Raw genomic sequence first — 144179 nt, 5'->3', positions numbered from 1 at the left:
TTCTAATTCTACTTTTCTAAGCCAGGACCTATAACAGCTGTAAATGTATGATGCTGGTATGTAGTGCAGATATTTCTAAACACAAACAATTGTCCTTAGGTCTTATTTATTTATTTGGTGTTCAATGTTGTACCGGTTCACTTACACCAGGGTCGTCAGTTTTATGAGTACAGGAAACCAAAGCACCGGGACTTAACTACACCCCATTGCCGTTCAATTGACAAACTTCCTGACTATAACGGCCACGGAACCTCGATTCGAACCTGCAACCTCTTTGGCAATGGGCCGACTGGAGATTCGATTGGTAAACACGACTGCATAAACGTTACACATTATAGTGTAAAAGAATATTTCCCTTTGTAAATAATTCACTCTTTCTTGGGCTGATTAAGAAAGGTTATCTTAATCCCACACTTGATTAAAACTGTATGTTAGGGAGTAGACAAAAGTCATAACACAAATTATACGGTAAAAGAAACAGTTAGTAATCAAGTACATACTGTACAGCATGTATGGAAACAGTACAGGCAAACGCTGGACATGAGGCCACCCTTGTAGTTCTACTAGGAAAAAGATAACTACAGAGTAGTTTCATTATGCATTATAGGTAAATTGACAATGTTCACATTTCTTTTTGCTTTTACTCGGCTTAGATTGTGTTGATAGGTCTGATATTTCACGATAATACTGTTATTCCTTAACGCTATTCGACTGCTACTGCAGAAATATCCGTACTTCTCTATTATAAGGTACAGGTTTTGTTTTCACAATCTATATTGTTTCTAGCGATTAGTTACATGATTTTTGTCAAGAATTGCATGGTTTGAAGTTGGTCTTTCCATTTCTGGTGGTGTGTGGGGGGGGGGGAGTGGGGGATTGGGGGGGGGGGGGGGTAGTCCAATGTGTAATCCAGATTCGTCACCTTCTGTACTCCACGCATGCTCGTCGTGACTTGTCTCCGGAAGTAACTGAATGTTCATTTGGATACAATCCGCTTGATATGACAGGCTCTTACCCTGTTTCCGCCGGATTAACAGATCACAGGATCCCTATAATAAGTTCACCCTTAACCAGACAAGGGGCAGCTTTCTGGAAGCACCCTTAACCAGCCAACTGGCTAACTCAATAGTAATACATCAGCTACTTAAAATTCATTGGCACTTAAAACCGCGATGCCCGGATACAATAGAGTGAGAGAAGCGGGGTAGGTGGAGGCTGTTCATTTGCTCGGCAGACACTATCTTATTTCTCCTAGGCCGTAACCCGACAAAATCTGTCCCTAGTTTTGTTAATTGAAACAGCTCCGCATGAAAAACGGCACCAAGTATAGCTAGCCATCACTTGTCCGTTTTCGTTTTTAAAAGCCAGGTCCCCACCTCCTCGCTCGATTGTCTTTGAAGTGGCCCTCTGTTATGCGCCCACTTCAACAGTCTTAGCCGGGGGATTAGAAAAACCTCGCGTGGAAAGAGTGCGGAAAACGGCGCTAATAAGGTTGACAATGAGTTAGGGTTAAGATGAATTGAATATTACAAAGAAGTCGGCTTTATATTACCTTCTTCGTCATTGGCAGTATACCCATGTCTTTGCTTTCTTAGAATATTGCGGAATTTATTATGTGTGCATTCGTCTTCATGAGGCTTAACGTGTATCATATAAAACACTGCCCATCCTCATTATAGACCCACGGACTATAACTTATAAAATATTCTTGATTACGGCGTAATCCAATCAAATAACACCAATCAAATAAATATAAGTAAATAAATAAGTTATGAAAGTGACAGACAGATTTTGTTTTCTTTACTTATGTCAATAAAATATTTGTCAACAAAATTTATATTAATCCATTTGTGACGTAAAATCATTATTTTATTATTCCTCTAATGATTAAACCAAGTTCGAATGTTTTTTTCTGTCTTACAAAGATGTGATGTGTTTTGTTATTTTTTGCTTTATAAGACATCACTCCTTTTATTTTTTACGTAATTTCGGTCATTGTTACCGGACAACCATGCGACTATACTGATTTCCATTTTTTTCGTGAAACATCTTCACCGTGAGGTCAAAACAGACCATTCTTTTGCTCTATATAGCTCTATAAGTTTGGTACTCTTTTCATTCGCAAAAATGTCATATCTGTATATGTAAACAGGAAACGTAAACATGCTATAATTTGGTAACCCCAACTTCTCCCCTCAATCTCATATGCAGGGTTCAAACATGCCCTTGATTAGGCTCTGTGAAGTTTTTTAATTTTTGTGGACAGGAAAAAATATCACCCAGGCATTCACTTGAGCTCTCAGTCGCAGTGTAAATGATATTTGATATTGTGGTTTATAGGTATAGGTAATCGTTTAATGGCTAAGCGGTATAAAGTGCGGAAACCGCTGGCACACGAGGTGAGGGTTTAATGCAGGAAATTTCAGGGAAGCACAGATTCACTCATTCTCAACGTAGATGAGGCCATTTGTCTTCTACCAGCTGCTGTGACTTACATATGTGGGAAAATTTGTGGGTTTTTTTTTTACTGTTGATTGTTCGATCAGCGTCCAGCTAATAATCTGAAAATTCGTAAACTTGACTTAAAAATATTTCCTTTTACAAAATTTTAATATTGATGATATTAAGGAAACATGTCTTTGATAATTCATTTCTATACATCAGTTAATATCGCCTAATCAGTGACTATGGTGTAGAGAAACATGTTGTATACATCAGCCAGTGCAATCGACAAACTTTACCACTTCTCACATTAACTCACTTCATTCCGAGAGGCATTTTTTTTGTGTTCTGTGCCAAATATACAGGACTCTAAAAGACTTGAAACTGAACTGTTATACATAACTGTAATAACCTTAAATCCAATTCACTTTTTTCACAGCTGTGGAGGATGGCAAAAAATGTATATCGTGTGCTGAACACTTTCTAAAATGTCTTAATTTAAACACTTCAAAATATTCTCATAAAATGTTGCAATGAAACACTGTCTTGTGTCAATTTAACACTTTTAGATGTTGTCTTCCGTGTTATAAATGTAATATACAAATCTTGTAATCTAATGGAACATTACACCTTGAGCACAATGATTTAGCTGATGGTGTCACATTTTTATACGCTGACAATCATAGTTTACACCATTTAACATGCATATCATTTGAAGGCTTAGAAAATGTTGACATTTTAACATTTGCGTGTTAAGAGTTAATAATACGAATTAAATACTTCGTGTTCACATTTGCAACTTCTGAAAATATCTTCTTTTTTCGTGTATTTAATTCATGAGACGTATAAGGGCTATTATTCTGTTCCTTCTAGTTCATGCGTGACGCCTGACTACGTTCGTTTCAAATGCCATGTGTTTATCTCTGAGTTTGTTTAGCTGCCATGTTTAATGGGACAGTTGCAAAGTTCTGTCATCTTAAGAGAGATTGGATTACCAATTTATTGTTAATTACGACGATAAACAAATGGCACTTCTAGCACAAGTGGTATCCGTTTTACTGGGTTTGATATCAGATGGCTTTTGGTCGGATAGAATTCCGTCAGTAGTTTGTTGAGGTTGAGTCGTATGTCCATAAGTCTAGAAGAGATACGCTTTTGTCGGCGATGTCCTGGAGAAACAGACACCCACGTTCAAAGGTAACGCACATGAGCCGACCTGACAGCAATGGACAGTGAAACTGATCTGCTTTAAGCGGTTTTGCCTTAACTCACAGACAGATGGGGACACCAAATGCCTGCTCAGGTGCACACATTTTTGCAGGTGGGAATTCTCTGCCAGCAGCCGACATCCTGACAATAGGATGGGGGGAGGGGGGGGGGGGGGCAACCATAATTGCTTTCAAAGGCCGGTAAATTCATCCCTTTTGAACTGAGTCTGTTTTCAATGCGGTATGCAGATAGCGAATCTAGTACATGGTTCCTGGCCACGTCATTATATCGCACAAAAGAATTTGTCTGTATAGGAGGATTCGGACGTTCAAACCATATCATTAAGCACGTGCCCATTTCATCATTGTTAATGAGCTTTATAACGAATGATTACCTGGTGTATTAGCGTACAAAGGGATTTCACCAAACATCCATGTGCGCTACAAACTGGTGGTATATACATTCATGCAGTTGTCGGTTTTTCTAGCTCTGCTCCAAAGATAGTCATCACATGATCTTTTATCACAAAACATTTTGATTGACACTATGTCATAAAAACATATATCATTTAAACGTGTTGAATTCTTAGGCACAACGCTAAACGCCAGCAAATTAAATTGCATGATACTAGTATGTCATATAAATGTGTTTCAATATAAATGCCATGTTCATCAGATAATGGCACCATATGTCAGTCCGGTAAACACTATTATGCATATACTAAAGGATTGTTCTAATTTAAATTCTACACAAGTAACAATGGAGAAGAACATAATTTAGGTTTAGACTTATAAGCTCTTAAACAGCATTTACACAACTAAGCGGGACATATTTTAGTTTCGATCTGCCAAATCAACTACACGTAAAATTAGTTTTTTTTTTTTCGTAAAACGAGAAATTTATCAGTATTTCTGAAATAAGTCTAGAACGACGTTGTTCATATTACACAATCTATAACATTTTTGGTAGAAGATCAGTGGGCATATATTTTTGCAGAATTAATTAGCTGATTGCGTAATGTTTGACTGAAACCCGTTACAAATAAATGACTACGCATACATGCAGCATCACCTGCATGCGGCGAAATGTACAAGCGTATCAAATGACTCGCCCAATCTGTCTGCTGGGCGGCTTTAGATTTGGCCACGTCACAAGCTTCGATATATACATGCGTGTGGGATATATACCTACATTGATTTTATTCACTAAGTAATTACATGAAGTTCTGTCACCTAACCCCCTTTTGAAACAAATATATATACCGAAACGTTTGGTCGACAAACCAAGGTTTATACCTGATAAATGTCGAGGCGAAAGAAACACACAACTGATGAAATGGTTATGTGTTACCAATGTCGAATTGTAGGAACCACATAACTAATGAAATGTTTATGTGTCACCAATGTCGAATTGTAGGAACCACATAACTAATGAAATGTTTAAGTGTTACTAATGTCGAATTGTAGGAACCACATAACTAATGAAATGTTTATGTGTCACCAATGTCGAATTGTAGGAACTACATAACTAATGAAATGTTACTAAATTGATAAAATGTGTTACTATTGTTTCGGTTCAGTAGATGAATATTTATATGACGTGTATGTACACCTTATATGTTTAATATGGACGTGCATTAAATGTATGAATATTTTAAATATTTTCATTGTATTAAATGAGTGTATGAAATGTTCTGGTGTACTGAATATTACAACATTTATTTTTGTCAGATGGTGGCAGAGTCATTCGATCTCTATACACTTACTCCTCAAGGTTGTAACAAATGTTACGGTGTTACTTTTGAAATGTGCATGCATGTGTTATTTCGCAGACCCTCTAGGATTTCCTCTCCTGGGGTAGGTTATGATAGGGTATCTCCTGATCGGGCCGCGTCCCTAGGGCTGTGTTTAGCTAAGGGGTCAGACTTCTCTGTGATTATACTGACCAGTGGTCTGTCACTGGTCAACCCGTCAAGATTGCCGCCTTTGAGCTGATTAGCACCGGTCAACGGCATCAATGCACGTGCGATCGTGCGTAAATTATAACCTGTAATTTGAAAGGTGCGTGAAATGAACCAAATAGAAACTCATCTGTCGAGTTCAAGCCCCTGGGGTGGGGATAGACGGCTCTTAAAACCACATTGAGCTCGTGGGTGGGTAGTCCTTGCGTATAGGTTCTAATATTTAATTCCATCTTGCATTTCCAATCAAATCAAATTAACGACAAATATATGCATAAATATCTCTAAACTATACATTGTCAAAAATCAGGGTTAAATTATGTCAAAAATGTATGTGGGATAACTGAAAATGAATGAAATATTACATATAGCCAATGCTGAACTAGCAGCATTTGAGTCTTTGTGCTAGAAAGCTTTAAGCATACCTTTAAACGATTCGTGTCTGAATGCAACATACTCTTGGTTTTAAGCCTTACATATGAAGTAGCGTAAAAATAAATAAACAGGAGCAAAATAATGGACAGTGCCTAATAATTATAACGTCATAACGTAAAATACAAGACAACAAAAATATAGCATTAAACTTATCGACATATAGAACTTGACGAAAGATCGAAACTCATGTCGAGATTCAGTAAGATCTAATGGCGTTGGAATACAGTCTTCGCCAATATTAACGTCTATTTCAAATGCACTCTGTTTACGGTTTATAAAGTTCAAGTGCACTTTTGTCGCCCTGACTGACGTTGCTTGCACGAGCATGATAAATTGATTGGCTGCTGTCTAACGCCATATTTAACATTCAATATCCTCGTACTTCACGTTTTTGGTTCACTTAATATGTGACGTTACATTGGCAAGGTGCCAATGTGACGTCACATTGGCGAGGTGCCAATTCACGTTGTATATAAAACCGATAAAAAACCCCTAGTTCATGTCTACGACAACCTTACACTCTACCGTACGTGTGAAACTGTATGAATGTGGACTTTGCCATATGGTGTTTTGGTTAACGGCTTGAATTACGATTTTTACTTTTATCTCTGCCTAGTGTTATTAGCGTTAACCAAATATTCTTGAATCGACAACGTCTTCTGTCTCAAAAATACTATACATATATATCGCATGGGAAATGCGGCTTTTGCAGTGATGCTTTCTAGGTTCAACCTTCAACCTGGATATAAACTATGTATATAAAATGTACACCTGGTTGTTATTGTTATACCTAAATTAAGATAGATGAATTTATGTAGTCTTCAAGATAATTTACGAAAATATTAAATGTACATGGGGTATTCAGCATTTAAAAGAGTCAAATATTTTATTCTCAACAGATTAATCCGTTAAGTTTAACAGAAAGTTTGTGGCACATAAGTTTGTGTCTGTTATTGTGACACATTATTCTGTTATATACAATACACATGTCCTAACAACTCAACATGAAGATTTTTTAAGACTAACTGGAAAACATCTTTTAAAAAATAACACAGTATATACTTAATTTATGTCATGATAACAGAACGCATTCTAGCATCACTCATAAAACAGGCGTCCTGGTGAAATGTAACGGATTGCTTTTTAGTGTACCAGAAAACGCGAGACTTGCATGACTAGTTGTCATTTATTACCCATGTGTACGTCTGAAAGGGAATTTCCATATACATGTTACATTGCAAATTCATAACAAAGGGTTACGCCCTTTGTACGTCATCGTTAGCACGCCGCACGTCTGCAAGTATCGTGAAAAATCAATATAATTTTTAGGCGACATTTGTAAAACATTTAACCCATAGATTAAATACTCTCGCACATTTTCTTTTACGAGCCCTGCCTCATATTATTTTCGACAATAATATCATTACAGTGTGTTAATGAAGCCTATAGACTTAGGGTAAGTACGGAGAACAGATTTGCACAGATTATCAGAGAACAGACATCACGTGTGCGTAATATTGTTAAATAATTTTAAATAATTACAATATCTATAAACTGTTGGTTTACATAATTATGAGTTCTAGAATCTCCCCTTAAGATAAGGTATAGGGAATATAGCAACGTCGAAATGGACGCATTCGCCTAGATTTTATCAGCTTGCTTTTAGAAATAGCCCAAGGTAATAATAGGTTTACAATGAGATTTATTGGCTGGCTGAACACGCAAAAGTAACATGTCGGTTTACCAATAGTTTCATGCTTTACAACAATACGATTATCATCATCATCATCATCACCATCATCATCATCATCACCATCATCATCATCATCATTATTATTATTATTATTATTATTATTATTATTATTGTTATTTTATACGCTTCATTGCACACATTACGCTTTTGTACTTCATTTTGTTTTTAGAAAAGAATTCGTGTTGAGCATTAATTTTCTTTGAATGTCCAACACAATTGTATATATAATGATTGGTTTGTTTATCATTATGTATTTAGGCCCAGCTATATGGAGTAATGTACGGAGATGAAACAACAGGATTTCTTTTGGCGGGGGGGGGGGGGGGGGGTGGTGCATGTACATGTAGCTTTCGTTAGCCGTACACATGTATTATTTACTTCAGGATCGTGTTCACTAGAAAAAAAAGATAATGAAGCTTATAAATTAGTGACCACGCCGATATTTGAGTTCACACCTAACCTGGAACGAAGCCATCAAAACGAGAGCTTAGTTTCTGAGCTAAAGTCACGTGCATGCAGCGCCCCCTATTTCAGCACCCCTGGTCCGCGCCATATTGTGTTTTTCCTGTTTAACTCGGCCAAGCTGGAGTAAAGCACGTGTTTGCCTTACTCCATTATTTCCCTACCATCTGTTCAGCCATTCGGACCACATCAGACAGAATGAGGATAGAAATTTATATTAGAAATTCATTTAGCTCCTGGGAGTTACACCGCAAAACTGACAGAATAAGAAATGCATGAGTCCAGCCTATACAGCTAATGCCCAGACAGGCATAACCCGCTATTTGGTGACTGAATGATCACACATTGTGGGCCCAGTGGTAGTTCCGCTACAGTCAACAACTCAAATTTGTGTGCCTTCACACTCCCTATATGTATAACACACTTTAGTATCTGCCTAAAGATACAACATATTGTTTGTACACAAGTGACATATTACTGGCCAAAATACTTGTTCTTTAAACCAATGTATATGCGGATTTTTTGCGCTTTGATAGGTTTTATAATTTTGCTTATGATTCAAATTTGTATGCGCTCGAAATTAACTGAATGGGCGAGAATTGCGAACTGTAAGTCAAATAATCTCTGTATGTATAGTGTGAACACCAGAATCACAAAATTATAATTTTATTTTTAATTTATATATTTTCTAAAATCATTTGCCCCCTTAGGTGGAGTTTGCTTTTTGCTACATATTAAAAGAGCAGTCCACACAATTCGTATCTATAATTATGTCATGAAGGGCTGGTTGCTGGGGTATAGACTTAGATTTTAATACGGTTCATATCTTAATAAAAATGAAATTGGACTTTTATTATTCTTATTATTATTATTTTTAAATATTCTGGACTGAAGTTAATATTTCATGGATTTAGGTTGTTATACGCTTTTGAATAACAGGTTCAAAGATTGCAGAATCACACATTTCAATACGAATAAACACTAAAAAATTAATCTGTTAATTTTAACAGAAAGTCTGTTGTCTGAGTGATGCTAGAATGTATTCTGTTATTATAACACAATATTATGTCATATTCAACATAATATCCTGTTAGTCTACTAGAAACTTTATGTTGAATTAATAGAATATGTGTGTATAGAATATAGAATATAGTTGTCGGATGAGACATACGATGCAATGGTTTATTGACATAAACCCGTTGTTTGTTAACAGGTCATGGTATTTTCTTGATACACTTTTCGGTATCAATAATGTCTAATATGATTGCAGATGCGTCCAGCTACATTATGCAAATGTATACGGCATCATATAAACAGTAAATATTTTTCCATGATTTTTGATGTAAGATCACATACATTTTCAATGAATGATGTGAATAACCTGTAGTTTTAAAAATTTTACCATTAGTTTATTTTTTTCTTCAAAATTTTGTGAAACACGCAGTTAGAGCGTGCAGTAAAGCTATCTTATTTCAGATCTTTACATTTTTTTTCCTTTCTGAAAATCATAAATCATCGATTAAGCTAGTGGCCACTTAAGTAGTTTTGTGTGTTCACATGACATTCTAAAGTCGAGTGTTGTCATTGTTTTCCACCAATGACTACATCGCTAGCCCGCTAACCGCCGTGTAAACCACACATAACGTGTTGCCGCGTGATTTATCGAGAGTCCAGAGGAAATGTCATATTTGCGCTAATATCCTGTATGGACGCTAAAACTTCCTCGGGTTTGTCCAGGCGGCAATTGTTTTCCAAATCCTGATATATGGCTCTTTTTGTCTGCTATCGGAAGAACCTTTCAACCTAGCCAAGCCAAAGACATCCGTTTTCCGCGCAGAATCACTCACGGTAATGACGAAAGTAACCTCAGGTCTTTTGTGCTTGAGGAACACTGTCCGCCATGGTGGAACAATGTGTGCGGCCCCATCGCCGCTTCACTCCTCTCAGCCTATTTACTCGATGCGTCTTTTTGTTTACTTTTGTTTAATAGGAGATACTTTTTGGTCGACCATTTGGCAAATTTGGCGAACCACAGTCCATAAATAACGCTTAGGTGTCAAAGGCCAAAACCGGATTACAAATTAGCCCTTCTGGCGACCTTGCAAATTTTGGTCAGAGACAATATACTTTCGCACTATACATTAGGATTAAAAGCCGATTAACATATACTCACAAATATATCATTTTATACGTAGTAAATGTATATTTAATGATGCTGTGTCCAGAAATATGGGGCTTGGCAACGCCATATATAATAAATAATGCTGAAATGTTCTGTATGATCAAAGAATAATATCTACAATTAATATGAACATGTATCATGTCATGCACCTATGTAATGTATAATATAGACATGTCATTGAAAGGCGAAGAGATACATTTAGACGCACATGTAAACCAAAATTAAATTAAACTGGTGCATTTGTAATTCAGAAAGTTTAAAAATATAACGTAAGCAAATTGCACATACGGTTATCAGTGTTGTGCATAGCGAACACTACTTCATTATGTACTGAGCGTTAAGTCTTTAAATTTTGACCAAATTATACAGGTCTTGACTAATACACATACGGTTACCCGGTGCTGTAAAAAAATTGATGCAATGTAATATTCGATTTTTCATATTTCTATCTACTAACCGGGATTGTCTCCACTTTTAATTAAACAATGTTTAAAATGCGATAGGATATTTAGCACTCTTCCACAGGATGGAGTTGGGGCCTATAAACATGGGATTGTAATAAATGCATTTAAAATTGGACTTCGTGAAACATCATTTGTCCTCTTGAAACTGGATCTCTGATTTCATTTATTGTTATTTATTTGTTTGATTGGTTATTTGCGCCGTACTGAAGAATATTTCCCTAATGCAACGGCAGCCTCTGATTTGAAAGTAGTTTTCTTATTATCAAAGTTTACTGAGCAAAACATATTTCTGTAGAATTCTGAAGTTACATTAATGATCATTCTTGGACTTCAAATGTACACTTTCTGAAAGATTAATTTCACATTTAAAGGCTCATTTATTTTAGATTTTTGAATTATGCAATGATATATATAGTCTTATTCTATGTCTATAAAATAGAAAATCTGCATCTTGTCTTAAATGCCAATAATTTATGAAATTGCATGATATATCAGGGTTATTTTACAGGTAAGTTGCATTCTATTTCTACAATATTTGAGTTCACAATTTTGGACTACTACATATGTGGGTATATGCATTATTATATTACAAAAAAGGGGGAAAAAAACAGCCTGTATTATGAGGTATATTTGAGATCATAATGAATTGTGTTGTCATCCAAACCAAGAGTGCGCTAAGCCATGCGCTGAACAGATGAAAGTTACAAATGAGCCTCTTTGAGCTGTTATATACTGGGTCGGCAAGCCCTCTAGAGGAAATGTATCAAGGAGAATCGTTATATGACGCTATAGAACTCTTTATGGCAGCAGAGAATTGAGGCAATACCGGTGAAGTAAAGAATTAATGCGACGGTGGCCTTGGATGCTCGTATTCAAATGGGCGGCATATAAAGCACGGAAAGTCGCTATTGTTTGTCCGGGCGATGAGCGATGCGAACAAGGCGCGATGAGACCGATTGCTGCCCGGCGCAACACGCACCTGCGGCCCCAGACTTTGATGCCATACCATCCGCGCTCATTCCGCTCGCAAACTCCCCGTATCATCGCCGATTGCGCTGCGCGCGGCTAATGAAATTTTCTCAGGGACCAGAAAACAGACTGTTCACGGAGTCTTTCGGGTCACGTCGGCTAATCATCGTAATGTGTTTAAACTGTGCTGGGAGGATCTTAAGTGGTGCCTTATCCTGAAGGGGCTGCGCAAGACTGACGGCTTTAAAAAGGCCATATTTCAACAGCAGTTCTATTCTCTGTCCTGCGAATTTAAGAAGCCATCTTTACTAATCCACAATGAACGTACCATGGGGACATATCCATCTCTGTTGACAAAGGCATTATTATTACTTTATTCTTTCAAGTTGTAAAAGTACAAAAATAAATTTAATTGATTTGCTGATGGATATATATTGTGTAATATAAAATTGATAGGTATATTGAAACTTGGTATCATGTCGGTTTGCATATAATCTCAAATAAATTCCGTGAAAGAGCCACAACGCTTGGATAAAAAAATTAACGAATTAAAATAATTTTCTAAGAGAAATAAAATTTCAACTTGCCCATTCGCTTTGCATGTACCAAACAATTTTCCACTCTTCAAGTTAATTTAATTCTTATGTTTAATTTTAGAGAAAAGGCCTGTATCACCAATGGCTACCCGTTTCTAATACATGTATGTCGTAAAGTTTGTTTTTCCTATGGAGAGCAGCGGTATAAATTGCAAAACTTACCTGTTTCGATTTGAAGTAGTCATCTTCAGTTGTCAGTCTCGTAATTACCCACGTTTCATTTATGACCATTGCACCACAAATATAGTACAATTGAGACTGACCACTGTATATCGTGGTCACTGACTGAACACGTGTTGTTATCATATATACACAACTACTGTATGTACATCCTCAACCCCGTACAATCCTCATGTTGAATTAACAGAATGTGTGTGTCATATTTAACAGAATAATCTGTTGCAAGAACAGAATACTTTCTAGCATCACTCAGACAAAAGACTTCATGTTAAAATTAACGGATCAATTTTCGGAGCAAAACCGACACCTTTTGGAGGATTCAACAGTTTGGAGTAGATTCGAATTTGTATATAGTTGAAAAATGAATAAAAGTTGAAGACGTATGAAGATTAAAAATAAAAACACCAACAGAACATGAACATATCTGCAGGATGTTAAGGGGTTAATTAGATCTGGACATGTTTATTTATTTACATTATGTGGTTGTTGTTTAGTGCCATATCAGAACTACAAGGATTGTGTACTATACATACAACAGCTGCTAAGTTGCCAGCTAAGTTTTAATCGCAAGTGCCAGAATAATTATTGTTACATTGTTGCTGTGTTTTAAATTTCAGTGAAGCACTGAAACAAACTTCATATACCGATTTACTAGATCATGAAGTTTACGGACGAAGCTATACACAGTGGCAGCTGAACTGTGTTACAACGTGTCAGTTTTGCCAAACGAATCAGTCTGGGCACCAAATGACAGAAGTGAAGCACTTTTTTAACAATATTCTATTCATTCAAAGAAATGAAAACGGTCGAAAAACAGTCAGAGCCTATATAGTTTCTTCGCGTAGAATATTGGTAACATTAGATTTTGAAGTTAACTGAGTTAAGTTGAGTTAAGTTTAACATTTAATTATTAATAATAGGAACGACAATGTTAGACTATCTTAACCATACTGTACATATAACGGAAGCACTTGAACTGCACGTGCTAGATTAACGTGCATATTCCAGTGTGCTTAACGACCGTTTTCTTGGCAAAACAAAGGCCGCCTGTTATAGATATGGTATTAGTTTCGCGGGTTACAGTAAGACAAGCCAGGTTTAAATATAATGATATGTGTAAGCCGTAGGAGACTTTTTTTGTATTCCCACTTCAGAACGTTAAAAATGACAAACTTAGAACGGCCGACACACACTATTTGTACACAGGTGAATTAAGGTGATACAACGATATGTTTGAGCAGACGCTAATTTGATGTTACACCTAATTAACGCAGTTTATTCAAACTCTCCACGGAGAGCTATGTCAATTTGACTTGAGGCTGTCAACCTTCGGCAAGAGCAAAGTGCAACTCGGGCATTAGTTACCGTCAGTATGGATCTGCGCGTGCTGAGGTCACGTGTGTTGCTCACGACGAGGTGTCACGTACTAAACAGGTCACGTGCAGGTTGTGAGATTTCGAGCAGAATTCCTTCAGGCACTTCAGATATGCGGGTTATCAGAAGAGAAGGGCAGTAAATTATTACGATAAAGTGTCAGGGTAGCAATTTAGCTCTTTTGCCCACAGAGAAGTACCTGAATGACACAATAATGAACACGTGCATGGACGAGGTTAAAATTCCTCCTTTGCTCAAATGTTTAGGAGGGTCCAAATGTTCCATAATGTCCAAATGTTCCATAATGTCCAAATGTTCCATAATATCCAAATGTTCCATAATGTCCAAATGTTCCATAATATCCAATTGTTCCATAATGTCCAAATGTTCCATAATATCCAATTGTTCCATAATGTTCAAATGCTCCATAATATCCAAATGTTCCATAATATCCAAAGGTTTAATAATATTCGAATGTTCCATAATATCCAATTGTTCCATAATGTTCAAATGCTCCATAATATCCAAATGTTCCATAATATCCAAAGGTTTAATAATATTCGAATGTTCCATAATATCCAAATGTTCCATAATGTTCAAATGTTCCCTAATGTCCAAATGTTCCATAATGTCCAAATGTTCCGTAATGTCCAAAGGCTTTACAATATTCAAACGCACCACAGTGACCCAATGTTCCACGATTTTTGAATATTCAGTAATGTTCAATCACTTGATTAAAAGTGATTGTATGTACAACAATATCCAAACCCTTAATAATGCCCAAAACAAGTTTTGTAAGAATTCCGAAAATCTAATCCAACTGTTAACACCTTGAGTTCGTTACGACATAAGCACTATAACATAAACAGTAATTTCAACGGAATTATAGAACAGCCCTAATTAATATTCAAGATGTAAACCGTTTTGTCTCACATGCTTGATTCAACATGTGTATACTTCGCCTGAATGTTCAACAGATTTTAATTTTGAGTGTAGCTAGACCAATGACGTCTAAAATATATTGTAATAAACATCACTGCATTTTTCTTTGCTTAATTTTTTTAAGCCATGCTAAAGAGCTGTAGTGTTTTATATTATTAAAAATAAGACCCCAAAAAAGTGAGGTAAATTTACAAGTGAAAATGCCACTGAATTTCACTGTAGCACAATGGCTTAAGCAGAATTTGCTAAAAATGCTGTGATGTTAATAGCAATTTATTAGAGTAACTGGTCTAGAATTACTCAGAATGCTGTGTTTTCTTCACATTGTTTTCTTCACATTGAACATAAAATATCATGAAAACAATGCAAAGGGACAGGCCTCGGGGATGCTTTGTTCACCAGCAAGGATAGGCCATGGGGATACTTTGTCCACCAGCAGGGACAGGCCTCGGGCATGCTTTGTCCACCAGCAGGGACAGACCACGGCGATGCTTTGTCCACCAGCAGGGACAGACCACGGGGATGCTTTGTTCACCAGCATGGACAGGCCACGGGAATGCTTTGTCCACCAGCAGGGACAGACCACGGCGATGCTTTGTCCACCAGCAGGGACAGGCCACGGGGATGCTTTGTTCACCAGCAGGGACAGGCCACGGGGATGCTTTGTCCATCAGCAGGGACAGGCCACGGGGATGCTTTGTCCATCAGCAGGGACAGGCCATGGGGATGCTTTGTCCACCAGCAGGGACAGGCCACGGGGATGCTTTGTCCACCAGCAGGGACAGACCACGGAGATGCTTTGTTCACCAGCAGGGACAGGCCACGGGGATGCTTTGTCCATCAGCAGGGACAGGCCACAGGGATGCTTTGTCCATCAGCATGGACAGGCCACGGGGATGCTTTGTCCATCAGCAGGGACAGGCCACAGGGATGCTTTGTCCACCAGCAGAATCCTGTTTTATGCGGGAATACCGTATAATAATCAGACTGATAGAGAGTAGAATCAGGTTAGCTACGACCAGAGCACTAAATTTATATAGTTGAATTCATGGGTCTCAAAGTGCCCAGGGCTTTTACATATATAAACTTAGAAGCCTTTTTGTTAACAGTGAAAGTATGGGGTGCGCATGTCCAGTCACTGTACTTACGCATGATTTTGCGAATGACACATGTAATATGTATACTCTATCAACAAATCATCCGATTTGCCTCACGTGGAGTTGGATTAAAGTCTAAATCCAAGGATAATGGCCGGAGTGAGAAGATTTAGGAACGAACTTTATACCTAAACGGATCCTCATCCGCTTTTGCGTCCGTTCCGGTTCCTTCTTTTTATATCCGATTGGATCAGTAATCCTTAGAGTTGTTTACAAGTATTATAGCACACCAGACTGACACCTGCGCTGTTAAGCCCCGTCCAGACTATCCAACATCCTTCAACTTTAGCTGACTCAACAGCAAGTTCTATGCCGTTGAGGTAAGTTGAGTATCCCGTCCACAGTACAAATCAGATAGGTCAACATTGTCCAACACTGTTGTCGTGTGTTGAGCTGTGTTTGTTTTTATGAAAATTTCGATAAATTGAAAGGAAATTTCCATCTTTCTCTTCAGTGCATGGAGCACAATGATTTTCTTTTTCCCCCTGTCTTTGAAATCTTTAGAAAGAGTGTTGTACAGGCAAGGGTATATTTCATACTCCTGTATCAACGAAACTGTCTCGTCGTAGGACCAGTTTCCCTCTTTCGACTTTGGTGCCGCCATTTTGTCTAGGTCACGTGCCTTAAGACGGTCACGTTATTTCTACACGCCCGTTAATTATCTACTTTCTCTCAGCTTGATTCAAATTGTTGACATAAATACACACGCACATTTCCCATTCATCAGTGTTGGATGGTGTTGAGTATTGTTGAACGGAGTTGAAGAACCCGTCCAAACTACTTAACACGGCTCAACTTGTTGACTCAACTTCAAGTTGACTCTTGTTGAGTCAACGGAAGTTGAGTGATGTTGGATAGTCTGGACGGGGCTTTACATATAAAAATCTTGACATACCGTGGAATCGATATTACGTGCAACTTCATGTTCATATGTAGGTATATAATCGTTTTGACAAAAGTATATGTTCGCTTCGCGAGAGTATATTTATTTATTTATTTATTTGATTGGTGTTTTACGCCGTACTCAAGAATATTTTACTTATACGACGGCAGTCAGCATTATGGATTGAGAAAGCCGGGTTGGCGAGAGTAAATTTACTAACTGTATAAACAACCACTATATTTATGGCTGAAGTATAAACCCTAACTGTTCATTCATTTACTGAGAATGTTGTGATTTTTGGAACAATCTTAATAAGTATATAAGCTTTATATACTGTTGAACTTCAAGTACAATGACATGAATAAGGAACAAATTATGAAAATTTAGTAAAACGAAAGTATAGCCATCGTAACTTGATAATGAATCGCTAATGCCCTTTATTTCGGCTGTTCATTATTATGTCTATAAATAGGGTTTAGCACGATATGTACAAAAGCATGTATTGAATAGAATTATGCAAAAAGTGATCATTAAAACTCTTTGACTTTCGATATGCTGTTGAACGGCTAGTGCATGTAACGGCTATTATCGGGACATGACATTTGGGGCAACGCTCTGTCGCGTGCTAATGTTACTTTGTATTGGATTCTATAGGAAAGCACTTGTGATAGCAGGGCACCAACCAGTAATTAAGCGTGTTTCATAGATAATTTTAACTAACAACGGTAGCCAGGGTATGACTGAAACCATGCTGAACCGGAGAAAAGGCTAAGCCATTCGTTCTGATGTTTCAGACCACACGTTTGACATGTTTGCAATGTCGCTGTTAGCGATTGGTCATTTATACGTTACTGATTCATAAATCAGAACCCTACATAGGGGCTTCAGAAACACATATGTTGGGACCGCAATAGTCCTCGGAACCCGTTTCACTTTTGCAGTCTTAGCAGCGTTAGATTCACGTGACTACCACGACGACGACGTTATTTTCCGGTCGCTTGTCGCCATAGTACATATAGTTACATACACGTAACGCTACTGGTGGCTTTCTCAAAACTGGCCACAGCATTTAGTCCTGCATCAAATTTAGTCCTGCATCAGATTTAGTCCTGCATGACTTGTAGTATTTATTCCTGAGCTTAGATTTAAACAAAGTTTCTATTTTGTCGTGGACTAAAAGAACAAGTATTAAAGTAAAAAATCAGGCATGTCATATAAAGGTATGTCACAATTTTAATGCAATAAAGTTAAGCCCGAGATAAGTCTTAGACAGCTTCGTGGTCCTAGCTGGGACCCGAACCCCTAAAACAAAGCGATTTTCTCGTCGGGTAAAAATCTGAAAATGATATTAACGTTTTATTATTACTTTCATATGTTTTCGACAATCTAATAAATGTTGAAAAATATATTGTATGGTAATTCTTTTGTTAACTATACATTCAATAAATAATCTGTTAATTTTGATAAAAAGTATGTTCTCTGAGTGATGCTAGAATTTATTCCCTGTCATATTCAACATTACATTCTGTTAGTGTTCTATAATCTTTATGTTGAATTAATAGAATATTTGTGCACATTTTGGCATCACTCAAGATGACAAGAAAATTTGTCCTAAATTTAAAACATTATTTGTGTCCACTGAAATATCATGCCGATGACACCGGACAGGACACGGGGTCAGACACTTCTGTTTTCTTGCTCTAACCTGACAGAGGTCTCGAAGAACCTTTGCAGTGTTGCATTTTGATAACAACAACCCTTCTCACAAGTTACATGCAGCTTTCAGATCCACTCGTGAGTTGTCATTGCTGATGGGCTCGGCGGATGGGCTCGGCTCTAGTCCTTACATGTGGGTGCTCCAAGCCCAAAAAACAACAACAACAACAACATACACACACCAGTAACCAAACATATGCATGGTCGATATTTTTAATTACTGATATTATATATTCATGCAGTGGGTAACTAATTGGTTTTCCTCCTGGCATGCATCATGTAGTCAACCCAGTGCCTGTTACTATACACTCTAAAAAATATTCTTTTGATATATAGGACACATCGAAATTTTATGATGCTCTCACCACATGGAGGGAGGCGGAATATTTCTTGAAATTGTACACCCACCAAACATCTCTAAGAATCTTAGCATAAATCTGGAATAATTAGCCTCTTACTCATTCGCCGTAGAGGAAACTACATCATCGTCATCATCACTCTGACCCTAATATGCATCTTTGTTATCCTTACGTACCTCGTCCTCATCGTCATCATCGTCTCACCCTAATCTGCATCTTTATTACTCTTACTCTCCTCCTCATCGTCATCATCACTCTCACCCTATTATGCATCTTTATTATTCTTACACTCGTGCCCATATCGTCATCATCATTTTCCAAATCCTCCGCCTCAATCTCATCATCGCCATCGTCATCATTTTATTTATTTCTTTAGTTTAGACTGGTGTTTAACGCCGTATTCAAGTCCAAATCAAAGTTGCTCCAAACTAGGAAAGTATATTAACTGTGTTGTTAACTGTGTTAAATACATAATGCGTGCTGCCAATACCGATATCTGCTGATATCAATCAAAACAGCTGGAGAACAATCTTAAAGAATGCGTGCAATGTTTAAACAATTAAACTAGAACACTCCTTGTGTATTCACGCCGGATAATTTTTTGTTCTTTTCCCTATAGGTTATGTAAAAGTCCATTCCTGAGTATGTCGTTCAGCAACAATCAAATAAATAAATTCCCAACATGTTGTAAAATACCGGGCAAAGTTTGTAAATCACTGTTCACGTTGTCAACCTGCAAAACTTCCAATAGTTTGGGATTAACTAGTTCAGTTCGGTCTACACTTAAAACTTGAAATAGCGAAGTTTGGAAAATTTAAAATTTGATGAGCCTTCACCTTGTCAGTAGTTCATAAACTAACTCGCGCACTTGGGCGCTAGTATTTGCATGGGGTTATGTTGTTTTGAAGGAACCGATGTCTTTGACAAATGCTTGTCGACAAACAAGCAATAATACATTGTTTTCTATCTGGCATAGTTTTCACTGGCGTAAATATGATGTCTTATAACGTTCCAATTAATTTTCTTCGTTACATTGTCTCATCCGTGGGTTTTAATGTGTTTGTGTATTAAATGTGACTTGAATGACAATACAGCAATTTGAGTAATTCTGGACCGGTGACGTCTAATAAATTGCAATTAACATCACTGCTTATGTTTTTTTTTTACCTAATTCTGCTTAGGCCATGGTGCCAAGCGGAGTGTCATTTGAGGCTATATTTCACCGGTTACGTCTGACAATTTGCCAAGTATCAGATTGTTGTCGCTGCTCTGGTTTTACTATCTATGCCTTAATCTTTTATAGTCAACAGAATATTGGGTTGTATCACGCTATTGTTGGCTTCGTTTCATCCAGTCCCCAATGCCGACACAACTATACGGTGCTGCTTCACTAAAAAAACTATGACGTAGATACTATAAATGGGCATAAACAGTCACAATGTACGCACTTGACACAAGCGCTTTTGCTGTGTACTTCATAATTCGTTTACAAATATATTTCTGTTACAGTTTTTAAACACGACCTGATATTTATTCATAAAGACTATCTTTTGCAATTAAAGAGATGTGCTTGTTATTTACTTTGTAAACATGTCTAATGTCTACTATAGTAAATACTTTAACGTCTGTAATTCGTTTATAAACACATTTCTGTTACAGTTTACAAACTCGTGGTGATATTTATTCATAAAATATAATTAAGACAAACAGCATGGAGAGAAAAACCAGAGCAACGACGACAGTGTGATGTATGGCAAATTGTCCAACGTAACCGCCTGAAATACAGTCTCTTTTCAATTTACCTCTGTCAGGATTTTACTTTAACTGTTCATGTAAATGCATAAATAATAGCACAAGACCCTGTTTTGCAGTTAAAGGGATGTGATTATTATTGTAAACATATAATATGTTTACAGGGCAAATGCCAATTGTTACTATGTAAACATGTCATGTCTTTACTTTGTAATCGTGTTTACTATAGTAAAGACTTCTGCACGTCTAACGACGTTTTACATTCAATATCACTGGACAGTTTGTGTACTAAAAATATCCACCACATTACTGTGTACCCTTTTCGCATGTTTACTATAATTAAAACATCTCTTCATTTACTCTCTTTTAACATAGTCCTTATGAATAAACACCACCAGACGTTTTAAAATGGAACAGAAATGTGTTTATAAACGAAACTCTTAGATTTATTGTGCAGTATTGTGGTTATAAACATCGAGTCTTCCACTTGCTTCGCTAACGCTCAACCCCTCGTCCATACAACAGTGGTCAGTTCGCTAATCGAAGAAGCTAGGGATAAAGGTTTTATTTTGACACAGACTAGGGTTAAAACCGAGCCTCCTGAGTCAGTGTTCTTGCAGTTTGCAGAGAACAAATCCCAGATATCCTGCATGTATTTGCCCACAATCATGACATATAAAACTTGCAATCTGATATCAGTGGCATGGCAAACGAGATCAGCTCGATTTTATTTATTTATCTTTTTGCTGATTAACTCTGTGTTCGCACAAGATGCAGTTCCGATTAGTGTAAAGGAAAGCGAAGAGAGCCTAAGGGAAATCATTAAGCCCTCACATTTGATGTGCCTTGGGAAGGCTTTGGTGTTTAACGTCGTACTTAGGAATTTTTCACTTAATGTACGACGCCAGTCACGTTTATGAGTGAAGAAAACCAACATGCCCTGAGTGAGCCACAGCAGCGAGAAATGGATTCGAACACACGACCTCACTGATCAAGGAACTGACGGTCGCAGCAATCCAGCGCATATATCGTCTGTGCCAGCGAGGGACCGGCATCTGTGTTAGACCATCGGTTGTAAAACTGGTAGACTAGACATTACCAGTCTACACCCATATAGTTCATAGAAATTGCCTACACGTGGTGATAAATAATTCGGACTGTGGCGACAAGAAAATAACCCAAGGCATTCGTTCCGCCTGAAAACAGCCCTGAGAAAAAAGTCGGACGAGAAAATTACCACAACCCGGCAATCAGCTCTCTTCTAATTTAGATGTAAATTATTCATAAAACTGGGGCGGCGGTAAGGAGTCCTTCGGGGGTTTCAGTCGATGATAGGCTATTAGCCGCGTAACGTTGAGTGAGGCCGATTAGAGAGCAAATCCCAAGCAAACGGCGCTCGGCATTTTCCGGTGATCGTCGTGGTAACTCGGGACAAGTCGGGCCGCGAACTTCCGACCATGTAAATGTATAAAGTTAACGTTAGAATAAATGGTTGACAATAAGCGAAGTATCCAAGTACAGTACAGACCGTTAACCAGTGAAACAGATGGTTATAGCGGTCAATTCTATCACCGACGAAGTTTTCCATGTGAAGCATAAGACACTGCACGCCATATTGGTAGAACACAAGTGGTCCTCTATGAACGCACGATTACGTCACATTCCACAACCACAAGCATTGAAAACGAGGAATCCACCAATTCAATGTCAAAGGCCGGGGTTAAACCCGATGGATTACATTTTTACACGAAATCTGGACTATCGTTTTGCACCACCATTACCAAAATCTCTTCCTCTTTGCTTTTCACCCCATCTACCTTTTCCAGTCTACTTGACTAGCCTCGGCCGTCATCTCTTGTCGCCATCGTACACATGACCGATTTATCGCTTAGTGAGGAGGAAAACTCCAGGAAGCCAACCGGATAAAGGCTGATAGATGACGTCATCCCTGATATTTGTCAGTTCTTCACTGTCCTAGTCTGTAGCCTGTAACAGACAGAACATTGTTTCAGGACTGCTTCACGCAGAGGACAGTTTATATGTAATAGTGCATACTTTTGTCACTGTCTGCTTTTAGGATAACTGCGTAACTTTTTAAACATTTATGTTATCTCATAATTTATCATTTATACAGGGTAAATGTACAATATCAATGCTTTTTTTGGCATTGGATGAAAGTGCATTTTCACACTGTTAGAAAAAACGTATACCCTGAGTCTCTGCCTTTTCTTAATAGTTATACCTTTGGCTTCTTCTGAACTTTGATGTACGAATAGCTTAACCAGCCTTCTTGCAAGTTGTGATTGTCACGATATTACCGAACTACTGTCAATCTATAATCAGTCCGTGGAATACATTTCGGTATTTTTTGTCGCACATAGTTATTTGCGGTGAACAATATTTATGATTTTTTTCCATCTCTGCATTTTCTTCACCATCTATTACTACACATTTTGTCGCATTGTTGTGTACCACAGTCACATCTAGGTTATGATCATATTTTATAATCATATTTAACACACCAAGGCCTTTTCGCACACTATAAAACTCGAGCGGTATAAGAGGATGTCCACGTTGTAAAGACATATGCAGGATTCTTTCGAGTCGAAACATTAACTTTGATAAATTTTTTTTGCTTGAATTTGATCCGGTTTGTGCCGTGTTCTCCTTAAATTTTAGGAATTTCACGGAACGACATCACAAATGCAACTTACATACCCAGTAATGGCGATGTGTCATTATCAGTCAGAAACATTTATATGAAGACTTTGCAATCGTTTACATTTTAAAGACCTGTACCAAAATCTGTATCAAACAATGTCCTCAAAAAGTTTTTCTCTTACTCATTTGTAAACAGCCTTTTCAAGGTGAACCTGATCGCGACATCGCGTTGAGATACATATACAGATTATCTTGAGGTCAAAGGCTACGAAGTCACGCTGTAAGAAAAAGAAGCTTGGTGCGTGCAGATAATCCAGCACGTGACCCACGGCGTAGCATTACTCACGCTGTCGTCTGCTCTTCCATTTGTCGGCTGACACGACAATGAATACAAAATGGTGGAAAAGGGATCATATTGTGCCCTCGTCTATTGTGACAACATGCTCCAAGAAGCCATCTCCGTATTCCTCGGACCTTTCGCAAAAAGAGTAAGCCGTTGAAAGGCGAGAACGAAGAAAGTTGATATCTTTTTTTTTCTTGCAGTGTAGAGCGGATCAGTTAAAAAGTGGCAGGCCATAACTCGACGTGCCGCTCCGTCTTTTATGCAGCCCCCACCCCCATTCAACCACCTGCCACAACAGGGCTTTAAATCCGAGACGTGGTACAGAGGAGGAAAACGGACTCGGCGCTCGTGGCTTTTCCGAATTCACCCGGGCGCTCTTCCACGGCGCCCAGTCGCCCAATTAACGAGATTAGGTTCGATGTTTCGGTAGCCGACTGTTTCATAATCATTGAGAGCGATCAATCGGTTGATTTCCCTTGGTAGTTCCCCATCGTGACGTATCCGCCCAGCGAGGACTTCGGCCTCTCATGTCGACACACTCTCTTCGCTCTCTCATTTGCTTAACTAAAGCTTTGATCACACCAGAATCCAGAGCGCCCCGTACCGAGAACTTGAGGTTTAGCGCGATCGGCTCATCCAGTCTTAAGTTAAACATGATATTGGTTGAGAGTATAGGCCCTACACCGATGGTCATTTCTATCAATGTGACACTGCAAGAGCAAACGAAAACGTCCGGGCCATCAATTTAATACTACAGGAAACAGCAACGAAACTGAAAATGGTGGCAACTGCACATGTATTCAGTTACATCACTAGCGTTTACGAGTCAGTCTCTTTATGGTTTTAATGTTATTGTATGTTAAATGTTCTGACAAAACAACATTTTAGACCAGTGACGTCTAATAAATTGTAACCAGTATCACTACATTTTTTTTTACCTAATACAACTTAAGCCATGGTGCCAGTGGGTGAGTACGTTGCTACTTTTTAAGTATATATACATGAAAAGTCAGAATAAAACCCTAACTGAAGAAAACTGGCACGAGGCCGAATTTCACTGGTTACGTATGACCATTTGCCAACTATCACACATTCGTCGCTGCTCTGGTTTTACTCTCTATACTGTACGTCTATCACACTGTCGTCTCTGCTCTGGTTTTACTCTCTATGTTGTATGTCTATCACACTGTCGTCGCTGTTCTGGTTTTACTCTCTATGCTATACATCTATCACACTGTCGTCTCTGCTCTGGTTTTACTCTCTATGTTGTACGTCTATCACACTGTCGTCTCTGCTCTGGTTTTACTCTCTATGTTGTACGTCTATCACACTGTCGTCGCTGTTCTGGCTTTACTCTCCATGCTGTACGTCTATCACATTGTCGTCGTTGCTCTGGTTCTACTCTCTATGCTGTACGTCTATCATACTGTCGTCGCTGCTCTTGTTTTACTCTCTATATGCTGTCGTCTTTTATATCGTATTCCTGCATCAAACAAACCAGGATTCTAGTGGTGGACTATTGAGTCCCTGAGGCTTGGACCCTTTGCATTGTTTTCGTGATAACAACACAGCATTTTCATTACTTCTAAACCAGTGACTTCCATTAAAATTTAATTAACCTTACTGCACTTCTTTTTTGCTCAAATCAGTTCAAACCATTGTGCTAGAGGGCTCGTACAAGTTACAACACTTCAAGCATTTACGTAAACATTTAGAATAAAGACCTGACAAAAACTGACAAAAGGTGATATTTCACCGGTTCTCTGTATTATTAAAAACATTATTAAAACTGACTATATAGGCGAATGAGTGAAATCAGTATTCAAATCGTATACCATGCTAGAGTTTCAGTTGTCAATAACAAAATGTGTATCTCAGTTGTGCTTTGAATGCAACTGTTCATACATCCAAGATGGCGATCTAATTCAACACGATGAATAAACAGCCCCTATAGCCCCGGGGTTAAGGGGAACTGGACACAGTCGTGAAGCAGAGCTCCAGAGACTCTGGACGGTCTGTCCATATTTCCTTTCAAGAGAATTATACTCAGTGTAAAACTTAAGAAACTTGGCGTTTGATGGAATAAGACTTACAATATGGGGGTAGATACAGACATTCATCAATCGCAAGACCAATTTCCAAAATGACATTCAACACAAAAAAGCAAAAAATTAAGAATGTGTGTAATAAAAATAAGAAATTAGGACGGGTTCATGCGAGAGAAGAAGTCAACAATACAAAACTGCGTAGATGCAAGTCTGTAGACTTGAACACTCTGCTGAGTATTGTCGGACTAAAACTCAAGGTATGGATGGTGCCCCCAATCAAGCCAACGTGTCAATCTTCAGTTAGCCATGTTACCAGGGCAACAATCCCGCCTCTATGACAGCCTGCTGACAGCTTTTATATTGGGGTAAATTGCCAGTCTAGTACTACACTCACATAGAGGATATTGAGAAATTTCCTGACAGGATGCACCGATGATGTAAAGCCTAGGATTCTGTTGATTGATTTATGTAAGACATTTTATCCTTTCACTGTGAAAAAAAGGGTTATTTGATGTCGACCCAAATCAAAAATATTAAATCTGAGCGAGACCATCAACGTACATTTATCGTGTTAAGTCGTCCCATGTGTATCCGTCATCCATGCGAAGCGTTCACTGTTTTCCTTTACATGTTTCGGTCTTAATTTCACCACTTTCAATCTCAAGGATTCAAGTGGTGAGAGTTCAAACCCGACCCTGGACAGCGAACATAGATTTCCCTGTCTCACTGCTTTCGGGGCCTTGGCGACAATAAAAGCGGTTAACGACACTTTGCGCGTGGTCGTTATCGTTATCGACTTGGAACGCCCTTTACGGACTACGAATGGTATATGAATGTCGGACTTGACGCTTATATTTGCACAGTCTATGGTCTTCATTAAGACCACTTGTTTTCCGTCAATATACGTCACTTATGGGAAAGTTCGTCAGCAACTTGCAAAAGCTCGTTTTTGGCGTTTTAATCGTTCAAATAAATAAATAGATAATGGCCTACTTTATATACTTTCTTATTTCTTTGATGGTTTGTATGAACGCTGATTCGGAAATTTGTCTTTTGATTGTAAGTGTGGAATGTCCGTTGTGTTTAACGATTGGTGTACTGATTTCTTTTTTGACTCCTAGATTTATGCTATTACCTTTAAATCCACTATAATACGAATTATATTAAGCGAGTGGATGGAGTTTTTTTATGTTAACTATAGCAACTGCGTCGATGTTTGTTCACATAACCGTATAACATGTATTTGCGTGGATATGATAAAGTGAGCAAGATATGTCCTGTGTACATAACGAAACCATATATTCGGTCATTTGGAGACGAATTAGTATCCCCTATTCTTGGATGGGCTCGGTAATTTGGAGACCGTTTAGTATCATTTAGAGTTCTTCGTTCCGCTTTGAAATTTTGTGACGGTGCATTTAATTCTTAGTTCTTGGTTCAGCCCATGCGGGAATGTGGAAGCGATTTTGAAGGAAAGGTAGACAAGAATTAACCTCGTGAATATTTTCATGTAAATGCTTATTAAACATGACAACAACGCGTTAGAATTTGAGTAATTCGTCTCAAAGTAGTGACATCCAATGAATTACAATTCATATCACTGATCTTGTTTTACATACCTCTCCTCAAACTGCAGTGTAAGGGATTGTATCAGTTGCCACATGTCAAATAGTTTATTCTTTATGATATTGTGAAGATTAAACTCTTACTAACACTGAAGTCTGATCAGCGATACACTTTCTCTAACGAAATCTGATAAAAATATTGAAATAAAGTTTATTACACAACATTGTTTTATCCAGGTTATTGTGATTTATAAATACATAATAATGAAGTAACACTTACGTACATTTCCTCCATCATGCGTGATTTCAAAAGATTTGACATTTGGCGTTGTATCAGATATGTGGAATGATAAATCACATTCATGTGTAGAATGTCCAAAAAGTCAATAGCTAGGATTACCCCAAGTTGTTTAATTCCCCCATTCAATACTTCATACCTTAACCCTTTGGGACTGATATGTGCAGATATTTTAAATATCGTTCCCTATCGAATCATTTCTCCTAAGAGATGGGTATGTTTCTGTTGCTATCATACAAATGTCACCTTGAGTTATTGTTTTGCATATTTCTACAAGGGCCATCTACATAACTCTTCACAAATGGAGGTAATAAAAGCTTCTTTGGCTCTTCATTTTTTCACTGTTTGCGTGGTAATATTGATGTTGTAAATCAGAAAAGTGATTTGTCAGTTATAGTACATTTTCCATTGACATTAGTATAGTATGGTGTATATGATGCGCTCAGGTTTCATAGAATAATTGGTAGTTTATGATTTTGTGTTAATTCATGACGAATTTAGCTCTAACACGTTACAACGTAGGCATTAAGAAGCACACGTATACAACATATCCAGAAACGGCCATATTTTCTTCCGTTTTCAAAGAGACATTTCATTTGTTTATATTCTTCCCTATATTGATATGATATTCTAATGTTTTAAATTTTTTCTGTATAACATGAAATGAGTTCCGTGCAGTTAGGCCATGTACTCACAAAAGTTCCTCAACAAACATTCATTAAAAGCAACTGTGGACAAAAGAAAAGCACAAGACGTGTATCACATTATTTGTATCAAATTTGCACAGGAACATGTGTACCTTGCTTATATCATTTTTATGTACTTACAGTTTTAATGTGTACCAAATTAATGATGACACGTCTTGTTTATGTCGCGGACACGTTTGCTTTTTGAGAGTATGGTATGTGTATAACACAAAAAGTTCGAAACAAACCTTGACATATGCTCAAACACATATTATTATAAATAATAAACTTTCGATCAGAATTCAGTGGTGTTTGGTGTTATGAATATTTTCCCAGTGGAAGCTGTTTTATACAGGAAAGTCTTTATCTAAGACTCGGCCGTAACATGTATGAACTCATGTTCACATCTCGCTGATCTTATAAATCAGATGCATGGGTCCACAAAAATTAATCCGATGAAGTTGATCCGCTTTCAGTGCGCTCGGATTAATTCGTCCTTAACACGAAGTTAATCCTATTACTTCACCTGAATATATGCCGGTATCCATAGCAACCGCCCCCTTTGACTTTTAAAACAGGTGAAAATCAATGCCTTTGGGAGGAATTCCTGGATTTTTACGTCCGACTCATCGGAGGTTGTTTCACCTGTTCTGTTGTTCAGGTGCACTGACTATTTAATGTTCCAGCGGCACTTCCTTGTAGAGATAAGTATGGAGCATGTGCCGATTCAACGGAACTCAAAGTATACAGTGAAGGGCCCAGTTTCGCGAAGCTCCCTTAACCTTACGAGTTCGCAACTGCCATGACGACGTTATGACTACAGTACTGGTTGCCGTGGTAGTTAAGTGACGTAACGTTAAACCGGGCTTCGTGAAACTGGGCCCAGGTACTTGGTTCTGCAATACTTAATCTAAGCGTCGAAACAGACATTCGTATACCAGCCATCAACCAAAAAGGACGTTACAGGTCAATAATCGCAAAGCCAATTCACAAAAGGATGTTCAACACAAATTACCAAACAACTAAGAAAATATGTAAAATACGAAAATAGGACGGAATCAAACAAGAGAATCTGTCAACAGTTTTCAATGATGTAGGAAAGACGCAACGTGTGTTAAAGGTGACGAAGTGAAATCAGTATTCAAATCGTGTACCATGCCAGAGTATCACTTGTCGGTAACAAAATATGTATCTCAGTTGTGCTTTGAATGCAACTGGTCATTTATCCGACGTGTCGATCTAATGCAACACGATGACTATAATGCCCTAGCCCCGGGTTAAGCGGAATAACATACTGTCATGAAGCAGAGCGCCAGAGATTCTGAAAGCTCTGTTCATATTTACTTACAAGAAAATTAGACTCATTGTAAAACTTAAGAAACTTGGATTGAAGGACTTTGATGGATTAACCTTGAAATCGTCACACAACACGCAGGATCTAACAAATGTACAAGGCTTGACATGTAAACGCCATATGCAGGACCCTTCGCTACATTGCTGGTCATGTAAGGATAATTTACAATGTCAACATTGAAACTATTCCTGTTGTCGTACAGTCTGCGAGAGAGGAGATTGACAACTGATATTCTTAGACCTACAACATACTGTACAGCTTGAGAACAAATCCCACGAACTCGCCTCTTAGCGTGAGAGTAAAATATATATATTGCCTAAGTAACGCATATAGCAGCCATCTTAGTTGTTAAAATGATGGAGAAAGTTCTTCTGTTAGCCCACGTCTGTAAGTTTAAAACCAGGTGACGGTTTCATGAAGCATACTTAGTGTTAAGTAGCCCTTGGCTAAGTGCGCTTTATATCTCTACAAAATACGTTGTCATGATAGTTAAGGGCAAACTTAGCTAAGTGAGCGTCATGAAACTGGCCCCTGTACTTTGTCGATTTATAAAACAAAAAACATTACACCTTAAATTTATGGCTAAATAGCTATTTTTAATATCATATACCATTAAAGGACAATTGTACATTATATTTGCGGACATTTGCTCTATTTTTTCTGTTACAAATATCCTTCACTTTTGGTTTTTGATTAGCTTTTCACCGCAATGAATCACTAATGAAATAGCTTACCAGTTGGTATAATTAGTACTCTGCCGCAAAACGTATATTTGCTTTACTAGGTGTAATCCTTTAATCTCTGCCATATTTGTTTTCAAACCCTCAATTAGGTCTTTTTGGCATATATTGATCAAGATATGGAAATATATAATTTATTTATTAATTTTTTTAATTGGTGTTTTAACGTTATATACCTGTACTCAAGAATTTTTATCTTATATGACAGCAGCGGGCATACTGGAAAGGTCTAAATATATGTACATGTACGTTCTTGTGTATAACTCTAAAAGTCGTTATGGACATCACTTGTTGTGTACCTTGGCAAAATACATCAACATGTGATTTAACTATATTTCAGTAGTCAGTGTATTATATTTCTGAATTGGAGACTCTATGCTGGTCAGTGTTGCATTTGTTAAATGCTTTACTGGTTTGCTAGAGTATATAAGCACTTGTTTTTATTTCATTGGTGTTTTACGCCGTAATATATTTCACATATACGACGACAACCAGCACTATAGCTGGAGGAAACCGGGGAAAACCCACGACGATCGAGTTGGTGAGCGGCTTTTGGTGCCATGCTAGCACGCTAACCACAAGGCCGAGGAGGCTCCCATATATGTACTGAATCAGGATGCCAGATTGCTTAAACCTACACCCGCCATAAGCTTTTGCACCAAAGTATCTTTCCAAAAATCCTGTATACTGCCAAATATCGCAAAAGAAAAATGAGGAGATAAGTGAAATATTTACCCGGGTGATCAAAAAAAAAAAAAATCCGCGCTGTGAATATTTGCCATCAACCAATGGTCTTCGTTCAGGTCTGGTAAACACACCTGGAATTCTCACCTGGATGTTAATTAGGGAGCATAAAGGAAGTCGACTGGTGTGTTAAGCCCGAACAGATCCTTGACCCACTTGATAAGGTTGAGGTAGACTTTAGATCCGCTTTATAGAATACCAACAACACTAAATATCATACTCTGGTATGAATGATGGATACGTCCACGCAGCATTACCGTTTTGCTTTCATACAAACGGCTTCAGGATTTTCCACTCACGGATTGCACAGAAAAGGAAAACAGTACCATATATCAAAAACTCAAACCACAGAGCGAAAAACCAGAGCAGCGACGACAGTGTGATGATCGGCAAATGGATGGCACACGTAGCCGGTGAAATACAGCCTGTGGTTAATTTACCACTGTTAGAGTTTATTCTAGCTGTTCATATAAATGCTTAAATTACAGCAATTTTGTCCTAATTCTCACCGGTTTTCCTTCGTGTTAAATTCGTGTGCTATAGGTTAGTAATAATTTGTGCCTCATTCCTTTTGTAGCGATACAGAATCATACGAAAATTACGTTAGATTTTCCGCTACTAACCATTTATTTAACCATTTACTGACCCCTTCATTATCCACTATGCAGATATTGAGAATCTTTTGTAATATAAACAATACGAGTTTCAAAATTAAATAACCGGTTTTCTAAATTTTGCTGTCTGGAGAGTGGGGAAACTCATTATAAGGTGCGAAACACCTAACCATTACTTATATGGCCTAACCTATAATCATACGTGTACTTTTTCTCCTATGAATGATTGATGAATGATAGTCACCATAGCGATAGACGTTTCTTTTTGAGAAATCTTTGTAAGCAAACACCTGTCACGACGCTCTCATTACTCTCTTCATGAAACCAACAAGGAATAAAATCGATAAAAGAAATGCCGAAATAAATAGCAGATACAGTAGGACGTCATAACCGTCTATAGACGGTATGTAGCGGAGAAAATTTCAGACATCTTTTTTTTTGTTGCAGAAGCCTTAAGATCGAGAAAGAAGCAACGAATTTTGTAAAAAAAAAACAAAAAAAAAAGCCCAGAAAAACAAAACAAAAACATAGCAGATAAAAACGGTGTGTGAGAATTTTTGTATAGAAGCGTTGGCATATGCTTGTGTACGTTTATTTGAAACCATGTACAACAAGCACACAATGCAAGAAAATTTACTGTGGTGATACCAGCAGCGACATTCAAAGTGCAATGAGCAAATAATGGTAAAAAAGCACAGGAAAAAATTGAAAATCGACAAAAAGAAAGAAAAAGCTTATCTTAGGAGGACTTGTATATCGATTTATACTTCTCTTTGAAAGAAATTAGAGGAAAGAAGACATCAAATTTCTCCCCTTAATCATTAAAAAATGTTTGGCATCAAACCGCTCGAAGGCGTGTTGTATCCTTGTGTTAGAAAGTTCTTTTAGAATTGCAAGGCGTAAAGTGGTGAAAATTTGCTTCATCACCTCTTCCCGTTTTTGCTTGCAAGCTTTTTCCTTTAAAGTGTGATAAAAGCGTGATTCAAATGGCCAGTAAAGGTGAGAACTGACAAGAAAACAATCATGACACCAATATAATACGTCAGTGGCAGACGTTCTCGAATAAACTGAGTGACAATGCAATATTCAGATCTGGCCATCATCAAGTTAAACCTGAGACGGTTCAATATATCACATATGGTTAAGTGAAAAGTTTAACAGCGTTCAGAAAATTTCACCTTAGGCTGGATAACACCTACAGAGGAAGTAACGCCGTACAGGACAGGTGAAGCTTGGGAGCTGCCCGTGAAATCTATGCGAAGGTGCGAATTTCAATTCACGCCTCGCCTCGCCTCGCCTCGCGCGCCATCGCGAGAGTTATTAAGCAGGTATATAGCGCGAGCGAGGGACGCGTTTTGGATTAATCCCTCAGTAAACCCAGAATCAAACAGCCTGTTAATCCACTAACAGGTACGGGGTTGTACCTTTTGTATTGTTGTGTTCAATATGACGAGGATTAGTAAGTCTCTTTCCGATCATTTGTCATGCGTCCTGCTGTGGCTTCTGTGGCTTTTAAATGTTTCCAAAGCTGGAAACAATCAATAGAGCTGCGTGGGGTCGTCGCCATTGACAATGATTTTGGATTTCATTTATAATTCAAAACAGCCACTTTGTAATACAAATTTTAATTGTTCAAGATGTTCAAATTGTGACTGATTTGGCTGAACATACAATTTCAGATGTTGAAAAATTTAACGAGTAGTTTCCAAATATAAGCGTTTAAATTATATTTAAATTTTGGCTCAAGTAAACTCTGGCTGTGTGAAATCGGCCCTTGTCCCCTTACAGTAAACGGATTGCAATGTGTGTGTTTAAATTTGAAGCGCCACAATACAAATCAAAGGCTTTGAACATCAGCTGACATAGAGGTCTTCCGGTCTTCGACTTGTCACAACCATTTTGTGGCCGTCAGTGCAAATACTTACGTATGTTACGATACCTATATGTACAATCTTCGAAGAAGTATCGATTCCCCTTCCTTCCACCCTCAACAAAGGCAAACAAACAAATACGATGTTATAGTCAAAATTTACCTGTGAGCTTACGGGTATAGAAGTATGCCATACACCATTTGCGACATGCGAGAAATCACAAAAAGTGGGCGGTTAAAACAAAGCTGTCGTGATCTCAGCTTTTTGGGCCATACGCTACGTATTGTATTAAAATTTTAATATACTGGTATATAATGGTTGTAATTACCACAGCATACTGGTTGTAATGTTTGTTTGATTTATACACAGATATAGACAGAATCAGGTGCCTCATAATTCCAGCTGGTTTCTTTGAGGTTCTTCCACTTACCATCCCCACCCCATCCCTCAATCCAACATCTTCCTTTTACAGAATAGTATTTCCAAACTGAAATTTACTTTGGAAGCATAAGTAGTTGAATTCTGTAGACAACTGTTGTTTGTTTTTTTTAGGATAATAAAAGTAAAAATATCACTAAAAATTAGAGCAAAATACTCTGGTTTTTGAGATCATCGGGTTGAACAGTGGATTTTTCACAGTTCATGGTGAGGACGATTTGTAATCTATCTATATGAAATGTCCAAAGCGCTGCATAACAGTATAGGTTTTAATTGCTTCTATTTAGTTCAAAATATGAAAGAGGTGCATGTTTGTTCTGTAGAGTAAAATTGATAAACTTTGAAGTTGAACTCGAAAAATTTACGGTCAACGGACAGTTTCGTTTACCATCTAAATTGGTTGACGCATGGTTAAAGCCCCGTCTATACCAGCCTTTCAAGCAGGGCGTTAATTCCGGATTTCGCTACAGTATCATTTTTCCGAAAACTTGACAGATTTTGAAATCGTTCTCGATGGAGGGACAGTTGGCGCTAGCTAATATTGACCTAAAGGCTGAATGGTGATTTTACGCGAGGCTAAGAAGGTCTTGTGGAAATATTTGCCGACCAAACATCACTCGGATTAATTCGGCTGACTGAGATATCACCTCGTCCGTCGTCCTGTCCGCATTACAATGGCTATAGTGCATCTGATCCTGTCCGTCTTCAAACATGAAACCGATATCTTAAGCCAGATGCAGCGGTGGTGGCTACAACATCCACGTGCAGCGTCTCTAGTGCACAACAGAAAACCACAGTCCACTTAGAGTTTAACAAACTGCTTGACCATTGTATTTTCGCTGTCGTTACAACAACTTATTTACAACAGATGTTTCAGTTAATGAATTATTAAATGACTTATGCTTATTATGTCTTATTTGTATGTTTATGGTGATTCACTGATAGTCTTGTATCTCTGTATATATATATATATGCCGACTCATTCATCTTTATTTTACACAACTTCACGTTTTAATTTATACTATTTTAGATCACTTTTATGGTACTAAGTGGTTAACTTTGCAATGGAAGTAAAATGAATTTTTCATTATGCCATTTCGAAAAGCTCTTTTTCGAGGACGATAGCCTCTGTATTTATCCGCTTGTAATGGAGGGAGTATATGAATATAGTAGTGGCTTTGGGCTTAAAGTCTCCATAAGTTCCGGACTTCCATAAGTCATTGTCATTTTTTCAGAAAACTTGAAAGATTTTGAAACCTTTGGCGTTACAATTGGCGCTATCTAATACCGACCTTAACAGCTGAATATTCCTTTATTTCCTTATTTTTCTTCGGCACTATTTTTCAACGCATTTCCCAGTAACATTCCACCTATACCACGGTCCGCACTATAGGAACATGGCTGCAGGGTACCTGGTAGACTCCGCGTGGGGTGTGCCGGGTTGGTAGAGTTTAGGGGTGAGGGCCTCATACCTTGCTGCGTTTCTAAAGTATATCTCCTATAGCTGGATAATTTAGTTTGAATGCACTTAAGTCTGACACTCTGATATACCGGTCGTACACAACAAAGAGGCGTTCCAAGTCTATAAACGGAAGACCCGTTTTCAAAACAACCAATAGAACGCCGGTTCCCTGCGGAATATGTACGAAATATTAGGAAAATACCGAAGAGCCAAAAAGCCAACAGTTTTCAGTGATGCAGAGAAAGCAGTCAGTATTCTACACTAGGCATCCAATTCAAATTTCAAACTCGTGTTATGTGAATAAACTCGAGACATAAAACACATGTAGTATCTTAGTAGTATTTTGATGGCAAACTGTTCATGAAAGCATGGTACTAATGTAACAAACACGAGTGCATCTGCGACCCTTAGCCCCGTAATATCTACACTTGCGAGATTACCTTGCGAGATTAGCTATAGAGAACCTATTTTTAAATTCAGTCTATAAGATTTTTTTTCTTTTGACATACTCTCGGCAGTTTGCTTTCCTTTAAGCCATATTACCTCTAAAGCCCTGTGGATTTCTTAACTGGCTGTCTATAGCTTTTCAACATTCAAGCAATTCGTTAGTTTCAAATATGTCTATCCATACATCTTTGATAATCCTTGTTAAAGTAGAGAAAATATACACATATTATCATCGGAAGTATTGTGTAGAAAACGTCAACAGTCAAAGGTCGACGTTATAGTTAATGTAGTCGGTTAGAGTTCACTTCCAAAAGTACACCCTGATTTTTACACCTTGTAACTTGAACACACCTGCCTAATTCACTTTTGAAGTCGCCGCCCGTTGTAACAGTGGAACAAAAGACTCCCCCGAATTATTCGTCCGAGAAACAGGGGTGTAACCGGATTGCTATCGCTCTGTTTATATCTGTATCGCTGTGTTACCTCGTTGGGTTGGGATGGGGGGGAGGTGATTACATTGGCGTATTTAGCTCATCACTCGTATCCTTGTCTATTGAAACTATAGGGTAGTCTGGCTTCTGGGCCGGGTGCCGATTACCTTATAGTAGCCCCGGGGCACATGTAGGGCTTCATCCTCTGGTCCCCTGCATCATAAGGGGCGTGGCTGGGGCTAAGTCGTTGGCCGCTGCTCATCACGACCTGTTAAAGCTAACGGTAAATGGCTGGCCGAAGCAGAAAGTGCCTCTAGCTCAGAACCAACCGTTCTACAGCTCGGCTGAGCACCGAAGAGAGAGGCTTGATCGGAAGGGAAACGTGGAAACCAACCAACCTCATGAATATGCATGACACTGGGTCGGTGTAACGGAACCGCGTCACGTGATCATCGCAAAGGGCCGGGTTTAAGGAACGTCGGAGTGAATTAGTGCTGACATGCAGTTGTAAGATTTGAGTTGGCAGGAAAAGTTTTCTCGCCGTGGTTTTGAATTGCCTGTCCACGTTTTGTGGCAACCGTTGTTTCGTCCCCAATAGCCCCCGCTTATACTGGCCAGTTGTCCCCTCGGACCGTTACTGTACACCGGAGAGGTATACGGGAGTCTTCATTCATCGTTAGGACAATGTCCACGGTGGACAGAGTTTCAGCTGGATGTCACCTACACCAGGAACGCAGCCCGACCCACTCGCCTGCACCCTCTCTCAGCGACTTGATCGCCAGAAACAAGATGTTAGAAGGTAACGACAATTCAATCTACAGTTTATTTAATTTCTCTAATAGACCACATATACTTTTCATCGAGATAATTGCGGGCTTGCGCAGAGCTCCAAATCTCTTTACATCCTGAGATTTGCAGCACCGTTATTTATTGACCACATTATGTTGTACGCACAAAATTGCCGTTGCACTGGAAATTAATATTTCTATAGGCTCTTAACAGGTCCCGTTAGTTTTTCCAATTTATACACGTCTCGAGTTAATACTGAGTGACACTGGATCATTTGTGCTGAGCTCCTGTTAGCGCACTTAAGTGAATTGTCTGCGTGTAGTTCAAACTCTACTGGACCAACAATGTCTGTACTTGGGGCTTCCCCGAGTAATGAGAGTCAAGATTAAAACTTGATTCGAATCTGTCACTATTTGATTTTGTCCGTCATCATTCAAGTAGCGTCGTCTTTTCGCTTTCCAGAGCAATAGAAGGAAATGTAATTAACTAGAATAATACCTGCTCGAGATCGAGATACGGTTGCGTCGCCTTCCTCCCAAGAGGTTCAGATGTACCCTAGTTTTGCCAAACTCGGCCTCGTTTGCCAACACAGAGACATTTGTTACCGGTGTAGTCTTAATATATCGTTGACATTAATTTTAGTGAACCGCATTTTCCTTCGGTCGTGGGCAGTTGATCCCAATATTTTCGCTTCGTATTTCATTTGCTTCAACCGCAAGATAACGGTATACGTTGAAGTCTCACATGTGGGCGTGAAAAATTAATTGAAATGTTATTAATGCCATTTGTATGAACTATTAAATATCACCACTGAAGCTCCAGATAAACGTAATGCATGACTTAATTTTAATCCTGTTTATAGAACACTTTCAACAGTTAAATATGCCAGTATATTTTGACACTGTGATCCGCCAGGTGCCATTTTGGCTCGTAAATTAGTTCAGCTACGGTTAGCAAATGGAATATCAAGGTAGATATAATAACTTGCACATAGACAAACTTTGTGTCACTACTAAACGTGGTTGTGTGTAATTTATGACCTGTTATGTTTTAATTTATCAGGCTGTATTTTTTCACCGACACATGCAATAAATAGTGGTAATATTACATACCCATCGTAAATTTATCGCACCTGTTTGTTAGATTAGATTCCTACATTTTCATATTAACCATGATACATTTCTAATAATTTTTGTATCGTGAATATTAATAATATATATTGCGAATCATGATAAGTTTTTCTCATCGAAATGTTTAAAATGCTATGTTTAACTTGAAAACATTTATATATTTTCTGTTTGGCTTTATATCTAAAATTGCAAAATTCCATCGGACTGTGTGCGTGCATGTGTTCGTTGTTAAACACGGTCAACCAAAGGATGTCCTACTTTATACATGCCGAAAAAAACCCTGCGACGCATTGCATCAAATGTATTTACGAATATATATATATTGGCTTTTAAATACCATTAATCTATTCTAAACGTATTTTGTCCATATTTGCAAATATTTTTCCTTTGCTTATTAGGAAATGACATTTAATAACAATGTTCATGGAATTCGGAATTTTGTACACGTATGTACTAATTAAGTGCCATTCACAACCTCTTACTCTAGTAAAACCATGAAAGAGCCCCAAAGGCCTTATAAATGTACACCGTTTAAATATAAGCATATTTATTCTTTACAATGTGCTTTGTCATTCAGCTGATTGCAGATGAATTATTTAATTTAGACTGTGCTTTTTCTATTAAAATATTTGAATTATATTGGAAATGAAGATATGTTGTTTATTAACTGATATCATTGGAAATGTTGGAGGATTTTACTTTTGCGTGGGCGGTAATATACAAAAATATTATGTTCAGAAACAAAAACTTGTCCACTGTTCTCACATATGTATATACAAGTCGGCATTTTATGGGATAGTTCAGCCTGAGAAAAACTGACACTGGCTTTCAGTTGCAATGTTTTTTTTATTCCGAATTACAAACCCAATTAAAATCTAGTTTTGTTAATTTTGTCAAAGATTTTCATTTTTTTTTATCTTTTCTTACATGTAGCTTAAGTGATGTGTGTAAAACTGTGGGCAGCGTTTATATGAACTCATTACCGTTATGACAAATTTGTGCAAAGGTTTAAACTGTATACATTTCACATTTCAAATGTTGCAAACTTGATTACAACAAAGACCTAAATATTTATTGTCTACCTGCCGTGCTCATGCAGGTCGACAAGTTTACTGTAGTATTTGCATCCATGTATATAAATCCGTTTGTCAAAAATATTTATACATGTTCCGACTAAGGGACCGTATATAGATACACGTACGTGTATGTAGTTCAAAGCACACGTCAAACTATTTCCCACAGTACTGGCATACCAAATGGAAGTTAATTAGAATCGTGGAATTTTGTTCGCACGAATTTTCTCGGGGGGTAACCATTCATCCACGAACTGATGTTCACGGCAGTGGAAGGATTTTTGGCTGAAATTAGCCAAGCAAATTTTCATTCATGCATTTTCATACTAGATTATGTAGGCCGTGTCACTGTCTTTGTTATGAAAATGTGATCCGGATTAAATTGGGTTACTAAAATTTCTAATGAAATAAACGATTCTAGCTTTGCCCTTTTTTCCCACGACTGAGTCTAGTGGATATTTCTTGGCATTACCAGCTCTCCGCGCATAGTAGAAGCAAGCAAACTCGCGTGAAACTGATCCCCTTCCGTAAATTAACGCGAGATTCGAGAGTTGGACAGATGCGCTGCACGTGACGATCGAGCGGACTCACGTGCTGGAGACCGTTACGAACACGGTCGTTGTTTACAGCTATTCGGAACTATTCCGCCAATCCCGCCCGTATTTGACTGTTATTACTCATCGAGCCATATCGGCGCGGGTTACAGTTACCGTTTTCATGTTGTCCATGATCGCACGCGCGTGTTATTGCACCGCTCGTCGGGACATGCTGTCACAGCGCTCGCTCTCCATCTGTGAAGTTTTTCCTCCTGGTTCTGATTCAAACGCATTATATTCAGCGTCTCAATACGTTGGAAACTGAGTGAATTTCTTCATTTTTCGAGGATATGCAGTGTGTTAACGATTTCGTTGTGCATTTTATAGCAGATTTTTGGGTGCAAATAGTGCATACAACAATTAAGTCAGTTTTATATGGAGGAAAATGTATACCAGCCAGTTCTGTAAAGACAAAAATAGCGTTTTCGTTACAATCTGTTTTGTAAAATTTCACTTATACTAATGTTATAGGAGATCTTTATTTTCTAAATAAATCGTATACATTCATTGTCACCACAATTATTGTCAGTAAAGTTAGCCCTAAAATTTAATCATGTACATAGTGCATTTCGAAATATAAGTGAAATGAAAAGTTTGAAATAATTATAGCGGAACTGTGACTCGAAAGTGAAAAAAATACTTGATTATTTTTTTGAAATAACAAACACTCAGCACAGAAGGAATCTTTGTACTGAAAACTATGCTGATTTCTTTTAAATTAACATGTATAAAGCCACATTAGCTGCATGATTTCGTCATATTTCCTCCCGTTAAGTCAGGAGTAGTGTGGACGGCAAAACGTTAATAGAATTTTTCAAAATATACAAATCTATTTCCGTATTTGACGAGAAAGCACGATGATCAGTTCTAATTAACTTGAAACATATTTTGAAGTCATAAAAACTCATCACCATCCCTCTCCCCCTCCCCCATACATGCTCGACCCCTCTCCGTCATCCGCCCTGAAGGTAGCTCAGCACGAGAGTAATTCCGGATAGGTCGATTAGCCCTAGCACGTGCCCCGCCACGCGCCACTAACTCTCATCCTGCCGTTATCACCTGAGGCGAGGTCTCTTTGAAGTCTACCTGAGCGTCGCTGGGGGTACATCTGTTTGAATTCCACTGAAATGCTTCACCTTAGCGTTTGTCGCCCAATCTCCACAGGGACAGATGGCTCTCTTTCTCTTCTCTGGACTTACTTACGGATTATTTTGTATCTCTTACATTATTAATAATTGCCTCACGGGTCCATTTTAAGAGATTGAGGGTTGTATTAGGCAGTTGTCGAAAGAATTAAACGATAAGCCATTACATAGCTGCGATATAGTTTTCGGTATATAATTATGTTGTGGACATGAAAGCATTACACCGTGTATTGCGGATATCTACCACTGCGTTTCATACATACACATATACAAGTGTAAAAATCATAATTATTATCTATTTAGTAATCTTGATTTAGTTTTCAATTAAATGAAATATTTGAAAAAACCAGATTCTACTATTACAAAATTTCGTAAGGGCGTTTTTTCCCCCTGGTGCCTGTTTTTACTTGAGTGTTTGTCGAAATACAATGCCTTATGTAATTTGACGTCACGATTTATATACGAAAAACAATTGGGTGGAAATTTCGTTTATGTAGTTTTTTGAAAAATCATTGGCCATATTTGTTACGATGATTGGGTGATGTATACCGCCACCATACCAACTCTATTCCTGTAATATTACCGCTATACTTGCAGGACACAGTTTTGCGACATGTTCCGTGTATGCCGCAAAGGCCTCATTGGCTGGATATTAGTTTTACACATACTGTATGTGCTATGTTGTTGGCACGTTGTACCGAGCGCATCGGCTGAAGTCGTAATTTCATTTAAAACATATCTTGCACACTAATGTATCGTATTTTATAATATATCTTATCGGACACGCGTGCTAAACCCATATCATTTTATGTATAACGCAACTGTGTAGAGTCCGATGCTCTTTGGATGTAATACCCGCCAGATAGTTTCACACAGAACTGTATTAGATAAGTCGAGATCGAGATTTCTGATAATCTTGTATTAATTGCCTTATAACAATTTTAAAAATTCTTAAAACATTTCAAATTCTTTGTATACAGAAGCGCACGGGCTTATAACGTGTACAATTTTGCAATAACATGCGCGTGCAATCCTCTTAATATATTTGTCTGACACGCGTTTACAACAAGCCGTAAGTTCAATTTTTTTTTTGGCTTCTATAAATTTAAAAAAATAGATTTGGTATTTTGTAAACGTCATCATTGTCGCCTAATTTTTATATTCTTCAGTTCGGCGTAAAATTCGAATTAAATAAATTGAGTACATCGTGAAGGGCATAAATAGGTTATATATAGCAATATGTCGCCAAAAAATTCTGCATTCCCCCGATCTTAATTCAGGATAAAATTGTCTGTATGGGAAAGTGCTGCATTTACTCCCATCGTGCACGGCGCTTTGTTTCACGTTTCATGTCATCCAGGAATTCCCCATTTGGTTTGAACTAATATTGAATCAGACTGCAGGTTCTTTACGTGAATGTATCCCCCTCACTAACTCGGCCAATAATTCATGGACACGATATGGATGGTAATCGAGCTAGCCAACATCAGTAGAGAGAAGTTTGTCCGCTGTATTTAATAGAGGGTTGCCGGTCAATATAGGATGCGCCTGGTAACAAAAACAAAAAATGCAGCCAACAAAATGGGTATCAGTTCTTTTCGAACTTAATTGTGTCATACTAATGCTTAAATTTCTGAAAGTACACAATCATCAAAACAAGAAAGAAACATTAAAATACATACGCACGGTTTCAGTTGGAATTACAAGAATTTCCAAATCATACTGTTTATTACGAGCTACTAAAATATTTTCCACACAGTCTAAACGACTATATAGTGGTCTTTCGTCTAGGCAGCCGTACGTTCGAATCTAACTCCTCTCTGCATTGGTTTTGGTTTTTTACCTCCGCGTGCTCATCTGAAAACTGCATGAGCAGTGCATGTTGTTAACTGGGCTATGTATCAATTCACTAAACATCATTAAAATAAAAACAAGTCAAATGTAGTCTTTTAAAGCACAGAAAATGTCAGGAGGAGTAAAATGATGCTAAAGCACAATATGTAGCTAAATATTCTTTAAGGGCGATAGACAACATACTTGTTTTCCTCTCATATATTTATTTATTTATCCTCTGACATACATACAATTGTATCAAGTATGCTGTACGGATATACATTTCCACGCATATGTTTAAAATAAAAAAAAGCTCACCAGAATGTTGCCATTATTTGAAAGATAGCTGCAGGTTGAGATTTGAAGCCAACATTGTCAAATGCAAAAAAAAAACCGTTCTACACGTTTTTGGACAGATGGTCGAAAACAACCTTGTGACATTTGAATGTTCTTGTGCGGTAGCAATTGTTCATAATTTTTTCCATCCCGATACGGTTCAATCGCAAATATTGTTTTATTAAGGACAGTATTGTTTGATGTCAAACTTCGTCAGGGTGTTTCTTCATGACTTCAACGAAAGGCAAAATATCTTACAAACAACTTTATAATTGACTGTGACCAGGCAGGAAAGGGGCAACAGATTTACAAGTGACTTCAAAAGAACAGGCTTGAATAATGTCAAATGTTTGTTTTGAGTGCGTGAATAGCACACATCAGTCGATCAGTTATTGCGGAAACATTAGCCTGCATTGTAACAAGAGTCAACCAGTACCCTTGTTGTAAAAGCCGGATTGTTTGTCGAACGCCTTAGGCAATCGGGCGCGCACACAATGCGCTAGGCGGCGCGGCCTTTCCGTGGTCGACGGACCGAGACATTGCCGGACGGTGGTGCGCGTCCCCAACCGGGCGGTAGTCCCGGGCATTGCCTCCGGTGACAAGATGTTCCCGCGCCATTCAAATGGAGTTTCCAACTGAGTAGAATATTGCACCGTGCTAGGGAACAGAGGGCGGAAAATGTGCTCGGGTCTCGAGAGTCTGCCTAGCAAAGGGCTGAAATGCGCCCATATATTCATGACTCGATACGGTCTATTATGGACACTGTAAAGCTTAAGGGACATCCCTCCAGTTCTCGAGAGGGGTTGTATTGAAAACGATCAGATGGGCAGAAAACCGACCATTCATCGACCTAATCAGATTGTGTCAGTGGCTTTTACGCCGCTGTCAAAGTTTTCCGCCAACAACTTGAGCAGACAAAGTCCGTTCCGGGTGCCCGTCAAGTCAAGGGTTTTCATGTGTATAATCCTCTCGTGCTACCTTGTGCCGCTAGGCCATTTAAAAGCGGAAACGCCCATTTGGGCCCATTGTCATTTGTCGGCTTGGATTCTACTTAACCTCTTGTTTTTAAACGCGGTATTTTCTGCTCGGTAATTGTTCAAATCAGTTAACGATGTCCTCGTTACTCAGGAGCCTTGATTTCCTGAGTAGCAAATCGTCGTTTTACACAATGCTGGTTTGGCTTGGCTTTTATATCACACAAACATTTCAGAGGGCCTATTCTAACTGGTCGAAAACAATGAAAAATCTGCAATTTCCGGTAAATATTTCTGTTACTGTTTTCTCTCTTGACTTGCCTTTATTTTACGCTAATATTTGTGAACAGAAAGCTTTGTCCACCATATTTCTTCAGGGCTTTGAATCACTGATAAATTTAGTTATATTGAATCGTACAATTGTAAAAATATATACCGGTATTTTTTAGAAATGTAGGCTGCTTTAAACGCCCATAAATGGGTTAAAAAATTGAAAGATGCATTGTGGTCGCCGCTTAATATTAACTGATGTTCATTTTTGAATGTGTTATAATTAAGCCTATCATAATTATTGTTTTTAATATTATCTAAAATTTCAAGAATAAACTGCAATCTTCGCTATAGATATCTCAGAGACTAAAATAAACGCTCGCTGTCCAACCATGTAAACTTATATCATTTTTTCTCACTTTTATTGTTAGTGCACCCGATGACGGTGCATGCATGACAGCAAGTCCGTGTCGTCTTTCCCTTTAATCATCGTCCTAGCAGAATCCTGTTTTTCATTGTAGCTCGGTGTCTGTAGGCCTACGGATTTTCACCTGAGATGCTGCGAACAAACGGGAGTTATCTCTGACATACCGTTATATTGACTCGTGTCTTGCTTGAGTGGCTGTATAAAGCCCTTGTATCGAGTGCGTATGTGTGTACACAGTAAAAATTACCCTTGTCCCAAGTATGTGATTAGTATCGGAACACAATGTAAATATTTAATATTGATGGATACAACCTGAACGTGTTTACCCATGACCCAAGTTCGGTTTTCTGGGCGAGAATAATTAGTAAACCCGGCTTTGTGAGGAATCAGTGAACCTTGTAGCGGGAAAATATATGGGTATTATAACATGTTAGATCAATTACTCTGTTTGCGTGTGCTTTGTGGTATAATTATAGAACCAACAAACCGATAACAATGCCATGGAAAGGGACTGTTGCACTTCACAACTGTGTTCACAACTCATTATATGCCGAAGACAACGAGGCTTGACTTGGTTGGGATTCGAACTTTGTATTGTGTATATAGTATTTATCTCTAACCCGAATGTGCGTATGCACCAAGTGATTTCTGAAAATATGCAATAAATTTACAGGGCTTCAGATGAATAATAGATTTGATTTGTCTACGAAGCAGAATATACGAAGCAGTTAATGCAACATCATTTAAGATTACCAGGCTATGGCGGCAGTAATAAGTAATCATTCTTTAATTATTTGAAAATGAAAAAAGATATAAAAAGAAATCATAGAAAATTTACACAACAGGCCAATTATTTGTACTAGCTGTAAACAGATACATTTATTGGAATCAGAGCAAAATACAGAAAATATGGCAAGTATGCTTAGATATAATGGTGTTATACTACTACAGTGGAGTAGTCATTCTTTAGTTATTAAAAAAAAAGTATTGAAAAGAACACTAGCAGCCAATTATTCGAATGTAACATCCACGTGCACCAAATATCTACACACGATATGTCTATATATGTTTAATATGCAGAGCCTATATATTAAGTCTTATACGTTCAAACCACCTATCACAAGAAGATGGCCTTTCTTAACGACAGCGTCTTTATAATCTTCTTGCAATCTGACAGAATATATAAAACTTTGTGATCACGCCATTGCGAACTCTGTTTTAATGTAAAGACAAGGAAAAATTGCCCGGACTTGTCAGACAAAATAATCAGTATAGTCAGTCGACCAGACAAACGCGAAATTCAAACCAACAAGACTGGGACGCATGATGTTGACAGAGGACAGACCGAGTAGTTTCGAGACACATGAAGCCGTTGAAGAGATAGACGAAACGCCAGCTGAGGCTGAAGAGATAAATGGCAATTGCTCGTGTTGTCCGATTTCGCACACCTTTTGGCCTGGTGTATATGCGCCAATCCGTTCTGGGCTAGACTGTATAGCACTGGCACGCAATATTGGATGACGTATGTCAAATAATGTACACACGTTAAGTCGGTTATCTTCTTCCTGTAGACATTCGTATGGATTGCCTTGCGTAAGAGAATCTCATGAAGTACCGGTACAGTTCAACACTGATAAAAGGGGAAACATAAGAGGTTATATAATTGTGATTTCGATTACTGTTCAGTGTCAAAGCCCAAAAATGTACATTTGCCAACTATTTTTATTTGGTGGAAGAAACCGGAAAGGCCAAAAAATAAGACTTGACTTATTTGCAAGGAAGGGCATGGCAAATTTTCCCAAAGTTTATATTAGCAAAAAGCGAGCAAGATTTATATATAATGTATGAATGTATGTATTTATGCTTGGGGTTTAACGTCGTACTTAACAATTTTTCAGTCATATGACGACGAAAAGTCAGTTGGTGTGTGTACATATATTGTGTCTATATATAAATGGAAAATATGTAAAATAACGCATAATTTATGAAATGGTATGTAATTACAAACGTACCCTCCTTCAAGCTTGCTAATGGAAGCGATAATTCGGAATAGTTTCTACAAATTGTTCAGTGAAAATTATTATGTCAGATGTTTTTTTCTGCAAACCATATGCTGCATGAATTCGTCCCAGAAACCATACAAGTCGTCTTAACAGCGACCAGCACAAATACTGATGCATGTATATGTATACAGATTAGCAATTTGATTTGTTGTGCAGAAATAGGAAGTATACAGTTAAGAACTAACTGTTTATATGTTTACTCAATATACATTTGAAATGTTTCGTTTATGATTTAGCTGCAAATAATTACGGACGAAAAAAGAAAAAGAATACAGAATGTCTATGCATTTCTGTTCTAATATTACTTGCATCTTTGCTCCATCATTGAAAAACTATCCACTATTTGTCTTTACATTACTGTGTCCTAACTTCCCTTTTTGCGTATATACTTTCTTTGGTGGTTTGTTTTGAACGTTGCTTTGGAAATTTGTCTTGCGATTTTTGAACTGGAGATATTTGTATAGATGAAAGTGTTTGTTGTTAATTTTTCAAATAGTCCGAGATAAATAGTCTGTTAAAACAGATATTTTTCGCCTGAAAACCTCCAAATTATTATACGCTTTTGGTTTAGTTTCCACCCCTGTATATCAGCAAACCTCATCTATGTTAACAGATGGCGCCTATAGGAACACGTGCAAAATTACTGGTCGAACAAGCCTAGCAAGAAGCTACGTAGATTTTATCACAACCAAAACACCCATCTGACCGACAGAAGCATTTGTTCAATTTGGTCCAATTACAGACTTATATTCTTCCAGATTTATGACTATTGATATTAACGTAGTGTGGGATTTTCTGAAAAATGAAACTAATACAAAACTAAAAATATAATATCAGTAAAATATTATACTCAGATATTTCTGAAATGAAACTTTCACTCCGAGTCCAAGTATATTTAGCCTAAAGTATAATAGTGGTAAACATATTTCAGACACCAAATCATATTTTGTTGTAATTACACGACTGTGCTTTAAGATGATGCCGTTCATGAGCGATGCAATGCAGAGTATAAGAAAAGGACAACAGTTGATAACAAATGTGACAGATTGGTCCATTGTCAGCTAAACTTTTGAGGTCATTGTCGGTTCGAACACCTCTCGTGAGATCTCGCGTTGCTTCACAGGCTCACGAGATCGGAGATACTATCACGGACACCTCTGCCCGCCAAGAACAATGTTATCACACCATTCGCGGGTTATCTCGATCCAATCGCTGTTTTAACAGCCAGTTTAATCTAGCACCGTAATTACCCAATAATTACTCTGTAATTTTCATTTGTCGGTCACCTTAATTACAAAGGCATTTCAGCAAAATAGCGACATTTGTGTTATAAAACGCCTTGGTCGAATCACGTCTTGTGACGCTTCATTCAGGATTTGTTAACTACAACAATGTCGAGGGCCATCAATTAAACAACCTCCGGCATAAGACAATTACACACCAACACAAATGTCTTCCCAACACCTTCGTCTAGACTGTTTAATAAAAGCGGAGGCAAAACAATAAAACCCACCGATTGCGCAGATATTCCAAAAAGATTTACATTATTAATTGTATAAAACCTGCTTATAGTAAAGAACGTTTGGTGAAAATAAACGAAACCACATTTCTAAAAAGCATCTCGTTTTATTGTTATTTAGGAAAATAATCCAGTTTTGTGACACAGATATTGGCTTAAAAATATATATAGGACAAAGGCCCGGTATACTCGCCCGGGGGACTAATATGTCCTTATACTTGTATATATATACCTTTAATCAAGAATGGTACGTCTATATATCATGCAGTGTCAGGTTTTTGATCAGAACACCGGTACTGTATCTGTTTAGTTGTAGTAAGAAATGTTCACTTTTTACGCTAAAAGTGCTGATAAATGTCTTAAGCAATCATAAACCAAAACATATAGATCACTTGACATTAACCACTTCGTATAATTCGTTTATTCAGTTGTTTTCTCTATAAAACAATCAGTGACGCGAGAGGTACATATTTGCCACTTGTATCGGATGAAATGATTTATGTCATGTAGAAACATATCTATAGCATTGAACATTGAGTTTGTCTGCACGAACCAAAAAATGATTTTTTTTTCTCGTGCTCAATTAAAAGACGTCGTAGTATAAAGGATTTCTGAACAATATTTTTTTTTATCACTGAAGTTATGTGAAGAGCGAGATCTCCGGTTTGGGAGTATATATATTAGGGGGATGAGCCTATCTCAGTGAAAAACGAACAAACACAGACGAAGCTACAGTGCTTTGATCTGAACAACTGAGGCCTACGGATTGAGAAGGGTATTGTTTCCTGAGTCTCTGCTCAAGTTGCTCTTTTTTTTCTTCCTCGGCACGTCTGGGAGAGTCAGCTCGCTTTTGAAACCCTCGATAGAAATGGCGGCGAGACGACAAGCGGGGGGTTTTGGAACAGAGGCGGACTAATTAGATGGCCCCAAGCCTGCCATTGGCGCTGATTAAATTACTGCTCTAGGAAAAATATACTTCAAATCTCCTGGGGAAGCTCTGCGAGGAAAACTAATCAAATTAGTATTAAAATCTAGCAAAGTTAATTCAGTTAATGTCGCAGTTTACGGGAGCCAGTCACTTTCTGGGTTACGGTCTGTTCATTCTCTGATCCGCTCCCGCCTCATCTCTCAGTCTGAGGGAGAATAGCTTATCCTCCTTGCCCCCCCCCCCCCTCCCCCTCCCCAAACACACACTCTGTTACCTTCAGAACCCCAAAACACCACTATCTATAATCTATAGCCTATTCGCCTTCCTTCTTCGAGTTTTGGGACAATAACATCCTTCTGAAAATCACGGGATGACTTTTGATTTCCAGATCGTATTGTGTGTCTCCTGTTTGTGCCTGCAGGCGCCCGGGAGAAAAATGCCGGCCTTCAGCTCGCCTTTTGATTTGAGCAATGCACCTCATTTGCTAATTAAAGTCCTTCAGTTAAAGATTTTTGTTGGCTGGTTATGGGAGTACGTAGACATCACGTACGTTATATACTTCTTCACAACATGACAATAAACCCTTCAATATATTAGTAATCAATTAAGAAAGAGGTATATTCACTTTTGACTCATGCGCTAGATTTTATTTGTAATCAACATAAAGATTTTTTTTCCATTTTGTCACACGGATAAATATTGTGCTTAAATATCGATGATTTTGAAGATGAACGCAGAGCATTATAATATTTCAAAGGGCTTTGGAATACCCAGATATTTCATCCGTTTCATTTTGTTCATGTTTTTCAGCGGCTATACCAAAATGTGCAGGATGCTGTGACCAAATTTTGGACAGATTTATTCTCAAAGTGCTCGATCGAGCATGGCATTCCAAGTGCCTCAAGTGCGCAGACTGCCAGGCTCAACTAAGCGATAAGTGTTTTTCAAAAGGAGAAAAAGTTTACTGCAAGGAAGATTTTTTCAGGTGAGTTGATTAGACTTTTAATTCCTTCTTTCCACGAACAGAAAACTGTTGATTTTTTATGGGATGTTTCGTATATGTTTTTACAATTCTGTGGGAGTTAACGTAATCCTTTTAATCAGGCAGTAGAGAGCTCTAAACAGGGGGGATAAACAAGCATATCACTGACATTGTGTCTACCCTCTAAATGCTACTGTGTAAGTGTGGTACACATAATTGTGGCAATAGTGTACATTACATAATTTCATGTACCAGCAATACACGTATCGCGTAACTTGTGCTACACATCCACAGTGGCATGTGTATCAGTTGTAGGTAATTGTGTTCCATGATACACATTGTTGCTGTGCAAGTTTGTACACAAGCGTTTTAGAAAATATTCCCGACGTCTTAAAACCTGCCCTCTAGCAGATCATGCAGAAAAGATCGGCTGGTTAGAGTCCTAAGAGTGAGTTCAAATGTTTGTCATAAACAGACATAATTTCTTAAATAATTACAAAGGACAATTCGCGATAAATCCCTTTTCAAAACTTCATATGGCAGCAATATTGATAGGTTATTGAATGAATACGGGCTGATGAGGACGAGTTCTACCGAGTGATGTGACGTCACGTTGCTAATGCTGACGTGCAATATGAAGGTTGTTCATGTATAATAAATACATGTATATAAATCGATATAATGTGCAACATTTAAGTTAAGGCATTCCTTGACCACGATCGACTGCAATCAGATTGTACAAGGATATTTTTAACAAAGCCCTATCCTTTATGATTCTGGTGACTCTTTAATTGGTGGAACGTTCAAGGCAATGTCTTTGACATGAAGAACCTGAGACGTGCGCGCGTTACGAGAACCCGTACATGTACAAATCTAACAGGCATTTTGCCACCGCTCAAGTTTCGGCGATTCGAAACAACGTGTGGACAGTGACAACTTCGTAGGACTTCCACAGCAACGGTGTAAGATTGGCGGACAGGAAATCCATTTCTCAAGACGTCGCTCTTGAAGGACGAGCTTCCAGATTTCCACTGCCGTTTCCACTTTCGCAGACGACAAACACTTGATCACGTGACCGTTCATCCTGGAAGACACGGAACACATGTAGGGCTGCCGCGGAGATTTTAGCTCGACCTCGTTCTGAAGGAGCCGTGTTTATCTTCTCTTAAGAAGTCAGTTATCTTCTCTTGGAACTTGTCCGGTCTCAGTAATCGGATAAGGCTGTCTCCTGGCAGCGGTAGTTCGCGCCTTCGGCAAACCCTATAACTGCCCGACCGCTCTTTGACGACGGCCTCAAAATCGGACCAATTGTTTGAATAAATACACACTGTGAGAACGATTACCTGCTTGGAGGCTGCATGGCATCGATAATTTCGTTAAGTTGGTTCCCCCGAGTTAAGTTCAGACATAAAAACGACAGACGTGAATTACACGCGTTAGACTTTGTTTTTTTTTTTTGTTTTTTTTGAAAACAGTGCTTATTAAGTCAATAGAAAGTAATGAGAACACAGCATTTTGAGTAATTCTAGACCAGTGCCAACTAAAATCACATATATTTTACATGGACACTCGGTAAAAAAGCCCGGCGGAGGTACTTATCAATTGACAAGATGCCGGATTTCAACGGTTATACATGTGACAATTTGCCAACTATCACGCTGTATACATAGTCACTGGTCTGATTTTACTCTGATTTTACAATGATGTAGTCTTATTTTGGAATTTTTCAGTCAAAACATCAGTACAGGATGAAAAAACAAAAAGGAAGCCTACTCAACCATCTTGTATGCATATATTTTTCGGCAAGGGAAGAGAGAAAGAGTAATACCTTGTTAGGTATTAGGAAACAGTTAGTTCGATTCACATCTATATGAACTTAATCCTGTATTTTCGTTATTGATAGACCCTGTTAACAATATGTATACAACCCGAAATATTTCGATGTTATAAAAATTTTATTCACATTATTTAGTCAAAGGGATGATATACCGATTTAAAAAAAATGTTTAAAAGTTATATTAAACCATACAGACAGGAGGAGTTGGTTCCAAATGAATATTGTACTTATAGATATCTTGGTTGCTTCTGGACGTGGAAACAGGAAATGCCAAAAAAATATACAGCTTGCTTGGCAGCGTTTGAACGGAGAAAACTGGAGATGAAAAACACGAGCAGCTCTAGAAAACTAGGAATAGAAAAGCGCCGAAACTTTCTAAAGACGACTCCCGCTGAAGTCATATATTTGCGCTCCCTTTCAGTAATGAAGATGGCTAGATGTTGTTAGTAGTTTCACGGCCGTGCGATCACAAGAACCTGTTTATCACGTTTTGGTTTGTGCTAGCTGTTTGAGACGAAAGCCCTTCAGCCTTGCCAACAGGCAGGAAGCAATCAACCTAATGAAGGCCTGAAACATGATTTTTTGTTCTGGGCAAAACACCACTCGGAAAGTATAGATTCTGAAAGGGTATTGAGTTGTTGGAACTTGTCACAGTTTCCGATCAGGAAACACTGGCTGATTCGCCCACCAAAGAAAAGGAAAACTCGTATTGACTCGAACTGTCATGAAGTCAGGTTTCAAAATGGCGGCGCTTGAGTCAGCTCGGGGTTGGCTGAGAGAAGCCGGTGCAGCTAAGGCATGATCTAGACAACAAGCGATCTTAGGCCCGGGCGACCGCGGAGTGAGGCAGAACCGCTCTTTCCTCTTGGCCGACCCGTCGTCCTCTCGTGGGAAATAAAATTGATTTCTACAATATTACATATATTGATTTCTTGCCGCTTAAGTATTCCGCCGGGACGGCTTTATTGAGGGAGCAGAAAGCGCCGCAAAGCCCCGGCGCTGTGAACATGTCCGTGGAAAGCGATAACCCACGTGATAGCGGAGCATTTCCCATCCGCGCCAGTGAAAGCAGTTGCGAAAATGGACTTGTAAAATGTCACGCGAGGTGATGAGGAACAAGCAAAGACAACTCCCCTCATTAACGTTCTATTGGCCAACCGGCATTTAAAAGTGCCAAGACAATGAGCCTCAAGAGAGAGTCGGATATTATAGCATGACGCGTATTTTCCTCTCCAAAAGCTTTTGTGCTTGACAGTACTTCTTCATTATTACAAACGTAAATATGGGTTTATGTAAATTTTCTCGAATAAATTCATGCAAAAAAGTCTTCTATGAAACTTTTGGCTTTTACAACAAAATATAAAGAAACCTTTAAGTTTCGTTTAAGAATGTTTCTTATCTCTAAAAACGATAGGTGAAGACAAGCATGTATACGCATTTCCTTTTTTTCAAAACATACAATGTCACCTAATGCTAAGAGCCATTGTTCACAGATTTTCACCATTTTAAATAACTTTCCTAGCTGTCAAAATATATAATAACTGCTGATTCTTCGCATGCAGCAAAGCATTAATCACTTGGAATCTTTAAACGAAAGATCATAAATTTAGTTTATCCAACAACAAAAATAAAAATAAAGATGGTTTTATCGTAGACACAAACACAGTACATATGATACAGCAGAATCATTCGTCGGTAGTGAATGGTAAAGTCTAATTTGTTTGATTTACCTTTGCCATATTTTTGTATATGGTTACATAAACAAATTCGTAGGCTTTCGTCATCATGCCATATTTTCTCTGAATGGTATGCAGGTACACCCTGTCATCAGATGCTGTTCAAAAGCTGTTGGGTTTACATCTCACCATAAACGGGACAAGACAATACATAATGGCGGCGATAAACCTCCGGTTTTTATCTGTCCACAAGTATTTCTGTTGTTTTTACTCACGTTATAGAAGGAGCCCTTTGGGGGGGGGGGCGCAGTTTAATGGAAAGCGTTTTTGAACTATTATTAAAAACAAACTGAACGAGCTGTTTGCCAAATAAAGGCGTTCCGTGTAATCGGAACGTGTTACCGCAGATTGTGTGGAAGCAGTCGTACGTTGTATTTCCAGAGAACGTCAGCTTTTTGGACAGGGACTCTTCATCATGTGGAAAACAGTCAATACTAACTTAATTTGAAGACAAAGGTTTCTTTGGCCGTAATTGCAAGCTGCTTGGGAATGGAGTTTTACGATGCCAATATCGCTGAATCCATCGTGGACGCTTGGGCAGCGGGCCTGAGTTCTGTGGTATATTACACCAGATCGCTCATGACAAGTTGGATTTAATGCTGCACAAAGAGTTAGGGGTGTGATATTCCACACGGGGTCTTCCAAAAAAAAAAATGGGTCAGAGCCTCTGAGAGCAAGACACCATATTTAAAAATTCAGGTGACAAAATCCTTTTAAACAGAGACAATGTGTTTGGAACGGTAAAACAGAACAGCAAGCAGTAAAATTTTCACAGTTTCTGTAGGACACGTCGAGTATTTGTACTTTCTTTTTTAAGAACATTGTGTATTGTTTGCTAGCCCTTTTTACGTTATACGGTCTTCTGTGCATGTTAAACAACCTCGTCAGCCTTCCATCCATAAATTGTTGGTGATGTGGACAGTTGGCCAGTAGTGGATCGAAAGATCCTGCATGCCGTGGGCTGAAATTTGACGAGTTAAAATTTATAATGCATGCAGAAAGTCAAAATGTTTTAGATTGACCTTCGCAATAATGACGTGATCAGAATTTTATGTTTTGCCATTATCAAACTAGAATTTGAATCAGGTTTAAAATTCGACTTGATTCGAAACTGTCCCTGTGAAATCAGTCTCAGTATCTAGGAAGACTATTTTGCCTTAACGCGTGTATAGGGTGGACAAGTACATGTATACCGGTCAACAAGTTTAATGAATGTCCCAGGTCAAAAATGTTCGAAACCATTCATTACGTTCATAACTGTTACTTTAACTTTTTGGCATAAATTATAAAACTTTTTTTCCCATTTCAGACGATTTGGAACAAAATGTGCCGGATGTGAGAAGGGGATTCCGCCGACGGAAGTAGTTCGGCGCGCACAGGAAAATGTTTACCACTTGGAATGCTTCACGTGCATTGTCTGTAACAGGCGGCTAAATACAGGGGACGAGTTCTACTTGATGGAAGACAGGAAGTTGATGTGCAAGACGGATTACGAGGCGGCAAAAGCGCGAGGTAAATGTGTGCAGACATTCGAGACGATAACAACATGAAACCTTGGAAAAATTGCAACTTTGTTTGAAAAGTCTTGGAATAATGGGGTACATTTTCTCGAGCAAAATGGCGGCTGCCAGCAAGTGTGAATTGACCATAGTTACGATGAATGAGTAATACGTTACCAGTTTGCTCCGAATAAACAATCAATTTCACGACCCAAATTAGGTGAGAAAGTTTTCCTATTTATAAACTTAAACCGTCATGGTCTGTAAAGAAACTTTTATTTTAGAATCGATAACTATAACTATACCTATAAACGCTGACGTCAGAAGAATGCTCAAGCTGATTAGTAATCGTTACCATGGTAACGACGTCCATCACGGATTTTTCTCATTTCAGCTTAGAAGCAATTTAACCTACAAAAATACAATAAAAAGACGTGTGTCTTTAAACTAGGTTTGTTTAGGCTTAACCTCTTCACTGGTGTCCTCGCGCGGAACAACTGAATCAACATTCATCAACAAAATTTTTTCAAATGTTGGATGGTATCATGCTGTACATAGATCAGGAATACGCATGTGTACGAAGTATTATTGGAAACAAAGGTTAAGATAGTTGTTTTGTTTTCTGATATCACTGTCTCGTCGCCGTGACCCCAGTGACCTCGGCGTTGTTTAAGATTTCTGTGCAAAATTTGCCATTGGTGGCAGTGATATAAGGCGGAAGTGATGAAAGCCGCGCATGCGCTGTAAGGAGAATGGGATCATACTCCAGTAACCGTAATACTGCAACAACTAGGTCCGCCAATGGCTTTCTTTAATCATTCAGCGCGGAATTTAACCCATAAAATGGCAACATTGTCATACACGCATATCAGTTGAATAAACACAATTCTGATGACATTTTTCATTTGCATTACAGAATACGAAATGGACAACGGCAATAAACGTCCAAGAACTACGATTACGGCGAAGCAGTTAGAAGCTTTAAAAAGAGCGTATAATGAAAGTCCCAAACCAGCTCGTCACGTCAGAGAGCAACTGAGCGCGGAGACCGGGCTGGACATGCGGGTTGTGCAAGTGTGGTTCCAAAACCGGCGGGCCAAGGAGAAACGATTGAAAAAGGATGCCGGAAGACAGAGGTGGAGCCCTTACTTCCGCCATTCCTCCATGGGCAAGAGGCACCCGGACACGGATGGCTCTCTTAGCCCGGATGATAGGTCTGACGATGGCCTCGGAGACACTTATCACAGTAAGTACAACACCTGTAGCTGCAATCAGTTCAAGGGGACGATATCACAAAGCGATTTTTGAATTAAAGAATACATTCGGTGCAAAAATGAAGTAGCCTGCTGTGGTGACATCCTCGATGACAGCTGTCGAAACAACTTTGTGGGTGGGAAGTTCGAATTGAGGGCGCATAGCTTGTGCCAGATTCCCAGTATGTTCATCGATGACGCCATTTCCGAAAACTCACGACCTTTAACGGCAATATACGTATAAGCAGAGGGGTTATTAAGAGATATGAAAGTAAAAACTTAAAAACGTATCAATGTGATCGAGTGATTCTAGTCACAAATACCTGGCGAAGAACGGCTGCTTGATCCTTGTCTTGTTTTAATGTTATTGTATGTTAAATATGATGACAACACAGCATTTTGAGAAATTCTAGACCAGTGACGTCCAATAATTTGAAATTATCACTGCATTTTTATCTAAATCTGCTTAAGCTATTGTGCTAGTATTTGAGCATTTATATGAACAGTTAGAATAAAACCCCAGCTGAGGTACATGTCAACATGTACAGTTGACAAGAGGCTGATTTGTACAGAGGACGTCTGACTAATTGCCAACTATCACACTGTCGTCTCTGCAATGGTTTTACTCTCTATTTGCTGCAAGTCTTTCATGGTGTCGATTTTATTCTCAGTGTCCATTTTTTTTGGTCCAAATTGTGCCAATATCTTATAACGTATCCGTCTTCTCTTTTCACAGCTGACCTAGATGATCTCGACCAAGCCTCCAGTGATATGTACACGCCTGGTCAACCATTAGATCACGAGCCTGGGCTAGGGCAGGTACCTATCGTACCCCCGGGGACGCCACCTATGGACACCTGGGCTTCATACACAGGGATACCCAACAGTCATTTTATGGGTAGACATTCGCCCAACCTCGGAATGTCTCACCCTCCTCCCATGATGCCTTTGGACGCCAACCTTCCGGTGTCCAACGCTCACGGAGTGCCCCGGATGTTAGTGCCGGATGTGAATGACAGTAGCCATGGTTACTCGGATTACCCTCCTGTTTCAAGTCACAACCACGTGGAGGTTTACTGATGACGTAGTCGTGATGACGTATTGACATAAACAATTCAGGGAAGCTGGTCAACAAAGGACAAAATGTGTGTTTTCGTCTCGTTGTGACGACATAAAGTTCTGTGGTCTGCAAATCAACTAACTGACTGCAGTGTACGCATGAATTGGGGGGCAATGTGCCTGTTATTATCTACAAGGTAAAGGGAAATTGAAAAACCTTTGAGCGTCATTTTGTCGATTGGTTTCGTAAATGACTTTGTCATGTGACGTTTGCGGATTGTCCACACTGAAGAAAAAAAAAGTTTCGTCCATTGTAAAAACAAAATGTCGGGTTCAACACACCGACTTCGCCTGGGCTGGTAAACATTATACACCTTCGGTTATTGTCGTTGACGTTCGGTGGATCCCGGCAACGTTCGGTTATCCCCGGGACTTGTTGTTCTGTTAGTTTACCTCATTGAGCGTGTTGACTAAGATAAACTCAGATACGTTCGTAAAAGTGTGGGTGGATAACCATACACAAGGGATCGACTTGAGCAGAAAAAGTAGAATAAAAAACAACACAGATTTTCACATATGCTGCAAAATATGTGATCCTTGAGAAAACAATATTGATGTTAGTTGTTTCGTCTCCCAGAGCATCCTACGGTTTTCATGTCGTCGTGCATGGAGAATACTGCACATAGTATATTTATCGAAACAGCCACCCGTTCTTGACCTACATGTAGTTTATGCTGAAAGTGCTTTGGTATCAAGAGATCTCTAACATTACATGGAGCCATCCTTACGTTTAACCTTTTAAAGCGAATATTGGACGACATATGCGGTGTAAACGTCCAACGTTTCAAGAGACATACCAATTAACAATTATATCACCGCTGTAGAACAGCTTTGCCTGTCTCATTACTGTGTATATTTAAAGAAACTTGTACGAACGTGCATGCCTGTCTATTCATACATCATATATACTAGCTATCGCATGGTTTACGGCAAAGGTTAAAACATAGCGATATCTTGCATGTATATTATTCGGTTAAAAGGAACTATAAAATTTCTTATTTTTTATCAGAGTTTATTTATGATGGGTAATATTCGGCAGAAATGTACATTGCAGATAATATTATGATAATTTCGGAGAGTACGCATAATTTCGTTTAATTTATTCAATTTTCAGTTTAATATTTCTTTTAGGAAATGATCTCTTTAGTACAAGTTTTCGTTCATTATACGACAGTGTATATAAAAGACAAGGCAATTATACGTGGAATTAATTTTTGTATCAGCTGTATTTTTTTTTGTATTTTTTTGTTTGCTATCCAAAATGCAACCTTCACCTTTAGATTATAAGGGTAAACAATAGGACGTTGTCGCTGCAATCTTGGTCTTCATCTTATATGGAAAATCATTGGTTAACAGACACTGTCAAAATGTCTTTGAGAGCAATGATTAGTTACTTTATTTTCACGTATCGTTGTAAATGTTATGAATATTTTTGAAATGGAGGCTTTATTTATTCTCACTGATATGTATATGACGGCTTATTTCTTACGACACATGTCAAAAAATGAAAATGCAGTTTACGGTTTTTGATCTCGCATCGATGTGGATACAATTTATTTATTTATTTATTTGATCGTTTAAATTAATTTATTCATGTATTTATTATATTGGTTCTTATCATTGGTAAGAACACGCGTAATTTAAATCTATTTTCAATTCTAGTCACATGTGTGTATGTCACGTGACTTTTTTCGAGTCCGTGTGAAGAAAGTGGGAAACCCCGTATGAATCTGTTTTCGCTAAATTGTAAATAAAGTCTTATTATGGAATAGAAAAGTAGTCGTTTTTTCTTTCTTATGTGTGGAATTAACGCTTGATTTGTCATTTTCATGACGGATGGCGGTGCTGATTGAATCTCATGCTGTCTTTGAGCGAGATAACTTAAATGTCTGTGAATGAAGTGTTGACTATAAAGTTGATAATGCTCCATCGGAGTTCATTCCGCCACAAGCGAGTAACCCTTAATCACTGAGGTCCCAGGTCAAATCTGAGGATTGCTGACCTTGACTGCTTTTTCAAGTCCGGATATTTGTCAAGTATAACCCGCCTATGTTGTATTCTGGTTTATTATGAGCACTTCACAATTTCCTCCGCCAACACAGTTGTTGCCAACATGACAATTCTTGAGTATCCGGCATTAATCACTGATTAAAACACGTCGTTGTTGTGAGGATGGATCTTCCTTTATGAAAGTGAAAGTCTGATAAATACAATGAGTTTTTTTAAAAATATTTATTTACTTATTTATTTACATACTTATTTATTACACAAAAGTTTTATGGCATACTGACAAGATTTCACCGGTATACGTGAGCCTAGCACACTGGAAGTCGTCTATATTGATATTATTGTAGTCGTCTATATTGATTACAATAATTCACGGGTGGTCGTACCGCGAAGGCCAACGTGGAGGTCAGGCATCTACCTGCGGATGGTCATGAGTGTCCCCTGGGCTCTGCCCGGTTTCGTCCCACCATAATGCTGGCCACCATCGTACAAGTGAAATATTCTTGAGTACGGCGTAAAACATCAATCTGATAAACAAATAAATACAACAATACTATGACTGATCTTTAGTTGTATCTAGAGTTTGCAATCCAAAACGAAACATTGTTTCGGACATAACGTTTTTATATTCTCAGTGCTTTCACGCTTGACAGGTACAGGACTATGCCGCAGTGCGGAGGTTTTGTTTCGCGAGTTACCAGGTGTGCTCCGCACATATTCCTGTAATATACCCTTGCCTCACAAATGAATTTTTTTCGACTGCTAATATTCATAGACGAAATTAATGAGCGCAAATGTTAAAAAATATAACATACAACGTCACTCTTGAAATACAAGAAATGAGTTAAAATTAATGGTATGTTCGAAACGTATAAACATATAAACGCTGACTCTTATGTCCACGTATTCTCTATATTTATTATGAAGCTTTTATTCTCAGTTCAAACTGATTATCTTACTGTTGAACACCATATTTACTACTTTTGTTACTTCACAACAGGATATTTTATATTTAATCCACACCTAATTCCATGTAATTCGCAGTAAACTAGTACAAATAATAAAGATAATATTTCAAGGTAAAGTTTGAATATCTTAACTATTGTTCTGATCAAATCTTTCATCTTTCAATATATATTTAAACTATACTGGAATTTAAAAATTACCGTCCAACAGACTCTATATAACAACGCTCAGACTCCAACAGAATGGCCAAGGTCGTATCTCTGATCACTGCACCTGTAGTCCCGATGATTTTCGACTGTTTGACAATTTACAGGTTTTACCCGAGGTCTTCATTCGGCTATAGATGTGGTGACAGCAAGTATATGCTACAATCTAGGTTCCAGGTCAATAATCGCAAGACCAATTTCTCGGAAAACAACGTTCAACACAAACCAACAAAACACTATAAATATATTAAGTCACAAATTAACATGTAGCACTCAGCCGTTTTAAGTGATTCTCGGAATACTCCAGGAGTGTTCTATAGGCACCGAAATTTAACCGGCATCCAAATCGTGCGTGTACCATATTATAGTTCGTAAGTGCTGTTAACCAGAGGTACGATGGGTGTCAGTTATAGACTATTCATCACAATTGCTATAATGCAGCTCTTGCATCATTAACAATCGAAACTCAGCATCAATGGCACTCAAATATACGGAATAACAAACGCCAAATTTCTTATATCTTCCTGAAATAACGCTGTTAAAGCCTTTATGGAAACACCGGGAGGGCACAAGCCCCACTGGGTAACACTATCCCACGAGCCTCCATTGTATCGGGTCGACAGACGCCTGCTAAATATAAAAATATTCGCCGGCGTATGTCGCTATAGTCCAGAGGGACTTGGTTGTGGGATGAATTGCCTGTGGGGTAGAGAAATAAAAGACACATTAATCATAACGTTCCGTCTACCCAGTATATTGATTCACAGGAGGCCCATTTCTCTGTGTGTAGGGTTTTGTGGAAGCTTGTACAGCCATAATGCAACTTTTAGCCTGTATAACGGCGGTGGAGTGGCTAATATCGCCAGACTCGTCTGACATAATATAGAAAATTTAGTGTTTTATTAGAATCTGTGTTTCCTCATGAAGTAATTGATGAAGATAACAGTTCAAATACATCATTTTAACACCTATTAAACGAAAAAAAACTGCTGTACTGACATAAACGAACTGGCAAACGTGAGAGTTAAGATAGCTCACTGCAACAGTAACTAAATATATCGTACAAGTTTAGCTGTGAAATCATTAAAGAAGCTTAAGAAATCAAGTACGTTACAGTAACAGTTAAATCATACAATTCATCAAAAATGTTGTGTTGAAACAAATGTTAGTGTGAGCTGGAGAGGTGTTACCGTATTCCTGCATTAACCATGATTCTGCTGGTAGATTAAGCATCCCCAGGCCTGGTCTGTTTACATTGCATTAATGCTATTGTATGTTAAATTTAATGACAACACAGCATTACTAGACCAGTGATCTCTAATATGTTACAATTAACAGCACTTTATTTTCTTTACGTGTTTCTGCTTAAGCTATGTTACCAGGGGTGTGTAATTCGCTATTATTTAAGCATTTACATGCACAGTCGGAATAAACCCTAGCTAAACTGGAAAGTTTCACCACAGCTAGGCTGTATTTCACCCGTTACTCGTGACCATTTGCCAACTATCACATTGTCGGCGCTCTTCTGATTTTACTCTCTGTGCCAGTTAAATATATAGTACAAAAACCGTAGCTGTAGTAAAACCGGCAGAAATGAGAGTAGGTCTAATCAGGAATGACAACAGGTGCTACTCAAACAGCAATGAAAGACAAAGAAAACACTGAAATGAAGTAAAGATGAAGACCTTTTAACACTTTCCAGGAGAATAGTTCCATTTTTTTTTTCAAGAGTTTGTTCTACCGGGTAAAATGGATATAAAACATCAGTTTCTACGGTGGCCTGTAGTGACCTAGAGGGTATCAATATATATCCAGTATATGGTTATGCATTTTGACTGACGAAAGCTAGGAGTTTGCTTGAGTTAAATGGCAAAAACCTGTTGTGACGCTACTCTTCTCAATACGGTGACGATAATCTTCTCAATACGGCGACGATACTCTTCTCAATACGGTGACGCTACTCTTCTCAATACGGTGACGATACTCTTCTCAATACGGTGACGATACTCTTCTCAATACGGTGACGCTACTCTTCTCAATACGGTGACGCTACTCTTCTGAATACGGTGACGATACTCTTCTCAATACGGTGACGATACTCTTCTCAATAAAGCTACTGTAGAATCTAAAGTTTGTAAATGCATTTTACCATGTTGAAAAACCATGTTTTTTTTCCTGGACAGCATTTAATGAGTGAATGAGAAGTTTCAAAGTTTCAAAGTTTCGAATTCGACGAGCTGATACATCAAATCGCACTGCGTGAAGGTGGTATAAAAACGTAGTATATAGTCTGTATATGTATGATTTTAATTTGTGCTATCTCCTCTTCATGCACAGTCAGGTGGAAAATGAGACTTGCGTGTAATTCAGCAAAGTACAACATGAATCAATCAAAAATACCTGAAGCAATATACATGAGTTTTTGCGCGTGTAAACCCCGCAAACCGAATCCAGGCCTCGAAACAGTCATCTTTATAACGGTGGACAGCCATAATCGAAGCCTCAAAACAGACATCTGCATATAGGCCGTCTGCCATGATCAATTCTTCGAAGCAGACATTCCTACACCAGCCACCAGCCATAATCCATGTGTCGAAACAGACATTCCTATACAAGCCTTCAGCCATTATCTATGCGTCGGAACAGACATTCCTATACCAGCACTCAGCCATAATCTATGCGTCGAAACAAACATTCCTATACCAGCCCTCAGCCATAATCTATGCGTCGAAACAGACATTCCTATACCAGCCCTCAGCCATAATCTATGCGTCGGAACAGACATTCCTATACCAGCCCTCAGCCATAATCTATACGTCGAAACAGACATTCCTATACCAGCCCTCAGCCATAATCTATGCGTCGGAACAGACATTCCTATACCAGCACTCAGCCATAATCTATGCGTCGAAACAAACATTCCTATACCAGCCCTCAGCCATAATCTATGCGTCGGAACAGACATTCCTATACCAGCCCTCAGCCATAATCTATGCGTCGAAACAAACATTCCTATACCAGCCCTCAGCCATAATCTATGCGTCGAAACAGACATTCCTATACCAGCACTCAGCCATAATCTATGCGTCGGAACAGACATTCCTATACCAGCCCTCAGCCATTATTTATGCGTCGAAACAGACATTCCTATACCAGCCCTCAGCCATAATCTATGCGTCGAAACAGATATTCCTATACCAGCACTCAGCCATAATCTATGCGTCGAAACAGACATTCCTATGACAGCTGTCAGCTATAACAGACGTTCCAGGTTAATAATCGCAAGGCCGAAATCCAAAACAACGTTCAACACAAGCCACCAAAAAACTAAGAAAATATATAAAGTACGAAAATAGGGCTGATTCGTGCAAAGAGAAACACTCAACGGTTTTCAATGACGACAGAATTTTGGCCAATGCAACCTTGCATGATGACAGTCTGCAATCGAAATGTACCAAACGGTGAGAGTAAAGGTCAGATCCATGAATAAATTTTACAATATTAAGTGACTCTTAACAGTTGAAGCTGAGATGTGTATTATTATTTTTATTTGCAAAGTTCACTTACCTCGTTTATAGATACACATGTATACGATATTTTGAATGTCAAAAGTCGAAACCTAAAATATTAAAGAAGTTTGATCTTCTGACCACCTGCGACAAAGATCAGCTTGTTAAGGTCTAGAGAAATGGCTTTAGGTGGCACGGTGGAATTATGTTGCGTGTACTTTAGATAAGGGGGATCTATATATATCAAATATAAATAGAAATATTTATTATGTATTTGACTGGTGTTTTATGTCGTACTCAAGAATATTTCGCTTATACGACGGCGGCCAGCATTATGGTGGGAGGAAACCGGACAGAGCCCGGGGGAAACCCACAACCATCCGCAGGTTACAGACAGACCTTTTCAGCATGAGCTGGAATTGATTGATAAGAATAAAAGCTTTGACATATTTTCTCTTGTTTATTTCTTTTTCTGAGATCACTTTCTGTCTCATCGCTTCACTATAGTGACCTTGGCGGTCTTCAACATTTCTGTACATAATTTGCCAATTGTGGCAATGGAGAATACAGCCTGAATCTATGTGTCGAAATAGACATCCATACACCAGCCGTCAACCAGAATGGACGTTGAGGGTCAATAATTGCCAGGCCGATTTCCAAAACGACGTTTAACGCCAAATAACTAAGAAAGTATATAAAGTATGAAATTAGGACGGAATTTTGTGGATTTGTTGTTAACTGTATTTCAGGAAGAGGCGTACAACTGCCATGGTGTTGATTTATAGTAATATTTATTAGTATTGGAATAGGCATCGGATCTTAGCTGAGTGGTGAGGTGTCAGACCTCAAGCCACTGTCACACGTGGTGTGGGTTCAAACCCGTTTTTTTTTTAAACGTCTTCCCTCTAATTGTTCGGGGGTGGGGGTGGGGGGTGTTGTGGGGTTGCTCAGTTGGTTAGCGCGCTTAGCGCAGCATAATGACCCCGGGCTTTGGGCCCGTCGACCGCCTTCGTATAAGTGAAATATTCTTGAGTACAGCGTGAAACACCAATCAAATAAATAAATAAATAAATCTAATTGTTCGTGATACATTGCTGGAAATAGATCGTTTGCTCAGTCCTACATTCTTTGAAGACGATTCACTTGTCTTGCACCAACTGGGTACAATTTTCATGCACGCCACACATAGAATAGTTCGATAGTATATATAACTTGCCAAATGTTTTCTCCGTGCACTCTAATTTCCTCCATCAACAAAACTGACCCCCCACCCCCCAGCGTACAAATGAACATTTCTCCGGGAAGGCGTGATTAGACAAATAGATACAAATAAAAAAAAATTTATCGTTTTGTCTCGTATATATTCGTTACGCAAATCACATCAATCATTAACAACAGTCGAATGTTTCTGCATGGAATAAAACTGCAGTGAAGTCATTTAATCTCTATACCTCCATGCAGTTATATCATTTCTACATGTGTTCGTGGGCCTGAAGAATTTTTTTCGAATATTTACGGTCCACTGAATAGCTAATTTTCCCTGAACATATGGCGATATCTCTTCGTCATCTATAAAAGGAATTACCAGGAGCTTCTATCACGCTACCTGTGCATCAGCACACACAGATGCTTTCGTTCAGGCCCGCAATATTTCAGGCGCTTCAGCGAACAGGTAATCAGCGAGTGAAATCAGCATCACGCGAGGTCTGAGCGCATTTCGAGCGCGCTCAGCGCCAAGACAAGCCTTTTGTCTAGCTGGAGAATCGAACCAGCTTACCATAATCTCAACGCCCAACGGATTAATGCACAGGCAAAAAAACCCTTACCGGTGCAAAGTTTTATTGTGAGGATAAAGTAAGACGACACGGTGTAGTGGGAAAGCCAATACATCGAGGGAGAAGCGGTTATGAGGAAAAGTCATTTTGGCAGCATGCATAGAAGTAATACCCGTACATGTGTAAATGTTGAATAATAACGCCTATAAAGTTATCATATCTTGTATGACTTGCATATCTCCCTTTTTTTTCTTTTTTTTTTACCATAGACGTACTCAACGGGGTTACAATTACTGAAGTATAAATGGTAATGAATGGTGGGCTATTCAACATCTGTTATCCATCTTTCCTTTGCCTCACACGGAGTAAATGTCTATAACACTTTTCATTAACGTCATTGTACTTAAATTTTATGACATTTTACGCATTGCATAACCAGGAGTTCTCTTAACTCGGGGCTATAAAGAGGTCGTATTCATCGTGTTGAATTATATCGACAGGTTGGACATATGAACAGTTGCAGTCGCAATACACAATCTAACTATCGACAACTTATAATAAACTAGCACGGTACAAGATCTGGATAATGATTTCATTCATTGCGCTCTTCCATCATCATTGAAACCTGTTGATTACGTCTCTTTTGAATGTCCCAATTTCGTACTATATACTTTTTGTTTCGACGGTTAGTTTTATATACTTTCTTAGTTCGGTCCTTTGTGTTGAAGGTCGTTTGGGGAATTGGTTTTACGATTGCTGACCTTGCGACGGCTGGTATACGATTGTCAGTTTTGACGTCTAGATACACATGTACGGCGAATATCTATTTGAAATATCATATTAAAGGATACCTTTTAGATCATAGTACTCCCTTAAGGCTAAATTGTGAGTTGAACCAGTGATGTCACTGCATAAAGCTACCGATATGACGTCACTACATGACGTCACTTCCATGACAAAATAGCACGCAGAAAGCAAACTATGTAGATTGCATAATGTGGCTACACCGAACAGTTTACTCTTTAAGCATTCACATGAACAGTCAGAATGAAATACTAATTAAGGTAAACAGACAAGACACTGTGTTTCACTGGTTGTGCGTGACCTTTTACAAACCAGGCAGTAGTGCAATACATTATGAAAGGTGGACAGGCTGGCTGAGTGACTCAGGTCACGACGTACCTGTAATCATTAACACTATTACCTGAACAAAGGCATTTCGCACATCGGCTTACCTGTTCTACTAATTAACACAGACATAGTAATCCCTGGGCTCACCTTCGATCCAGGTACATTGAGTCGAGGAAACCATGTAAAATTAAAATACCGTAAAATACCTTGAGGAAAACACATTTCCACTAAAACAAGGAGCCTATGAAAATGACATTTAAATGGTACTGGGGTGTAATATTTGCTACTATTTACGCTCTACATGAACAGTTAGAATAAACCAAAACTGAGGTAAGTTAACAAAAGGGTATTTCACCGGTTACGTCTAACCATTTTTCACATGTCACACTGCCATCGATGCTCTGTTTTAACTCTCTGTGCCGTGGCTCTTTAATAATGTTAAACGAACGAGTTTCATGGGCGGTTTCAAAAAGTAAGAAACCCGTTTTACTAAATCGATTTATCAACTAATCATTTATTCTGCGTAGTTAAAGTTTTTCGTTACATTTTTGTTAAGCACTGAAATTAAAAATTGACCAAATGGGATTTTATTTCACGACATTTTCATGACATTTCGCGCTGTAAATAAATTTGTTTTTGGGTCTGCTGTTAACGGTGTTCTCATGTGGTGTTAGTGTACGGCATTGTTGTTGTGTTTATTTCCCTGAACTTGACGGAATAAAATAAAAAAAATAAAAGAATTCCAACAAATGAATTAGGTAAACAAATCCTCTTGTATCTTTAGTTATGGTTATTCATATTCGTAATCTATGTTATGTTGTCTTTTCTTACAATCAAGATATTAATCTGTTAATTTTAACAGAAAGTGTGTTCTCTGAGTGTTGCTAAAATGTATTCTGTTATTATAGCATAATAATTTGTCATACTCAACATAATATCCCGTTAGTTTAATAGAATCTTTATCTTAAATTAATAGAATAGGTGTGTTATATTTAACAGAACAATGTGCTGCAATAGCAGAAAACATTCTAGGGTCACTCAGACAAGAGACGGTCTCTTAAATTTAACAGATTGTTTCTCTTTTTATGTGTAGGTTTTCCTTACTGATTAGATTTTCACTGCTTATGTGAGACCATTCGCCAAAAACATACATCACAAAGTCGTCGCTGTTGTGGTTTTACTCCACACACTGAAGTCTATCATACTTCTCTGACAGGGTTACCCTAGTAAAATAATAGTGGTTCTTTTCTCTGCTAAAAGTAAAATATACAAGAGGGATTCCAAAAAGGTTATATGCCATTTTTTCCACGATAAACAAACGTTTTGTAGAAAAAAAGCAAATCTACACCAATGAAGCAAAACACTTCATATTTTTTACAATCAACAGTAAAACTTGAAGTGAAGTTTCTAAGTTTTGTTATTTTTTTTGTCACCTTGTATGCCTACGTGTTAATTAATTTACTGCTTCTTAACCTTGATGTATATCCACACCAGGCCTGTTCATTACGGACATCACTCTTTATTACATCAGAATGCACTTTGCAGACATTAACTTTATTTAATTTGTTTATCCATTTGATTCTATGAGGTTTAACACTGTACGCAAGGGTTGTGTGAATCTGAGCGAAACCTATGTGGCTAGTGGTCGTATACACATGAGAAGGTCTGCCAATACTCTGCCGATGGTTGTGGGTTTTCCAAGGGCTCCGTCCTGTTTCCTCCAACCATCATGCTGGACGCCATGGTGTAAGTTAAATATTCTTGAGCACGGCGTAAAACCCCAAACACATAATTCAAACAGAGTGACTGGTATCACATGTCCCTTCGTCACGTGTACCTGACAAACCCTAACTGATCTGACAACTGTATATATAGCTGCTGTCCCTGCTATAGTTTTCATCTGCATGCTGTAGTCTTCACATATTGGCTGTCGTACAACGACTGACCCAAGCAGCGACTTGTCCCTTTGCATTGTTTTAATGTGTCTGTTTATTAAATGTGTAACATTGTTTTAATATATTCTATTGCAATTAACATCCTTGCATATACTATTGGACCTAATTCTGCTTACACCATTGTGCTATAGATGTGTGTTATTTGTTTCTAATTAAGCACTCCATAGGCGGCTACAATAAAACCCTAACTGTGGTAAATTGACAAGAGGATATTTCACAAATTGCGTCTGACCATTTGCCAGCTATCACACCGTCGTCGCTGCTCTGGTTTTACTCTCTATGCTGTGCGTCTATCACACTGTCACCGCTGCTCTGGTTTTACTCTCTGTGCTGTACGTCTTTATATGTTATTAACAGTTAACTTTTAAAAATCATCGGTAACACCCTGAGACACCAAGATACACACACATATATATCAATGAAACAAATGGCAGTGTGGACAACCGGGGGGTGGCGTGGGTTGTGATAATTTAGGTTGTCAGATGTTCATTTCGCCGCGCCGTCTGTCATTTAACACATCAACTAATCATACGGCTTGGCTACCCAGTGGTTAGACCCAATTATTGGCAGTGTCTAAGAAAAACGTTTCCTTTCAGCCCGTCATTATATGAGGCCAATTTGACGGAAAGAACCGTTTATACGAATATTATTAATAAACATGAATATCAAGTAGCAACATTTCGAGTGCTCACTGAAAGGATGTCTGAGAGGTCCTCTGTGAAGCGAGGAGAGATAGCCGAGGTGAAGCCCTGTATAAAGCCCCAAGAAGGTGACGCCGACAAGAAGAACAAGTGTCGACCGTGACACCTCAGACACCGTCCCTTTCTGTCATTACAAATTGCACACCTTCACGGTGTGGGAGGCCAGATGTGGGGGTTTTAAGACCTGTGAATAAAACCAATCGTGGACTGTGTTCTCTCCCAGGGGACGTTTAGGGCGCTGTGTTGAAATAACGTACTATTGGCTGCTTTGCTGTTACATGTAGAGAGACCGTAGAGCTTTGGTTATTGGAAATAAAATCAGAACTCGCATTTATCAAGCAACTTGAGACTTAAGTCATCAATAGTAACTCCTTAGAAAGACATACTAAGCATCCCCGAGGCCTGGTCCCTTTGCATTGTTCTAATGTGATTGTATGTTAAATGTGATGACAACACAGCATTTTGAGTAATTCTAGAAGAGTGACGTCTAATAAGGTGTAACTAGCATCGTTGCATATTTATTTTTACCTAATTCTGCTAAAGCCAAGGGGATAGGGGCCGTTTAATTTGTTACTATTTATGCATTTACATGAACAGTTAGAATAATCCGCAGGGCTCTGCCCGGTTTCCTCCCACCATAATGCTGGCCGCAGTCGTATAAGTGAAATATTCTTGAGTACGGCGTAAAACACCAATCAAATAAATAAATAAATAAATCAAGTTGGAATAAAACCCTGACTGAGGTAAACTGACAAGAGGCCGTATTTCAACGGTTACATGTGACGATTTGCCAGCTATCACACTGTCGTTGCTGTCCTTGTGTTCCTGTCTGTGATGTACGTCTTTAATTATACTAACAACAGAGAAAAAAGTCCAGTGGTGGAAAAGAATCAGTTCAGACTTTGAACTTCCTACAGCAGACGATTTTTAATGGTCGGTAGTTGTCTTTGAAATTTATAAAGATGTCTATTAGTGACTAAGTGATAAGTGATTTTAAAAGATTTATACTTTCCTTTCCACTGGTCTCAAAGACCTAGAAAACAAAAACTGAACAAAGTTATCTGAACAATGATTAGTTGTTTTGTGACTGCCTCTGTAGTGTGTGTTGAATTTGCGCGTATTTTTATGCACAGATTTGGTTGAGAACATATGGCAGCGCAATGTCACACAGATGAGAATAACATTAATTTAGAACAGAAAAAAGACGATGATATCTGGCATGGTCTGTTAGCCAGGCTAAACTGATTGTTCCAAGACCACTGGGAAAGTAAGGATTATTCACATGGGCCAATAAAGGGGAAATGCGAACATTTTTGTTTGTTCTTTGTTTGTGTAGTCACAATCAGAATACAGATGTATACAATAAAACATAATAAAGAAGATATAGTACACAAGCATGTATTATTATAAGCAAATAATTGAATGGCGGAGATAGTCCTGGTGGACTTGTTTTACCCCTTTTTGAGTGAAATGTGTGTGTATCTAAAGAACATAACTAGACAGTGACACTCAATATCTCCGAAACCCTCTTACGTCAGCTTCTAAAAAGTTACACACTCAAAAGCCATTATGTTCTAAGTATACAGACCAAATTTCAATTTCATCTTTTAAGATTTCTTTTCATGGGACCAAAATCAAGATAGAGTCAAAAACGCATGTTCCGGACATTTCAAAATGATGTTCTACCTTATTTTACATGAAAAGCTGACCAACTGGTCCTCCATCTTCTCGGTAGACGAGCGCTAACTTTTCTTCCATGAACTGCTTGAGTCCTGACTCTCCTTAAGAGTAATTTTTTTACCAGCAGTCCTTGAAGCGTGCTTTTAGTTCATCCTCAGTGAAATTTTCCGTGCGACTCTCATGATACCTTACAGATGATGCAATGTGAAGTCACCGGAACGTGCGTTTTTGAGGCTATGTTTTCATTTTAACCCTGTGTTCAGACTACTCAAGCTACCTTGAAAATTGGTCAGTATATTAACAAAATCATGCCATTTGAGCAATGCAGCATCAAAGTACGGCCTATTTTTTATGCCCACCCGATATGGAAATTTTCACTTATACGATGGCAGTTATATAGGTGGAAGAAACAACAGTTCTCGAGGTAAAAAATATCGACCCCTAGCATTTTACAGACTGCAATTTATTTCCGTGCAAACCATCTACCGCTCAGTGTCACCAAGGCCCCAAGAATAGTCAGGGTGGCCCCATCTACAAATTCATTGTACTTGGCCGCATTTGAACCCCGGGTGTCCCAGGGATTGAAAGACAAGCACTGGCTCAAGGCGCTCTCCCTAACATAAATGTTAGACAATTTCAGTACCAGGTAGGCCTACATCAGGTGGTGATTCAGAATGAAGGATTGAAGTTTAAGGCCACGTTGGCGGGCGGTATTTCAGCCAGACATTGGCGAGGGCCACTTTGGGCATCTTCGTGAACTGTAAATGCTACACGGGTGCTTACATCCCAGTCCTTCAATCTACTGCATGAGCGACCCATCAACAGCGCACGCCCATTAGACATAACGGTTCGGAGCCAGATTTCATTGGTCACAGATGAGTGCGCAATATTGTCTATGGTATGTTTGAGGTTTAACCAGGTTTCTTCGCCTGAGGGTCAAACGATAAACCAACTGTCCAGATGGTCATGATACGGAGATACGAGGTTTACTGTCTGTGTCTACATCTGTTCGAGCGGCCGGGAATCGCCCCCAACCCCGGCCACGGACAGCGTCTGTGCAAACATTGAGTTACAATTATAAATAATTGCCAACTGATTTAATTAATTAGCCCATTCATCTGAGAGGTGAAGCGCAACACAGGTTTTGAGTAAAGCGAGCATTAGTTTACCACTGGTACACTAAGAGAGCGGTTCAACCCTTCCATTGCTGACTTGTATTGTATAACCTTAAAATAAATAAAAAAGACAATAGAGCAGAGAGTAAAACCAGAGCAGCGACGACAGTGTACATGTGATAGCTGGCAAAAGACCATAGAGCAGAGAGTAAAACCAGAGCAGCGACGACAGTGTGCTTGTGATAGCTGGCAAAAGACTATAGAGCAGAGAGTAAAACCAGAGCAGCGACGACAGTGTGCATGTGATAATGGCAAAAGACTATAGAGCAGAGAGTAAAACCAGAGCAGCGACGACAGTGTGCATGTGATAGCTGGCAAAAGACCATAGAGCAGAGAGTAAAACCAGAGCAGCGACGACAGTGTGCATGTGATAGCTGGCAAATAGTCATATGTAAAAGGTACCTCAGATAGGGTGTCGTTTAATTCATAAGCGCCCCCTAGCACAGTGGCTTAAGTAGAATTAGATGAAAAAATACGGTGACACTTTATTAGACGTCACTGGTCCAGAATTACTCAAAATGTTGTGTTGTCATCACATTACAGCTACAACAGAGGCACTGGATCTAAGGCAGTTTCTCGGTACAAACGGGTTAAATCCTGTCCGGGACCAAGAGACATCCAGCGGTGGTTTGTGTCATGCTCTCGTCGGTTTCCTCTACCCGTAAACCCGATCACTGTCATCATGTCAGTGAAATACTGTACGTCAAATAAAAAAAAAACATGCCACAAACTCACATACAGCGGGTAACATTTTATTTCACTGTCACATTTTGATAATTACTGTATGAACATCCCACGAAACCTGGCAAGAAATATACATATGCAGTGCCTTGTGATACGGAGGCTAATATCACGATCGTTTTCAGGTGTGTCGTATACTTAGTGGGAGAATGAGAACTTTCAGGACATGTCTTTTTAAAAGTTGAAACGAGTTAGTGGACATTTGATAAGGTGGTGGACACTTGATAAGGTGGACACTTGATAAGGTGGACACTTGATAGGGTGGACACTTGATAGGGTGGACACTTGATAGGGTGGACACTTGATAGGGTGGACACTTGATTAGGTGGTGGACACTTGATAAGGTGGTGGACACTTGATAAGGTGGACACTTGGTAAGGTGGTGGACACTTGATAAGGTGGACACTTGATAAGGTGGACACTTGATAGGGTGGACACTTGATAGGGTGGACACTTGATAGGGTGGACACTTGATTAGGTGGTGGACACTTGATAAGGTGGTGGACACTTGATAAGGTGGACACTTGGTAAGGTGGTGGACACTTGATAAGGTTGACACTTTGTAAGGTGGTGGACACTTGATAAGGTGGTGGACACTTGATAAGGTGGTGAACACTTGATAAGGTGGACACTTGATAAGGTGGTGGACACTTGATAAGGTGGTGGACACTTGATAAGGTGGACACTTGATAAGGTGGACACTTGATAAGGTGCATATAGGTGCAAAAAAGTGGAATACGCAAAGAGCGAAGGACCCAGAGCCAGGATGAAACTTACAAAGGACTCTTGACTTAGATAACTGAAGACGCCATGCCTGGAGCAAAAATCACCAAACGTACAGTGTATTTCGATCATGATCATTAAAACATCAAAAATAGCGTCACTATCATCGTCATAACTACCACTGCCACTGTTACTACAACCGTTACATCGTCGTCATCATCATGGTTACCATCAGCTACTGCATCAGCGTAATACCAATGATCCTGATGAACAGTCTTCCAGGTATCTAGATGCATTCAGCTTTCAGATAACACTTCCTTTAAAAATTGGGTTGTGTTGGTAATTTTATCAATGAAACTGGTCTTTGGAAATTTGACGTTGAAAGTTGTTTTACGGGATGATCACCTGGACTATAATTTGGACCCTTTGCTTACTATATGCTCCCATCTTCGTCGTTGTTGGCATCATATTCGTTATCATTACTCTTGTTGTCGTCGTTATCCTTGTTACAACTGTTACCACAATCGTTGTCATCGTTATATGTTTTGAAGAGGCTATTACTCATAAAGACTGAATTAAGTAATGACTGACATTAATATTGAATTAACTAGAATAAAACATACCTTTCCTATATTTGGAAGTAATTAGGCCTCTGGAGATATTTGAATCAGCTTAGAGGTACAATGTCAATTACTGGGTTTGTGGTAGATTGTAAAGATGTCTGCTCTGCCATCAGACGAAATGGTTCAGTCTATGTCATCGTAGGACTTTAGGTTACTTCGATATTTCCGGATTTATGGCAGTTAACATGCAAACAATATCCTGGAGGTTCTATACATGCACAAGGGAGAGAGTACATGGGAGAGAAGAAAGAACAAGGAGATACGGTTTGGGCTTCCTCGGCGTAGCGATAAAGTCAAATCCAAGACGGTTGTGTTACTTTCTGATAAGACTCTGGGGTGAAGCCACTGTGTAACTCAGCAATGCCTACTCATTAATCTTCATTGCCTGTCAATATGGTCGATTCAGGCGGTCATCAATTCAAGAGCTAGCCTGAGCTAGTCCGAGCGCGATGCCGTTACGGCCTTCGTCTCACTGAATACACAAAACGGCCGGTGTAATTCCGACTTCGGGCCACGGACACAGCTAATCCTCTTAGCCGGGAGAATTCATTCACGAAATCGGATTTCTTGGCTTCTTCGCCATCCGAGATCTGGTGAGAAGAGTGGATAAGGAGGGTCGGTGAAAGTCAGAGCGGCGTCTGGTGGGGAAAAGCCAAACAGATCTACAAGATCATTTAGAAACTTGGGATAATTAACACCCAGGGCCGGAAACTTCTCCAGATCAGGATGTTGGTCGGCATGATGGAAAAAGGAGGGGGTGATGTAAGTTGAAAGGGGAGGGGGGTGGGATGGTGGTGCTGGGGTCAGACAACTGAGGGAGTGGGCACAGAATAAACAACCTGGGTGCATGCTTGTTCAGTTACTAAATTAAACGCATATGCTAAGATATACTTTACTATCAAGCATATTCGCACGGGAATTTTATTTCATTTTCAATTACAGTTCCAAAAACCTTGTTCTATCCCAATAAGTTTGCCGACTTCATTGACTAAGAAAAATAAAATAGTTAAACATAGATGACTACATTTCACCCAATGATGTAGAATACGTGTTAGATGCTTTCGGTTGAAGGTTCGAGTATTGATTTTTCTGGAAAGCGTATGAATTGGCAGGTGTCTAACACACAGCAACGAATGGAGTAGGGGAGGACACCGCGTTAAGGAAGTGATAAGTTAGAGTTATCTCCCTTACTTTCAAAAAGCATATGAAATTAATATTGGGCGGAGAGTTTAGGAGTAATCAAGAAGTTTATCATAAACAGATGAAATATTTATTGGCATACATGTTTGTTACATTAACTTTACATTAATTTTGTATTTGACTTGATAATTCTCAAGTCTACGAGTGTGAAAATTGAATTGGATGTCAAACTTAGAATATCGATTGTCATTCATAAATAATAGAGTCTATGCCTCAAAAGAGGCATTCGTATACCAGTCATCAACCAAAATAACCTGTACGTTAAGGGTTAATAATCACTAGGCCCATTCCCAAACGTTAAACACAAACCGCAAAACTAATACAGCATATAAAGTGAGAATTTAGGACGTGGACATGTAAAATGACCCTTGAGAAAGTACATAAAGTACGAAATCAGAACGCATGCATGCAAAGAGAAGAAGTCGGCACTTTTCATTGACGATGTAAACTGATGTCTGCTTCTCTCTCACGTGTCACGAGCTTTGTGCTAAAATTTATATATTATTTCCTACATATATTCCTTGTGGAACTGGACTTTTATGTTGCTTTGGAAGTGAGTTTTGTGATTCTTGACGTGGAGCGCTCCTTCATGGTTTGATGTTTGATTGGTCTTTTTCGCCGTAGTCCAGAATATTTCACTTATATGAAGGCGGCCAGCATTATGGTGGGAGGAAACCGGGCAGATCCCGGGAGAAATCCACGACCATCCGCAGGTTGCTGCCAAACCTTTCCACATAGGGCCGGAGAGGAAGCCAGCATGAGCTGGACTTGAATTCACAGCTACAGCATTGGTGAGAGGCTCCTGGGTCATTACGCTGCGTTAGCACGCTCTTTCATGGTTTGAGAGTGAGTAGACAATAAAGGACTTTTATGTATGGTTTAGGTGTTTGGGTTACAAAATTAGTTGACTCACTAAAATGTATTTATAGACTAATGGAGTTTATGGATGAGTTTGAATGTCAACTTGAAGTTCAACAAGACTGTGTTCTTAGCCCTCTACCCTATTTACTTATTTCACTGGTGTTTTAGGCGATACTCGAGAATATTTCATTTATACGACGGAGGCAAGCATTATAGTGGGAAGAAACCTATGAGATGTTTTCCTTTTTTGTTTATCGATGTACATATTGTTGTAAACAGTTCGGGCAAAACATCACGAAATCATTCGATGAGTCCAACTGTAAATGTGCAGATCTCCTAAACGACGGTGGTCAAAATGACAACTGAAAGTTTGACAAGGTACAGTTTTTTTTCGTCCAATTGATACCTGTAGTTATAACTTCTACACATGCAGCGTACCCTGAGTAAAGTGGTGGAATATCTGTTTTTTGAGTGAAAAACTCTTGTACCTCTATTACATTAGTCCATGGATTCTTTTCACCTGTGATAATAAGCGCGTATGTATGCATGCTTGGGGTACTTGGCAATTTTTAAGTCATATGACGACGAAGAGTCATAACGTTTTTGTGGATATATTGTCTCTTCTTCTGGCAAGGCGACGCCCAGACATGACACTTTACCCAGTGACTTATACTGGCACCTGACCAACCAGTACTGGTTTCGTTGCTTTTCAGTGCTGAGCGCCTAGTGAGGCAGCAGCAAGTACAATTTTTAAGTCTTTGAGATGATCCGACCAAGGTTTGATCCCGAGGTCTCCCGACTACGAGGCGGACGCTCTAATCAATAGGCCACAGAGGCGGTCTCAAACTGAAATCGAATAGTAAAATGGCAGCAAGAAGGTATTTCTTCATATATAGAAATTCTATATCCGGACAAAATAAATGACAAATGTTTACTACGTAACCATGTCACATGTTTCTTATATTATGCACGTTTACATGTTTATCGGCTTTTTACACTTAATACATGTATATACACCGTCATGTTTACTGGGCTATTTGTTTATTGAAAATTTCCACCACATTACTGCGTAATCATCTTATATGTTTACTTTAATAAAGACATCTTTTTAGGAATTATCGCCAGGACGCGTTTGCAAACTGTAACAGAAATGTGTTTAAAAACGAAACACTTATTTTTATTGTGTAATTTTATTACATATATCACCATTTCAATCACTCTAAGTTTCATAAGTTTTACAATGGTTCTTGTGTAGACGGAGAGTCCAGAATATCATAAATGTGTCTAATCCCGGTAAACCCGGAGACAGGGGCGGTATCTTCGTCGTGTTGAAATAGATTGCCATCTTAAATATATGGACAGTTGCATTCAAAGGGGAACTGAGATACATATTTTTAGTAACTTATAAACTACAGTATGATACACGATTTGGATACTGATTTCATTCATTTGCTTTGAACATACCTTGTTTCATTCCAAACATCAGCACTGAAAACTGCTGACTGCTTCTCTTTGTATGGATCTGTCTTAATTTTGTACTTTATATCCTTCTTAGTTCTTTGGTGGCTGTCATTGAACGCTGTGTTGCGAATTGGCCTTACGATTATTGACCTAGGACATCCATTTTTGTTGACGGCTGGTATACGAATGTCTGTTTTGAGGCCTAGAGTACTTTGCATCATATATAGATTGAAAGACATTAAAATACAACCATTAAAATACTTGTAGAAAGTTTAAAGCTGATAGCATTGTATTATATGAATCATTTTGGCTAGCATTATATTGTGTAAATGATCATGGCTACCATTGTATTGTATGAATGATTATGGCTACCATTGTATTGTACATGTATGAGTGATTGTGGTTACCATTGTATTGTATGAGTGATTGTGGTTACCATTGTATTGTGTGAATGATCATGCTACCATTGTATTGTATGAATGATTATGGCTACCATTGTATTGTATGAGTGATCGCGGCTTGGCGTGTATTGTATAAATGATTATGGCTATAATTGTAATGTGTGACTGATTACGGCTTGTAATGTATTGTATAAATGATTATGGATATGACTGTATTGTATGAATGATTATGGCTATCATTGCATTGTGTGAATGATTATGACTACCATTGTGTTGTGGGAATGATTATGGCTACCATTGTATTGTATGAGTGATTATGACTACCATTGTACTGTATTGAAGGAATGATTATTGATACCATTGTATTGTATGAGTGATTATGGCTATCATTGTATTGAAGGAATGATTATTGATACCATTGTATTGTATGAGTGATTATGGCTAGCATTGTATTGTGTGAATGATTATGGCTACCATTGTATTGTATGAATGATTATGGCTACCATTGTATTGTATGAATGACTATGGCTACCATTGTATTGTATGAGTGATCATGGCTACCATTGTACTGTATTGAAGGAATGATTATTGATACCATTGTATTGTATGAGTGATTATGGCTATCATTGTATTGAAGGAATGATTATTGATACCATTGTATTGTATGAATGACTATGGCTACCATTGTATTGTATGAATGATTATGGCTACCATTGTATTGTATGAGTGATTATGGCTACCATTGTACTGTATTGAAGGAATGATTATTGATACCATTGTATTGTATGAGTGATTATGGCTATCATTGTATTGAAGGAATGATTATTGATACCATTGTATTGTATGAGTGATTATGGCTAGCATTGTATTGTGTAAATGATCATGGCTACCATTGTATTGTATGAATGACTATGGCTACCATTGTATTGTATGAGTGACTATGGCTACCATTGTATTGTATGAGTGATTATGGCTACCATTGTACTGTATTGAAGGATAGATTATTGATACCATTGTATTGTATGAGTGACTATGGCTACCATTGTATTGTATGAGTGATTATGGCTACCATTGTACTGTATTGAAGGATAGATTATTGATACCATTGTATTGTATGAGTGACTATGGCTACCATTATATTGTATGAGTGATTATGGCTACCATTGTATTGTATGAGTGACTATGGCTACCATTGTATTGTATGAGTGATCATGGCTACCATTGTACTGTATTGAAGGATAGATTATTGATACCATTGTATTGTATGAATTATCTCGGCTATCAATGTATTGTATGATTGGTTATGGCTAGCATTGTAATGAATGATTGATTATGGCTACCCTTGTATGAATGATTATGGCTACCATTGTATTATATGAATACTTACGGCTACCATTGTATTGTATGAATGATTTTGTCTAGCATTGCATTGAAATCTGGCGTATGTAACAAGACGTATGTAATGGTAACAAAAGAGATTCACGTACATCTTTACATACATATCGACAGGTGTGTAACGGACATGTAGGTAATTGCAGAAAATATCTATAGTGTTGCCAAAAAAGTACATATATCTACATACCCTGGAATCTAACATAGATACATATAATAATACACCAAACAACCTCCCCGGAATAGAATAGGTCATATTGCCTGCATATTTATTATGTTGAACGCAACGTTGGATAAATTAACACTTGTAATTAAAGTGCAAATGAAATACATATTTTGATAAACGAAAATCCATTATTATGAACTAATATGCTAAACGATTTGAACAATGATTTAATTTCTTCGCGTTGAACGTTCCTTACCTCTTTCTGTCAACAATGAAAACTGTTGATGACTTCTCTTTGAACGAATGCATCCCGGAACGTCCTTATCGGTTGACGACTGGTGTACCAATGTCTGTTTCCACGGATAAATTCATAATTTGTTCTCTTACAGCCTTTATTAGCACTTTGGTGGCTTACGTTGTTTTAGAAATTTGTCTTACGATTATTGGCCCTTAACGTCCATTATGGTTGACGGCTGGAATACGAATGTCAGTAATAACACCTAAATACACGGAACACTATGCAATGACAAAGAGGCCGTATTTCACCGCTTACAAGTGGCCATTGCCAGCTATCACAGTCATAGCTACTCTGGTCTTGCTCTCTATGCTGTACGCCTTCATTTATATTAACAACATTTCTACCGTATTCTGAAGTCTATGTAGCGAAAAGAGAATTTCGAAATCATTTTCATAACACAGAACTTAATAATAATAACAATAAAAACGATAAAAACACTGGATGAACATGAGTAAGACCGCTAGTTAAACGGTTTTCTCCTTTGGTGAGCTCATCTCTGTGTAACATCTTTTCATGGAAATAGAGATTTCTTGCGAGCAAATCCTTTGTCTTGTGCAATCGCATTTGTTTATCACTAGGATTCATCATGCGAGGTGTAATTTAATTGGCGCATATTTTGGCCCGGGTCTCGACCTATCAAATACCACTCAGAAGAGGCCTTATGTGGCGTCTATAACTGACATTTTCCGGCAATAGTGTGGCTTAATAGGGAGTTAGCAATAAGAAAATATCGACCTTGGACGAACCAAGTGGCCTGTTGGAACACTTCGTATGTCTTTGATTTCGTGAGACGATCCAAGTCCCCCGCTGATCTTACAGAGACAGGGATTGAGCAAACTGATGCAACGGATTCAGCTACATTACTGTTGTTGAACGAGCATATGTACAAATGAACGGCGACTTTGGATCAATGAAGACGATACCCTGTTTCACTTGTTTTCGGCTATTTTCATTTCTCCCAAAGTCTTTTTAAAAGGTCACAACCTCTCTCAAAGCTAGCACGCCGACATCAAACATGTCTGATTCACCGGAATCCAATGACTTTCAAAGTGTTTCGGGACATAAAGTTATTCGTGATGACACGAGACCATCGTCCGGCAAAACTCTGGAAACGGAAGAGTTGAAAGGACAAAGCTCTGCGCAGGGTTACACGACAGGTAAGGGAAACCTTCAGATACATCCACTTACATTGGTCATCGATTTATACGGTCACAATTTGCATTTGTTCATATTCCATATCGTGTTCAGAATCATATATCTCCCTTGATCATATTTCATATCATGTTCAGAAGCGTATATCTCCCTTGTTCGTATTTCATATCATGTTTAGAAGCGTGTGTCTCCCTTGATCATAATGCATATCATGTTCAGAAGCGTAAATCTCCCTTGTTCATATTTCATATCATGTTCAGAAGCGTATATCTCCATTGTTCATATATTAACTATTTGAAAACATATTTAATTATAACCCCCTCAGCGAAGGGGAGGAAGGGTGTATTCTGGAATCACCCTGCCTGTCCCTGTGTCCAGTTGTCTGTAAACAAAATTTTGTCCATCCATCTCCTCCCAACTTACTGCACCGATTTTGATGAAACCTAACATACGTTTTGCCTGTATCAACTAAAACTTCTGCGTCTTAAGGTTAATGGCAATCAAGTAATTATTTTCATAATTACCTCCATTTAGGTCCCAGTAGTACTTTCTCATGTATTCAGATTTTGCCCATGCAACTCTTCTTAAAGTGCTGAACCTATTTCCCAGAAACTTATCTTACATTTTCCCTATCATGTAAACTTGTGAGTGTGTAAGTATACTGACAATCGAGTAATTATTTTCATTCTTACTCCCGTTCAGATACTCAGTGCAATAATGGATTTTCAAGTACACAGATTTTGACCTTGCATCTCCTGCTAAAGTATTTCATCAATTTCGCTGAAACTTTGCCTGTACCTTTCATATCGTATAAACATCTACATACTTAATAGTAATGACGGCCCGATTATTATTTCTTATTCTGGAACATGCTGGGGGTGGGGGTGGGGGTGGAGTGGGGTGGATTTTGGTGGTGGGGCATTTCGGACCTCCAGGTTCTAGTTTTGATAATGTTTCAGCCTATGTCTCTGTTACAAAAGTTTGAATGTGGGATGAAACAAGGACGTATGTGGACGTATGTCTCGACGAAACATTGTATCAGAGTCTGAAATATGTGTATATTTGTATGTGTAATGTATAAAACTTTGGTGACTAAAATGCCAAATAAAAATCTCACCACGTTATCTGTGTAATTAGAGCACAATAATAAAAATGACAATATACAGAAGTTTCGTAGACACTCATATGGTTGTGAGGTAAACCAGCCCCACCAGGGAACTGGTACACGCCAATATCCCAAACACCAACCAACCAGCCAACTACACTGCCATTACGTGATCGCAATAATGTTGAAAGCGACGTTAAGCTTAAATTCCAATAGACAAACATTTTATTTAATAAGAGTAAGTGGGAAGGTTTGGCAACAACCTGCGGATGCTCATGGGTTTGCCCGGGTGTTTGGCCGGTATTTCTCCCCACCATAATGCTGGCCGCCGTCGTATAAGTGAAATATTCTTGAGTACGGCGTAAAAAACCTATCAAATAAATCAAATCTAATTAATATTTTAATAAGGTGGTGCTTTACGCCGCACTGAAGAATATTTCCACCTAGAGATTAGGTCGAGTTCAAACAAGAGAGTAAACAGGAACTGGTATGAAGATCTATAACTGAGGAAATCAGTCAATCAGCCAGCAAATTGTTTGTAGCCGCTTTGGTGATAGTAAGCGGTTGACCACATCCGTATAGCCGTTTGCGTAGTCTAAATATTTATGGAAGACGGCTTGTCTTCTGGCAGTATACACCCGTGGGAAAGTTCTTCAGTAGCTTGTCAAAGGTCGGTGGTTTATTCCGGATACATTGAAAACTGAAAACTTCTGGTTTAAGAGCATGGCGTTAAACAGCAATAATCGATCAATCAATCATTCACTTCATCAGCCAGTCATCAAGTCAAACAATCGCCTTTCAGGTTCGCCACTCCGTTGTTCCCGATGTGGCCAGGCTATAATGGGTAGGTATGTCCTGAAGGTGTTGACCCGCACATACCACCCGCACTGCTTGACGTGTACCGCCTGTGGGGTGACACTTTCTTCATCATGTTTCTCCAAGGGGGATGAGATATTCTGTGCCGAGGATTTTTTCAAGTACGTTTGACACAATATTACAAACACCATAAAAGTCAAAAGGATATGATATTATGAATAAATATTTAATAAGGTGGTGTTCTACGCCGCACTGAAGAATATTTCCACCTACAGATCAGGTCGAGTTCAAACAAAAGAGTAAACAGAAGCTGGTATGAAGATCGTTAACTGAGGAAATCAGTCAATCAGTCGATCAGCCAGCAAATTGTTTTCTTTAACTGAGGAAATCAGAGTATGATGTTCCTGTTACCGGTGAAATTCGACATTTTATCAGTTTACGTCATTTTGAGATTTATTCTAACTGCCTATGTGAATATTTCAATAGTAGCAACATTTACAGTCTCTATCACTATGGGTTAAGCCACACTTAGCAAAAGAAATAATACTGAATTGATGAAAATCTCTATTCATTAGACGTCACTGGTCTATACTTACCGCAAAGGATGTGTTGTCATATTTAACATAGCTATCACATGTAATCAAAGTAATGAAAACGGTTCAAGTTGGATGTGAAGGATGACCCAATCCAAGGCAAATCAGATCTTCTATGCCAGGAATTTGCTAAAATAAGTCTGACACAAGCTGAATGAAAAGGAGGATCGGGTCAAAGGAAAATCTCTTCTTCTGCGCGCAGAAGGTCTTCAAATTAATCTGATAAAAACTTGATGTTGAAGATGATCTGATCCATACCGAATGAGATCTTTAGTGTCGAATATCTCTTTAAGTAAGTCTGACACAAGCTGCATGTGAAGGGATATCTGATTTAAAATGTATCAGACACTATCTGGGGAAGATTTCTTCATGTAATCTATGCGTCGAAACAGACATTTGTATACCAGCCGTCAACGAATAATTACGTTCCAGGTTAATAATCGCACGACAATTTCCCAAAACGACGTAAAACACAAACCACCACAGAACTAAGAAAGTATATAAAGTACGAAAATAGGACGGAATCATGCAAAGAGTCATGCAATACTCATTGTCAAACTTAAGAAACTTGGAGTGAAGGCGTTTGATGGAATAACCTTGACACACTAGTTTTTGCAGTAATAACTTGTGACGTTGATTGAGATCGTCACAGAATACGCAGGATCTAACAATTGCTACAAGGCGAGATATGTCCACGCCATATGCAGGACCCTTCGGTGTATTCGATAAGTCTGACACAACCTATACGTTAAGGATAGTTTGATTCAGTACGGATCAGATCTGTGTCGAAGATTTGTCCAGGTAAACACAAGCTGGAGGTTAATGGCAACCCAATGCAAGGTGGATCAGATCCTTTTTCCCGAGGAAAATTAAGTGTGGCAAAAGTTAGAAAATGAGGATCAGATCTTCTGTGTGGAGGATGTTTTCAAGGAAATCTGACACAAATTAATTTTAAGTGTTGTGGAAGCCTACCGTCCGGAGATAGTCACCGCCCTTCATCGAGTACTTGTCAACCGTCCTATTCCTTACCTACATCCACAGAGGAGGCTGTGTGATAAATACTGTCAAGCTGATATGCTTCAGGGATAATGTTGTGCCAGGTACACATATTTCACGTGTACGACGGCGGCCATCATTATGGTGGGAGGAAACCGGGCAAAGGGCACAGAGGAAAACCCACAACCATCCGCAGGTTGGTGACAGACCTTCCCACATACGGTCGGAGAGGAAGTCAGCTCTTTGTCTTTAAGATCAGATCTCATGGGTATGATGGAGTACAGTCTACATCTATATATGTAAGTCAATGTTTCCGTTATTGGCCAGCCAGCAACCTTGCTAAACTGTCCAGACGCCGGTCAGGATAAATGTTGCCTAATTAGTCAGAGACAGGACGATTGTGGGGCAATTAGCACAGGCACTAGGTCTGAGTCAACAATTAAGCTATCAAGGTAATTAGAGGTCGGGTTGACGGGCTAATGAAACTCTCTCAGGACGTATTCGGACTCACAATATTTATGGTCAATGATCAGCAATTCTTAAAATCCAGACTAAGACGCTTTTAGGCTTGGGATTTACATGAATTGTGCCAAGTACTTGTATACGATCACCCTAAATATTGGAAAACCTTTCGTAGTGGTGAGATTGCTGTGAGGGGGGCATTTCAAGTTCTCTTTACGTTATTTTGTGTGTACATCAGCTGAGAAAAGCATTTACGAACACAGCATAACATTTGCATACAGGAAAAAATATAGGAAAACAAGACTACAGTATGGAGAGTAAAACTAGAGGAGTGACAACCGTGTGATAGAAGGGAAATGATCATACTTAACCAATGAAATCCAGTCGCTTGTACCAAAATTAGGGTTTCATTCTAAGTGTTAATTCTGCTTTATCTAGCAGCTTAGTTTAATGTACGAACAAATTAATTATATTTATGCAAATAAATCTTTGCTATGTACGTGGCCTAAAATGTACTGGAATATTCAATAAAACATGTTTTAAAAAGCGATCATCCCTTTCAGGAAGTACGGGTGCAAATGTGCCGGATGCAAAGAAGGTATCCCACCAACAGAGGTGGTACGGCGTGCGCAGTCGCATGTATATCACACTCGGTGTTTCACGTGCTCTGTCTGTTCACAAACGTTTGCCACTGGAGACCAGTTTTATCTTCTGGAAAATCGGAAGTTGGTTTGCAAGAGTGATTTTGATACCTATTCATCTGATGGCAGAGGTAAGTCTTCATTACTACCGTATATAACAATAACAACCACCAATACGAGGCACTCTTTTTTCGATCTATTGATTGATTTATTTATGTTATTGTGGTTTAATATTCCTAGAATTTTTAGCTTAGACTTATTCATGTGCATGGTAGCAGCCTATAAGTGGAGGAAATCTGGACTAATCTATACCCAGAATAAACTACTGTATTTGATGATATAGATATCTAAGAAAACTTTGTGACTCCAAACCAAAAGCTAGTTACCAACCATTGGGTCACAGCCGAAATTCGCAACGAACCAGTGCTCCAACGATCGGAACCAGTGTGAGGCCTTGTTCTTATATAGCTGTAAAGAAAGCCATCAAAGCAGAGGTTTCCTTTGTTCTCTGGCACATGTCCTCCACAACGTAAAAGTGAATTTTTTCGGACAAATAACCTAGAAAGAATTCGTTTTTGCGATCTTGTAAATAATAATAAATGCATACGTCTCGACGCCATTTACGCGTGCGTTCTGAGCGTCAAGTTTTGCAAAATAATAATGAATGATTCGTCCCATTTTCGTACTTAATATACTTTCTTAGTTCTTAGGTAGTTTGGGTTATGCATGGTTTTTGGGAATTGACCTGGCGATTATTGACCTGGAACGTTCTTACTGATTGCTGGTATACGAATGTCTGTTTCGATGCATAGTTTTCGTAAACCATAAATCGGGGGTTTCAGGTCGATAAGCGGAAAATCGATTTCCAAAACAACCTAAAACAAAAGTCACAAAGCAATTCTTTTTTTTTTGACGAGTGTTGAACCTCCACTCTGTCGTTTGGACAACATCGGTTTTGCTTTGAAGAAAACATTTTAAACATGCGGGTTTTCAGATTCAAGAAGCGGTGATTCTGACAGCGGCATCAAACGCCCGAGGACAACCATAACGGCGACACAGCTGGAGGCCCTGAAATCCGCCTACACCAAAAGCGCCAAGCCGAGTCGGCACGTGCGGGAAAAACTCAGCAGCGACACCGGTCTGGACATGCGCGTTGTGCAGGTCTGGTTTCAAAACCGCAGAGCAAAGGAAAAACGACTAAAGAAGGATGCGGGACGACACAGGCCGATGTGGGACCGAACAGTTCGACCAGTGGACCGAGAGAGATTGTTCTGTAATATGGCACCATCGACTGTGAACACTTACTGCAACAAAAACAACATGGGCGAATCAAGTTTGGAGCATGCAAACGAATTTACTTTTGGGGGTAGGCTTTGTACGTTCTTTATCCCTTGGTAATCGGGTTTAATGATATTAATCGATAATGATGGGTACCATACCATTTTACTTCTCATACCATTTTACTTCTCCTTTGAGCCAAGTGGCAAGGACCTCTCTACTCGACATTCACCAATTCCAGAGCGCATGCGCTACTTTTCAGTGGTTGTGGTCCTTCGGGGGCCAATCATAATTGTTTCTCCATGCATGTCTTCGCACGTCTGCTCCACCCATGAACCTGTATAGTCATGTAAGTGAAGAATTCTAAGTAAAGAATTACACACCAATGTATGCAGGTATATGTGCTTGGGGTTTCACACCGCACTGAACAATTATTCAGGCATACGACGACGATGAGTCGTTGAGTGTGTGTACATACAGTGTATCCTCTTGTAGCAGGGCATGTCGATGCCGCCAAATTGCTATATCTCACGACCTTGAGGCCGACGCTCTAATCATTAGGCCACCGAAGCGGCTCACAGCAATCGAAGAAATGCATACAAAAACATTTTACAACACTGATAAATAAACATTGCATGGTCGACTTAAAATTCGAGTCCATTTTTGAAGTATGAATTTGTGACATAATTTCACGTCCATGGCCACGTGTTCCTCTGCTGCGTTTGGTGTATTTTTCTCCGCGGATTTTCTTACTACTAGTTGATATAACTTATGTTTTTTCTACTGACTAATTAGTATAACTACTTTCTTTCCTACTTACTAATAGGTATAACTATTTCATTTACTACTGGCTAATTGTTATAACTGCTTCCTTTACCACTGGCTAATTAGCACGGCTACTTTCTTTACTACTGACTAATTTGTACAAGTACTTTCTTTACTACCCACTAATTGGTATAACTATTTTCTTTACTACTGACTAATTGGTATAACTACTTTCTTTACTTCTGACTAATTGGTATAACTACTTTTTTACTACTGACTAATTTGTGTAACTACTTTCTTTACTATTCACTAATTGGTATAACTACTTTCTTTCTTACTGACAAATTGGTATAACTACTTTCTTTCTTACTGACAAATTGGTATAACTACTTTCATTACAACTGACTAATTGATTTATTTATTTATTTGATTGGTGTTTTACGCCGTACTCAAGAATATTCGCGTACACGACCGCGGCCAGCATTATGGTGGGGTGAAACCGGACGGAGCCCGGGGGAAACTTACGACCATCCGCAGGTTGATGCCAGACCGTGACTAATTGAAGTAACTACTTTTATTACCAATGACTAATTGGTATAACTACTTTCTTTACAACTGACTAATTGGTATAACTTCTTTCTTTACTACTGGCTTTCTTTACTATATAATTATCATAATATAACAAGACCGCTTCGGTGGTTTGAGTGTCCGCCTCGAAGTCTGGGGACCTGGGATCAAACCCGGACCGGGTCATATTAAAGTCTTTGAAAATGGTACTTGTTGCTGCCTGGCTTGACGCTTAGCACTGAGAGGTTAGAGCAAGGAAACCAGGACTGGTTGGTCCGGTGTCTGTATATACTGTGACTGGATGGAGTGTCACGTCAGGTGTCTTCACCATGATACTTAAATGCCGGCAGCACTTTGGCGGCATGGACTCACCATTCCAAAAGATATATCTAGGCACGCTGTTTCAGGAATGAAAAGGTGAAATATTCTGAACGGCACAAATGCACAGTCTTTTACGTGAAGGCGTTTAAAACATCAATATTAAGTGCAAAAAGAATTCAGAGATACGCATGGAAATTAGTGCATCAGTGGAAGATTTTTTGGCAAGAAGGAACCCGCTTTCAGTGTCATTCAACACAGGACTATTAAAATTACAGAATCTCAGGAAAACCTAAGACGATCTGAAGACACTGTGCTGATCTAAGTGATAGTGTTCTGACAACACGTGAACAGCACATGGGCAGACTCGATAACCTCCTGGCAGGGAACGAGTCAGTGCCAGTCAAGACTGTCTCGTCCTGGGTCATTAGCCACTTCCGGCCCCCTCTTGATGGCGCCACGCAATTAGAGATGATTAGACTGGTGGCCAATCAAAAGCTAAAGAGCCATCCGAAATAATCGTCATTGTGACGGAAACTTCTCCGGCTGTTTCGGAAACGCTATTTTGCTCTAGCGTTTAAAGGGTGAAATGTTCGAGCTGCAAAAAGTGTCGGTTGTCATGCAATTCCATGGGATTGCGTTGCTTGATGATGGGTACAAGACAGTTTGGCAACAAGACTGATTCTTACGACCATCGAGTGCGTGTTTTTCTGGAGGGAATTATTTGGATATGTCCTCAGTAAACTTCAAATCCCACCAATATGTATGAATGGTTCAGGGCACATCTGTAGTCATTTGACTACATTTCTGAAACACGGTTTGTTGGATAATGCCAAATATAAGACAAAGTGGTTGATAAACATTAGTGCTTGTTACACTTGTAAAGTGTCTGTGGATTCATTTGTTAGGTAATGGCGTCTTAGTTCGGTTGATTCATGCGCTTGACTTGGGTTCATTTGCTAGGTAATGGCGTCTCAGTTCGGTTGATTCATGAGCAAGACTTGGGTTCATTTGTTAGGTAATGGCGTCTCAGTTCGGTTGATTCGTGCGCCTGACTTGGGTTCATTTGTTAGGTAATGGCGTCTCAGTTCGGTTGATTCGTGCGCCTGACTTGGGTTCATTTGTTAGGTAATGGCGTCTCAGTTCGGTTGATTCATGTTCTTGACTTGGGTTCATTTGATAGGTAATGGCGTCTCAGTTCGGTTGATTCATGCGCCTGATTTGGGTTCATTTGTTAGGTAATGGCGTCTCAGTTCGGCTGACTCATGTGCTTGACTTGGGTTCATTTGTTAGGTAATGGCGTCTCAGTTCGGTTGATTCGTGCGCCTGATTTGGGTTCATTTGTTAGGTAATGGCGTCTCAGTTCGGTTGATTCATGTTCTTGACTTGGGTTCATTTGCTAGGTAATGGCGTCTCAGTTCGGTTGATTCATGCGCCTGATTTGGGTTCATTTGTTAGGTAATGGCGTCTCAGTTCGGTTGATTCGTGCGCCTGACTTGGGTTCATTTGTTAGGTAATGGCGTCTCAGTTCGGTTGATTCGTGCGCCTGACTTGGGTTCATTTGTTAGGTAATGGCGTCTCAGTTCGGTTGATTCGTGCGCCTGACTTGGGTTGATTTGATAGGTAATGGCGTCTCAGTTTGGTTGATTCATGTGCTTGACTTGGGTTCATTTGTTAGGTAATGGCGTCTCAGTTCGGTTGATTCGTGCGCCTGACTTGGGTTGATTTGATAGGTAATGGCGTCTCAGTTCGGTTGATTCATGTGCTTAACTTGGGTTCATTTGTTAGGTAATGGCGTCTCAGTTCGGTTGATTCGTTCCCCTGACTTGGGTTCATTTGCTAGCTAATGGAATCTCTGTTCGGTTGATTCATGTGCCTGACTTATTGGATAAAAACGCTGAAATAGCTATATATATATATATATATATATATATATATATATATATATATATATATATATATATATATATATATATATATATATATATATATCAAAGGATCGTAATCACGAAGCCAGTGTTGACTTAAGAAAAAATCTGAAATGTGATCTATATCATATGAACACTTAATATTGACAACACATAAGTTTTATGTTGTGACAAACAGGTTTATGTAGAAACAATTTTAAACTGTAGGGGCGGTAAACTGCGTATTATAGCGATGTTTTCTTTTTTACTCATCTTTCTGAGGAATTGCTCCCGTTGTTCTCCGTTCATGTCTCGACCCGATATTGCTGAAATATTGCCGATGTGGCGTGAAGCCATAACCATTCATTCATTCTTGGAGCAAGCATATATGTGTATATAACGCCTGAAGTAATTTACTTGGAACTGCTGCTTCTTGTTGGAACAGTCTTTTACGGTGTGGGAACAATTTAAAGATGAACTGCATTATTAATCTGAAACCGAAAGTTATTAGAGTACATAAAATGTAAGGATTGTCTCACAATTTTCTATTATTTTGTAAACTTGTATGTAATTTACAGGTAATGAAACAAATAGAAAGAAATCATACGAAATCATATACGCAGCCTATAATTTTCTCAAAAAGCCATCGCTTGTTCCCCTTGAATTGGATCTTGGAGCTTCGTGACGTCAATGTGGCCTTGATTCACTCATCTTCCTCTCAGTGACGTCACGAAGACTGGTACATTTTTAAATAGCTTCAGCAACGTTCTAAAAACAAGGAGAGGTGAGCAATGGGCATTTCGGTACAGCAATACGTTCGACTTTTGTAAACATTTCCGTTAAAAATACTAAGTGAAATGTTTTACAAAAAGAACTCCTAACTTTATAAAATAACTGGAAAAGCCTATTGATAATAACGTTTGCAAAAATTGAAACCGAAAATTCAAAAAATTAATCGGTTAAATTTAACGTCCGTTGTCTAAGTGACGCTGGAATGTAACTGTCATGTTCAACATAATATCCTCTCAATCTATAATAGAACTATGTCGAATTAGTACAATATGTAAGTTATATTTAACTGAATAATCTGCTTTAATAACAGAATACATTCTAGCATCACTCAAACAACAGGCTTTCTGGTAAATTTAACCCATTAACTTTTTGCAGTCATCTTGAAAATGAAAGCCCCGACTGATACGGATAAGTTGTAATTGATTGATATTTTCTTAACATTTTTCTTGAAATGCAACTAACTATTCACATGCATATGTGTTTATCAGTTTTTCAGTTTCCACCCTTCCCTTCGTGGCCAGAGTGCGGAGATGTGTTGACGGAGGCAGTCGACTCGTCACGTGTCCAGCAGATTACCTCAGATAATCAAGCCGCATGCGCAGGAAATGCGTTCCTGGATACCAGAGTTCCAAGCCAAATAACGGATGCTCAAACTTACACTTGTTCGCCCGCCCCTTCTTTTCAGCCCAAATGCCGATTGTCCGACAGAACGTCGAAGCAAGGATTGATTCAGTTTGAAAGATCCAACAATTGCCACCTACTGCCGAGTATCCCGGGCACTGGACCGCCATCTTGGCTTTCGGGTGTTCAGGATTCAGTGAGCTGCAGTTTACAGCGGTCAGGACATGTGACTTTTGAGAATGCGAATGTTTACTAACACGAGTTTAAAAGTTCGCCATAATTGTACATGTACATTATGCTGGGATACATACTCCCTACAGCGCAGTTAAATTGTACAGAAATCTTAAACAACGAGAAGGCCACGGGGGTCACGGTGATGAGGCAGGAATTGATGTAAAAAAACCACAAAAACTCTGGCTCAACCTTTGTTTGTTATGACACATTATACACATGCAGCGTCTTTATTCACAGAATGTGTAACATGATTGTAACCAAGACCCGAAACAATTTTATGGCTGAATGCTGGTTACGCGCGAGGACACCAGGGGTGAGACTAAAGCCCCGTTTACACTACCGCTTTTCAACCGGGCTCGGCCCTGATGGGGCACGGCCCGGCAAAAAATTGGGTAGTCTAAACGGGTTAAGCGTACTCGGCACCGTGCCAGATTTGACCGGGCCGAACCCCTCAACGAGAGGTAGGCTCGACCCAGCTGAAGCTCGGCTCGGCTAGCCAAACGTGTAGTGTAAACGCGTCACCGCGCCTGGCCCACTCAGAGGACTTAACTGCGCATGCTTAAAGGCAACTTCCTCTGACCTTCCACTTCCGGCTTTTCAATTGGCGCACTTTTTTTCGAACAATAAGAATTTAAATATGTCAACAAATCGTGGCGCTACTTGGACAAAAGAGGAGACAGAACAGCTATTAGCTATTTGGGGCGAGGAAAACGTGCAGGCGCAACTTGAGAGCGCTCGTCACAACGAGAACATCATACAGGTGGATGTATATGAGTTTCGAAAAGGCCGTCTGTATCTTTGCCTTACAACTACTGGCAGCGCCATTTTCGCAGCTGAATAAAGTGTTTGTACCTCCAATGTCTGAAGAGTGCCACAAATAAATAGCCCAACTCAACCTGAGTTGTCGTTCCTGTTTGTGATAATGGATTTGGCCCGCCAGCGAGGCGTGTAATGTAAACGGTACTTGTCAAGGGGGCTCGGCCCTGATCAAGCGCGACCCTGCTAAATTGGGCCCGGCCCGGCTGTAGTCTAAACGCGGCTTAAGCCTAAACAAGCCAAAATGCGTCGCACAGATTTCAATGGTCAACACTTGTTCAGTGTTGGGAGTTTAAGGAGCACGACTGGGTTTAGCTTCATTAAATATCATAACCTGTAGTACAAACCATCATCAAAACTGTATAGAAAATTATTTATTTATTTTATTTGATTGGTGTTTTACGCCGTACTCAAGAATATTTCACTTATACGACAGCGGCCAGCATTATGGTGGGAGGAAACCGGACAGAGCCCGGGGGAAACCCAAGACCATCCGCAGTTTGCTGAAGACCTTCCCACGCACGGCCGGAGAGGAGGACAGCATTATGGTGGTAGGAAACCGGGTAGAAAACTCACGACCATACTCAGGTTGGTGGAAGACCTTCCAGCATGAACTGGGCTTGAACTCAGGGCGACCGCATTGGTGAGAGGCTCCTGGGTCAATGTGCCGTGCTAGCGTGCTAACAACCCTGGCCACGGAGGCCCCGTATAGAATATAATTAAAGACGTAGAGCATAAGAGATTAAAATCAGAGCATCAACGACTTTGTGATATATGGCAAATGGTCACATGCGCATAACCGGTGAAATACAGCCTCTTGCCATTGGCGTGAATGTAGTCGGGTAGAAGTACGTAAGTCGTATGGTCACGGTATATTACGGTTGTCAAATCACCATATTTATTTATTTATTTATTTGTTTGATTGGTGTTTTACGCCGCACTCAAGAATATTTCATTTATACGACGGTGGCCAGAATTATGGTGGGAGGAAACCGGGCAGAGCCCGGGGGAAACCCACGACCATCCGCAGGTTGCAGACAGACCTTCCCACGTACGGCCGGAGAGGAAGACAGCGTGTCAAATCACCATATTCAATATAACACTACAGCATATCGAGTTTAGCAATATGTGGCAGTTCGGTATCCGGTCTCATTACGCCCCATCCTGTCAGCAAACACACACCTTTTCTTTCTGTGGTTTAACACTGCACAAAATGTAAGCAGTGATGTCTATATACATTTATAATATGTATAGTGAATATTGTCGTCAACTTTATATCTGCAATGCTTATCTCCCCTTTTTATTTTTATTACTCGTGTGAACTGACAATAGGCGGGGTTTTTTTTAGAGGAAAAGAATGTGGGTTTCTTTGCATAAATCCGGCATATGGAAGGAATTGCGAGATTTACGACGCCATTCATCTGCGTGTAATTTGCTTATTTAGATTCGCAATTATTCCATACTCGACACTGTACTTTCATCAATACACCCGGCAAGTACGAAGCCGATCTGATACTCATCCATTCATCCATCCACCCGTCCATCCATTCATACATATATACCTACACACACGTACGCAAACATACAAACATACATACATACAAACATACATAGATATTAACATGTATACATAGATACAAACATACATACGCAGATACAAACATGTATACATAGATACAAACAAACATACAAATATACATACATACATACATACATACATACATAAATACATACATACATACATACATACATACATACATACATACATACATACAGACACACATACATACAGACAGACAGACAGACCACACACACACACACACACACACACACACACACACACACACACACACACACACACACACACACATACATGCATACACGCATACATACATACACCCAAACATAAACAGGGCCTCCGTGGCTGATTGCTTGGTTAGCGTGCCAGCGCGGCGCAATGACCCTGGAGACTCGCACTGATGCGGACGCTGTGAGTTCAAGTTCAGCTCATGCTGGCTTCCTCTACGTTGAAAGGTCTGGCAACAACTTGCGGATGGTTGCGGGTTTCCGCCGGGGTCTTTCCGGTTTTCTCTCCTAGCATATAATGCTGGCCATTGTGGTATAAGTAAAATATTCTTGAGTATGGCGACACACAAGCATACAGACAGACAAACAGAGATTCCTTCCTCTACAAATAGATGAATAGATTAGATGAATAGAACAGATTAGATGAGTGGATTAGATGAGTAGATTAGATGAGTAGATTAGATGGATAGCCGCATTAAAGTTCTTTATCAATCAGACAGCACTACAGACAAAACAAACCAAAATGTTGGTAAAGGAGGCCGCAAGAAATGGTCGAGACAAGGAATGAAAACTGCGTGAATGCAAAGTCCACAACCTTGTTTAATATGGTGTTGATGGTCTCAGTAATGGTACTCGATACCGATGTAATGTAATATTCAGTACATTACGATGTAACAAACACTATCATACACTGTCATTTTCAACTGATGCTCTCGCCGCGATAAGAATGCAATATTGTGGCGTTAAGAGGAAATCATTCATTAGTTCATCGACCAAATTTAAACTACCAAAGACTTTAAAGTGGTACTTGTTGCTGCCTCGCTTGGCGCTCAGCACTGACAGGTTTGAGCAAGGAAACAGCACTGGGTTGACCCGCTGTCAATAAAATGTAACAGGGTGGAGTGTCATGTCTGGATTCTACGGCATGATACTTCAGTGGCGGCAGCACTTTGGCGGCATGAACTCACCCTGCCACAAGAAGACTTACATGGATTGAAACAATGACTGTCAAACCGGGTATAATAAATACAAAAGACAACAGTATATGATCATATTATATTATCATGCGGTTGATGAAATATATACATCATAAATATATTGCTCTACAGTTAAATTTAATTTTTCCGCGATATACTCTGGTTTTTTCTGAGCATTCCGGTTTCCCCGATCCATAGATCTGGCCGCCATCATATAAGTTAAATGGTTTGGAGTCGAGTATTGAACCCCGATGAAATAAATAAATGCCGCTAAATAAATTTATCATGATTTGCTCATGCTTTTCAGTAGGTGAGAAAAATGTGTTGTTTTGTCTGGTGTCATGCAGGGTATCATGTTTGGTGTCATATGTGATGTCATGTGTGATGTCATGTCCAGTGTAACGTCTATTATCTTGCCTAGTATCATGTCTGGTGTCATGCCTTGTCTGGTATTTGTTCCGTTTGATTCTCTCCGAGTTTCTGCTTGCCCCCCATTTTAAGTAACATCATTTAAGTAACGATGTTACTTAAATTAACTGTCAATCACCCATGACCTAACGGCCATATTTATACACATAAAAAAACTACCGCGGATGGCGACACATATCAAACAAATTATTATCATCATCAGCCGGGTTTTCTCTCCCCAGTTTGTCCCAAGGAGATATTTCAATCAAATCAAACAAATCAGTAACGATACACGCGAGTGAGTTAGTGAGTGCTTGGGGTTTATCGTTGTACTCAACAATTTTTCAGTCATATGACGACGAAGGAATCCTTAGGGTTTGTGTAATGTGCCTCCTTGTAGGAGGACGGATTTCCACCTCTCTTTTATCTGGTGCTACTTCACTGAGACGACTTACCGAAGACTACTAAGCCGCTCCGCCCAAGCCATTATACTGATATGGGTCAACTAGTCGTTGACGCGAAAAACGCAGTTGGAATACAAGGCTGTAGAAAGTTGATACAGGCTCATTAGTTTTTATGTTCTAGAAATTTTTATATACCATATCTTATAGTTTACATCCTGTGCCATGTTAGCACAGACTAAATTTAAAATGTAGGAGCCATGCGAGTAATTTGAACCAGGAAGAGTCATGCATGGCAGAGCAAACAAATCGCTGGGGTTTGCGTCAACGTACACGATACGTCGTAAACTTTAGTTCATGCTCTGTGGAGGCGTTCATTGTCCAAGTGCAAAAAAAAAATATAAGGACACCCTGGGTGATATTTGATCCCAGAAACACGCAGCAGGACAGGAGACATACGCTATTTTATCGGTAAACGTCCAACTCCATTACTCTTCGTGATCGCGCAGTCAAACCAAAGGTAAGAAATTTGCAATTCCTAAAGGATTAAATGATTAAGTAAGAATTAAATGATTTAGTAAAAGCCTGTTCAAATGCTAAAGCGCAAGGATGTCTATTTGAGGACTACAGTGTTATAGTTGCCAGTTAGGTATGTTGCGAGAATTCCAGGTGCCGACTATCAAAGCCCAGTAATAATTATATAGGCGTTATAGACTCATAAGCTGTCCTCCTTTTCGGTCTAAGTTGACTCACGGTGTCAGACATGATTTACCAAATGACTTGTATGTATATATGTATGTATGCCTGTAGTTTTACGTCTTACTTAACAATTTTACAGCTACTGGGCGACGAGAAGTCATTGGTGTGTGTGTACATATAATGTGTCTTCTTGTGTCCAGGGCGAGTGCTGACGCCAGCGGTGTATTAAGCCGAAAAACCAGACATGCCACCCTATGTCACATTAAACTGACACCTGACCAACCAGTTCTGTTTCCTGGCTCTGACATCTCAGTGCTGAGCGTCAAACAAGGCACTAGCAAGTACCATCTTTAAAGTCTTACTCTACCCTGTTTTAATCCCGGAACTTCGGACTAAAGCCGTCACCAACAGACTTGAGTGACTGTTTAGTACAGTATACTCATTACAGTACACTCAAAAAATTATTCTGTTAATTTTAACAGAAAGTCTGAGTGATGCTAGATTATGTTCTGTTATTATAACATAATACTGTGTCATATATAACATAATATCCCGTTAGTCTAATAGAATCTTTATGTTGAATTAATAGAATATGTGCGTTATATTTAACAGAAAAATTTGCTGCAATAGCAGGAAACATTCTATCATCACAACAGACATTCTGTTAAAAATAACAGATTGATGTTTTGAGTGTGTAAGTCTTAAGTCTATATTGGCCTAAACACTATAATACAGGTGTGTTACCAAATGACTCCAGCATAAAACTATACATGGGGTATATTGACAAGAGACCACATTTTATCCGGTTACGTGTGACTAACTACCACACCTGTTGTCAGTGTTCTGTTTTAACTGGTATGCTGCTCTGGCTTTACTCTTCATGTTGTACGTCTATCACACTTTCGTCGATGCTATGGCTTTACTCTCCATGCTGTACGTCTATCACACTTTCGTCCCTTCTCTGGCTGTGCTGTCTGTGCTGTACGTCTATCACACAGTCGTCGGAGCTCTGGCTTTACTCTCCATGCTGTACGTCTATCACACTTTCGTCCCTTCTCTGGCTGTGCTCTCTATGCTGTACGTGTATCACACTGTTGTCGCTGTTCTGGCTTTACTCTCTTTTCTGTACGTCTATCACACAGTCGTCGCTGCTCTGGCTTTACTCTCTATGCTGTACGTCTATCACACTGTCTTCGCTGCCCTGGCCTTACTCACTTTTCTGTACGCCTATCACACTGTCGTCGCTGTTCTGGCTTTACTGTTTATGCTGTACGTCTATCACACTGTCGTCACTGCCCCGTTCTTATTCTCTATGCTGTAAATCTTTTGTACTGAGAGACAGATTGGAATAAATAATAACTGATCATAATTTATTTAAGTTTTAAGTTGAGAAAGCAAGGTGGTAATGAATGCTTGTCAGTTCCTAAGTGCTTGCCCAGAACGTGTACATATACACATACAGCGCAGTGATTCTTAACACGATGTCTGTACATCTTCCCAAACGCGTGTCAAATATTAAGTCAAATAAAATGTACTATGAGAGCGTACTCCATCTTCCTCATGCACTGTTTCATTTCAGGCGACAATTTTATTTCCTGTCTTAAGAAGGAGGGAGGAAGGGGCGGGAAATGACACTTAAAAAATTCAAAAATGGAAAAGGAATAAAACTGAAAATCCCACCTTTGATTCTTTTCTGATTTTCCTGTTTTTCAAGGCTTTTTGATCATGTAATTGTGTCATCAATGAGAAAAATTACAAGGATAGTCTACATTTTTCACAAATTAAATGATTTTTTAAAATTTGTATATCCTCCTCCGACACTGAAAAAAATATTTGTCTTTCCTGTAAAACAACAATTGCAATTGCTGTTGCCTTGTACAGGTAAACACTGTTCCAGTAAAATGGCGGTATATAGGCCGAGTTTTGAACAATACATTCACGCTGTGCGATGATGAAGTGTTGTCGGATATAAGATCACCTCACGCCATAAGGCACTTTTATGTACTAATATACACATTAAGACGGACGCGTTTTGGTATAAACTTAAATACCATCACTATTCCATCAGATAACATTAAGAACTGCCGAAGGATACGTGAAAAGTAACTCTTAATTTTTTTTTCTTTTTTGGGGGATATTTTATGTCTCAAAACTACACCTCTATTGTAATCATATTTTGCCTCAGAGGGCGGAAAGGACCTGGTATGGTAAAGCGGGGAATCAGCCCCAGTGCAAGAAACTGTGCGAAACTGACCATAATTGATGTGAGTGACAGCTCTTGACACACTCGTAAGGTCACTTCGTTTTTCAGCTCCATTTACTTTTCCTTTCCTGTTATATTTATTTATTTATTTATTCTATTGATGTTTTACGCCGTACTCAAGGATATTTCAATTATACAACCAGGATTATGGCGGCCAGGATTATGGTGATCCCACGACCATCTGCAGGTTTGCTGGCCGGCCTTCCCACGTTTCCTGTTATATGACAAAAATGCGACTTACAAAGCTCCAAACATGCACTGTAGCGATCTATAACTCATAATGGCGAGAAATAGTGTCTTGCTCCAATCTCACTATATCTTTTTTTGTGCATTACACACTGTACCGCATCACTGGCAAATGTAACTTTCTCAAAAATTCTTGAGGACGCAGTTATGAACCAATCAATTAAATAAGTACGTAACAAATGTAACTCTCGGCCTTATAAATCCGCTACGCATAGCATGTTAACGTATAGGATTCACGCATGATTTCGTCACATGTTACGTAATAGCTTAGCAATTATCCATTATAATTCACGATAAAACTTATTTAATACTACACGGCGTATATCTTCAATCAGACAAAAATATGTCTCCAGAGAAAAAAAAAGGTAACACAAAGACTCGAACTCTTCCTGGAGGTGAAACTAATACTATAAAGGATGCCCGAGAGACTGGCAGAAATACGGATTTTAGACTTGCCAAAATATGACAACACTGACAATATTATAAGGTTTATGTTTTACACATGAAGACCAACGTTAACCAAAACGGAACTGTGGCACCGCCTAGAAATACACACATGAAAGTTTCAGTAAAGATATTTTTCCGACTAACGTTGATCTTCATACTGTATTTTTGGCGGAATATTACTAGGGAACCATTTCTTTTATGACCATGTAACTTTTACGGGTGCATCGACCAACATTTATACTTCTGATTTGAAAATTTACACAATTGTGCTGGAATTTTGAAATCTGCACTTTCTTACCGTACCAGGTCTTTTTGGGAAATCCCGTTCACGCACTAAAATCCCATCACCCACCACCTCCGACACCCCCCCCCCCCCCCCCCCACATCCCTTTAGGACTCTTTTGGTTCACAACCTACGGATGGCCGTGGGTTTCCCCCGGGCTCTGCCCGGTTTCCTACCACAATAATGCTGGCCGCCGACGTATAAGTGAAATATTTTTGAGTACGGCGTAAAACAACAATCAAATAAATAAATAAATAAATCTTTTGGTTCACATAGTTGTTTTGACAGCTGTCGCCGTAAAGTTCCCAAGTCCAGGCTACACACTTTTTTAACATATCGCTGGAATTTTAATTGAAAGCCATTTTAAACCTCTGAAAAAACAAGTCTGCGATGTTCTTGTATTTGTATTTTTGTGTTATAATTATATAACACGCTCTAAGCGACACATTAAGAAATTAAAGCCGCACGTTTCATAGATTTTTTTAAAACAGTTATTTTTATTACTGTCAAATTGGACACAACCATGACACGCAACATTGTATGAACATTTAACACAGCGAGTATCAGGCCCTCGAACAACGATTTGGTGTGTTCGAATCCAGGTATGAACGTTTCCGCAGTGGCATTATGCAGGAGGTTTCCCCCGGGCTTTGTCCGGTTTCCTCCCACCATAATGATAGCCGCCGACGTAAAAGTGAAATATTCTTGAGTATGGCGTAAAACACCAATCAAATAAATAAATAAATTATGCAGGAGGCCTGTCAGATACCTGTCCGATGAAGGCCGGCGGTTTACTCGATCATTAAACCCTGATATGTGTAAAGAAAAGTTCGTCAGTTCCGGTACGTCCTTAAACACCATTCATTCTCTCAAGTGCGGTGTACCATAGTCAATAAACGTTAACTTCGATGTCAGTCTTTGCATTGTTTTGATGTGACTGTATGTTAAATGTGACGACAACACAGCATTTAGAGTAATTGTAGGCCAGTGACGTCTAATAAATTGCAGTTAACATCACTGCATTTTTTACCTAATTCTGCTTAAGCCATGGTGCTAGGGGGCGTGTGAATTGCTACTATTTATGCATTTACATGAACAGTTAGAATAATACCCTGACTGAGGTAAATTGACAAGAGGCCGTATTTTACCGACTACAGGCCAGAGCAGCCATGACAGTGTAATCACTCTCATGTGATCACACTGTCGTCGCTGCTCTGGTCTTACTCTCTATGCTGTACGTCTTTAATTATAGTATATTCATTGTATCCATTGATATTTTATTGAAGTCCACACGCCTGGTATGGGGCCTTTTGCATTTAACTTTAGTTTGACGTCAGCCTGAGAAAACGGCCTCCTGAGAATAGTCTAGCGTGAACAATGTGTGTTTGGCCATGTGTGTGTATTATTTTACTATACTGCATACTTCTTTGTGTAAAGCAAACAGGACATAACCTGCAGAGGGGTACCAATATTCGAGGTTTAAGGAAGTAAATCTAAGGCTGCACGCATTATCACAAAGAGTGACCCGACAAAATAATTGCCTAAAGTCTATACTACTAAGAGCGCATGCGCCGTTCTAAACGTTCGCTTCACATCACTGCCACCTTCAGCAGATATTGCACAAAAATACTGAACAAAGCTAAAGTCACAGGGGTCACTGAGATGAGGATGCATCAAGTGATGTAATAAAACAAAAACTCTCTGTCTCAACTTTGGTTTTTCATAATACTTGATACACGTGCATGCTCTTCATCTAAAGTGTACATATTATGATTCCAAGGAACATCTAAAACAATTTTATTGCTGAATGTTGATTGTGAGCCGGCGGGACGACCATGTGTGTCGCGCAGGCTCCAAAGAGCAAGCTTGTCTAACTGTAGTAGTAACGTAAAGCGGGCTTAGGAAACGACGCATGCGCTGTAAGGAGTATATTTTAACCTGTTGATTGACATATACTGCAATCTCTCAGACACGCGACGTTCTGATTCAATGCCGAGTATCGATAGAGAATTGGTAGATCCTCCATTCTCACCTCTCGCTCTGTCCGTGGGGCCTTGTTGACCGTAACCGGTTGGCGAGTCTTTCGTCATCTCTTGCGCAATCGGTAATGTTCACTAAGTTTGACGTGAATATCTGTACATCAAAGCTGGGGTTATCTGGAAGTTTGTCAGAAACTTGCCAAATGTAGATGGTTTTATACCACGGCCACTCCGGTTTTCTCTCCTCATAAAACTGATCGTACGTGCGAAGTCATTCATGAGCATGACTGACACTAATATTACAATGAAACAAGTAAACATATTGTTGGCCGTTACGAACCTCACTGTGAGTTTAGTGGTTGGAAATCCGAATGGGACTTCCATCTTTAGAATTTGTGCTGCGTGCTGAAAGTGAACTCCCATAAAATCTGCTCGTTACATTCGATGGTAAGCTGAGGTGTTAGGAAATGATTGATTGTTCGGTCTGTTATCATCACTGCATGGTACAGATTATCTGTTCACTGATCGAGCCATAGTATGTCACAATGGTTCTGTATAAGGTGCTGAGATGTTCAGCTCATTTGGACGATAGAATCTTTGATAATGGAATGGAAGACGCCCATATATCAGTAGGTGGAAAATGAGGTTGTCAGCTAATATAGAATCTCTAAAGCTGGCATTGGAACATAATATAATTAAAGACCTACAGCGAGGAGAGTAAAACCACCGCGGCGATGACACTGTGACAGCTGGCAAATGGTCACACGTAACCTGTGAAATACAGCCTGTTGTCAATTTACCTCAGTCAGGGTTATATTCCAACTATTTTTGTAAATAGTAGCAAATTACACGCCCCCTATCACCATGGGTTAAATAGAATTATGTAAAACAAATGCAGTGATGTTCATCGCAATTTGTTAGATGTTACTGGTGTAGAAATACTAAAAATACTGTACTATCATAACATTTAAAGGAGAAGAAAATGTAAATATCAATCAAATATCATTGAAAAGAGTATGCATTTCCTCGCAGGTGCATGCCATAAAAATTCTAATATGTACCTCAATTTGATAAATTATAAATAAAGTCAGCGCCAACATCCGCTGTAGGCGACTCCATTTGGCCTAAGAACTAGTCCTGAAGTCTCCTGTGTTAGGAGGAGAATTGCCGTCCGAAACCGCCGAAGTGCAGATCGTACATTTCCGGTGGAACTCTTCTTCTCAGAAAGTAGCGAACAGTAGAGTTCGTTTTCCGCTTGACGATCGGGAAACCGGAATGTTGGACGTTGGTTCCAAGTTTACACGAACAAGCAGGCAGTTTTAACGAGTCTCACTGGCTGAGAGGCAACACACTCCCAGCATAAATTACAGGGTGTAAAAGATGGAGGAGGCGATGAACTCAGTGATTTATGCCAGCTTTGCCGTTTTCATGCTTTACGTGTATGGCGAGGAAAAATCGCAAAATTATGCAGCAGACACAACCAGATAGAAAAAAATGTGCTCTTTTCAGCTTATAGTGTCATTTTTTTTTTAAAGTTTTCTTCTCCTTTAACATACAATTACATTAAAACAAAGCAAAGGGACAAAGCTTCGGGGGTGCTTAGTCCACAAGCAGAATCCTGGTTTGTGCAGGAATACTATATAAATGAAGTCGTTCAGAGTGGTGAAAAAACAGTGAATGTGTTGTGTGATGTGCAACGAATAAGTTCATACAGAAATAGAATTTCTCACATTGTTGATGGAAATTCTTCCCAACTGCGAAAACGGATGTTCTTTTGTTAAACAGGCGCGTGCTCAATTCAGGGATAGAATCTTAAATTGGGATCTATACTAAAAAAAATTAATCTGTTAATTTTAACAGAAAGTCTCTAGTCTGCGTGATGCTAGAATGCATTCTGCTACTGTCACATATTATTCTGTTAAATATAACACACATTCTATTAATTCAATACAAAGATTTTATAAAGTAAACATAAAGACAGACACTAAATCTGAATGACTGGAGTGGTATTCCAGAAATGTTCTAAAAATATTTTTAAAACATTCTACATCGCCTATCAACAAAATAAATAGCAAATGATTGTCAGTACCTAGCCACTCATTTGGTGACGCCATTTTGACATTTTATAGCTAACTAGAGTGACGTCACAAAACCTAGGAGCTGTTCCGTACCATCGGTATAAACAATGTGACAATGAAAAAATACAATATTACGTTTTCAAAGGGCCGGTCTTTGTCGGCACAACCGTCGTTTCTTATCGGTCCTGCTCGTCCTCGTCTTCGATCTGCATGGGTGTAAGCATTAGGCTTAGCTGGGTGTACCGACATCAGTGAATTTATCGAACATAGCAGGACCTTCTGATTTGGAACACTCTTTCATGCACATTTTGGAAAGATACTTTCGTGATAAATCTGATTTTGCTAATGAAAAATAATGTAACGTCACAATATTTTTCTTCAAGCAATGACTCTCCCGAGGCGGTTTTCTTGCCAGTTCACCCTGACAAGTTACTGTAGTCTCCTGCTCAACATGTACGCATTGTGACTGGGGCAGCAGTTCTCCTTGCTCTGCTCATAAATGTATGATCCGAAATGCATCAGCTTACACTTAAAATAACCACAGAATCCGGTTTATTGCATCAATATCTGTCTATCCCCTATAAAAAAAAACTGGCAATAGGAAGCTTATAGGCTTTTTTTGGACGTGACAATCAATTATCACGTGACGCTTTCAGTTCAAGTTCATTTATAAGGGCTTCTACAACATGGCAACTCGGAGTGAATTGTCCGTCAGTGCCATATCCCCAACGCTGAACTTCATCTTCTCGGCTTTCAAAGCTTCATAGAATTTTTTTACACATTTTCGGTGATAACTGTGTCCTATAGCCTTTTTTCGATGTATGAATAGTGGCAGACTTTATGTTCACTTTAAACTAACAGACTATTATGTTGAATACACCCTAGCATCACTCATACAACAGAATTTCTGTTAAAATTAAAACGTTTAGAATGGTGACAACGAGTGTCAAGTATGAGACGTGGACAATACGATCAGTTCATGAAGCCATAGTATCTCAAACATTCGGAGCGAAGTTGGTCGGAACGAAAATATAAAGGTGAAATGGGTGATGTTTGAAATGGTTAAGTTGGATGGAAGAAATGCATTTAAGAAATGGAGTGGGTCATACAAAGAGAATGTTGAACTTACATTCTTATTTTATAGAATTTTCAAACGGTAATTTCAAAATTTGCTTGGAAAGAAAGCGATCAGACGATGTTTACTTACCACCTGTAATGAATTTTGTCGAACGGATTTGGTTTCAGGCTCACAGATCGAGATTGAAGAGCAAGTGGCCAACCCTGAGATTTCTAATGACGCAAGCGACCACCCCGAGTCGGTAGGAAACACCCTCCAGTTATGAAGGGGTGGAGTGATGTTAGCTTCATGCTGTGTGGCTGTGTAATCTGCTCCTCATTAAGGCACGGTATGGTAATGTCCACCTTCACAACAACCGTAACCGATTCAACAAGTACAAGTCAGGATACGACATTAAGTGATGGGAATAAGAGCTTGAGCGCGGCCTTGACGTCAGGAACGTCAACACATTCAACTGTAACCATGACGTCGTCAAGCGCAGTAATGATGACGGGAACAACCCCGAGACCAGTGTCGACTACAAGCATGACATTACTAGATAACAATAATGCTACAGTGGCTTTAACTGGAACTATGACTCTGAATATGACGACGATGACACCGTGGATGAATTCCAGCGACGATACACTTCGTGGCGCCTTTGTTGCAGCGGAAGTGGCGGCTATCTTTTGTTCCGTGCTTGGTTTTACTGGGAATATTTTTACGCTGTTAACAATCGTCATCACGCCCAAACTGAGAGGGAACGCCAATAACTTGTTTGTGTGTAATTTAAGCGCAGCCGATGCACTCTTCTGTGCTGTAATCCTCCCTTTCAATGCATCGGTCCTCCACGCCGGCAGCTGGCTTTGGGACGATACCTTCTGTAGCTGGTTTGCAGCTTCGAAGCACACCGTATTTGGCATCGCTGTGTTTTCGCTGTGCACCATCGCTGTGAACCGCTTTGTCAATGTAGTGTATCCTGAACACAAGGACCGAATATACACTCGGTCGAAAATAGCTGCCATGCTGGTGTCGTGCTGGTTGGCTCCGGTTGTTCTCAATATACCCGCTATATTCAAAGCTTGGGGTGAGTATTCTTTCCGCCGAAAGATACGGAGTTGTACTTACGGGAGCGATGACACAACGGACACCGACAGCCACGGAGTCGTTATCTATGCCAGTTTCTTGGCTGTGCCTGTTGTCCTCATGGTTGTCTCATACTGCAGCATCGGGATTGTGTTATACAAGAGTCGGCGGCGGATGCAAAGACATCGGCCACCTAGCGGCGAGAGCTTGTCGCGTGACCAACAGGGGAGACAACTCACGCTGTCCATGCTGGCCATATGTGTATTGTTCATCCTTTGTGTCGGTCCAAACACACTGGTCGGTATCGCTGACCCCAAGATGAACTGCAGAACGTGTCACGTGATAACGCCCTTGTTCACCTGGGTGCAGATCTCGCTGAACCCCGTTGTGTACACCATGACGAACGCACAATTCCAACAGGCCTACAAACATCTCCTTCGTCGTATTTTTGGCTGTCACGACTGCCAAAGTTGTAGAGACTGTTGTGGTCGCCATTGCTGTCTCAGGACGTCTTCAACGGACAGTTCATCTCCCACCAATCAAGTAAACATTGTAATAAACGAAACCTCCACCTGATTTAACTTTACTGCAGATACTCTAAAAAACGTAATCTGTTAAATTTAACAGAAAGCCTCTTGTCTGATATTATTCTTCTACACATATTCTATTAGTTCAACATTAAGATTGTATTAAACGAACAGAATATTATATTGAATATGATAAGGTATTAGGCTATAATAATAGAATACATTCTATAGCTTTCCAACGTTGTTTTATAAATGTATAGTCGTGCCGTACAGACGCATTTGTGTTTTATTTTGCTGTTTTGGCTGTCGATTTAGCATTGATTGACCACATGGTGCTAAACTTTGAATATATAACATTGAATTCTGTGTGAATTATCTGATCGGTATATACAAGTGCTTGGGTGATACCATTGTGTAGTCTATGTGAAATGTCTGTATATGAGTGCTTTACTGATATCACCCTGTATACTAAGTGAAATATGTAATCTGTATATGAATGCTTTAGTGATATCACCCTGTATACTAAGTGAAATATGTAATCTGTATATGAATGCTTTACTGATATCACTTTGTATATTAAGTGAAATATCTGTGTGTATGAGTGCTTGGGTGATATCATTTTGCATTGTATGTAAAATATCTGACCTGTATACGAGCTCTTCGAGATATCATTTTGTATTGTACGCTAAATATCTGACCTGTATACGCATGCATATATGAGTGCTTGGCTGATATCACTTTATATTGTACGTTAAAAAGCTTATTTGTATACGAATTCTTGGATGATATCATTTTGTAGCCTGTGTGAAATATCTGGCCTGTATACGAGTGGTTGGAGGATATTTTTTGTATTGTGTGTAAAAATATCTGACCTGTATGACTGATATTCTGTGTTGAAAAATCTGATTGAATGCATGTTTGACTGTGATAGCATTTATATTCTAGTGAAATATCTTATCTGTGCATGTAGCAATAAATCAACACAGCAAGTACATCATTCGGGTTTAAACCGATCAGACTTTTAGTGTTTTTTCCTAATTTTGCCGTGATGTTTAGTGAACAAAAAAAAAAAAGGTGTGTCTCCTTCATTGCATGTTCAGCTGGAAATCCACGCCTCATTTCAAATACGCAATTCATCATAGTTTTAACAGAAAGCCTGTTTATCTGAGTGATTCTATAATATACACTATCCTAGCGGCGGATTATTCTGTTAGACTTAGTGCATATGTACTGATAATTCTAATATAACGATTTTGTGACACTGTAACAAGATATTATGTTGAATATGACACAATATTGTGTTATAATCTGTAGCAGAATACATTCGAGCATCACTCAAACGACAGACTGTGGTAAATTCAACAGATTAACTTTTAGTGTATCATTGAGCATTTCTCAATCGAGGATTTGGTAATTGGATCGTGTATATTCAATAGCAATCGTTCGAGAGTTCAGATGTCAGTGTGTCGGATGTCCTAAATTGTGTTTTCATTCATGTTCGTGTAGTGTCATTATTTGACGGAAATTATTTTAACTCGTCGGAAAGCATCATTTGCCAAAATGTTTTTTGTCAACGAATCAAGGGTGGAGGCAACAAAGGAGCGGAATGTTTAAGAACGCACTATTTTTCTCCTCATCAGTAAGAAAAGACATCCAAGATTTTACAGATGGCCCTCACTCCAAAAGATGTGTCAATTTTAACGGAAAGTCGTTTTCTTGGGTGATTCCAGAATGTGTATACCGCAGTTTTATTACAGAGTAATACTATCTCATATTTAACATAACATCATCTTAATCCAATATAAACTTTATGTTGGACTGATATAATACGAGTGTTATATAATTTGCATAATAATCTGCAGCAATAACAGAATGATCTGCAGTAATGACAGAATAATCTGCAGCAATGACAGAATAATCTGCAGCAATGACAGAATGATCTGCAGCAATGACAGAATAATCTGCTGCAATGACAGAATGATCTGCAGCAATGACAGAATAATCTGCACCAATGACAGAATAATCTGCACCAATGACAGAATGATCTGCAGCAATGACAGAATAATCTGCACCAATGACAGAATGATCTGCAGCAATGACAGAATGATCTGCAGCAATGACAGGATGATCCACAGCAATGACAGAATGATCTGGTGCAATGATAGAATAATGTGCTGCAATGACAGAATGATCTGCTGCAATGACAGAATGACCTGGTGCAACGACAGAATGATCTGTTGCAATGACAGAATGATCTGCAGCAATAACAGAATGATCTGCAGCAATGACAGAATGATCTGCTGCAATAACAGAATGATCCGCAGCAATGACAGAATAATCTGCAGCAATGACAGAATGATCTGCTGCAATGACAGAATGATCTGCAGCAATAACAGAATGATCTGCTGCAATCACAGAATGATCTGCTGCAATGGCAGACTAATCTGCTGCAATGACAGAATGATCTGCAGCAATAACAGAATGATCTGCTGCAATGACAGAATAATCTGCTGCAATGACAGAATGATCTGCAGCAATTACAGAATGATCCGCAGCAATGACAGAATAATCTGCAGCAATGACAGAATGATCTGCAGCAATGACAGAATGATCTGGTGCAATGACAGAATGATCTGTTGCAATGACAGAATGATCTGCTGCAATGATAGAATGATCTGCTGCAATGACAGAATGATCTGTCGCAATGACAAAATAATCTGCTGCAATGACAGAATAATCTGCTGCAATGACAGAATGATCCACAGCAATGACAGAATGATCCACAGCAATGACAGAATGATCTGCTGCAACGACAGAATGATCTGTTGCAACGACAGAATGATCTGTTGCAATGATAAAATAATGTGCTGCAATGACAGAATGATCTGCAGCAATGACAGAATGATCTGTTGCAATGACAAAATAATCTGCTACAATGACAGAATGATCTGTCGCAATGACAAAATAATCTGCTGCAATGACAGAATAATCTGCTGCAATGACAGAATGATCCACAGCAATGACAGAATGAACCACAGCAATGACAGAATGATCCACAGCAATGACAGAATGATCTGCAGCAATGACAGAATGATCTGGTGCAATGACAGAATGATCCACAGCAATGACAGAATGATCCACAGCAATGACAGAATGATCCACAGCAATGACAGAATGATCTGCAGCAATGACAGAATGATCTGTTGCAATGACAAAATAATCTGCTACAATGACAGAATGATCTGTCGCAATGACAAAATAATCTGCTGCAATGGCAGACTAATCTGCTGCAATGACAGAATGATCCACAGCAATGACAGAATGATCTGGTGCAATGACAGAATAATCTGCAGCAATAACAGAATGATCTGCAGCAATGACAGAATAATCTGCAGCAATGACAGAATGATCTGCAGCAATGACAGAATGATCTGTTGCAATGACAGAATGATCTGCAGCAATGACAGAATGATCTGTTGCAATGACAAAATAATCTGCAGCAATGACAGAATAATCTGGAGCAATCACAGAATAATTTGCTACAATGACAGAATCATCTGCAGCAATGTCAGATTAATCTGCAGCAATGACAGACTAATCTGCTGCAATGACAGAATGATCTGTTGCAATGACAAAATAATCTGCTGCAATGACAGAATGATCTGTTGCAATGACAAAATCATCTGCTGCAATAACAGAATAATCTACTGCAATGACAGAATAATCTGCTGCAATGACAGAATGATCCACAGCAATGACAGAATGATCTGGTGCAATGATAGAATAATGTGCTGCAATGACAGAATGGTCTGCTGCAATAACAGAATGATCTGCTGCAATGGCAGACTAATCTGCTGCAATGACAGAATGATCTGCTGCAATGACAGAATGATCCACAGCAATGACAGAATGATCCACAGCAATGATAGAATAATGTGCTGCAATGACAGAATGGTCTGCTGCAATAACAGAATGATCTGCTGCAATGGCAGACTAATCTGCTGCAATGGCAGACTAATCTGCTGCAATGACAGAATGATCCACAGCAATGACAGAATGATCTGGTGCAATGACAGAAAAATCTGCAGCAATAACAGAATGATCTGCAGCAATGACAGAATAATCTGCAGCAATGACAGAATAATCTGCAGCAATGACAGAATGATCTGTTGCAATGACAGAATGATCTGCAGCAATGACAGAATGATCTGTTGCAATGACAAAATAATCTGCAGCAATGACAGAATAATCTGGAGCAATCACAGAATAATTTGCTACAATGACAGAATCATCTGCAGCAATGACAGAATGATCCACAGCAATGACAGACTAATCTGCTGCAATGACAGAATGATCTGTTGCAATGACAAAATAATCTGCTGCAATGACAGAATGATCTGTTGCAATGACAAAATCATCTGCTGCAATAACAGAATAATCTACTGCAATGACAGAATAATCTGCTGCAATGACAGAATGATCCACAGCAATGACAGAATGATCTGGTGCAATGATAGAATAATGTGCTGCAATGACAGAATGATCTTCTGCAATAACAGAATGATCTGCTGCAATGGCAGACTAATCTGCTGCAATGACAGAATGATCTGCTGCAATGACAGAATGATCCACAGCAATGACAGAATGATCCACAGCAATGACAGAATGATCTGGTGCAATGATAGAATAATGTGCTGCAATGACAGAATGGTCTGCTGCAATAACAGAATGATCTGCTGCAATGGCAGACTAATCTGCTGCAATGACAGAATGATCTGTTGCAATCACAGAATTATCTGCTGCAATGACAGAATGGTCTGCTGCAATGACAGAATGATCTGCTGCAATGACAAAATGATCTGCTGCAATGGCAGACTAATCTGCTGCAATGACAGAATGATCCACAGCAATGACAGAATGATCTGGTGCAATGACAGAATAATCTGCAGCAATAACAGAATGATCTGCAGCAATGACAGAATAATCTGCAGCAATGACAGAATAATCTGCAGCAATGACAGAATGATCCACAGCAATGACAGATTAATCTGCTGCAATGACATAATGATCTGCAGCAATAACAGAATGATCCACAGCAATAACAGAATGATCTGCTGCAATCACAGAATGATCTGCTGCAATCACAGAATGGTCTGCTGCAATGACAGAATGATCTGCTGCAATGACAAAATGATCTGCTGCAATGACAGAATGATCTGCTGCAATAACAGAATGATCTGCTGCAATGATAGAATGCTCTGCTGCAATGACAGAATGATCTGCTGCAATGACAGAATGATCCACAGCAATGACAGAATGATCTGCTGCAATAACAGAATGATCTGCAGCAATAACAGAATGATCTACTGCAATGATAGAATGATCTGCTGCAATGACAGAATGATCTGCTGCAATGACAGAATGATCTGCTGCAATAACAGAATGATCTGCTGCAATGACAGAATGATCTGCTGCAATGACAGAATGATCTGCAGCAATAACAGAATGATCTACTGCAATGACAGAATGATCTGCAGCAATATCAGAATGATCTGCATCAATATCAGAATGATCTGCAGCAATGACAGAATGATCTGCTGCAATGACAGAATGATCTGATGCAATCACAGAATGATCTGCTGCAATGACAGAATGGTCTGCTGCAATGACAGAATGATCTGCTGCAATGACAAAATGATCTGCTGCAATGACAGAATGATCTGCTGCAATAACAGAATGATCTGCTGCAATGATAGAATGATCTGCTGCAATGACAGAATGATCTGCTGCAATGACAGAATGATCCACAGCAATGACAGAATGATCTGCTGCAATAACAGAATGATCTGCAGCAATAACAGAATGATCTACTGCAATGATAGAATGATCTGCTGCAATTACAGAATGATCTGCTGCAATGACAGAATGATCTGCTGCAATAACAGAATGATCTGCTGCAATGACAGAATGATCTGCTGCAATGACAGAATGATCTGCAGCAATAACAGAATGATCTACTGCAATGACAGAATGATCTGCAGCAATATCAGAATGATCTGCAGCAATGACAGAATGATCTGGTGCAATGACAGAATGATCTGCTGCAATGACAGAATGGTCTGCTGCAATGACAGAATGATCTGCTGCAATGACAATGATCTGCAGCAATATCAGAATGATCTGCAGCAATGACAGAATGATCTGCTGCAATGACAGAATGATCTGCTGCAATAACAGAATGATCTACTGCAATGACAGAATGATCTGCTGCAATGACAGAATGATCTGCTGCAATGACAGAATGATCTGCAGCAATGATAGAATGATCTGCTGCAATGGCAGACTAATCTGTTGCAATGACAGAATGATCTGCTGCAATGACAGAATGATCCGCAGCAATGACAGAATGCCTCCGCAGCAATGACAGAATAATCTGCACAATCGAAGAATCATCTGCTGCAATGACAGAGTAGTCTGCTGCAGTGGCAGAATGATCTACTGCAATAACAGAATGGCCTGTCCCAATGACAGAATGATCTGCATAAATGGCAGAATGATCTACAACAATAACAGAATGGTCTGCAGCAAAAGAAAAAAATGACAGAATAATCTGCAGCAATGACAGAATGGTCTGGTACAATAACAGAATAATCTGCGACAATAACAGAAATACTATTGCATCACTCAGAAAATACACTTTATGTTAAATTTAACAGATTATTATCTTCAGAGTTGATAAGCAAGGTTGAGAGCGAAAAAAGATATTACTGGTGATTAAGTTAAAGGCATTGAAATATAGTTTTTATAAGAAATCTCCAGATACCGAAATGACATAGGCAAGCAATACAGATGAGTAGAGCTTGTTCTATTATGGGTAGAGCGAGGCTGCCGAATCCAACGGATAGAGAGCGTTCGGTTGATTGATTGATTGATATATAACGTCATATTGTGGTTGGAGGAAACGGGTAAAACAACCCAACTTTGACGAACAGGTTCGCACGCCATATATTGGTAAAAGACAAGGGCGCTTCAGCGAACGTCAGGCTGTACAACCAGCTCTAATTACAGGCGGGGTCAATCACTTAGTTTGGTTACCAAGGCATGTTTGCAAGGCTTCGGTGCATAGTAGAATGTGTCATTCGGTTCATCCTCCGGAGATGAACCATTCGTGAAAGAGATAAAGGAAGGGCACCGTCCAGAATTTCCTTTAAATCGGGATGTGCCATGTTAAAGCAACTGAAAATGCGATGTCGCGTTACTTGTAGCCCAAGCACATATGGTTAAAAGACAAAGGATCCGGTGACGTAAGCGGAAACGGCTGCATTCTCGAGTTACAGAGAGACCTCTTGTCCAATTGATCAAAACTGATAACATGGCGGTGCTTTTGATTTTCTCATTGTGTGCCATTTTACTTACATTGAACTGCAATATCTCGATTATGCAACATTACAAGGACAAAAAGTTCATTATGGTTTTCAAACATCATGTTGTCTTCTTTTAATCACCCCATCTATTCTGTCGACAACCTGGTGCATGGGATCGTATGTTATTATATTCATTTATATCACTGGTGTTACTCGTGGATATTTCACTTATACGACACCGGCCAGTATTATACTTTGGGGAGAAACCCACGACAATCCGCTAGGTGATGGAAAAACATTGACACGTACGACCGGAGAGGAGCCCAGCATGAGCTGGGCTCACATCCAACATTGGTGAGAAGCTCCTGGATCATTTTTTTACAGAGACCCTGTAAGCTATTACTAGTATATGATACCATAGATGAATATTTGACTTATACGACAACGGCCAGCATAATGATGGGAGGAAACCCACGACCATCCCTTGGTTGCTGGCAAACCTTCCCTTATAGGCCCCCTACGACCGGAGAAGAACTGGACTCACAGCAATGCCATTTATGAAAAGCTCGCGAACCGTTGATTTGCACTATGTCACGCTAACCGCTAGACAAGAGGCCCTGTAAGCTATTATATGATAGCATGCACTACTTCAAAAGGTTTTCCTCTTTTTTTAGCTCTAACGCTTACAGCCGGGAAGACATGATATATAGCTTGGCGTCGTTTTTCAGGTACACAGGAACAACATCAACACGAACGTGTTCCAAAAACTGATTATTTCTGTACTTGCCTTTGACCACATTGCATATGATCTATAGCTGTCCAAGAACAGCGACGCTGATCCATAGGAAACAAAAACTTGGAGGTGGGAAGCTGGGTGGCATATTATGGGTCGTCTAGTCTCCGAAGCTCCCCACCCCTGATTGCCGTAGACGAGTTAATTCTCAGCCATCTACATGAGATAGGGTCTGAACAGTAAAAGCCCTATACGTACAGAGGCGTAAAAACGACATGGTTGGAGAAGCATTTGGAAAGAATAAAACTTGAGGTCCCGAGATTAAACATGCAGGCGCCCTACTTCCTTGTGGGGCTTTCTGGAGCTGTATCTATGGAAGCCATTTAGTGCCAAACTTTTTGAACATACTAGTACCGCATTTCTCGGAAATGCCAGTTTTAATTAACAGAAAACTATCTTGCATGTAATTATTCATATTTACTCGCTACTTTTCGAGTAATTACGAGACATAGGTTTGGAAAATATTTTTATTTGGCACTAACTGGCATCCGTACATTTTGCATGCCTGCCTCATTCACCTGCTCCAAGGTTTGCAGAAAAATAACATGATGCCTGCTAAAACTCGGCCATTCTGACTAGACACATATCGATGTTTGAAGATGAACGGGATTGTCAAGCCCACAGGACCGTGTGTCAACTGACGATACTGCAATTTTGTTCGAGACATTCACGCCAACTCATTCCCTTTTGAAAGGTGATCGACGTTATACGTATGAGATAGTTCTTTTTTGTGCCTGAACTTCGATGGGGGCGGAGAGCAGTGCCTTGCAAGACAGCGAAATCGGCGAATTAGTTCCCCAAGCGGGTAACGTAAACTGGGATCTCCATGATGCCATCAGTGGTGACGGCCAAGACGTGTCTATATTTGTTTACAAGAAAAGGGAGAAGAGAGACTTGGACCTGTTAAAACTTAATTCACAGGTAACAGAAGCACCTTATTGTAATACAAATGCCGGTAAATACTGACGTGATTAAATGATGTGTAAATGTCTGCTCAGTGATTGATTACAGTAATGTGACAGCTGTGTGTGACGTTGTCCATCTACATGTAGATGGACTCACTGTGTTATTTTAAAATTCTGACATTCATTCTAACACTGAGTCCATCAACTCCTCTTAAAAAACATGGGAGACATTTCAGACTCCCATCTCGTTCTGGCAGTAATTCCCCGAGGGAATCTCTAGTACTGTCCTCTTTATTTACTATCCACACCAATGGAACTAATTCACTTGCTTCCTGAGTTTCGGCATTGAAATCCTTCAGAAAACTATTATATATCCATTGCCGTTTGCAAGAACAGCTTCAGTCATTGTAATTCAAACCAAAAAGGCACAAAAAAGAACATGCATTTTGGTGCAGGTAAATTTGGGTGCTGTCAGCACGGACCTCATTGAAATCGGCCCCTTAAGATGGAGTGCGCAGATGTGCAGCGATTTTTTGAAAGGTGGCGATGGACTCAGGGTGAAGATGAATGTCACAATATTGAGATAGCACACCAAGTCCATCAAGATTGACTGTGTGACATGACTTGACAACTGACAAATAACAGTTCTTGAGTGGTAGCGCAGACTAGTGGAGGTGAGTGGAGCACAAAATAGGTCCACAAAAGGCTGAGGGCAGATGTAGCAATGAACTACAGTACTGAGCTGTTCAGTTTCTGTTACTCCTGGTATGATACAGGATAAATTCGCATTTACACCCTATTTCCGTCCATAATTTCCTAATTATCATCTTCACCAGCTAGATTTAAGCATCGACGAGCAGGTAACCACAAACTACAGGTAGCGGTGTCTTCGATGTTGCTTGTCATGGTGCCATCATCAGATCGGGGGCCGCAACGTGTGGGGAAAGAGACAGCTGCACCAATACCTCATTGTGCTGGTTCATATGAGCTTGATTATAATGAAATCATGAAAAAGATTGGAGAGGCAATTAGCCCTCTGAAATGGGTTCAAGGGGCCTTCGTGGCCCAGGTGGTTAGTGCCATTGTTATGCAGTGACCCAGGAGCCTCTCACCAATGCAATGGCTGTGAGTTAAAATCCAGCTCAAGCTGACTTCCTCACCTGCCATATGGGTCTGTCAGCAAATTGCACATGGTCATGTGTCATGTGCTCTTCCCGGTTTCCTCCCACTGTAATCCTGACTGCCGTTGTATAAGTGAAGTATTCTTGAGTACGGCCTTAAAAAAATAATCAAATAAATAAACAGATGAAGAAATATGTTGACTCTTCTTTATACATGTACATAAAGAATAAAGAATTTCCTTTCTGTGCCCCATGCTTCTTGAAACTTGTTTGGTCATCAATGTAAAGATTTACTCCTGTGGAGCAGGATTTGAACTTAGATCTCCACACCGCTCTACCCACTAGCTACTCCTAGTATAAACACTGGAAACCTGCTGTCTTTAAACTTTTCCCGACTTACCCTAATTCCTCAACCTTATCGCAACTGAAGAGCAACTTTCAGAGCAATTTAGGCACATTTTGAATTTAATTTTGTAGACAAAACTACTTTGGTTGGATTGGCAGTTTCAGGGCTTCACTAAAGGTACACTTTTATCAGTCAGCACAGGATAATGCCTTCAGAATACGCATGAATAAAAAGTAGAACATGTGAAAAGGTTGAATAATTACAGTAAATCCTCCCCTCCCAAGACACGCCCACATTCCCAGACCCCGAGCCCCACCCTTCTTAGAACCTGTTTGGTCACGACACCAGTGTAAGTGTTGAAGGATTTACTCTGTTGGCCATACTCCAATTTGAACTTGGATCTCCTTATCTGAAATCCATTGCTCTAACAACTGAGCTAAATTGATAGTCCCACTGGAAAGCTTTTTCCCACAACATCACATGTACTGTCAAGACACAGTACATGTAGCTGAGACTACTGTGTAATCTATGCAGGCAAGCTGGCCTGTTTTCTAACTGACATGACAAATAGTCAAACCCTTGCTGTAAGCCTGCATGTATTTGTAATTCTTCAAGTTTGTAGATACTGATCTTTATATGTTGTTACTTTTTTGGATATTCAGTGAAGTATGGTTGCACACTGAGTTTTCCTAACTGATTTGTGTCATAAGCCAGCATAGCATTACGAAAAGAAAATCCAAAGCAAAATAAATATATACCGGTAATGTTGCTATCCACTTAAAGGAAAGTAAACAAAAAAAAAAGGGAACTTCTTTCATTTTTATTATTTTTATTTATTTGCTTATTTATTTTTTGGTTTTCAGCACTTGAAAACTCTGCGACATCCACACATTCTGCGTTATGTGGCATCAGGACAGAACTCAGATGGCTCATATCTGATGACAGAGAGAGTTGTGCCCCTTGATGCAGTGCTCTCCTCTCTGACCTTTGAAGAGGTCGTCTCTGGCTTACGTGACATATTGGAAGCTCTTATATTCCTTCATGATACAGTAAGATCATCCACATATTAAGAGTTAATCTGCCTTGTACTGAAACTGCAATGAAGTGTTTCATTAATTATGACTGATACTTGTAATATTGTAAGTAGTGAACACCTTTATCAAATATTTGGCGTGTTAAAACTGTTAGCAGCAAGGGATCAGCTGTAAAGAAAAGCCAGCATCCATACGCAACTTCCCAGCTCTGGGTTTGTATCGTAAATGATGTAGGACCCTAAAGCGTTTGTGAATGCTAAATAACAATACGGCTCAACATAGTTGTACGCCAGTAGTCACATGTATTCTGGTTCAGTCTGCATTCATACGGCCATCAAGGACTGGGACCACCACAGAACAACCAGTTGAGTTCAGTGGAATCTTAAGCTTTCGTGTATGCTTAGCTTAACACTAAATCTTCAACTGAGCAAGTCACGTGTCGTGGGTATTGAGTTGGGGTATTCTCGCTTAAAGTTTCAGTTTTTTACTTGCCTGGGGCGGATAGTTTACTCCTTTTTTTCCATCCGTAGGACGGACTATTTTTCTAAAGTGCAACATTCTTACCTTATATGACTCATCAAGTGAAAGCAACCGGCCCCGATAGCACAGTTGGTAGAGCGTCCACTTCGGGAGTGGTAGATCCAGGGTCAGTCCTGGGTCGAGTCACACCCAAGACCTTAAAAGAGGAAGTTTAACTTCCTCGCTTGGCGTTCAGCATGAATGGGATAATGCATTGACTGGTTGACCCGCACGGTGGAAATCCGTCCTGAAAACAAGGAGGAACATTAGATAAACCCTAAGGATTCCTTCGTCGTCACATGACTGAAAAATTGTTGTGTACGAAGTTAAACCCCAAGCACTCACTCAAGTGAAAGCCCTCAGCAGACAAATGAGAAAAATTTTCACGAACATCTGCATAACAAGTGTAATGGTTGAAAGATTGACTCATCAGATTACACGTGGTTTTGAAGTCTCATTACTTTGAAATGTAAATTCTGAGTAAGTTATTGTAAAATAAGATTCAGCTAAAGTAACTGAAAGGAACATGTCAAGTTTAATGATTGAAATTTTGACTTAAGTCTGGATGCCTTTGTGATCCCAGGGCCAGCGCTCTTACAATGGAGGTAAAGGGAAATTCCCACTAGCTACAGCTAGTATAAGTACTGAAAAGCTGATTTCTTGAGACAGATATATCATGCAATTGATGCTGATGCATGTACCGTTATTCCAGGTTAAGGTCTGCCACAACAACATCAGCCTTGCTGCGGTTTTTGTGAGCCAAGATGGCCGCTGGAGGCTGGGTGGGTTTGAACATGCGTGTCTCTTCAAGGATGCCACCCGGGAGTTTCTCGATTTACACCTGGCATACAGGTGTGAAAATGCTATTGCCCCTGAAGAAAAGGTAAAATTTTTTCACCAAACACTTTTATATACATATTTATAAGTGTATGTATAAATAGCAGGTCTTTCCCACCTAAAGTACTTTTGGGCCAAAGTAACATGCATGTAGTCCACTTTTAATTCCTACCTTAGTGGGATAGTTTGTGCCTATTAAAAACAATAGCTTTACTGCATTTATTTATTTTAGAGATTTTTGTACAAAACACATTTGCATTGTCTTTGTTGTAAAACATTGTTTATGTGTAAAGTACGTTTTTGGGGTCTTGTCTTGCAGGAGAGCTCATTCAAGGCTCAAACCCAGCAAGGACATTCTCGAGATGTTTATGCTTTTGGAGTCCTTGCTGACTTTATGCTAGAGTTATTGGGGGACGTAGGTAAGATTGTACAAAAAGGAGAAATGACCCAATTAGAAAATTGCATTATCTGTGCAACATAGCTATAAAAAATTGCCTTTCCCTTGCAGAGTAGCATGAAATTTTTGTTGAAGCGATATGTGTAGTGAAAATTATGTAGGAAAACGTTCAAACATGAGCTTGGAATGTCAGCGTGAGTCATCAATACTTTTTCCTTATTTTGAGAATTATTATCAAGATGTTGCTTTGCAGAACTTCTCACACTTTTCTGTGAAGTCAAAGAAGCTGTACCAGCGATTTGGGGCAAAAACTCAGTGCATAATCCCATTCAGTTTTTGCTTTTATTTTCAGACAACGCAAATAATTTACCTTTCACTATAAATAGTACAAGCAAGAGTCTGATATTTACTTAAAAGGCAATAATTTGAGGAATTCTTGGTAAATACAGAAAATTTTCTTTGATAGGTGAATATGCATTTTTTGCCAAAATCTCTGGTGATCCGATGTTATGACAGAAATATGTAAATGAGGTAAATAAGTGCGTCTGACATATGTCAACAGGTAGTGCCACGAAGACGTTTGAGTTGATTATTCAGGACGAATGCCTGAGCCCAGATCCCGGCTCACGACCACATCTAAGGAGTTTGATTGATAACAGCCTGTTCAGGTGAGTCTAATGGGTAGTGTAAACTGTGGTGAGCAGCAAGGGTTATGTCCCTTTTATCTTTGGTTCAAAAATCTAGGTCACATGGCCACCCAGCGCTGTATCTAAATTGGAAAGCTCCAAACATGCCAGGCCTGATAATCCTCGTACCCTGCAACAAATCTGTTCAAATTGCTAATAGGCTTTTACTGATGAAACTTATGAAAACAGTATCAACCTCACTCCGACAGAGATAGCAAGTGCACCAGGACTTACTTCTTCTTTTTACTTGTGTCTCCAGTTACGCAAAAACTTGGGCATAATAAATTTATCCCCATAAGAATACTTTGAAGCCTGCTGTACTCCTCCTTGTGCCATGTGATAGCACCCAACCAGCGGGAAAAAATGCAAAATCACATCCCAAACATCACCGGGAATTGCTTTCATCATCATCGACCCTTAAACATTAAATATGGACTGAACCGATACCTTGAAGAGATGTATATATACCCTACTCCCCATAGAGAGTTTACAACTTAGGACAACAGCCCTCGCAAGGCATCATGGTATATAGTTACCCATAATGCATCCCAAATTATGAAGACTGTACGGTAGTCATAATCAGAGCCAGTGTAAGAACTCTAGTACATGTACGTGTAGGATCAAGTATCTCACACTTCTTCACACATGGGGTAAAACTGTAATTTAATGTTGGGGAACATTGGACACTAAGCCAGTGGCAGATATTCTCTCCACATGCAGTTGTTAGCTGAAATCTACCCAATAGTGGAAAATATGAACATAGTCTCAGGCCTTTATTATGCATGTAGGTAGCCTTGTTGAAGGCTTCATTTGTTGACATTTGGGTAAAAAGTATGAAGGCCATTATGGTCAGGAAGTTTGGGACGTGTGTATGCGTGGATGCTTTTTGTTGTAGTTTTTGAATAAATGAGCTGAGCTGATTTCTCTTACACCAAAAACAAATTTAAGCCCGAAACCTTGGACAGTATAAAAAACAAAAGCACAGAGTAAAATCAGAACAGAGATGACAGTGTTGTTGTTGGCAAATGATCACCTGTAACATTTGAAATCTGGACTGTTCTCAATTTATGTCAGTTAGGGTTTTATTCCAGCTGTCTTCTTGTTGGGGACATTCAGGTTTGCATTATATTTTTTAGATAATCCAAATTATAATTTGTCTGAAGATACCTGAAAATCCAGTGTTTCCCAGCTTTATGGTACTTATGATAATTATAGAATTTTGAGTCAATATTGTTCCAACATTCAACAGCTAGGTAACTCCCAAACTCTCACTGATCATGGTAAAGGAAAACACAAATGAAAAACAAATAATAATCTATCTCATTTGACTGAAGTAGTGTTCTCCCTGAAGCCAATCAGTCCCTGACCAGTTAGGGCACAGGCGGAAATTCTGCTTTTTTTTTTGTCTGATAACATGTTTTCTTCATTGTCTTACAGAAATGACTTCATTGAAATTCAAGCATTTCTGAAACATATTCCACTGAAGTCAAAACAGGAGAAAGAGGATTTCTTCAGGTATTTTAAATTTTAAAACTTTAACATACCTTTATTCCTGAATCCTGTTTTATTTATTTTTTCATTATATATATATATCTATTTACATCCATATTTATTTATCACTTTCTTTGTACTGACACAGTTTTATTTGCGTTTGTATTTCAGTTTATAACTACATTTGAATTTACTTGCAGATCTGTCATCCCAAAGCTTCTTGGGTTGCCAGAGCAACTGGTTGCCAGACGACTGGTGAAGCCACTTTTGTCTCGGTTCGTTCTGTTGGATAAATCTGCCACAGCGTACATGGTACCCCATCTTTTGACCCCTTGTAGAGGTAATGTGAGATGTTTCTACCTTAGCACATTTAATACTCCTTCTACTACACCTTGACCAATGAGATCAGTGGGTATGAAATGTTCTTGGGAAGGGGCAATAGTTTTCTCCTTCCTTATGGTTTCCTCCTTCCATTATGGTTTCCTCCTTCTATAAACCTGACAATGAGGTACAAGTGGAAAATAACACCAGTTAAATGAAGATAAAGTAAATAACATCTGATAAAGTAGAACAACCAGGTAACAAAACTGGCCCATGGGAAACCTACATTCCTTGTCAAGTATTGTATTTCACTTAAACTTTAGCATTTTTCAGATTTCATATTTCGGTTTATTCATCCACCTGAGTGGACCATTTCAGATTTTTTTGTCAAGTTTGATTCATTTCTTACCAGAAAAAACAGAAATGTTGGCATCAAAATAATCATTTTATGTCCTTCACTTGCTTCGGAGAGTGCATTTTTACACACTAACCTTAAGGTGAATGACAGCTAAATTGAACTTTCTGGATGGGATGTAACGCATATATAAAAGTCTAAAACGAATCAAAATTTGGGGGATATGTAGTCGTATTGACATTATACTCTTTGCCTGGCTGATTATTGTTGTCAAAGCTATTCAAAATATCTGAAGAATGTGGAAATAGCAAAATGTCAAATAATTTAATAAATAATTGAAGGTTCCTTTATTGTTTTAGCTGAAGCACGACCGACCATTTGCAAGAAAGGGGAGATAACTCCAGTGTTGACGGAGCAGGTCTTCAAATCTCACGTGATTCCAGAAGTGTTCAAGATATTTCATGTTCACGACACACACATTCGGATGGTTCTCCTGAACAACTTTGGTTCGTTTGTCAGCGCGTTTGACAGGACGCATCTAAAGACCTCCATTATGCCACAGGTATGTGCGGGTGCTGATACGTGGAAATATGTTCAAATCTGCCCGTACCACTTTGGTGGCCTAACAGTTAGAGGGTCTGCCTCAATGTTTACAATAGGAAACAGGTCAGGTCATAACAAAGACTTTAAATATGGTACTTGTTGTTACCTAGCTTGGCACTGAGAGATTAGAGCGAGGAAACAGGTTGGCCCAGTGTCAGTATAATCTGAAAGCGTGTGGTGTCACTTCTAGTGTCTTGGGCATGATAATTCAGTGGCGACAACACTTTGGCAGACTGGACTCACTCTGCCACAAGGAGTCACAGTACATGTACACACACTAATGACTTCTCCTTTTCATCTGGCTGAAAAATTGTTCAGTACAACATAAAAACCAAATCATGTACATAAAATCAACCTTTTTTGTGTACAAAAGGTTTTTGTATTATCAGGTTTTGACAATACTATTCTGTCAGGATTAACAAAATAACACTTTCCTAGAAGCTCTGAAGAAGCTGACAACCCAGCCAATCTGTTGCTTAGCCAGGAGTGGAAGTTCACTATCCCAGTCCACAGGACTTGAATCTGCCCTAAGTCCAGTTCATTATGGTTTAAAAGAAAAGAGTGAGTGCTTGGGATTTCCACCGCTCTTTTGTCTAGTGCTGCTTCACTGAAGGCAAATAAGCCGCCCCGCCCGAGCCATTATACTGATACGGGTCAACCAGTCATTGCACTATCCCCTCCAAGCTGAACGTCAAGCGAGGAAGTTACAACTTCTCTTTTAAGGTCTTAGGTGTGGCTCAACCAGGATTGACGTGGGTCAACCACTTCCCAAAGCGGACTCTCTACCAACTGTGCTATCGGGGCCGGTAAAAAAAAAAGACAACACTAGACTAAATGCATACATATGCATCGCTAAAATATCCGACCTTGAAGTTTAACATGCATAACTTCTTGTCTTTTGATACTGCATAACTGAGATATCACATATCAAAGCAGGCAAACATGTACACATTGAGGAAGTCGAAAGTACGCCCATGTTATCAATTTTGGCTGTGGTCGTGCAGGCCTGTTTCCTGGCAGATGAGTTTCATTGCCAGGTTTCCACCTGTCTTGATACATTGATCTTTGCCCTTTAAGCGAAGTCTGAACCCATCACTCACTCACCTGTTTATCACACAGATCCTATTGGGTGTGGCGGATTCTGATGACCAACTTGTGGCGGCCAGTCTGCGCGCCTTAGCAGACCTCGTCCTCGTGCTGGGAGGAGAGACTGTGATTGGGGGACGCAGTAAACATATCTTCACAGCAGGCACACCAAAGGTTTGTTCTACAGCATATGAGCATATCCCTTAGCATGAGTCTAGATCTACATTTATATCCTCAGCTTTGGTCTCCTTAAAATATTATGTCATTTATGTGCCTTTTAGCATTGTTTCTGTCTTCCACAGATTCCTTAGCCTTCTGTCTACTGAAAACTTTTCAGCCTATTGACTGCATTCGTCCTTTTTTTTTTTTGTCTCTAACTTCTTCACCATTTTTTCTGTCCATTTCAGGGTTTGTCTGCCCATTTCTCTGTGTTTTGTCTGTTCAATTCAGGGTTTGTCTGTCCAGTTTCTTGGGAGTTTTGTTTTTCCAATGCTTCATATTTTTGTCTCTCTAATTCTTCACTTTTTTGTCTGTCCAATTCTTACTTTTTTGTCTGTCCAATTCTTCAGTGTTTTGTCTGTCCATTTCTTCAGTGTTTGTCTACCCAATTCATAAGAGCTTTGTTTGCCCAATGCTTCTTAAGTTTGTCTGCCCAATTCTTCACTGTTTTGTCTGTCCAATTCATTACCATTTTTCTGTCCAATTCATCAGTGTTTTGTCTGGCCAATTCATCCGTGTTTTGTCCTGTCCAATTCTTCATTTTGTCTGTCCAGTTCTACTGTTTTGTCTGTCCACTTCACCATCATTTTGTCTGTCCAATTCATCAGCACTTTGTTCAGTTCTTTATCTTTTCATCTGCCCAATTCTTTGGCATTTTGTCCACCCAAATGTTCATATACCTTTACTCTTAGACCTTCTGTCTCACCTGTTAATTGGGACTAAATTGGGAAAAAAAGAATGATGTATACATTTGTTAATAATGTAGTGTCTGAGGTATCTAGAAGTGAAGTGAAGTCAGATGTTACCTTCATTATTCAGAACATTATTCAAGAAGTGGTTTTCTGTTTCTGTCAGCAGGAAATTAATGAGAGGCTGAAAGATCTAACGGACCTGAAGAGTGTGAGCAAAACATTGAGCAAAAAGGTTCTGCTGAAGGACTTGGCTACTGGGTGGGCTTCTCACACATGCATACCCTTAATGATCATACCTGTAAAATTTTTTCTAGGACTAAATTGTCCAATTTTCGTGATTCTGAGAGTTCTGTTGATCATAAAAAGGTGTTTTGAGGTTTGCCTGGAACATGAGATGATATTCTAGTGGAAAATTGTAACGTTTAGCACCAAATATAATACTATGACAATGTGACGTTTATTTGCCTCTAAAATGCACTTTCATGGGTGAAATTTGAGGTTTAGTCAGCGGTGACTTGAATAGTTAGGATGTTTGCCTGGTAGCTGTCAGTTTTACCAGCTCCTGTTAAGCTTCGCCGCTAAATCTTCTTTTGTGACTATATTCAACGTTGGCATTAGCAATTCATTAAACATGAGAGGGTTGTTCCCAGATCAAAGAAATAAATACCACCAATACTGCGATGTTAGTATTTATTAAGCATTAGGCATTAAACTTAAGGAGTCATTCTTAAGGCTGTTAAGAAAGTTATGGTTCGCTGGTCTGCAGTGTATTTCATTTGGCTTGAAAAACAAACATCAGTTAACTTTGGACCATGAAGAGTGCATAAAAGCATAAAACAGCAATAAAATAAATCAAATCAAATCAATGAAGAATCTCCAGATAAGGAGCTGGATGCTTATATACTTAACTTACTTTCTTATTCGTGTTATAACCTGCGGATGGTCGTGGGTTTCCCCCGGGTTTCCTCCCACCATGATGCTGACCGCCGTCGTGTAAGTGAAATATTCATGAATACAATGTAAAACACCAGTTAAGTAAATAGATAAATGTTCATGTTTGTTAGGGGCTTGAGTAAAAATGGCAATCTCAACAGAATGAACAGTATCCATGGCGATGACCTTGAGGACGAGAAACGCAGGCGTGACCGGGAACAAAAGCAAGAGGAAGCTCGTCTGAGGCGAGAGGAGAAACGGCGGCTTCTGAAGGAGAAAAAATTATTAAGGGAGATAACTGCCAAAAAACAAGGTAGACAGAACGTTCTATTGTGCACTGGGATCACTGAAACCTGTGATTGACACGAGACTAATAATGCATTATGGGAAAATATGACATGCAATTTGTAGCATAGTACATGTACTCTATGAATGAACCGGCCATATGTGGGAAGGTCTGCCAGAAACCTGCAGAAGGTCGTGGGTTTCCCCTGAGCTCTGCCCGGTTTCCTCCCACTATGATACTGGCCTCCGTCGTATAAGTGAAATATTCTTGAGTATGGCATAAAATTCCAGTCAAATAAAATGCTGTCTACAGTAGACTTATATTAACCCTACCGGCCCGGATAGCACAGTTGGTAGAGCGTCAGCTTCGGGACCGGTAGATCCAGGATCAATCCTTGATCGAGTCACACCTAAGACTTCAAAAGAGGAAGTTGTTACTTCCTCGCTTGGCGTTCGGCATGAAGGGGATAGTGCAACGACTGGTTCACCCGTATCAGTATAATGGCTCGGGCGGGGCAGCTTACTTGCCTTCGGTAAGTCGTCTCAGTGAAGCAGCACTAAATAAAAGAGCGGTGGAAATCCGTCCTGCAGCAAGGAGGCACATTACATGATTAATGATGATTAATGATTCCTTCATCGTCATATGACTGAAAAATTGTTGAGTACGACGTTAAACCCCAAGCACTCACTCACTCACTATATTAACCCTTAAAATTGGAATTATAGACATGATGTCAGTATTCTGGTTTTGTATTGTATTATTTTGGAGTACTAAAGTGTTGTCCTTTTTGTTTGTTTTCCAGAAAACAAAATTGTCCAGGGCTGGAATGATGATGAAGAAGGGTTGAACAAAAATGAACTTAAAGAAAATCGTACTTCCCTGTCACATGAAAGAAGAGGTTCACAAGGGGAGGTAACTGATGACGACTCTGAAGTTGATGGAGAGTGGGAGTCCTGGGATGATATGACTGGGAAAAGAAGTAACAATGGTGACAGCGATGGAAATATTAGTGATCAGATTGAAAACGAACTAAAAAAAATGCCATCAACAATTTCACCGAAATCTCCAAAAAGCCCAGGTGATAAAGAAACCTCCCCAGTTGGGTCTGTGAAAAGTGCTTCAAGTGATACAAAATTTGATTGGTCGAGAAATAGTCAACATAGTGAGGATTTGTGGGAGAATGACGATAATCAAGAAAAGACATCATCAAGGCAGATGAAAAGTCGAGTTTTACGCCTTGGATCCGCAGGCAGAAAAAATTCAAGTGGCAAAAACGCAGGTGACGGTAGTCATGATCTGTCAGTTTAGCTCAGACTCGTTCAGAAAAAACAGCAGCTTAAAACTGGGTTCATCCAGAAAGAACAAGTTGAAATCAACCCCACCCAAACCTTCGAGACCACTTGGGGCAGAGTTTGACATTATGGAAATTGAAGTGAAAAAGAAAGTGGTCACTGTGGAAGCAGAGCCAGACTTTTTTTCTGATATGATTCCCGAAATCAAGACTCCAGTTAAAGCTGATGTTCGTTTACCCAACACGTCACATTCCAAGGGAAGCCCTGTGGCTAGTAAGGCATCACCGGTGGCGAAACCTTCTTTGTCGTTCGCAGTGACACAAGACTCCGTAACAGTAAGTGAATATTACATTATCCCGTCTCACAGTTGTGTTGAACACTATCTTTTGGGCCTTTGTAAATATCTACCTAATTCTGCTTATAAACCTGGAGCTCTAGGGGCCATATAATCATAGCGCAGTTTTGATATCAGAGTTACAGTAAAAGCATAACTGTCTGAGATAGCTGTATACCTTGTCTTTCTTCGTTTCATGATATTTTGTACAATACAAGTATGGACCTTTTCAGTGTTGTAGACCTAGTGTTGGGGACTACATGTATAAACTGCATTTGTCTCATTGTTTATTACACACATGTCTTTCTGGTTTCCTCTATACATAAAGCTGGCCACCTCTGGTTTCCTCAACACAAAAAGCTAGCCACTTTGTTTCATCCACACGAAAAGGTGGCCATCTGTGGCTACCTTTGCACATAAAGTTGACAACATCTGGTTTCCTCCGCACAAAAAGATGCCCATTTATGGTTTCCTCCACACAAAAAGCTGGCCACCTCAGCTTTCCTCCACACAGAAAGCTGGCCATATGTGGTTTCCTCTGCACATAAAGCTCACAGCCTCTGGTTTCCTCTACGAAAAGCTGCCCACTTCTGGTTTCCTCCACACTAAAAGCTTACCACTTCTGGTTTCCTCCACAAAAAACTTACCACTTCTGGTTTCCTCCACACTAAAAGCAGACCACCCCTGGATTCCTCCACACATAAAGCTGACCACCTCTGGTTTCCTCCACATGAAAGGCTGACCACCTCTGGTTTCCTCCACATGAAAAGCTGACCACCTCTGGTTTTCCTTCACATATAAAGCAGGCTGACTCCATGTGTAATCTTAAATTTTTTTTAATGCTAATGAAATAAATGTAGCATCACATACTATTCATTCAAGTTGCCTGTACTTAAATTTTTTAACACTTTTTAACACTTATTATATATCACAGATGCATTATGTTAGTATTGATGTCTGTAAATGTTGTGGCATGACGTGCACTGCTAAGGTATTCATGAGCAATTTAGGATGTGAAAAGTGTTGTTGAAGGTTTTGACACCGCCAAAATTATTAAGAAATATGAACTCAGATGCATGACGTCGTGAATACTAACTTCTCATTTCTCCCTCAGGAGCCGGATGGTTGGGGTGATGAAGAATTGAACTGGGACTGGGAATCAACAGAACAATAATACAGACTAAAAGTAATAAAATGTTGCTATGGTAATGGACACATTTCTATGTAAAGGGGGTAATGCTTATGGTACAACTGCACAATTTAATTAAAATCGTGGAAGAAGAACACCCAAGTTTAAATAGTATGTTTACCACTTTGGTAACAACTGAAAACAATGGACCATGTGTAACATGGGTAAGGTTCTGACTGGGAATCAGCCAGATGTGGTTCTGCCATTTTCCCTTAGTCCTCAATGTAAAGAACTGAAGTACCCTAAAGGACCAAAAATTTCGCCCACAAAAGTGTTTTTTTTTTGAGGCAGATAAATGTTACAAAATATTATTTTTGGCACTGAAACTTGTGTCTAACCAGTAGAATATCACCCCATGTTCCAAGCAAACCTCGAAACACATTTCTAAAATCAGTAGAACTCTCAGAATCAGGAAAAATGAGCATGTTTAGTCATGGACGAAATTTATGGTCATTTAGGGAACTTCTGCTGCAGCTGCTAAAGTGTGTGAATTCTTCCGTATCAAAAGACAAGGGCAGTTCACAGTTAAAATTCTTGTCTTTCAGTCACTAGGACACAAGACTTTTGTTCGCTTTCTTAGTGGCAAACTTTTTCCAGTAGCTTGCCCATATATGCACTATTTTGGTGGAAGACAAATGATCCTCGTTAAAGAGATACAGAATCGACTCTGATTGGCGGCTTTGAGAGATAGGCAAGTCCAGGCCTTGAATTTTTGGGTATGGTATATTTGTTCATGTGCGACCAAGGCTGCAATATTTAACCCAGGAAAACCCAGATTCCTCGTTCAAGGCCTTGTAGTGATTATATAGTCTGATATTTATTTCGCATTCGATTTAAAATCACGTCTAGTCATAGTAGCTGTTGCAGAACTATTCATTTTGACCACAACGCTTTAACAGGTGCCAATCCCTGATCGCCCACCTTTTGTTGACCTTTAGCTGACCTAGTCTTGTAACCCATACTTAGTGAAAAAGTACTACCGTCTCGTTTGCCAGTTGACTTTTCTTTATCCATGTACTTCTTTTTATTTGCTTGGGTTTGAAACTGCCCCTATTTCCTGTGATACTGTAAAGTTTGTAATTCGACTCATCAATCGAGTGGTAATAGTGATCGTCAGTACGACGATAATAAAAGTGAATTGAAAAGCAGACATGTCAATGTAAAGTTCCAAAGCAAAGTGTATGGACAATGCAGGGAAGCGAGGGAAGATGCAAACGGCTTTTTTTTACCCAGTGTAGTATAAATTTCTCTAGACTATCCAGGAAAATATTTGAGTATTTGACCTTGAACAACAAACAAATGGAACGAGTAAATACGGTTACTTGACTTACCACGCGATCTTTCTTGGGTTGGCTTCACCAATGACTGGTATCATTGTCCTAGGCCTAAATAATAATGTTTTTCGTTGTTAAAGTTTTTGTCAGCTCATACTGGCTTCCTCTCCGGCCGTACGTGGGAAGGTCTGTCAGCTACCTACGGATGGTCGTGGATTTCCCCCTTGCTTTGTCCGGTTTCCTCGCACCATAATGCTGTTGTATAAGTGAAATATTCCTGCATACGGTGAAAAATACCAATAAAATAAATAAATAAATAAGTTTTTGTCATAGGTGCTTTGTCATAAAGGCTATTTCTTAGCCTATATTTTGAATTGGTGTGTGAAGAAAACTCTCAGTCTGGTTCCTTAAGATCAGCGTTCAAGTTATGATATAAGTAAACATTCCCTTTATTTATATGTAGTTACATATCATGTATGATTTTCCCAAGTTCAGGAAACTATGTATTAATATTGAAACCTATGTAAACACTAAATGCACAGTATACACAATCGTGTATTGTACTGAGCCTATGATGGAATGATAGCCTGGCAAAGAGTTTATGTATGTACTTAAATACATATCTATACATTTTCAGATTTTATTTATGCTCTTTACAGCGCATGCGCCGGTCTCTACGTTCAATATACATCACTGCCACCACTAAACTAATAAATTTTATTCAGAAATCTTGCGCAACGCTAAAGACACTGGGCCTCGGTGGTCAAGGCCAGTGGGCCTCGGTGATGAGGCAGGAGATGTCCGAAAAAATGCTCTGTCTCAACCGTTGTTTATACTTCATACACATACATTCTCTGTGTCTAAAGTATATGATTCTAAGGGACACCTGAAACAGTTTTATCGACGAATGCTGAGTATAGGTCGGCGGGAGGATACTGGCGATGAGGCTAAGCCTAAACAGACTTCAAAGACGAAGCTTGTCCAGTGGTATCAGCGTTGTAAAGAGATCGTAGAGCTGCCGATGTGATGTAAGCAATATGGTTTTTAGCGGTAATTGATAATTGGATATCCTCAAGTGTTATCCCCTGTATATGCATTTTATTAAAAGCAATTTCAATTGTGATGCGAAGGAAATTTTCTTGTAATCTGTATAAATATGCATAGCTATAGTAAATAATAATGGCAGTAAATTCTATCAAAACTAAAGTGTACATACATTAACATATGTCCACTGTTAATAATGTGAGCATTATTCTGTGTACAGCTTAAACTTTGTAAGCTGTGGACAGTATAAGGAATGTGAACATTATGTGTACAACATTGATAATGTCAGCCACGGGCTCTGCCCGGTTTCCTCCGACCATAATGCTGGCCGCCGTGGTATAAGTGAAATATTCTTGGGAACGGCGTAAAACATCAATAAAAATAAATAATATAAATAAATAATGTCAGCATTAACATGGGTACAACATTAACAATATGAACATTGACATATGTATGCCATTAACAATATACACACTGACATGTATGCCATTAACAATATACACACTGACATGTATGCCATTAATAATATGAACATTATTATTGTGCAAAATTAACATGACGTAATAACAATAATGTGAACAACTTCATACGCATAGTGCACATCTCCTGTGACATTCATGTACCTCCCCACTCATAACCTCTGCATGACAAACTTGAAGGTTCGATAAAGTTTAGTGTTTTTTATGGCGCTTATGCTGAAGGCCTTCTCAAAGGTGGTGGACTATATAGTCATATACAGTAACAAAGCATGGGAGCGACTTCCTTCTTTGCTATTAAATCCTTTTTCTTCAACGCTGGCATATTTTGTATATAGTTGTGAAATAACTTATTGTGAATACATGTATATACACAAACACCCACGTATGTATATATCAGCATTATTCATATATAAGAGGGAAATACGGTGTTATATTTCTGGCGAATAAAGAGGTAAAGTCAGAAAACGTCCATGCCTGGTTTGGTTCATTCATTTATTCGTCTTCGTTTGGGGTTTTCTGTTGTTTTTATGTGATTATTAAGTGTACTGACAATGCAGTATATTTAGTAATCTTAGACCTTTGGGTGTCTAACAAATTGCAGTTACCATGGCTGGATTTTGTTACCTAATTCTGCTTTAGACGTGACACTAATTTATGCATTTCTTCTGTATCAGAACAGATATGCTGTTCAAGTCCAGCTCATGTTGGCTTCCTCTCTGGCCGTACGTGTGAAGGTCTTCCAGCAACATGCGGATGGTCGTGGGTTTCGCCCGGGCTCTACCCGGTTTCCTCCAACCATAATTCTGGCTGCCGTCGTACAAGTGAAATATTCTTGAGTAGGGCATAAAACACCAATCAAATAAATAAATAAATTTATGCATTTACATAAACAGTTCAAATAATATCCCAACTGAGTTAAACTGGCAAGCTTCTGGTGTAACCATTAACCAAATGTCATACTATCGTCGCTGCTCAGGTTTTGCTCTCCATGCTATGGTGTCTTATATTAAAGTTGTGTCTACAAGATTGTTTTACTTCATGTGAATGACGACGATTACGTTTCAGGGCAGGTAAACCGGAGCTCTTGGTGAAAACTTGTACTTTTCTGCGGATAAATATGCCATTTATAGACGCCCCTTATGGAATCTACATGTGAAGTGAAAGTCCTTTTTTTTTCCATTGGCGAGTGTGGCAGCTTTGAATTAAAACTGTTTTTTTTTTTCACCAAATCTGTATCTCCTGTGCGCCAGGTTATGTGTGGTAAATCTGTTCTTTTTAGTTGACTTTGACAATTGTTTTTTTTTTTTTTTGGAAGTGTTGGGATGTGTGTCTCCGTTACTTCGTAAACACCCTACGTCTCTGTTTAAGGCTTGCTGTCTGGATTACCAAACTGTACATGTTCTTTTCGATGCCTAAGTATACCATAAGTACACTTAGGCATCGGAAAGAACATGTACATTTTCGGTGTCATTTTGTATTTTTTCATGACAGGCTTGTTATCACGGTATCGATATAAGTCTTGCCAACAGTTGACAAAAAACTTGCACTCACGTGGACCTAGTTAAGTAGAAGAACTTTGCTGTCTTTCATTGACCGTCCCTATTTTTCCAAGGTCGTTGTGCCTGTGACTCCATTATCTCTAGCGAACACTATCTCTTAGCGCTAAATCGTTTTTATTCTAAGCGTGGCATAAAATCATTCTGTATGTCGGATTTGATTTCGATTTGCTTAACCTAGTGCTTCATTAATAAAGGTGGTGTAATGTATATTTATCCAGTTGAGATTGGGACGACACTGAATTTGATGGGGAGTGCTAGGAAGGAATGCTGTTCATCCCTCCTCCCTCCAAGGGGAATACTCACCGTGGTGCCCTATTCTCCCTCTCGAGACACGCGCTGTATTCCCCCGCAGCGGGTGAAGATGACGAGCCCACACGGCAGTGGGAGAGATGAGACTGTCACCAACCATAAGTTAGGTAGCGCTACAGCTAGTGTTCAGTGGCCGTCAACTGGGCCGTGGGAGATCCGGGCTATTACACCCGAGGAGTCCAAACCTAGGTGGGACGGGGAGGAGAGGGCCGGCGTCAAACCAGCGCAACGTTATTGTGATACCCGACTCGCCCGAGATGGTACGCCGACCATCTCGCCCACCGAATATACTCGAAGGTCTCTTACTCCGCCAAGCGAGAGACTATTATCACAAGGGGATAGTGAGATCACGGAGTCCCTCTACTCCACCAATAGAGGTGAGTCAGGCATGACACAAACACCGGGATGAGTGAGACGAGGCATACCGACCCCTATCACCCAGATCACTCAGCACAAGCCCTCCCACCCCAGCAAGACAGTGGGATGGTGGGTAAGAGGCCGATCCACGCCAAGAGGCCGGAGATCCCAACCGTCACCCCTCAGGGTGGTTCAGGTATTCACATTACCTCAGAGACCAGTTGGCGTGGGTCGTGGCCGGTACAGGTGGATCTCCAGGGAAAGAAAGATGCGGGGCGGGGTGAAACTGAGGCCACAGCAGGCCATGGTGGCCCGTGATGAACCACACGTGCCGTCAGCAGCAGCAGTAGCGGTGAATAACACCAGAGTGACCGGGTACCCACCCTGGATGGGGTGACGGCACCACCGTCAACCAGGTCGACGGATCATGAACCCATCCCCCCGAGACAGTGTCGGATCTGTTACACGCGGCCGTCGGATAGATGTTTCCTATGTTTCCGCGGCCATTTGTGGGTTTTGCGTAGCACAGTTGGAGGGCCACAACTGTCCCTTTTGTAATGAAGCGTTTTATTGCGCATTGAGATTGTGGCACTTGCCTTGGAATCATGTTATACTCATAGGTGCGTTGTTTTTTTTCTGTATTAGTAGTTTTGTATTTTGTAATCAGCGTTAAATGTAAAGTTAGCCGGTACTAGAGCTTTCCGTGTCTGGTACTTGAGACTGACAAGTTCCATGAAGCTGAATGATTGTCGTAGTTAAATTTGGAATCAGGTTACGCGTTAAATGCTTTGTTTTGTTTTGTATCGTTACTGTATCATTTTATAAAGTATTCAATTTGTTTGTATGTAAAATTTAAAAAAAAAAATAAAACAAAAAAAAACAACAAATAAATAAGTCCTGACTTATTGGAGGCCAAGTCGGAGATTAATTTTGTTGATGGACTGAGATCACCGCGAACGGTGGAAGATAAGAACCCGGGGTCCAACCACTCGCCCGTGATGTTTGTGACATTGTCTAACGCGCCAGGCGGCCACTTTTCCTCATCTGTATATAGCTGAAGAATATGTTGGTGTGGCGTGGCAAGGAGCACGGGTTGGAGAATGACAGACCGAACGGCGTGTTGAAAACACGGCAGCAGCGTCCGTGAGCTCACCGATGACGTTTGTGATTTTGTCTAACGCGCCTGGTGGCCACTTTGCCGGATCTGTCTTAGATCTGTCTTTAGGCAGGGATCGGAGAATGACAGACTACGTGAAGAGTAAAGATCTATGGTGAAGCAGGTGTGTGGCATTGTGGTGGAGACATGTGAGCTCGGCGTGGTGATGGTGGGAGGCATGTGCTCTGTTATTCGGCGCGGTATGCAGATGCACCGAGAAAATGTATCTCCTGTGTCACTGCGTCGCGATGGCGCGCTAGACATCTCGGCTAAGGAGGACGGCAGGAAACAACTCCTCTAGTAGTTGCCAGATACTGCATAAAGGATCCTTGCCGAGAAAAACACATCAACCATGCGAACGTAAACAGATACTTGAAAAATTTATTAAAGGTTTGACGTGTCGTATTTGGCAGTGTTTCAGTTCGGTTTTTATTCAGACTGAAATTTGCAACAGTGGAATAACCTACATGCCATATATAGTGAATATTCATGACAGTAACATGAGTGCTTCTCCTGATGACATCCTGTGCACGCTTCGTAAATTTTTTAACGCCCTCTGTGGGAAGAATGGAATGATTCCACTGATCATGTGTCAAGCAAGCTCGTGCTAGACCAAGGTGCATGAGTGATTACCAGCCCGCTCACACCAACAGATCTGTTCTATGGAATGACACGAGGCTTTCCCCTTGTATGAAGTTATGTATAACAGGTGCAGCCGATAAAATAGGTTATCTGAAACACCATCGGTACTAACGATGGCCCCACTGTCTTGTTTGTAAATACATGGGCTAACATCTCTTCGGTTTTTTTTGTTTGTTTTTTTTCCTTGGTTGTGGAGGTGGAGGGGGGGGGGAGGCAGATTTTGTTTCGTCTTACAAATTGTGTGTTGAATATATGAATGGGACCGTACACCAAGTGCTGATTTATTTTATTTTCAAGTATTTATTATTTATTTGATTGGTGTTTTACGCCGTACCTCAAGAATATTTCACTTATACCACGGCGGCCAGTATTATGGTGGATGGGGAAACACACGACCATCCACAGGTTGCTGCAGGCCTTCCCAGATACGGCCGCAGAGGGAGTCAGCATTGATTTGTTTTATTACAGATATAAAGATCCATCACAAAGTTTCGGTTTTGGATTGAACTGCTCTTTGTTCTCATCAACGGATAAGTCGTTAAAATACGAGAATAAAAACTCCCACCACAATGACATACTTCTATTTTTGATTGTGTCAAACATGTTCCCTTGTCAGATATGTCAAATATGGCGAACGCTCTCCCCATTGAGCAGTCACGTAACATTTATTGTGCCCGGAAGCCGCTCATATGCAAATGGAAGAGGAAAATAGCCAGTATAACGGCGGAATTCTGTCCAGTTTCCACCACCCATAATCCAGACGACCGCCATGTTCAAGAGTTAATAAGTTCAACACGATTGGAACTGAAGATGTAATCAGCTGGAACAGTTTATCTGATGGTTGTGTCGGGTTGAAATTTCTCTTTTTTAAAATCTTTTTTTCGGTCATATTTTTCAGACGACGCCTCTTGAACTGGACAGCTGCATTGCTGTGCAGCTGCTAAATCCCACTGAAGACAGACATGATTTCAGACAAGACATTGTGCAGGGCATGATAACAGACTTGACAACAAACATGACATCAGACATGACACTACACATTCCATTAGGCTTGACACCAAATATGACACCAGGCATCAGATATTTATATAAATAATTGAACAAAAACCACGATTTTCATTAAATGAAAACACTTTATCTTCATTTCACGTAATTTTCTCATCGCATGTATTTTTCAGATTTTCAGAATGCTTGAGTTGCCATTTACGTTGTCAGGGAATTTGTTCCGTGCCGGTTGCGTTAATACAAATTGTATAAGTTTTCGGTGACTAAATAGCTAGGGAACGTTTCCTGCGTCAACCGGTAAGTTCAATGTTGCTGAATTCCGATTTTTCTATAAATTCGGAAAATTACACGATTAGATTTTTCCTAACCGTCAATTAAGAACAATGTGACCAATCATAATCAATGTTGTTATAAGCAGGTCAACCGGATGTCCCACAGATTGGTTAGAAATGTTCAATCTCTCTGTAACATCATGACGTTACAATCGGATAGGACATCGGATGTTTTGAACCCATTCCTCTGTAGGCTACGTATGGACGTGAATAGCAGAAAAATATTCCAGTAATGTCACTGAATTAGGGGACTGAAAAAAATACCATCATTGATATCCACATAGTGTCCATTTTTTATACTTGAAAAGTAACCATGATTACACGTTTTACAAGATTAGACGTAATACACCATTAGGCACTTGACATCCTTTACCCTTCACAAATTGAGACCGGAACCCACTTGTGCGACTGCGTTGTGACCATGGAGGAAACTATTGGTAGAAGACAGCTCCTGGAAGTGGAGATGACTGTCCAGTAAAAGCTCCGAGTTTTCGGAAGTGGTAATAACAGGTGGTCTGATCGGCAAGGTACAAGACAGAGTTACAGTCACGGGAGTTCTGGCAATGTACGATACACTCCATCACGGTGTCTACGTCCCTGACAGTAGTGGTCACGTGATCACGGTAAATCACATCCTTGTCTACCAAGCTCCAAAACAGCATCCTTTTCTTTGAGCCCCCCATTTCAAGGTCGTCTAAGAAAAGAAATCATAAAAAGAAAGGAAGTTCAGCATTTGTCATGGACGAAATTATAACGGTAGCAATTACAGTCAAAGATGCTCCCTCACAATGGCGACAGTCTTTTGAAATCAGTCGTAAGTCCCAACTCTGGTCCTAAGTTCAAGCTTACGACATAGGACAGTTTCACGAAAAATAATACCTACATTGTGTGCCGACTGGTAAAACGGACGATTAAAAAGAAAGTTAAGCATTCATCGGCGACGAAATTAACGTAGGCATATACAGTCACGCATATCCCCCTTAATGGCGGCTATAGCTTTCCAGAATCAGACTTCCATTTAACTAAATTCGAATCTCTGGTCCTAAGTTAAAGCTTACGACTGTTTCACAAAACAATACATCCTATGCCTTATAGTTTATCAACTGGGTAAAACTTACGACTTAGGACGTACGATTAAGACTGACGACAAAAATCTTATTAGCGAAAATGACCTTGTTATATCACTTCTGTTTTTCGTAAGAGTATGTAAGTTTGTGTATTTATGAATGTAAAGTGTTTTGCTATCGGCCAGTCAGTTTTGGTACATGCTTGGTTTGAAAATATCTCTAAACTGCAGGTATGAGGTTCATTGATAAAACCTTTAAATTCTTGTCGAGTCGGTACAATGTATCAAGTAGTGATGAGGCTTCGAGTGACGTCAGTTTGACAACACTTTGTTTGCATCTCTTCTCCAAAGGTATGTCTAATCAAAGCTAATTAGCCGAAAATGGAGATAGGTGATTGTGGGTTAAAGGATCTAGAAGCCCTGCTATACAGCTTTCGCGCTATACCGGAGGTCATCCCGTAATCTCTTCGGGAATGAATCTGACATTTTTGGTTGGTAATTCGAGTCCAGTTCAGAAACATATAGCACCTTTCGGCGAATAAAGTGTCAGAGCGAAACGCTGCTGCGACTATCACAGTGCTTGTCTTAAGTGGACAAGGCAGACTTGACTTAAAAGCCACACATTTAGAAAACAACGTGTGGGTGAAGATATGTGCGGAGAGTTTTCCTTGGATGGCCTAATTAACACTAAATTGTAACTTGTTCGAATTACCGACAGTATTCAGTTCAGTCAAGGGTCCTACAGCAGCGAATCGAAAGAGAACCTTTAATTTGTTATAAAGATGTGCAATGCTGGACAGGTGAAAACGAAAGGATCTGGTATAATAACGCGGAGAATCGGCCCCAGAGAGATACAATAAGAAAATGCAAATTTTAAAATCCCAGCACAACTGGACCTCGTGGCCGAGGGGGTTAGGGAATGACCCAGGTGCCTTTCACCAATGGTGTCGCTGTGAGTTCAAATCCAGCACATGCTGGTTCCTCTCCGGACGTACCTGGGAAGGTCTTGCAGCAAGCTGCGAATGATCGTGGGCTTCCCCGGGCCATGCCCGGTTTCCTCCCACCATAATTCTGGCCGCCGTCGTGTAAGTGAAATATTCTTGAGTTCCCCGTAAAACCCCAATCAAATAAATGAATACGTTGACAGTACATGTGATCGTTTATCCTTTAGTTTCATTTGTGATGCAGTTTTCCCCCCATTCCCTCCCCACAACAAGTATTTCAGTGTGTGACGCGATAGACTACCATTTTCCAATTTTATGACGTATACATCGCAGAGATGGTTATAGATTCACTTCAGTTTATCGTGGATCTTTCTAACTCACACGCTTGTCATAGAACAGCAAAAAGGGGAGTAAAACAGAAATGAGAAAACGCAGGTGTGAGCAGCTGTCAATCACAACCACATCTATGGTCGATTTGGCTCCTTGAGATGCACAAATCCTTGGGATGGAGCCGATTCCGCTCCTCGCCATACCAGGCCCTGTTCTGCCATCGTCACATATCGAAACATTTGACCGGTGATGCCCTCGGGCCGCTCAACAGTGGGCTAAGTGGGCTTGAGGTACTGAACGGAAATACGTATAAGGGCAAAGAAATTGATTACAGTCTGAGGCCACATGAGACGTAATTTCAAAGTTTAACATCTTTATGGCCCGACTACCACTTTAGTTTCGTACCGGTATTTGTAAGGTACCCGGGTAGAAGCGGTGTCTTTGGCTATGGGTGAAACATTTGTGAGTATGGCAACCAGGCAAATTCATCAATAAATTCTTCCACAGTTTTCAATTTCATTTCAACAGAACTGAGTATGTTAACTCGCTATAAGCACACTAACTTGTTATAAGCATACTAACCCTTCTCACAGGCAATCATGTACTGCTCTTTCAGGCCTACGTCATCGAGCGAATAGATGTCCCTTTTAGTCCAAGGTACCTTCGTTATGCTGACGTATTTATCATCTGGCGAACTGTTTTTGGGCTCACCGACAGCCCACAGTTCTTCTCGGACCGGGGTACCATCATCCCAGGAGAACATATTGCCTGTAACAACAACATCGCCAACACCACCACCAACAACAACAAAACGATGTTTGAATCTTTGTTGAGTTTAACGTTAAACACGGATCAAAACACTCAATCTTTTATTTTTAGGAAGAAAAGTATAAGTCTACATACATCAATATCATATCGGATGATGTGGCCAGGCAATGATACTACAAAGGCGACCTTGAGGCGTGTAGACATCTGGTCCCGGTTTCACATGTTCAGTTAATCTAGGCTACGATGAGTAAAGAGAAAGCATCAACCTTAGTGACAGGAAGGTGCCATTTCACCCAACGTACTTGTACTTCTGTTTGAGCTGTCTTCCTTCAAACCTCTTAAAGTCACGTTCTCATGTCATAGGCGTTTTGGGAGAAAAATTTGCTGCTATGCACTTTCAAAATTCCGAAATTCGAAAAGTATGCCTTGGTGGATCGTTGTTCGCGTGTACTCAGTTTCAAACTGAACGCTTTAGTAGTTCATTTTTTAAATATATGTAATCAATATAACCGTCATGTCACGTGGCTCACTTCACTCAAAATATTCAAATTCTTTGCGCCAAACCTAGGACATATATTTGCTGAAATTTCATTCAAATCTGTGAAATGATATACCTTTATAACCATGTAAGCATCATACAACACGGCTCCCAACGTTCAAAGGGTTTGACATGGTAATAAAAGCCATAAATCGACCTTTCACCATGTTTACAGTTTTTGAGTCCCTGCAAGTTTTGTATTTATTATCACAGCTCAACGATTTAACACACACGGACAGTAAATATATAACCCTTTGAAAAGGAAAACAACTTTATTTATTTGATTGGTGTTTTACGCCATTCAGTCAAGAATATTTCACCAGCATTATGGTGGAAGAAAATCAGAGAGAGCCCGAGGGGAGGGAAATCGGGAAAATAACACCAGACACCTAATTAGAATGATGCATTACATCATGAAGCAAACTCATATTATTTAAATTCAAAAACTTTTGGTCATGACAAATTCGGTAATCGGTTCGTTTCCAAAGTTTTCCAGATGTATAGACAATTTTTGCGGAAGGCATTAATTTAACCCAGCGTGTTCTATCTAAATTTTAAATTTCACCAAAATTAGTTAACCGCTTCAGTGAGAAATGCTTTTAATGGCACATGTAATAATAATAATGCAATAGGGTGGCCAAAATGTGCGGAAAAAATGTCCATGCTTATATTTAAAATGTGCGGAAAAAATGTCCATGCTTATATTTAAACAGCAACCTGGATTTGAACCCGAGATTGATAAGCAATCGAGTACAAGAAAAACAGGGGCAAAATAATAATTTATTTGCTATTGATCAACGGCTTGCAGAATTAAAATACTTTATCTTCTACAGTGATTAATTTCATGTGATCTTACACAAAGTCTCCATGTTATTTAGATGGGATAGACTTAAAGATCTAAGTGTATGAGGTAAAAGTTAACTTTAAACACCTGCAGCGGTCCTCGATCCTAGACTACAAACATCCCGAATGTACACCTTCTCAATCTCTACAGTTTGACAAAGGTGTCAGAATATTCTAGTTTTAAAAGTTTTCAAGTTAGATACCAAACACTGACGCCACCTGGTAAAAATTATTCAGTCATTATATACCTGCCGGCCTATGTTATTTGAATGGTTCGTATATGATATTTTTCTTTTACCAATCTCTGAGCGCTGTTATTTGGAAAAGTTTTGAGCTGACTGGCTGTAAGACTTTTCATTAGCGTCTTTTTGTTATTATTTCATAATGCTTTTA

At 39.4% G+C, this 144179-nt stretch overlaps 5 protein-coding genes across 5 annotated transcripts; 4 read left to right on the top strand and 1 right to left on the bottom strand.

Moving 5' to 3' along the window:
- Positions 1-55519: 55519 nt before the first annotated feature.
- LOC135480588 (LIM/homeobox protein Lhx3-like) lies at positions 55520-59764 on the top strand. Its single transcript, XM_064760461.1, has 3 exons — positions 55520-55687; positions 56591-56920; positions 57664-59764. The coding sequence occupies exons 1-3, from the start codon at positions 55633-55635 to the stop codon at positions 58005-58007; spliced, it is 729 nt and encodes a 242-aa protein (XP_064616531.1). The 5' UTR covers positions 55520-55632; the 3' UTR covers positions 58008-59764.
- Positions 59765-74083: 14319 nt separating this feature from the next.
- Positions 74084-74608, bottom strand: LOC135481006 (uncharacterized). The gene has a single exon (XM_064760937.1). The coding sequence runs from the start codon at positions 74606-74608 to the stop codon at positions 74084-74086; it is 525 nt and encodes a 174-aa protein (XP_064617007.1).
- A 7424-nt stretch (positions 74609-82032) lies between these two features.
- On the top strand, positions 82033-88180 carry LOC135481005 (LIM/homeobox protein Lhx3-like). The gene is made up of 4 exons (XM_064760936.1): positions 82033-82174; positions 84077-84251; positions 86705-86913; positions 87777-88180. The coding sequence occupies exons 1-4, from the start codon at positions 82033-82035 to the stop codon at positions 88178-88180; spliced, it is 930 nt and encodes a 309-aa protein (XP_064617006.1).
- A 9936-nt stretch (positions 88181-98116) lies between these two features.
- Positions 98117-108457, top strand: LOC135480648 (G-protein coupled receptor moody-like). The gene is made up of 2 exons (XM_064760543.1): positions 98117-98192; positions 106913-108457. The coding sequence occupies exon 2, from the start codon at positions 107007-107009 to the stop codon at positions 108384-108386; it is 1380 nt and encodes a 459-aa protein (XP_064616613.1). The 5' UTR covers positions 98117-98192; positions 106913-107006; the 3' UTR covers positions 108387-108457.
- An 8705-nt stretch (positions 108458-117162) lies between these two features.
- LOC135480254 (protein-associating with the carboxyl-terminal domain of ezrin-like) lies at positions 117163-133951 on the top strand. Its single transcript, XM_064760038.1, is given in 14 exon segments — positions 117163-117415; positions 119730-119915; positions 121132-121302; positions 121576-121675; positions 122216-122321; positions 123777-123854; positions 124031-124170; positions 124866-125068; positions 126229-126369; positions 127273-127364; positions 128171-128352; positions 129128-129629; positions 129631-129952; positions 131066-133951. Coding segments are annotated over 14 exon segments (2460 nt in total). The 5' UTR covers positions 117163-117238; the 3' UTR covers positions 131126-133951.
- Positions 133952-144179: the final 10228 nt, after the last annotated feature.

The sequence above is a fragment of the Liolophura sinensis genome, chromosome 13 (assembly GCF_032854445.1).
Source record: "Liolophura sinensis isolate JHLJ2023 chromosome 13, CUHK_Ljap_v2, whole genome shotgun sequence".
In the NCBI taxonomy this organism is placed as follows: Eukaryota; Metazoa; Mollusca; class Polyplacophora; order Chitonida; family Chitonidae; genus Liolophura; species Liolophura sinensis.
The sequence above is the reverse complement of the archived record's forward strand: the minus strand, read 5'-3'. Positions and strand labels throughout refer to the sequence as shown.

What these genes read in the sequence shown, in the direction of transcription:
- LOC135480588 (XM_064760461.1), top strand. Translation starts at nt 55,633, where the DNA reads ATGGAAGACAGGAAGTTGATGTGCAAGACGGATTACGAGGCGGCAAAA. An exon ending in CGAGGCGGCAAAAGCGCGAG is followed by an intron (nt 55,688 to 56,590) that starts GTAAATGTGTGC and finishes TTTGCATTACAG; the next exon opens with AATACGAAATGGACAACGGC. An exon ending in CCTCGGAGACACTTATCACA is followed by an intron (nt 56,921 to 57,663) that starts GTAAGTACAACA and finishes CTCTTTTCACAG; the next exon opens with CTGACCTAGATGATCTCGAC.
- LOC135481006 (XM_064760937.1), bottom strand. Translation starts at nt 74,608, where the DNA reads ATGCACCTTATCAAGTGTCCACCTTATCAAGTGTCCACCTTATCAAGT.
- LOC135481005 (XM_064760936.1), top strand. Translation starts at nt 82,033, where the DNA reads ATGTCTGATTCACCGGAATCCAATGACTTTCAAAGTGTTTCGGGACAT. An exon ending in TGTGCCGAGGATTTTTTCAA is followed by an intron (nt 84,252 to 86,704) that starts GTACGTTTGACA and finishes CATCCCTTTCAG; the next exon opens with GAAGTACGGGTGCAAATGTG. An exon ending in CTATTCATCTGATGGCAGAG is followed by an intron (nt 86,914 to 87,776) that starts GTAAGTCTTCAT and finishes GCGGGTTTTCAG; the next exon opens with ATTCAAGAAGCGGTGATTCT.
- LOC135480648 (XM_064760543.1), top strand. Translation starts at nt 107,007, where the DNA reads ATGAAGGGGTGGAGTGATGTTAGCTTCATGCTGTGTGGCTGTGTAATC.